This window comes from Strix uralensis, chromosome 6 (genome assembly GCF_047716275.1).
Source record: "Strix uralensis isolate ZFMK-TIS-50842 chromosome 6, bStrUra1, whole genome shotgun sequence".
Classification (NCBI taxonomy): Eukaryota; Metazoa; Chordata; class Aves; order Strigiformes; family Strigidae; genus Strix; species Strix uralensis.
Window position 1 is genome coordinate 3272379 of NC_133977.1, and position 142637 is coordinate 3415015.

A 142637-nucleotide genomic window follows, 5' to 3' on the forward strand; every position below is an offset into this window, starting at 1 on the left:
AGATACCATACATCTCACCCTCTCCATCCGTGGGATGGCGAGAAACTCATCCCTGTGTTTCTCCTCCTTCCCTGGCACCTAAACCCCCAGCACTGTTTTAAGCGTGGTGGTTGCTGCGATGGTCCAGGTGTCCTCCTGCGGTTTGGCTGGAGGGCTGGGGGAAGCCCAGATCTCGGTGGGGACAGAGGCACCACCAAACGCCCAACAGGTCGGGCCTTCCTCCAGCACGTTTCTTTGCCACGTGCTCCCCAGGACACCCCGGTGTGGCGTCAGCTGGGAGATGCTGGAGGTCTCTGGGGAAGTGCTGCTGTGAGTTTTCAGTGCACGCTTGCAACTACAGGTGTAATACCTACAGCTTAATCTGTGCTGGCAGAAAAGCTGAAGGTAATTGTGCCTTCACTTGCGGGCGTGTAAATTTGATGCATTTGACTACTCCTTGATGAGCAACCTCTCTTCTTAAGAACTAAGAGTCCTCTGCTGGCAAATGGGATTCCTTTTAACCCGCACCCTTGCTCTTTTTAGATGGGTCCTTTCTGCCACAGAATAAAATGGCTGGTTTTGCCACGTCCCTGTCTTGCTTTAAGCTTGAGAATTTGTGCGAAGCACTTACGGGAAGGCACGTTCTCTTTTTAAGCAGGTTTTAACGCAAGCTTTTAATTGCCTGTGGAAACAGGATTAAGCATCTTTGGGGAAACAGTTTGAAGCCCTTGGGCTGCAAGTGCTAAAACACGCTATATCTTCCCAAAAGTGCTGGTTAAAATGTTTTAGCTAACCTGTTTCTCCTGGCTGGACAGCGGCTCAGTGATGACGAGGTGATTTAAGTTCTCGGAGTGTCAGTGTGTGCTCCAGCGGCAGGGTTTGGGCAGGGGGGAGCCAAGCCCCCGCTCTGGGTTATCTGGTGGTTTTGGAGCAGCCTGGTGGTCCGTGTGTCAGATCCCTCAGAGCTGTCAGCACCGTCGTCAGGCTTCAGCAAGCTGCATTGTGCGGCTGTTGTGTTGGCAGGTAGATTATCATCTAATCCGAGCATCTTCCCCCGGACAGACAGACAGGCTGGCCCTGCTGGAGCTGAATACAGACCTGCCCCTTCCTCTCCACGGGCTCTTTTCATCTCCTGCCTCTCCTGTGCTGAGGAGGGGTGCAGAGAAGTGGATTCTCAGTTTTAGTGAGTTTCTAGCTTCCTGTTGCTTTTCCTTGGCATTAATTTTTCTTGCCCTGGGTGAGGGAGTAGACATGAGAATCCGCTCCCTCCCCTTGCCTTGTCGTTTTACTACTTTGTAGTAGTGGGGAAAAAAAGAAATCAAAACAGAAAACAACTAGAAACCTGCGTTTCTTTCCCTTTGTTTTTTTCCTTTCCCCCTCTTTTTCTTTCTTCCCCCTTTTTTCTTTCTTCTCCCTTTTCCCCCTTTTTTCTTTTTCCCCCCTTTTTTCTCTCCCCCCCTTTTTTCTTTCTTCCCCCTTTTTTCTTTCTTCCCCCTTTTTTTCTTTCTTCCCTCTTCTTCCCCTTTTTTCTTTTTCCTCCTGCTTTGTTCTTTTTTCCCCCCTTTTCTCTCCCCCCTTTTTTCTCTCCCCCTTTTTTCTCTCCCCCCTTTTTTCTCTCTCCCTATTTTCCCCCCCCTTTTCTTTCCCCTTTTTTCTTTTGCCCCTTTTTTTCTTTTCCCCCTTTTTTCTTTCCCCCCTTTTTTCCTTTTTCCCCCTTTTTCTTTTTTTCTTTTTCCACCCCCCCTTCCCCCCCCCCTTCCTTTTAATAAATTTTGTTCTCATTTTTTTCCTTTTTTTCCCCCTTCTCTTTTTTCTCCCCCTCTCTTTTTCCCCTTTTTCTTCCCGCCCTGGTGTCAGTCCCCTTTCCCTCGCTCCTACCACCGGGCGCCTGACGCTCTGCACCCCCCAGCCCTCCATCCGCTCCCCCCCTCCCGCGTGTGTAACCCCTTTCCCTTTGGGGCGCAGCGAGTCACCCCTTCCCCACTCCCTGCCCCCGGGCCGCCACCCCCCGCTGCCCGCGAAGCCCCCGGCGGCGGGGCCGGGGCCGGGGCCGCCCCCGAGAGGCGGTGCGGTCCCGGAGAGGCGGTCCCGCCGCCGAGAGGCGGTGCGGTGTGTCCCCCCCCCCGAGAGGCGGTGCGGTGTCCCCCCCCCCGAGAGGCGGTCCCCCACCGCCGATATAAGGGGGCGGCGGCGGCGGGCAGCGCTCAGTCGCTCCGGCAGCGCTCGGCGCCCAGGCCGCGGGAGGTAAGGGTGGGGGAAGCGCAGCCTCCGCCCGGCCGGGCTCGGAGGGGCTGGGGGGGGTGTGGGGGGGTGTGTGTCCGCGCCGCGGGTGTCCGTGTCCCCCCACCCCCGGGCCGTGCAGGGGGGCGGCCGCCGCAGCCGAGCTCCCCGTTGCCCCGCGGGCTCCCCCCCCCTCCCCCCTTCTCCAAATCACGTTTTTTTGGGGGGCGGGGGGGAAATGAGGAGCCTCCTCACACCCCACCCGGTTTTTCCCGGCGGCGGGCTGGCTCCCCTCGCCGTGGCGGAGGTTGGTGGCGTGCGGGGAGGGTCTGGGGTTTCGGAGTCACCTGCCCGGGGCCAGCGTCCCGGCACGGAGCGCTGCTCGCTCCTGGGTGCTCCTCGCCCCTGCGTGCCTCGGTGTGATCCGCAGCTGCGCGGGCCGCTTCTGTCCTCGGTTGCTTTTTGTTTTCAACTCAGAACTGCAGAAGAGAGTTTAAATGTGCTAGGCGCAGTCTTGCAAAGCCCCATGAGGGCACGGGTGGCCTACAGTGGCCAAACGGGGGCGATGCTCGCCCCCCTCCCCATGCTGGAGGACCAGGCTGGCCCTTTGACATGGGAAGGGTGAAGGTGTGTAGGTGACAACCTGACCACCCGTCCTGGCTTTTCCCGGTACAGCTCATTTCCTTCCCCACTCAGAAGGGCAAAGCCCAGTTTACCAGCAGGACCAGGCTGCAGGATGCTCTGAGTAGAAGAGGGGATGCTGAGAAGATCCCAAAAGTGTTGAGGGCTTGAACGCTGCCATGAGGTGCTTGACTGCCCTCCTAGGCACGAATGCTTGTGCCTGTTTACTTTTTGCCAGCCTGCAGCAGGTCCTGGGTGGGAGGTGGGATGGAGAGGGTGCAGTCCTGCAGGCTGCATCAGCTCCTGGGACATCTCTGGGTGTCTGGAGCAGGATTTTGGGTGCATCTCCTTTCCTTCATGCCAGAACTGCTGTGAACTAGCAGGGACTGGCCACAGCACATGTGCCTGCTGGGTGAAGGGGTGATGGCCTGCAAGAGCTTTGCAGTGCAGCGGATACAAAAAGCAGTTCCAGCTGCCTTCACAAGTTTTTAGGATATTGTGCTGTCTGCAGAGAGCGCTAAAGGTGTTTTTTTGGGAGCACAGAGCGGCTTTATTGAGTTTGTCTGGTGGGTTCCCCCCCACACCTCCCAGCTAATCTGGGTGGGAATCGGATCTTGAGTTACAGCAGCTAATCCCAGACTATAGAGACCGTGCCCTCGTAAAACTGTAATCTCTGAATACAGCCATCCTCCCCAGCATGGCTTTGAGCCTGGGAGGCCGTATCGGTTTCAGATTTTTATTACTGTGCTGGGGATGCGAAAGAGCACAGGCATGCGGGCGGCCCCGGACAGACAGATGCACGTGCACGCAGCAGACCTGCTCTTGGAGTGGAGGCAGGCTGAGATTCGGGCTGAGCATCAGTTGTGTTCAGTAAGATCCCCAGGGTGGTTGTGAGCGAGCAGCTGAGGTGGTGATGCCCTCTCCTAGCTGCTGTCCTAGGCTAGTGGCCATGGTGTCCCCAGCACTGGTGTGAGCCCCAGCTTCAAGGGCTTTCTGCTGCCCTGTCGCCGCCTCCCTGCTTGCCCTCACTGCCTCTCTGTTGACACTGGTGAGCTGACACCCTGCAGCCAGGTCTGAGTTTCTTCTCTGTTAGCTGGAGGCTTAGAGGGGGTTTCACAGCCCCATCCTGGAGGTTGCCTTGAGTTGGGTTCTTGAGATGTGGAATGAGCCCACTCCCCTTGTTGGAACACGTGCCTTCCCAGGAGATGCCCAGGCCCACCTGCACTACTTCTGTAGGGTGTTACAGGGGTAGCCTGATGTTCCTCCTGCTCTGCTCACCTCGCTGTCCATGAATACCAGCAGGAGACAGTGGCCATGAGGCTTGAGAGTCTTGTGGCTTTTGGGGAGTTCTCTTTAGTTGCTGTGGGGTTTTGAGACACAGGGACTTGAGGATGGTGCTGCTTCTCCCCATGCTTGAGAGGCCTTGAAAAATGTTTGGGCTGGGGACGCAGTGGTAGTGGTGGGACCCTGGATGAAGTCTAGCAGGAGACCCCCTCCTTCTCTCCCACTTGCAGCCCTGGGCTGAAACGAGCATCCTGGGGAGCTGCGCCTGGGCAGCACGCACCCCTGCTGCATGCACCAACTGGGTGGTACAGGCAGCTCGAGGGTGGCCTGCGTCTCTGTGGGGGGCAGGATCAGTCCTTCCGCCTTCTAGACGTGAGTTAAACTACCCTCTGCTTTCCTGAGCTGGAGACGGGAGCTTGTCTGTCCCAGGACAGAAAGCTGCTGCTGTCTCAACTCCCTCTTTAGCCAGTGTTTAGCAAAATCCGTGCTTAATTTGGTTTGAATCTCAACTCCATCTTTCAACGGGCCGCAGGATGAAAGCCTGGAAGGCTGCATAGGTTTGAAGCAATAGGCTAGATCCCCTTGTGGGGCCAAATTGGGCCCTGTTTGTGGAGAGATTTGATCTCCCCTGGATGCGTGCAGGGCCCTCCTCATTGTTAGTGCCACCAGCTTCCCCTCTGCTGGGACAATAGTGCCTTGAGACCTCCCTGGTAATCTCCCCCCTTATCTCCCTTCTCTTCCGTAGCCTGTATCCCTGGCAGGTGGGGAGGGTGGGAGGTTTGGGAAGAGCCAATTATGCAGATAGAGGAGTGAGAGGTGCTGTGTCAACTGACATCCCCTTTTGGGGAGCGGGGGCAGGAAGAGGATGCTCAGCACGGGAGTGTGTCTGAGCTCTTCCCTGCTAGCTGTCCCCTCCATGCTCCCATGAGCCCCACCAAGAGCTCCTATGGTGGGGTCGAGGACGTTCAGAGATACAGGTGGCCACGGGAGTTTTTTCCCCTTGTTGCTCTCTCCAGCCGCTCGCTCATGCTGGCGTTGCCCCCAGGCTGGGGTGATATCAGGGGGTACCTCTCACTGCTGGGGCTGGGGGCATGCGGAAGAACAAGGTGGCCACCATTCAGGATGCCAGAAGTGTCCGCCGCAGGGACTATGGGTGGGCTGGCTGACCCGATGCTCCGGATCAAGTGAAGCCATGGGGGAACAAGATGGGGTCCATCCCTTGAAAACCCACTTCTCCGTCTTTATTTTGGCATGCCTCAAGCCAGAGCCTGTGGATACGGGGCTCCAAAACATGTTTGGCTGAAGCGTGGCGGTCACAGGCCAAGGCAGCTGGCTGCTGCTGTGGGTGGTACTGTTGGCCCTGTGGGGTGGGAGGGTCCCAGCGAGGGAGGCAGCATTTTTATGCATCCCCAAAAGCACGGTGGTAATTAGCAGCCTGGCTTTGGATTTTGAGTAAGCCGCGTGGGTCTGCAGGGGCCCTTCCTTCTGCTGGTGAGGAAGTTAACGAGGAGCCCCTTGCTTTGTCGGCTACCTGCTGATGGAAGAAGGGGCTGAAGAGGCAAGAAAAGCAGATGTAGAAAAGCAAAAGGGTGGGGAGGAAGCAGTTGTTGTGGAGCCAGCTGTGATGGGGGAGTGTTTTGTAAATCAAAGCTCTCTCCTAAAAAGAAAACTTGAGCCCAGCAGATCTACCTCAGCAGTCAAGCTCTGACTTTTCTTTTTTCTTTTCTCAAAGCTCCGTGATAATCATTGAACATGGGATGCTTTTTAAAATAGAATTCAAGGGAAGGGGGGAGGACAGAGCAAGATTTAAATTTAAAATTGAACGAGGGTACAAAGCCCGTTCCTTCCCCATTTCTGCTTAATGCAGCTGGAGCTGGGCTTGACAAGATGCTGACCAGAGCTTGTGGTAAATGTTTTACGGTACCGTGTATCAGCCAGATCAATTCTACTATGCTTGAGGGAGTGCAGATAAAATGGCTTAAAGATTCCCCTGCTGAAAGTGATAGTATCATCATTTATGCTGGAGAAGACAGATCTAGTCGCCTGACATTTATTTGGCCATGGTGTACTTTGCGGATTTCACACCCGGGGACGATAGCCAACCTGATGATGTCAGATTTGAGCTGCAAGAAAAGAAGAAAAAAAAACCCACCACACACAGAAAGCTAGTGCTGTTCTTCTTTTGTCAGCCAGATGAGTTTTGCTGTGTATCTGCTTTGGTTGTTTTACTCCATGGGTCTCTTTAATGGAAAGCACGCCTTACAAGAGTAGGACATTACTAAACCAGCGTATCCTGCGTGTGCTTTTTGGTACAAAGATGGCAGCAGAAATATCTCTGTTAACTTAGGTCATTTCTTTTTATCCTATTTTGCCCGTAGGTCACTCGAACTCCAAAGTAAGCGAACATGAGCGCACTTGACTTGACTTCCATCCTCGATTTTCTGGAAACAGCCAACTTGACAGAGATCAACTGGACGTGCAACAACGGTGACTGCATCACGGTTGATGCAACAACATGCCCTGGCACGCTCAACAAAAGTGCCCTGCTATACACCCTGTCCTTCTTCTACATTTTCATCTTTGTCATAGGGCTGGTGGCCAACTCGGTTGTGGTGTGGGTCAACCTCCAAGCCAAAATGACTGGCTATGAAACCCACCTCTACATTTTTAATTTGGCTATCGCCGATCTGTGCGTCGTCATCACCCTTCCGGTGTGGGTCGTCTCCCTCGTCCAGCATAACCAGTGGCACATGGGAGAAGTCACGTGCAAGATAACTCACCTTATATTTTCCATCAACTTGTACAGCAGCATCTTTTTCCTGGCTTGCATGAGTGTGGACCGCTACCTCTCAGTTGCCTATTTCACCAATTCCAGCAATCGCAAGAAGAAGATAATCCGTCGCTGCATCTGCATTTTAGTGTGGCTTCTTGCCTTCTCTGCCTCTCTCCCAGACACCTATTATCTCAAGACCGTCTCTTCCAACAACGAAACCTACTGCCGCCCCGTCTATCCAGAGGAGAGCTTCAAAGAGTGGTTGATTGGCATGGAGCTCATCTCCATCGTGCTGGGCTTTCTCATCCCTTTTCCCATCATCGCTCTCTTCTATTTTCTCCTTGCGAAGACCATCTCTGCCTCCAGTGACCAAGAGAGGAAAAGCAATGGGAAGATCATTTTCTCCTACGTTGTCGTGTTTCTCGTCTGCTGGCTACCCTACCATGTGGCTGTCCTGCTTGACATCTTCTATAGCCTTCATTTCATACCTTTCAGTTGTCAGATGGAGAACTTCTTGTATGCCACTCTTCACATCACTCAGTGTTTCTCTCTAGTCCATTGCTGCGTCAACCCCATCCTGTACAGCTTCATTAACCGCAACTACAGATATGAGCTCATGAAAGCCTTTATTTTCAAGTACTCTGCCAAAACTGGTCTCACTAAACTTATCGATGCTTCCAGAGTGTCAGAAGCAGAATACTCTGCTCTGGAGCAAAATGCCAAATGACTGCAACCCTGTAATGAAACCTCCTTGACTCTCTGACCCTTGTTTTTTGTGTGTTGGTTTTGTTTTTTGTTGTTTTGGTTTCCCCCCCCCACCCCTCCCCTTTCCCTGTGCTTGTTATGAACGGGGCATGAATTCCAGCCTACGAAAGAGAAATAGCAAACTAATTTAAGAGTAGAATCAGGTGCAAAACGGAAGTGGTACCAAAATTAAGCCTTTTGTTGCTGTGTTTTGTTTGATCTCCTCCTAGTCCGGTCTGGACTTCTTAACAATGCTATGCAAATGGAAATGACTTTCTAGCAGACAAAGCCATTGTGTACCATAGATAACATGCATTTCCAGGATAAGCTTTTTCTTCCATGTGTAGATTCCCTCTTGTCTCCTTGTATATGTTATATATATAGTGTGTTGTATTTAAAAGCTCGAGACTTTATTTTCTGGCTCTTGGTGTACCTTATACAATTGTATTTGAAAGTTAAATATATTTTTATCATGTATTTGAAATATATTGCTGATGAGTGTATCCAGGGTGCTGTAGTCTGAGTGTTAGATTGCCATTTGGTTTCAACTATCGTAGGTAAGAGGATGCTGATAAATAGCAGAATGGAAATGATCTCTTAGGTGCATCCTCTGTGGCTGGCACACTTCACTGACCATAGCTTTATGTGGTGGTCATACCCACGTGTCTGGAGCATGAAATGTATGTAGTGTAATATAGTTACCATCATGTTAAAATTAACAGTATTGTAAGAGTTGTTAACTCCTACGCCCATACTTCACAAAGCTGTATCCTTATGCACAAGAATGAATGATCTGAGAGTTGTCTCTATTTGTAAGTTATTTTTGTAAAATAAAGATCTGGGAAAAAAAGAAATCTATGCCTACCAGTGGTTTGACTTGCCATCCTCGTCCTCCTTAGGGAAAAAAAAAAGCTAAAAAGGAGAAATCCCAAAGCCACCTTCCCTCCTTTGTTTGGTGCAGGAGCAAACAGGTCAGTCTGTATTTTCTTGATGTTTGTTGACTGTGGGCAGAAACCATTGAATGGAGGAATGTGAGACAGCACCGGTGGTGTGTGGTGAGAGGGGAAGGGGTGGGAGGAGCGGGTCTGTGGAAGGCTGTGCTGTTCGGGAAGGTAAAGCTGATGGATTTATAAGGTGAAAGCTGCCGGGAGTGATGAAAGGCTGTGTTTGTAGCTTAGAAATAAACACGTGGAAGAAAAATATGGAAGTACCCAGATGGAGCGGATATTTGGACTAATCCAGGTTCAGTCCTCTGGGGCTTTTGCTTGTGATGGAATGTGGGAGTTAGCAATCCTGACAGCATTAAACCCCTTTTTATCTCTTCTTCTCTTTGTCCATTTGCATTGACTTTGCAATGCCGTGTTGTCAAAGTGTGGGGCAAGATTCCACCGCTGCAGGATGTATGAAGTAGAGATCTTTAAGCCAGTGAAGCACTTGAATCGTGGTCCTCTTCATCTCAGGACAAGGTAACTAATGTTAAATCAGTGATATCTTGCAGCCATCCCTGACTTGCTCTTGCTGGTTTCCATGTCCTGCAACACCAGCACAGTGCTAACTGCTTTGCTGTGAAGGCTACACTTAAACTCCTATTAAAACAAAGCATGCCCTCACCCTCAGAGATCCCAACAGCCAAACAATTTTGTAATGACTGTATTTTGTTTGTTTCTACATGTTACATTACTGCCTCCTCAAAGGTGATCCTATAAAAATAGATGTTTGCCAGCACTGCAAAGTGTTCCATGCCCTCCTTGTCCTTGGTGTTTCTAAAAAAAGCACTGGTCCATCCCCAAATGGAGGAGCCAGTTGCAGAGAAGAGCTGCCAGCATAACTGTCACGACGTTGCTACACAAGTACAGCCTTTTGTGCTGATGCTTCTTAGGAGAGATGGGTATTTTGAGCTTCCCATAAGCCTTTCTTAAGGTATGGCTGAACTGCAAGGGAAGTGCTCCCTCATGCTGATAGTTAAAATTGGAGGTTGTGTGTTCATACCGAGAAATTAATGTTCCTGATCTAGCTGGGCATTGCTTCCCATGCCCCAGCATCCGTACGTGCAGCCGTGTGTCCTCACCAAAGGTGCATGACATCCCCCTGCCATGTGCCTGCAGGGTGTTGCTCAGTGCATAGCAGTGTAACTATTTCAGTTCAGGTTCTGTCTGGGGCAGTATGTTGTTTTCATGTGATACTGTAGCTGAATTGGAGGTTTGAGTTGGTAGAAGCTCACAAATTATTTTTTTTTTTCTCTCTCTCTCTGCATTTTGGTACTTGCAGTGCAGCATCAGCCCTGGAGATATCCTGGACAGTGTTGAGTGTCGGACAGGTCCTGCAGACCCGCTGCATAGACCAGACCGATAAAGTCTCCAGGCCTCTTCCTTGGGGAGGTGAATCATGGTGGGACGATGCCTCTTCCTAAAACGGGATTAGTTTGAGAGAGCAGGTAAAGTTCGGGACTGTGACCCTCACTGTCAACAGCTGTATCATCACTCGCACGGGTCCTTTCCAGCTCCTCGGATGGGAAGACCTGGGGCTGAGCACCCACCCACCTTGTCTCCTTGGCCCCCGAAAGGACAGGTGGAGCTGGGAGGCAGCAGCCCCCTCACCAGCAGCACTGGGGCTTGGGAAGGGTGTACGATGTCCCCTCTGGGGATTGGCACTCCTTGTGTGGAGGTGGGCAGCCCTGAGGTGGCCATGACTCTGCGAGAAGGGCGGTAGTGGGCAGGTGATGGGAAATCGGTGGAGGGTAGGACAGTGCAGGGGGACGGAAGGGTAGAGTTTGTCTGTTGATGCATATTTCTCATTAGGACTTGTTTTTGTGCAGAAAATTCTCAAAAATCAAACTTTGTCAGAAGTATAAGGAAAGAAAACATGTATGTGTTCTAGGAAGCTTTCCTCATGGCTGTGTGAGACACAATACCCCAGCTGGTATTTGCACTGAGACCACAAAGTGGGTTTGGACCCCTTGGAGTCTGATATGAGGGAATTTATGAGCAGCTAATGGGTGAGTGAAGATAACACGTCCTCAGGTAGATGTAACTGTGACTTACAGTGATTGATGTGATGGCTGCTGTCACCTTGTCTGGCCAAATGTCCTGACCGTGGAGCTGGGGGTGTTGCAGAGGGTCTCTGCGTCTTCTTGCTGCAGGGCTGTAGGTTTGGGGCAGGACTGGTGGGCTGGCTGCCTGTGCCCGGGGATCTCCCTCTGACAGCTACAGGTGTACATGGGGGTTCAGGTCTTGCCTTTGTGAGGAGCTCAACTTCACTATGTTAAGGCTTCGGTGGAAAAATGAGTAAAAATCAAACATAATCCATGCTGGAGCAAGTCCTCCTGCATAACTCTTGGGGTTTATGGCTGAAAGGATCCCAGTGCTGTCAGACTCCACGTGCCTTGGAGGCATGCACTGAGCAAATAAAAATACATCTGCTCTGGGAGAAAGGAATTTTTTAAAAAAAAAAAATTTCTTTGTATAGAAAGTGCAGTCCTGCTTTATTGTTACTTAAACACAGATTTCCTTTTATGAGCCATAAATGACATTCAGGTGTAGCACAGTCACTTTAAATCAGCTCTTCTGGCAACCACCTAGATAATGTATTGTAAGAAACGCCTAACTGGCCTGTTTCTCCTTTGGCTAATTCATCGTTTCAATGCTGCTGACTTTAGATACTAGCCTTTCATGAGTTCACTGAGCATAAAAGCCATTTAAAGTTCCTAAGAAGCAAGAAATAACTCAGCTGTGAGCAATATTTAAGCACGTGGTGGCGGCAGTGCTGCCAAAGCCAGCTCTTAATCTGTTTCAGAGAGCTTCTTGGTGAGGAGAGTTGGGCTGGTACTTTGAGAAATGGGGCTCAGCCCCTGTGATGGGGTGTGGGGCTGAGCAGGGCATGATGCGATGGGGAACTGATGTGTACAGAGCCCATGGTTTGCTTGTAGCCTCCCCGCTCCATTACGGTGTGTGCCTGAAGAGTATTTAAGCCAGAGTCTGCTCTGATTTACACCCCAGATTTACAGTAGGATAATGCTGCTGATTTAAAGGGAGCTATCCAGGATTTATAGGGCTTTTTATAAGTAGAATCAGGACTTTTAGCTGTAATCCTGTGCAAATGTATGGGTGTGAGTGCAGATGTGCACATCTGCATCACTAATGCTGTGTAATACCCATGTACAGCCATAATGCAAAGACGTAATAATAGCAACACAGCAGATAATAATGATGTGAGTTTGCTTTTGCAAAAGTCCTTGCATTACAGGGTTATAATACGTTTCAGACCAGGCTCACAAAGATCCTGTGATGGATAATCCAGCTGTAACCCTAAAGCATGTGTCTGACTCTTCTAACACCCACTGTCATCAGAAAAATCAGTCTCCTTCCATTTTGGTAATTGCTGTTTGAAAAAAAATACACTTTTTTCATGTAAGTCTTGATCTATTGTTTTTCTGGGATTACGTGGAATACATGCAAGGCCTCAACTAAAGGTCTCTATCCTGGAAATGTTATAACTTCATAGTACCAAAGAGATACCAACGCCCCAGTGATACTGTGAATCCAGGGAGACTGTTCAATCCTATGGCTAAAATATCATCATCATCTTCAATCCTATGGCTAAAATATCATCATCTTCATCACTGGAGTGAGAGCATCAGAATAAGGCCTTTCTGGTTATTTGTTATATTCTGGTTGTTATATAGGGCCATGAAGATGATTGAGGGGCTGGAGCGAGGACAGGCTGAGAGATTTGGGGGTGTTCAGCCTGGAGAAGAGAAGGCTCCAGGGAGACCTTATAGCGGCCTTCTAGTACTGGAAGGGGCTACAGGAAAGGTGGGGAGGGACTCTTGATCAGGGGGTGTAGGGATAGGATAAGGGGTAACAGGTTTTAAACTGACAGAGGGCAGATTTGGATTAGATATAAGGAAGAAATTCTTCCCTGTGAGGATGGTGAGGCCCTGGCACAGGTTGCCCAGAGAAGCTGTGGCTGTCCCCTCCCTGGCAGGGTTCAAGGCCAGGTTGGACGGGGCTTTGAGCAACCTGGTCTAGTGGAAGGTGTCCCTGCCCGTGGCAGCGGGGTGGAACTGGGTGATCTTTAAGGTCTCTTCGAACCCAAACCATTCTAGGATTCACCTTACTAAGTAGGTACATATGTTTACAAGAAAGTGCTGGAAATCCAGCCGGACCCTCTGGAGATGCCAGTGGGCTTAGCTCCAGTGTGAAGTATGAAATCAATGCAGCTCAACGGGTTCACTTCAACAGAGGGCCTGGACCGCTGTACGTCGTATGCTTCTTGACATCATCTGGTTTTAAGCCAACTCTGATGATGGATGTTTTTGCCTCTTGCCTCTAGGTTGCAGGGGGGGAAACAAACCCCTATCATGTTTGCTGTCTGTACAGTGCTATTTCCAGACTAAAGAAAAAGAGTTAAATTACATTTTAACAGAACAATACCGAAAACAGCAAAGGTCAGGAAACTTTTAAGTAAGGTCAACCTATCGATTGCAACAGTGAAAGGATAGACATCAAATACTTTGCTGTGAAAAGCTGAAAAGAAGTAAATTCAGCATGATATATTGAAACCCAAGTCTCTTTCATATGTTGCAGAGCCTCTGACATAGCAGGTTTACTGTTCAAGCTGAGATATGTTGCCTTGCCAACATATATTCTGAGTTACCCAAGCAGATTTAATGTTTTTGCAGTAGTGACTTTTCCCTTTTTTTGGGGGACACTTTTCTTTTTCTTTTCAAAAAATTGTTGCAGAAGATTTCAAACCTACCTAGGAAATGACCTTAATCAATTTAGTTCCACCGATGAGTATGAAAACTCAGATCTTTCTTTTTGCTTTCTCGAAACATTGTCTTGCTTGCATTGAGTAGGGTGACGGAGTCACAGCTTGATAGGAAAGTGTGTTTTGTTTGTTGGTTTGTTTTTTTTTTTTTAAATCCATCCGAGTGGCAGCTCTGTTTTGTCCAGAAGGATTGACGTGACTGACAAGTGTTTTGAATTTCTAAGCTCCAAGGTCTCAAAATGCATGAAAAGCAAATGACACATACACAAAAATGTAAATCTTTGGAAAACAAGCACCAACTACACACACAAAAAAAGTAGCAATTCTGCAAAAGGGTGACAGACGCTGCATTCATTCTTCTTCCCCCCCCCTTTTTCTTTTTTAGTAAGTCAGTGTTTCTGGGCCACCTACAGGCACATTTATGTCTTCTGCAGCAGGGAATAGAGATAGACAATAAGCCAAAGTCACAGCCGTCGTGCGTCAGGGTGGGTCTATCTGCACCTCAGGGTTGCAGCTCCCATCACCACCAGCTTGACAGGATCTGTTCCCATCAGCCCCATATCGAGCGGGGCAATGCCGTGGTCTTAGTCCCATGAGCACACAACTCTTGAATATCCTCATTATTTAGGGCTTGGGTTGCAGGCGTCCCAAGAGAATGAAACTGTTGAGCCGGAGTGTGCAAACACAGCTGGAGGTGGTACCAGCATCACACAGAGCTCACATCCCAACCCTGTTGAGGGTGGGTAGGGTAGGCTTCAAGAGAGGGGAGCCCTGCTGGTCGCAGTACTTGCCTGGTGTGCACGGGTTGGTGGGGGGTTCCAGACTCAGACTGAAGCATCTTCTGGGCTGTGTCCAGACAGGCTCTGCTTCACTTGAGGTCTGTGGGATGCTGTTTACAGAGAGCAGAAGGTGTGAGAGGGAAGGAAAGTCAGATTTCTGGTCTCCCGACCAGAGAGCTGGCATTTCCCTTCCTCCAGGTACCCCATTGGAACCTTGTTGTTCTGGGTGATGACTGGGGCCAAGTGGATTTGCTCAGCTCAGGATTATCCATGACAGCCATATGAACCTCCTCTGGAGGGCATTTTAATAATTTTTGTCTCCTCTCATCAAGGGCTGGTAAAATATCTGCAAGCACACCACCTGAATGCAGGCCATCACTTCATGAAGCAGCCCCTGAGCCCTCTGTGACGTGGCCACGCTCCCTCCTGGCTCTCTTTTTCGACGTGGCATAACTCTAAAACCAGTGCAGGATGAAAGGTGTGGAAATCCTGCTCTGTGCAGAGGATGCTGAGCCCCTGAAGATGTGGTCCAGAGCTCTTGTCTCTAATCTAGCCAACTTGTTCCAATGGCTGGCTCAAATTTCAAGGTTGCCCTGTTGCTTTTGTGGGAGGCGGGGGTGGCACTTTTTATAAAGAAGAGTGGTGATGGAGAGAAAGTTTTTCTTCTCTTTTTCCCGTCCCGTCTGGCCCAGTGAATGCGGTGTTTTTGGTTGAGGGGTTCAAAGGAGCGAGGGAGGCAGTCAGTTGGAAACGCCGATTCTGCAAGCTCCTGAGAGCCACTGGCCGCTGCTTCCTCTTGGTTCAGCTCGACCGGTTCATCATGGGCCTGAGGTGGCTGCTTTAATGGGAAGTTGGCTGGCGGAGGAGAATCTATACCTTCCCTTTGCAGTGAATCAATAAAAAGCTGGAGTGTTTTGGATTCCTCCTTCCAGGAGAGAATAGCCCTCATTGTAAGTCTGGAGAATAAAATGGCAAAGAGAGAGAGGGAGGCTCTTCCCCGTTGCACGCTCCAACTGTTTTGGCTGGGTGGCAGCTTTCCTTTGCACGTCTTGGCCACATTTGATTTTGGCATTACTTGAGGCTTTCTAAATTTTGCCTGAGTTGTGTCTTTCTGTGGAGGTGAACGCCAGGCATTGTTTGTTCAAGCTAATTATGGGATGAGGGTGATGCAGCCTAGGAAATCCCTGGGAAAGGATGAAAAGTGGGTGTTTAGTGAGAAAAGCATCAGCAGCCCTAATGGATTGCTGTCACGAGCTGTTCTCTGGGCACCATCTCAGCTCTGCCTGTCAGCTCCATCACTGCTCTGTACCTGGTGATCTCTTGGTCCTGCTTCTGCAAAAGATGCTTCAAGATGAGAGCGTACTTCAGGTTGGAAACTCCCTGACAGGTAAACATCCTGAGCATCTGAGAGGGGTGACTGCTTGGCTCAGCCCCTGAAAGTCTGGATGCAGGCCTGAAGTTCATTAAAACTTCTCCAGGGAGGGGGGGTTTCACACTTGGAAAGCTTTGCACGGTTTCAAGTGTTTGCTGCTTCCACTCAGGCTAGAATTCAAAAGTGCAAAGGCCCATGAAAATGATTAATAAAGAACAAAAACCAGAGCCTGAGACAGGATCAGCTCTGTGACTCCTCTGAAACTGTAGCCTTGCAGAAGTCTCATGCTTTACTCGGGTACATTTGCTCTTGTAAAGCTGAAAACCCATTCTTCAAACAGGATTCAACCCTGGGTGCTGTCTGTATAAGGGTTAAGACCATCTCCAGGTATAACATCCTTGTCTCTAAATTGGAGAGACATGAATTTCATGGATAGACCACTTGGTGGATAAGGAATTGGCTGGATGGTCACACTCAAAGAGTTGCAGTCAACAGCTCGATGTCCAAGCAGAGAGTGGCGATGAGTGCCATTCCTCAGGGGTCGGTGTTGGGACTGGCGCTGTTTAACATCTTTGTTGGTGACATGGACAGTGGGATCGAGGCACCCTCAGCAAGTTCTCCAACAACACTGAGCTGTGTGGTGCAACCGACGCACTGGAGGGAAGGGATGTGCCATCCAGAGGGATCTGGACAGGCTGGAGAGGTGGGCCTGGGCAAACCTCATGGAGTTCAACAAGGCCAAGTGCAAGGTCCTGCACATGGGTCAAGGAAATCCCAAGCACAAATACAGGCTGAGAGATGAGTGGATTGAGAGCAGCCCCAAGGAGAAGGACTTGAGGGTATTAGTGGATGGAAAACTGACTGTGACCAGTAATGTGTGCTCGCAGCCCAGAAAGCCAACTGTGTGCTGGGCTGCATCCAGAGAAGTGTGGTCAGGAGGTTGAGGGAGGGAATTGTCCCCTTCTCCACTCTTGTGAGATCCCACTTGCAGTGCTGTGTCCAGCTCTGGGGCCCCCAGCATAAGACAGAAATGGACATTTTGGAGTGGGTCCAGAGGAGGCCACGAAGATGCTCGGGGGGCTGGAGCACCTCCCCTGTGAGGACAGGCTGAGAGAGTTGGGGGGGTTCAGCCTGGAGAAGAGAAGGCTCCAGGGAGACCTTATAGCGGCCTTCCAGTACTGGAAGGGGCTACAGGAAAGGTGGGGAGGGACTCTTGATCAGGGGGTGTAGGGATAGGACGAGGGGTAACGGTTTTAAACTGAAAGAGGGGAGATTTAGGTTAGATATAAGGAAGAAATTCTTCCCTGTGAGGGGGGTGAGGCCCTGGCACAGGTTGCCCAGAGAAGCTGTGGCTGCCCCCTCCCTGGCAGTGTTCAAGGCCAGGTTGGACGGGGCTTTGAGCAACCTGGGCTAGTGGAAGGTGTCCCTGCCCATGGCAGGGAGGTTGGAACTGGGTGATCTTTAAGGTCCCTTCCAACCCAAACCATTCTGTGATTCTATAAATTGCCAGTGTCCATCAGCATCAGTGGGTTATACTCCTTTGTGTGGCTGGGAAGTCTGGTCCAGGTAGTTTGTTGGAAGTAAATGGGATTAACTTGCATGGGTGGGCAAGTACTTCTGTACACATAGACTTCTCCCCAGGCTTATCTTATGTCAGTGAGAAAGTCCCAGACACCTCTTGGCCTGGATGTCTTCGTATGAGGCTTCTTGATTCCCCTCTGCTCTGTGAGACCAGCAGCTCATTGCCTGTGGTGTGAGTTGGACCTGGGAGCTGTTTGGAGGAAGGAGAAGCTGTTTCCCATTGGGGCTGTCTGCATTGCATGTAAGGAAAGTCTAGGCAGGTGAAGATGCCTTTGGAGATGGTATAACCCCAAAGATAAATTGTTATCACACAGAATATGTAAGGAAATAAATGCTTGGGATTATGAGTTGAGGTTTGGTGATGATTTAGCATTGGCTGGAAAGCAGCCCTGGCTTGAAGGGTTCTTTGGCCACGCATCTTCTGATCCACTTCCACCATGTTGAGTGTTATTCCAATGCAGACATGGCTCCTGTGAATAATGGGACATCCCCTACATCAGTAGCTCATCATCTCCATCAAGGGATGTCCACTCCTGAGCTACAGGTGGTGCTCCTCTGCTCGTGGCTGACATCCAGAGCAAGAAACCTTGGCCTGGCTGAAGCCAGTGGGATGTCAATGACAAATGGGAGCTGATCTCTGACTCATAAGAGCAGACCCTGGGGCCTTCAAGGGGTTCCCTGTGACCTCTCGTAACCTTCAGCTGTTCAGAAAGTTGGGGCATCTGCCAAAGGTGCAGCGAGCAATTTTGAGGCTTGTTGTGTGGTTGGCATAACAAGGTCTCAGTCTGATGTATGAGGGTGGCAGCAATCATTAATAAGAAGAATTGTGTGGTCATCAATAAAAGAGACTGCTAGCACTTACTGAAATTGGGTTCTTTATACTATTTGTACTATATATATACATGCTATACTGTATATTTATACTAATATCAAGCTAGTCCTGGCGGTGGAGAACATGGCAACATACAGCACCAGAAATACTACCTGGGATCTCACAAATCCCTTCTCCTTTCCTTGGGTGAGTTAGCAACCACTTCCACTTTACAAGGCATTGGATTACGGCCACATCACTTACAAGCTAAAACTGTTTCAACTTGCACAGTGATGGAGAAGGGAACTTTGAATGAACTGCAAGTCGTCAGATTTGTGTTACATGAGTAGTACCTTCCTGCAGGGAGTCGTTAGCCGATTTAATCACCTTCCCCCCTTCCATTGACAGCTGAATTTATGCATTAGAGGAAGACAGCAAGGGAGACAGGTTCAAAACAAGACTCTGAGGTAATCCATCATCTCATGCCTCATAGGAGAAGGCGACTGAAGGCAACTGATGGGGAAGAGCAATGCCATTGACTGTTTCCAGGACCTGTGGTTCAGAGGTAAGGAGGGGTTTTTTTTGTGTTTTGCTGCTCTATGATGTAAGCTAAGCTGCCATCTTAACTTAACCAGAAACATGTTCAGTTCTGATTTTGAGTCAGCTGAGGTGGTGTTTGAGTTTTTTCGTAGTGCACAGCCTCTCTGGTCGCTCTTGTTCATTTGCAGGGGGTGAAAATAAGGCTGTGGATTTGGGAGAGCCAAGGAGCCCACGTTGAAGTGACAGGGTTTTGCACCATTTTTAGCAGCAGCATCTGCTTGATAACCATCACTGTATTTGTTAGGATAGATAAAACTCATTCCAGGTGTTCTGCTGGATTGGCTTGACTGTACTCTTCCTCTCCTTGAGTGGTCGTCTTCACCTCCTCCTCCAACCAGGGGCTGATCCGTGCCCTGCGTTTCCATCGGTCCCAGGGGCCTTATCTCTGCCTTGCAGCTGGGAGCAGGACTCTGTCCTATCTGTGGTGCTGCAGGCACAGCTCCACGTGAGCCGGCACCTGGAATCCTAACAGCAGAGCTGGTAGCGAGCACCAAGTTCTCCGTTCATCTTTTTCCTTACCCTTGCAGGTCCCTCCCAGTCAAGGGTCATTTCTCTGGGGCCCTTCATGAACATGCACAAGCGATGATGCTTTGTAAAAGCCATTTTGTAGCCGTACTGCCATGGGAACAGGAGTGATGTGTGTTTCAAACCAGCTCCCTCCCCGATGCACTGATGGTCTTGCTGCCTGCAGCGCTCCCAGAAGCAGGGCGAGGTTCATAGGAAGTAATATCTCATGTTAGATTAGCCAATAGATTTGGGAAGAAAACAGACAAGCCATTCTTCAGGCTAAGAGCATATCTGTTTTTCCCCAGTTGTATCAGTGCTGTTTTTTCCAACTGTATCTGTGTATCCCATATAGCCAGATGATGGAAGACAGGCACTGTGGTCCCTGTGCTATCGAACGCTGAGATGCTGCAGGAATTATATGCCTGTTATTGGCAGCAACCTGTGACCTGGTAGAGTCCAATTCTTACGTGCATCTGTCTGAAAGCCCCTTGGTAGATGATCAGGTGGGGGCTTTCCATCCATACTCCATTATTCAGTGGCTTACAAAGACATGAGGGTCTCTTCCCTTGGTAGAAACCATCCGTGGAAGCTCATTCCCCAAGCAGCTCATGAGAGCCAGGGTTGCACGCAGACCCCTTCCAATCCACATTTGATAGACTGAACTGGCTGGTTATGAAACTCCGAGATAATACCATAGCTATTTGAAGTCTCTTTTGTTTTATAGCATAATCCACTTTTTTCCCCCTTGGCTGCAACAGCAGCCAGTTGTTTCTGTGCAAGTCTAATATGGGTCAGTAATATATCATGGGGTAAAATTATAGGTTCTTCTTTAGTGCCAGATATTTAGAGCATCTGGTTAGAGAAGTACCCAGCATAGATAAATCATGTTTAAAAAGCTTGTCATTTTTTAAAAAACTGCTTTTTTTAAATTATTATTATTATTTTTTATGTGCTTCTACCTCCTGGGGCATCTCCCCAGCTGGCTGTGGAGGAGTGATTGTCAGTGAAAGCCCAGCCCAGCGGATGCTCTGCTGGAAAGACAAGAAAGTAGTGGAAATGTTCTGAATTCAGTTTTATACCTCATTTACTAGGGATTGCCTTTAAAAGTTGATCTTTCAGCTAAAGGGGGTTTCCTTTTACTCTTTTGGCAAAAGAAATATTTTGCACGGGGCTCTTGTCAGAGCATCTGTTCCCTTCATCTAAAAACTGGCTTTTTAAGCTGTGCTTTGTAAGTATGTGCTTATATAGTGATTCCCTACTACTACTTATGATAGGATGCCCTTCTCAGTTACACATACCTTTGCCTCTTGGGACTGGAGTTTTCCAGCTGATGTGTCTGCCTTGGACTGAGTTCTTCTGGAGAAATACCAGCTCAGAGTGAAACAGTCACTTCTAAGAATAAGACTGTGGAAAACGATATATTTGGTCCACACTGAAGCAAGCCTGTCTCTCTCTTGTGAAAAAGGCAAGGGGAAAAGCAGAGAAGATGTGTTAGAGCTTTTCAGTTAATTCCCTATACGTGGACTGTGTTTTACCTTACCAATGCCTTCCTCTGCACCCAGGAATACAGGGCAGAACTGTCCTTATGTTTGTGCAAGCCTCAGGGCTTTGGCCTGAAAGATATGGATGGCCTGTTGTTGTGGGGAACTTGATCTCCATTTGGTGGCTTCCAGACGAAAAGCAGTAGTGAACTGACTGAAAACTTGATCAGTTTGCAGTTCATGCTTTTATCGTGTTTGAGAACTTTTTTTTTTTTTTAAAAAAAAAAGGATAGACCATATCACAAAATGGAAGAAGTCACATGGTTTCCAGAACACGTGAAAATCTGGATAAACTAGTCACACTGAGGTGTGCCTGGGGCAGTCCATCATCCTAAAACCACAGGGGATGTAAAGTTGCCTACTAGAAGGATGGAGCTGGCTTTGTTCCGGCAGCAGGACCTGCAGTGGTCTGGGAGGCAGCCTGTACTTCTGACAAGGAGCAGCACCAGTGAATAACTGGTGTGGCTGTCGGGGAAGGAGCATCTAAGTGTAGGAGATGATGGGCAGGTTGGACTGCTGGGCCGCCTCCAGCCTGGGATGTGCAGTTTGGAAAGGAGAGGATAGTTCCTGTGTTTGTGCCCCCTTTGCTAATGGCTGCTGGGCCAGGCCAGCCAGGGTTTGCAGGTGGGAAGATCAGCTCAGTCAGCATCTGCCTTTGGGTTCATTTTCCTTGATATTGTAGAGGGGGAGTCAAAGTGTTGTTTATTAGAGACTCTGCCGCAAACTGCAGTGATCCTGCAGCATCCATGTGTATTTGCATGCAAAATAGCCGTGAATCAGTCAAATGCAAGGTCAGAGGTGAACAAAGTGGGAGTCAAACTATATTTCCAGGAGCACCGTCTGCTGTATTTGGCCAGAGCTGAGTCCAAATGCAAACCACAAACCTGCCCTGCAGTAATCTTGTGTCTGGATTGCGGGTGAGGAGCCAGGCAAAACGCGGTGGTATTGTTCTCCTTTTGCATTCAGAGAAGATGTCAGAGGGGCGGTGGCCGTGTTCTTTGAGGAGCCAGATGAGTGCAAGTCCCTGCAAATGGGTGCAAGCTGGAATCACGCACTGCGTTTCCCAGCCTCTGGTAGCAGCGATGCGGGGCAAAGAGCCCGGGGTGCACTGAGCTGGCTGGCTGCTGCTCCAAAGAGATGACCATGGCATTTTTCTCTCCAGGGTAGCCTTGATATTAAAAGCTAGACAAAAAAAATAATCATGTTTACATGAGCTAGAGCCCTGGCCCGTTGTCTGTCGGCTGACGGGCAATTAAACTGTCCCAACAGGTTGCCTGCCTGTACGTGATAAGATAGGAGGGTGTGAGTGGGGTATTATTGATAGTTTTTGGATGTACCATGTCCTGGGGATTTACGCTGGGGAATGATGCAAGGGGATATCTCCCCTGGAACACCCTTTATGTTCAATTCACAACCGATTTGCTTCGAACAAATGAAGATGTGTGTAATCTGCATGACAAAAGCTTGCAGAGGGACAGGGGCTAGGCTGGCTTCAGCCGTGGGGTCCGATCTGATAATGTACTAACGTACGTGTGCATAGGGTAACTGGGTGGGCTCGGAAAGGCCTTCTTGGCGGTGGCCCAGCTTCCAGGGAGAGCGTGAGAGGCAGCTGACTCCCGGGGCAGGTTTGGTAGCTGAGGGCTGAAAAATTCCTGGAGTTAGCATATCCTGCAAGCCCGACTTACTAGGCAAAATTTCTCTGAGCTGATTTCTGCAGGGCTTGATCTCTGCATTTATGTATCTTGACACAAAGAGTGGCCGAAGCCTGCGAAAGACATTGTTATCACTAATCATACAAAGCAAAAATGAGCTTCGGCAATGCTGCCCTTCCTGGGACAAAGGCAGGAGTGGTGTTTTGATGTTGCAGAGAATGCTGGGGCAAGGAGGAAATTCCTGAAGTTTGTAGGTGTACATTAGAAAGTCAAAGAAAATGCCTGAGCTTGTAGAGGCACTGTAGTGAGAGATGGTTTTTGAGCAGTGGCGTGATGCTGTGCATGTAGCACCTGAGCCATGTGCTTAAACTGGCATGTGTGTGCACCCTTGCCAGCCAGGAGGGTGCTGCCACCTCTCTGTCACATAATTTGTTTTGGTGGGATGAGTTTTTGTGCTGAGCTGTGCCCACAGTGTGCCTCACAGGGTGGGTGGATTGAGTTAGTCTTAGGGAGGGAGGTTTTGCCATTCCTGCCGTAGGGATGGTGATGGAGGGGACCAAGCTGAGGAGGAGGATGGCGGGAGGTTGGAGGGTCTTCAGAGATGGACAGAGGACAGAGGCTTTTGCTATTCTATCCCTTTCCATCACAGCACTGACCAGGTGCTGATGCTGGCAGGAGAGGTTGGTACCCCAGCTGTGGTTGCCTCTGGCAACCCGTTACCCTTAGCAACATCCTCTTCTGCCTGTACGCTTGTGCCCTTCAAACTGTGAGTTTGGTGTTGTAGCAGAGTAAAAGGAAGGTGTTCTGCTGGGGTTACTTTACTTCTGTTTGAGCTGACCTTTCCCAGTTCTCTCAACTCTTAATTAATCCATCCCCTGGAAATCTTTACATTCAAGGGCATTACTCAGCGGAGTATTTAGCCCAAGTACATTAGGGAAAGGCAGGAACTGCTTCTGATTGTGCTGTATCTGTAGCGTAGGTGTTAAAGATGTATTTGTGAGCCAGTCAGAGAAGAATGCTGAGGAAATCCTGTTTGGGTTAATCTTGTTTAATTTTATAATAAAAAACAGATGGCTGGCCATCTGGTGCTTCTTGCAATCAAATATCTCACAATTAACAGTAATTTACTTGCCCTGAGACTTCCATGATCTTTGTGTGTGTTTTTTTCCCTTCAACCTGAGTATGTGTGGTCCCTTCCTAGAGCAGCGTTGAGCATAAGCCTAGCTTTGGAGCTGGCTGTAGAAACTCATGGTGGAGAGCAGTGTGGGGGTCCCGGGGGTATCTGCTTTCCTGCTGGACCTTCCACTTAACACCCCCAAAAATAGGGGCAGGCAGGATATCTTCTGCTTTTGAGACCCAGGAGGAACCACGTTCAGGGTAAGCTAAGTGAATCTCAGTGCATACCTACGTATGCATCATTGCAAGAGATGTAAGATGACACTAAAGGGAAATATACAATTAGATCTACATTTTTCAGCAGGCTGTGGGATTTCTTCAGAGCTCAAAATGATTATAGCTAAAGTGGGTTTTGTCCGGCAGTTTTAAGTTACTGAATGTAATTAAACAAGATGCAGGTGATCCTCTGCACTAGGAAAGCTTTCTGAGGGAATTAGCAGCAAAATAGGATGCAGAATAAAACCCATTGGGCAAATACGCCATTCTTCTGTGCAGTCTTTCCTCCAGGAAGTTCAGAGACCCCCAGGATTCATCCCACATAAGCTGTTCAGTGGTAATGCCAGGCATGATGGGCAGTTATCAGCTGCAGAACCAGACATTGCATTGCTAGTTCATCTTGGTTGATCCCAAGGATGATTTTGGACCTTCGTGACTTGTGGTATAATAGACGTGCCTTCTGTTTCTGATAACACTAATGAATTTGCTGACAGGAGGTGGAAGTATCCTGCCTTTGAGGTGATGGGAGCCACATCTGTTTGATGACGCTGGATTTTTAGGTGGTGCTGGTGAAAATGGCATTTCTTCTGAAACGCTAACCTGTGGTTTGGTTACGTTATTTCCAGAGGTGACATTGGCAGTGGAGCCTGGCTTCTTCAATAACTTCAGGTCTCTTCTGAATATGCACTTCCTCAACCACCTCTGTAGTTTCATAGCATCAACAGTGAGCATAAGTAAATGAAATCCAGTTGAGAGATCTGCATGCCAGTAGGTAAGAGCTCTTCCAGGCGTTCCTATGTGATTACTAGCTGTTTACTATCCTAATATTTTTTTGCTAGCAGATGAAGAAAAATAATTAAGCTCTTCCCCTCCTCCTCCTCCACAAAATTACTGGCTTAGTTTGCACTCAGTGTGCTGGTGCTAGCTTCATCAGGGAATTGGGTCATGGAGCTAAAAGATACATTCATATATAGCAGCATACGTTTGATTGCTGCTATGCTCCATCCTCCAAGTTGTTTATTTAAATAGAGAGGACCCTTCTGAAGGGCAAGAGCTCATTTTAACAGGGGTCCCAAAGGGGACTTTGGGCCATTAGTGGGATCTGCAGAGCTGGCAGGTGTAGGGTTTCATGCTGCCCTGGTCACCAAAGGATCAGACCTCGGAGGTGCAGCTCGGACGTGGATCTGACATCCATCCATAGCAGCTCACCATCCAGTCTAGATAATGGCAGTTAGAAAAACAAAGTGATTAGTGGAATGGCATGAACACACAGGTCAATAAAATGGTTGTTATTATTATTAAGGTAGTGGAAAAATGCTGCATATGGCGATCTGGGACCTGCATACATGAACGTTTCTAGATGAGTGTTGCTCAGCTCAGCACGAAGTGCATTTTGGAACCTCTCCACCCTGTTTCCCCCTTTTCTTTTTCCCTCTTTCCTGGTGGGACCAAGGCAGACTCTTCTGTCCTTTGATACTTATTTTTTTCCCCCACAGCACAACCTGTATCTGCAGTATCTTTTTCAGAAGAAGGATGAATGATGCAATGATTAGGACCTGTATCTGGCAGGTAACCCCGCAGAGGGTACTCTATTTTTTCTGGGGTATGTGCCACTTTGGGATGTCACTAAGGATGTGAGAACAAGCTTTAGTCCAAAGTCTGCTCCATTTCAGGTTTTCCCACCCTCCTGGTTAATTATGTGGAGTGGATGGAGGCTCTGGGGCTCCCTGGGTGGGATTGCTCCCACCTGAACTTCTCCTTGGTCCTGCCACCAGCATGGATCTGGGCTCCATCTGCTTGGTGTGCATGCTGCCCAAGGGGTGTGCAGACCAGGAGACTTGCTCAAGCCTGCTCTCCACCCTGCCCCTTGGACACTGGGAGTCATTGACCCTGCAGGGCTCATCACCCTGTTGCTCTCGCTCACCAGGCTGAGAGGAAGCCTGAATGCCCAGCAGACCTCTGATGCTGCTTTGAAGGGTCTGTGCTATCCCTGCTAGGCAGAGGAACGTCAAGAGGCACTGGGGACAAATAAAGGATGATGAATCAGCCATGCCAGGAAGTGAACCTTGTTCTTTAGGAGAGCTGGATCTTGCCAGCACAATGGTTAGATTACAAAGCCATTTCCTTCAATTACCTTCTCTGTCAAATCTCTGTGTCGTCTGGCACTAGGAAGGCTTGGATCCAAATTCATTGTGAATTGGGGCAACGACACCAGAGATTTCTAAATTAATATCCTGCCAAGAGGAATTGAGCTTGTATTTTCCAATCATGTCAGTTCCGATTTCTTTGCTTGTCAGAGAAAACTTTGACTTGCCATCTGGTTTCAAGGGCACAGGTTAGGGAAATCGTAGGTTGCTCAACCCAGCACGTCAAGCTTGCTGCAGAATGGCTGCAGAGAGCTTTGTGTGTGGGGAAAAAAAAAAAGGGCTTTGTGGGCTATTCTTGGCACCTGGCAAAGTGCAAAGAGGGAGACCAGAGGCACAGGGTGGTGGTGAGGAGAAGGCATGACCTCCTCCTTGAAGCAGCCAGAATGTGCAGAGGTTGTGCACAGGGAAATTGGAATGTGGTGTGGGAGTCTCGTAATTCAGCAAAATGCATTCATAGGCTGCACGTACACTTGTAAGGAAGATGGTTTTGTGGTCTGAACTGAACTGGGGAGCATTAGGAATTGAATGGCTCAGGCAAGCAGCGTGTGAGCCCATTCTCTGACCCCCATTCATTCTTCTGGAGGAGAAATAGTAATGAATTAAATAACACCCAAAGCTTGGGGGTGCCTCTAACCAGAAGTTAGGATCCTGCTTTAGTCTCCCCCTTAGCTTTCTGCCTCTGCTCCCTTGGGAGGGAGGTCTGCGATCTCCCCCTTCTTCATGTGCAACTCGGTGCTGGAGATGGCTGATGCTGAAAGGATGGCAATGAGATGTTTCCACAGTGACCTCCTCTCTGCAGAAAGACAGTGGCATGTCTCTCCTTGGTAGTTGTTCACCAGAAGTGCCTCAGACCCCTTGCCTTTATTCAGTTCTGGAAAATGAACACTGTTGCACTTACAGGGCTTTTGGAAACCCACAACAGAGTGGACTGGGATGCATTACTGTCCTCTTTGCATCTTCCCTGTAGAAAGTTATGAGCTATTCTGGATACATTTGAAGACCATGGTGTGTTTGCTCAATAGGCTAAGTTAGATACATTCAACTGAATGTCAGAGGACTCCTTTGTACTGCAAAACCCATGGACCTTGAAATTTCCAGGAAAGGAGCAGCACATTGACCAGCTACTGTGCTCTAATGCCACCTAATTGGCATCTGGTGGCCACGTTACCCAAAACACATGCTTTTACAGGCTGGGATGACTCCAGGACAGTGGTCTCCGCAGTTGATGATGGGAATGCTGCAGACCCAGAAGATAAGCTGTGGTGGGGTTGGTGGGAATCGGGAGGGTCTGTGTGTCCTTGTCCCATTGCAGACAGACTGGAAGAGTCTTCAGAAAGGGGGGGTGCAGGTTTTAGGGCAGGACCATGCAGCAGCAGGGGACAGCTTGGTGCCTGGCATGTCTCCCTCTCTGGGAGCAGCTTTGGGGTGCTGGTGAGCCAGCTGGCTCCATGGCCAGAGCATGAGGGGAAGAGGCTGAGCCAGGGATGCCAAAAACCGCAGACCTTGAGTGCCAGCCACGCTGCTGTGAGGGGGCTGGTGCATGTGGCTGGGGGAGAGAAGCCCCTGAAGAAGAAATCCCATAGAAGCTGCCAACTTGAGCAACATGTGAAGGGCTTTTTAGGATGGTGAAGCTGATTACCATGTGAGTGATGGTTTACATTGCTCCTCTTAGCTCTTCTTCTTAGTGGGTGAAGGAGCCTTGGGGTGCACCGAAGCTGAGCCCCCTTGGCCCGTGCCTGAGGATGCACAGCTCCTTTGTCAGGGTGTCAGACAGTGGCAGTGGGCGTTCAGCCAGCGGGTCACATCGCTGCAGAGGCACCGGCAGCCCTGGGTGCCAGCATTCCCTCTCAGCCGTTGGGAAGGGGGCACCTGCTTCCTCTGGGCATCCCCGCTGTCAGCTGCAGCTGCCAGCGTAGGGACTGTCCCCATGCCTGGGACCGTGTCCCTCCCCTCCCAGCCCCTTCGCAGCTGCAGGCAAAGGGTCTCTGTGTAGGCAGCATCTCGGGGCACGCAGCACTATCGGTGCCAACTGCCAGCCAGGCAGGTGGAGGCTGACGCTGTGCCAGCGGGGAGTTTGGAGAGGTTTCCAGACCTCTCCCCCATGAGCTGTTTTGTACAAAACCATCTGCCTGCCCCGGGTACCGAGCTGGGGTCCAGCAGAGCCGCGGCAGAGCTGGAAAGACGCAGCAATGGGTGACATCCCTCTTCCCTTAATATTAAACCCACGTCCTGCCTGCGTCTGCCTGCACTGCTCTGCTTCTTACAAAAGGATGAAAAGACAGGCAGCCTCATGCTCTCCGGATGAGCCAGCAGCTGCGGAGGTGTTGGTGGTCAGTGCTGGGAGCGTGGGGGCTGTGTGACCAAGCACCCCATTTATCACCACCCCCACACACCCAGCAGCCGCGGCTCCTTATCTCTCTTCCCAGCACTGGCGTGGTCCGTGCCAAAGGCTGGAGCAGGAAAAATTGGTCTCTGTGTCATCTCCGCAGCCCTCTTCTCAGCCAGTGGGTTCTGCTCTGCCCCTCTCACAGGACTCCAGCTTGCTGGGTGCTGGGATGTTTTCGGGTGCTGTGCTGGGGAATGTTCATGGCTCCTTCGGGGAGGGGCTGTTGGGTGCTTTTTCAACCATGGTTTTATAAATTCAAACAGATGTTTGTTTGAAAACTCCAGCTTTGAGGCATGCTCTCATTTTAAATAGTTTTAGTGGAAATTTGCACTCCAGTGGATGCGTGGAAAAATGGTGTTTTCAAAGTGAAAATGAAATGAAAACCAGCCTGCCCTCTCCCACCAATTCCTCCCCGAGTGAAACGTTATTTGGAAAGTGGGTCCTCTGTTTTGAAATATCTGAAGCACAGAGACATCCTTCTTTTTACTTCCTTCACTTTTCTGTTCCTTTCTTTGCTTCTATTTCACTTATTTTCTTTATGTCTTGAGCCTGTCCCCAGCCAGCTCCCAGCTCCCCTCGTCACTCGTAGAGTGCAGGGTGTCACGAGAGGTCTGCTGAAGCGTGTCGAGTCCCTATATTTTCCATTTTTTTTTCTTAGTAAAATGTGCTCAGAATTGAAACTCTCTGTAGAAACTTTGTGCTTTTTACATAAATTAGGCTTTATAACATGAGCTGGCTGCCTTGGGTCCTGCCCATGCATGGGAAGGAAAGCGGATGGCCTCTCAGGAGCTGCTGGTTTACCTGTGACTGACAGCTTGGTAAAATCCTCACGTCCTGCTGCACATCCTTCCCTCTCTGGTAGGAGAGATGATGCTGTGTGCTGCGGTCCCGTGCCCACAAGGTGGATTTAACGCAGAGGGGCTGTGCTGCATAAGCTCGTGGTGTCCTGAGCATGGTCATCTCAGAGGTCATCCCCTTTGCTGGGGAAAGTCTGTGTATGGAAATAGCTGGTACTGATGCCTAGCTCTTCTTCCAGCTCATCATTGCGTGGCCATGCAAGAGGAATGGGCAAGACCTACAAGGAGGGATGCAGTGGGGTGATCGAGACTGCAGGGGATGATGTCAGTGCTTTCATAGCTGCCTAGACACCTCTAGAGAGATGTGAAGGGCGTGCCGGATGCTGGCTGCACATCACGGAGCCAGGCTGGTGGGGCTGAGATCGGAGGGGTGCTGCCGGCTGCGGGGGAGGACGGACCCGGCGCTGCGGATCGGTGGCGATGAGATGCTGCGTCTGTGCATTGTACAAGTTGCTGCTCACGTGGTTTCAGTCGAGCCAAAATATTCTTTCAGAAAGAGAACGGACCAGATGTCTTATTATTGCTGCTCACAATGCTGTCCTCCAAGTACAACAATCCATCAGGGGGCTCGGCGCAGCCCTACAGAAAAGTCCCTGACGCGTTTTTACAGCAGGGCCAGGTTCTCACCACTTGTGTGCATTTGTATCCCTTGACAAATAGCTGTTTGACTTCAGTTTTGTTCAAAGGCACGGTGGTGTCAAGCACAGGGCTCCTATTCAAGTGCCCACCAACGGTGGTCCACAACTCACTGTTTCCTCTTCTTTTCTTGCTTTGTTTCCCCGTGACAGTCACTCAGGAACTTTTTCTTTTTTTATCTCATAGGGTTTTTGAAAGACAATTTTAAAGGATTTAGCCACAGTAAAACACTGCCTCTAATAAGGACTGTAAAAATGGCTTGGAAGTATATGGTGTGAGGAATTCCCATTTGCATTGATATGTTGCTGGCATGACACTTAATTGTGCTTTTCTTTGAGGGTGATTTATAGAATTGTTTGGCAAAGCCTTGCACGCATTGAGAAATGCAGCTCTTTCTACGATGGACCAGCTCATCCTTATTGATTCCTCTTAAAGCTGGGAGGTGTGCTCCAAACTGCTCTGAGCACCTAGTACACATTTTTGTCCTGCTGTATAAACCCATATCGGTAAGGCATTGACTTTAAACTGCTTTCTAAGTTATGTGTGTGCCCGAAGTGGCCTATGGAGAATGGACCCCAGATGTGTCATGGGCTGTACAAACGCGTAGTGTGAGGATGTCCCAGCCTGCAGCAACTGGCAGTGCAAGCTCCCAGGGTGCTGGTAAAACCCATTCAGACCAGTCCGTGCCACCCTGGCCGCACAGTGCCGATACGATGTTCCTGTCTAGGTCTCCTGGTCATTAAAAGTTTGGTTTTATAAATGAGGAGTCCTTTGTATTCTCCAGACTGACTTTCTGCCGTCCTTCTCTAGCTGAAGTTCCCCTTTGACTTCAGTGAATATTTTGTGTGCTCAGAGAGCATTTTCCGTCACTTGAGCCTGAAAGGGAAGAAGATTTATGGAATGGGGAGCATGAGGCACCAACTCAGCAAATACCAAAGCGTGTATGTAAGTGTTTGCAGGTCGGAGAAGTATGCAAGTGGTCTTGATCTTCATAAGCCACTCTGTATTGTTGGGTCCAAAGGATGAGCTGAGAACATGCAACACAGTTTGCATATTGACAGTTTCAGATGTCTAGTCTAAGGAGACCTTTCTCTCTGCTGTGATCTTGCATCTTCTTCCAATCTCTCTCAATCTCAGCCTGTTTAATAGGCTTACAGCTACTCAGCACCCTTAGCAGATGCTGAATGTCGTGTTGTCAGTGCAGTAGATTCATTATCTTCTTACGGTCTTAGTCTCCATTCTCTTCAATTTGGGCAAGTAGATTATGATGTATCCGACCTATTATTGTTTCTCTCTCCTTCTGACCTCTTGATGTCCCCCAGCTATGGGCCATCATTATGGAGGTCTTTGGTGGCCCTTCCTATGCTCTCACACTTTCTGTAGAGATTAACTTTCACTCTAGCCTTCAAAGTCATCTCTCAGTGCATTGCAAGCTTCTTTCTAGCCAGGTAAAGCCTGGGGGGGGTCTTGTGGCAGATAATGTGAGCATCTCGATTGGTAATTGTAAAGTCAGGATCTGTAATTAATTTTTCTATAAAACTTTCAGGTGAGCCTCCTTCCCTCTATTAATTAGCACAGGGAAGGGATGCTCTTGACTAGAGGCAGAAGACAAAAATAGGAGCAGGGAGGAAAGAGAATTGGCTCCTTTGAATGATAAATATTGTTCCTTTCATGCCTTAAATAAAACAAGAGTTTGGCTAAAAACAGTGAGGTTTTAACTCTCAGAAACACAGACTTGAAAAAGACTGAAGAAAACAGTCCTGGAATAGGTAACAGAGACCTCATCCAGCAGATTCCTCTCATTCCAAGGCAAGTTCAGTGATACCTGTGTGATTCTTCGTAAATGTTTGTTTAACCCGTTTCTGGAACTGTTGAAGTGTTCTTTTTCGCAAATGCGAGGCTCAGAAGCACACACACGATGGCTTGGGTTCTCACGTTAACCCCTGTGAGCTGTGGCTTTGGGAAAAGCACCAAATACCGCAAAAGCTGTTAACACTTCATTATTTGCATAAATTATTTTTTCTTTTTTCTTTTTAATAGAAACTTGGAAGCAGTTTAAAAATCCTGCCATGGAGGGCTCTGTCAGAGAATAGATTTTTTTTTTTTCACAAATTTTCATGCGGAATTGATTATACAGTCCTATCTGCTAGAACCCTCTGTGGAAGGAGAACTTGATGTACTTCCATATAAATCTATGGGCAGCAGGACTTGTTCTGCCAGATTCAAAGGAAAACGAACAGTCCCTTAGAGACGAGAGCAATATCTAGCAAAAGCAGATAGTGTCTGACAAATCTTATTTATATTGAGGATTCAAAATCTGCTGAGCTGGAGAGTGTGGCGATATGTACCTGTAGTAGATGGCAAGGATGCCTGCCCAAGGACCAGGCAGCTTTGTGAAAGAAGAAATGTGAATGAAAGAAAAGTTGAAGTAGATAGTTGAAGTGTTTGTTCGTTGGCTGGACTAACAAAAAAAAAAAACCAAACCAACCAAAAGCAGTTTCAGTTGACTGTACTGGAGGCTTTTGGGGATCTCTTGGGAGAAAAGCTAAAAATGCTTTTGATCCAGTATCTTTCCTTTGCCCTGAAGTGAAGAACTACACTTTTTTAAGATTAACATGTAAAAAAAAAAAACCAAACAAAAACCCACAACAGAGTTTTTTTAATAGTTAAAAAGTAGCCCATAGCTGTATTTGGTATGACTGTAACCTGTTGCTAAGCACAGCCTGGGGGGTGGTAGGCTAGAAGCAGCTCCTAGAGACGGCGTTTCTGACTTTTCACCTTCTGATCTGGGCTGATGGCTACTCTTTGAAGACCCACATGATTAAGGGTGATTAAGGGTTGCACTGTGATTACATTTTCAAGCCTCCAATACTCACGTATCCCACTAGAAAGCTAACGGGAGAGCACCGTGTTGTAATACTATGCACCGCTTTGGAGACATTTAAGTGTAAGTGTGTTAAGATATGATTTATATTCACCACTGAGCCTTGAAATTTCTTCCAGGAGATCCCAGCATGCTTGTGTGTCTTGGCACTACAGGTTACAGGGACATCGAGAGATAGCTGAGCTATTGTGGGCAGTTCTGATTGGTGGGGTTCCTTGAGGCAGGCAGCTTCCCCAGTGGGTGTGATTTTTTTGGTTTTGGTTTGTTTTGTTCATTGCACAATTCCTTGGCATGACGCCTTTCACCTTGTCTCCAAATGATTGTTTTTACCTCTGTATCCCACTTGGTGAGTCAGATTGAAATCATCTTATTCAGTGCAGTATGTTTCTTGGGTTTTTTTTTGCTTTTCCAGATGTGGATGAGCTCTAGGATGATAACTGGAATGGAGGCAAGTGTTATGAGTGGCTCTGGTGCTCAGCTCTACTTCTCCCAGAAGGTGAAACGGGATAAGGCTTCAATATAGTACAGGGAAGCTTCTCTTTCCATCCAATTATAGTTGATGGCTGTACCCCTTTGGAGCTGGTCCAGGTGTCCATTGAGCCATTTTATTCTCTAGCAGTGCTGGCAAGCATTTCAGATGAAACCACCACCAAAGTGCAGGACACAGTGATTCAGCACAGACCTTCTTTAGAGACAGCCTCACAAAATGAGGGTGCCAAGTCCAAAACTGGAAACTGCCCAGGCCTCCCTACTCACCTCCCAGCTGATGCTGTGAGTACCTCTACTCAACCTGCTTGATCCCGGAATCTTTAGAGTGCCTTAAGGTTCTACCTCTGCATTGGTCTCAACAGCCTAGAGTCTTATCTACTGACTGAGGCTGATCAGGACAGAGAAATCAGGTACCAGCATGTCTCAGTTTGAAGGCTCAGCTTCTCTGGTACAAGCTCATGGGATGAGACCTCCTTGTAAAACCAGCTGTGGCTCCATCCGTTGGCCATGGAGCTGCAGGACGTGATGTGCCCTCACTCTTGCCCTGTAAGGACTTGTGTTGAAACACTTGCCCAAGGGAACAGGCAAGCTGGGCCACTTGCCTTTTTTTCCCTAGACTGAAAGATCCTCACCACAATTCCACCTCTGAAACTAGGCTTCTGTGCAGATAAAAAGTAGCCAGAGTGATGGCCAAGGAAAGCAACCAGCACCACCTCCTCCCACCACCTGGAGCACTTGCTGCTCCCTGGGCACTACAAGGGAGCAGCCCCTTGGGTCAGGATTCCCCTTTGGAGAGCCCAGCACATGCCATATGTTCAGGATCAAGCCACACAGATTTCCAGTTTGGACTCTCCACAGCCAAAGCAAACTAAACTCTTAAATACTTCTGAACTCTTGAAAAAACCCTCAGATACTCTGATGATGAGCCCAGAAATGCTTAGATTATTAGCTGCTAATAACTGTGGAGGTATGCCAGCGCAGGAAAAAAGGCTGGCTGAGCAGTCGAACGCCTTCGTGTAGGTGTTTCTGAAGAGCTTAGGCTGAGGTGCTCAAAATGGGGGGTATAGCTATAGGGCTCTCATGAAGCTCCTACTAATTTCTGATCTGGCTCTTGAAATCCTGGCCCGTATGCAAGTCAAGCTGGCTTTATTCAGCTTGCTCTTTCCTGTACGACAGGCATCACCTTACTCTGAAATGAGAAGGAATGTGCCTCTGGTATGCCGAGGCTATGGATTTCTGATGAGATCTTGTGAAAATGTTTCTGACTGGGGTTCTGGCCTCTTGCTTCCTGGGATACGTGTTTCACTTTGCACTGACTTGCAGTGAAAAATATGCAGTGGCAGTTTGAAGAACTGTGCTCCCCACCCTTTTACCAAGCCAGATGCTTTTCCCCTAGGCAGATCTTTTTTTTTTTTCTCCCCAAGATAAGGTTTTAACTGAATTCCTACTGGTAGAGTTTCCTCCCTTTCGTGTTGTGCAAGGACCTGGCAGTGGGGTCAGGACTTGTAATCTGCAGATGGCCTGAGGTCTTGTGATCCAAAGCACCATGAAGTAAGTTGGGAATGGGCAGGGGGAATTCCTGTGTATTTCAGAGGGAGTACTGTCTGATGTGGAAGCACATGTGCTTTTGTCTAAACTGAAGTCCATGCAGCCAAACCCCTTCATATTGGAATTATATTGTTAATTAGACCTTACCAGGAATTTCACAACGTTGATATACAGTGATTTCTGCAGGTTGAAGTTTCCAGCTGAAAGTACATCGAAAGACTGGAGGGTTTTTGCCAAAGCATGTCTTTTAAACAAACAAACCAACCAACTGCCCCAAAACCTTTTAGCACACACCTAACCTGATTTTGCCATGTTCTCCCCTAAGTGACATGCCCACAAGAAGTCTGTGGCAGAGCAAGGAGCAGACATGCTGCTTTTCTGTTCCTCAGCCCACATCTGGCATTGTGGGATCATTTGTTCCAGCTGGGAGCGACCTCAGCCAGAGCTTGGCTTCGCCAAAGCAGGGTTAGTGTGTCCTCACCATCAGTGCTTCCGCTGGCAGAAATGGAGGAGGGGGGAAAATGGAACCAAGAGCATGTGAAGTGATCGTTACAGGGAAAAAGAGACTGAAACCACATGCATTTCTGCCTCCTGTCTGCGAATTTTCAGCTGTCTTTGAGTGACTGGATGTCTGCTGGGAATAGCAGGAACCCGACTGTCATCTCTGGTGTTCTCTGTCAAGACCAGGCAGCTCTGAAAGAAATTAGAATTGTGTTTCTTCATCTTGTTGCCACAAAAGCTTATATAAGTTCCTCCTCTGCACTCTGACTCCTGACTATCAGTGAGGTGGTTGCCATCTCGCTTCACATGTGGCATTTCATTATAGCACAGCTTCGTATAGCTAGGGAGAAGAGGAGGTGGGAAGTAGCCTCTTTAGGTGACACCTCTAATGACCTTAAGAGAAACAAAACATTAGGAAGTCTGAAGGGCTTCTTAGACTTCTAGCTAAGTTTCATGTTACCAAACACACTGTACCATCTCCCCTCATCCGAAGCTAGACAAGGCTTAATGGGCTATGCAAATAGCGAGGCCTTATTTGTATTCTGCAACACATCTATAGCACCAGACACTGATTCATGCGCTATGTTGGTACTAATGTGTGCTCTAAATTGTGTATTACATCATTATCATAGTTCTTGCTTGTTATTGAACCATAAGGAGAGCTTTAGACATTGCATGCATTATGATTATGACTGCTACAGATGTTCATAACGTACAAAACTGACATTTTTGCAACTCTTTGACCTTTAACACATGAATAGCAATGCAATCTTGGCAGCACCTTGCTTTTCTTAGCACTTTGGATGTCATAAAATTACAGAGCATCCCAGGCATCTCAAGAAAATGTATGTCTTAATTTATTCCAGCCTTGAGAATATTCTTAGGCTGTTTTGCTAATCAACCCTTCAAAAGATGTGCTTGAACCCTCATCCCCCCCCTCTCCCACCGCCTCTAAACCTTGGCTTGGTGAAGGATATTTGTCCAATATTCAACTGTCCTGAGCCTTGAGTTGAATCAATGTTCCTTATCTTTCTGTGGATGATGATAATGACTTTGCAGACCATGTACTCCTAATGTTTCTCACATGAAAAATAAGTCACTGAAGTCTAGAGAGAGTCTCCTTAATGTTTCTGTTTATAAGCCCAAATGAATATGGGCCCTGTGGAGATCATTGCCTCCTGTTGCTTCTCCCAGACCCAGCCTATGTGTTCCTTGTCAGTCTCTGGCTTTCCTTCCACTTCCCAGAGCCGTTGTCATGCTGCCCTGAAGGTACTCCGATCCTACGTTCAGCCTGGAAAGTGTTCGTGTACTGCAAATAGCTTAGTTTGTTGCTGCTTAAAGCAAGACCCGCGTGGCCACCCTGACATCTCTGCTGCTCCCAAATAGGAGCTGGTTTTCTTGCAGGAATTGTCTTCTCAGTGGTGCTATGGGTCACAGCATGAAAAAACTCAAGCCAAACAGCTCTGTCCTGAGGACCTACTGCTGACTGGGAACCTGGCCAGAGATAAGCCAGTACACAGACTGCACCTCACGCCTTGGCTCAGGACAGGAGCTTAAGTTTAAGGAGGCTTAAATTTGAAATCGTTCTCAGTTCAGGTTAGAGGCTTTACTGTGTAATGGTGAATCTGGGGAGCTAAAAGCAAGATCCTGATTGTTTCCTACATAACTGTATATTTATCCTGGTAAAAGTACTGCCTGAAATCATCTGATAAGGTTGTCAGGATAGGTCAAAACAGGGAGGGCTTCTTTGTGGTAGTTTCTCACTGGCATCTATGTGGTATCAACTGAGTAACCCATATTGGTACAGGTAGAAGCTTCTTGTCACCCTCCGGTGGGTGAACCTCCACACATCTGAAGTACCTCCAGGCTGAATGACTTGATCTTGAGAACTCAAGCCTTGCAAACTGGGTTCGTTCTCCTTAGGCACTTTTCCCTGCTGCTAGAAAAGCTTTGGGACTTCTCTGCCACTTGATTGTATCTTAAATTCTTCTCAATCCTCCCCTCTATGTGTCTCCCTGACCGGTCATCAAACAAAGGGTGATTCAGACTTTTTTTTTCCCCCCTCAACCTACAGTCTTGAGGGCATAAACAAAGCCTTTCAGGCAAGGTCAGGGACAAAGATTTGAGGAAGGATTTTGCTGTGGAGGATCACACTTGGGTTGCTACCTTGATTAAATTAAATTAAACTAAGCATTGTGCATGATGAACTCATGTAAAATTCATACTCTCAACTTCCCTCAGTGCTTTATTAGGTGTTTTAATTGTTTTACACACTTTTCTGCATGTTGTCTTAGATGTGCTTTACATCAGGGACTTTGTCTACCTTTGTACAATGGTTGGTAGTGGGATCTTGGCACCAGTCTTCTGCTTTGAGAAATGCATCAGACCAGCCCCATGAAAGGGCCAAGAGAAGTTGATGACATTGCTTTGCCCAGAGGCTGCTGCAGCAGAGGAAGTCTAATCACAGACTTCAACAGGCTTTGGCTCAAGTCTACAACAAAGCTGTTCTAAGAAGACAGTGTCAACATACTGCTATTTCCTGCAAAATCAGCCTAGCTTGGAGCAGGAATCACAAGATTTCTTATTCGGAGTGCTCTAATCAGTCCTTCTTCTGGCCTGTTAAGTGGGATCCAACCTATAAGCTCTATTACAGCAGATACCAAAGACCCATGCAAGGACTGAATAACTTCTTTTATTTATTTTAAGCATTGCTTCAAGTATGAGGCTGGTCAAAGTAGCGCTGGTGGTGGATGAGCAAAGAAGTTGAGCCTCTCCACATGAAGTGTTACTTCAATATCCAGCTACTTCCTATTTGGGGAAATATTGTTTGCAGATGGTGTAGTTGTGACGTGGTTGTACGCTGCACCGTTATTATCAAGATGGATTTATTACTGCAGAGAAATCTTTCTGCTATCTTATTTCCCTTCTTCTCTTTCCTGAGGTTCACTCTCCCCACCAACATGTGGAATGGTTCTGCTCAAAATCCATCCAGTGGCAAGACATAAAAACTCAACATCTATAAACTTGAAAGACTGGTTTGCTGTTGCTTTCTTTAAATCCTAGCCTAGGCTTGGCATGGTGGACAGAAATGCCTGGTGCATCTCCAGAAACATCTGGAGATCTTTAGTTCTTTTGGGGCCAGATATGGAGAGACTCCATTCCTTGCAGGAAAAGCAGTTGCGATGCTAGATAGCAGCCTTGATGTGAGGTCTGTTGACTTTGGTCACGTCATGCTTCTCGGAGGAGATGGAAAAGGAAAAGTACTCAGCATTTCAGAAAGAAGGTAAGTTGCGTTGCTGCAGGTCCCTGCCTCTGACCTCTTTGCTCACCTGCTGACATGAGTTGGTTCATCTTGCCTAGACCAGCTGATAGAGGACAATACCAGAGGTAATTGAGGAATTTTGAAGAAATAATATAGGATATGGATGTAATGCCATGAGACAGACCACAGCCAGCAAGAGCTACCCAGGGATCCTAGGAAAGGGCCCCTCCATCTCATAGTGTGGCCATGCCTGAATGGTGCTTACATCTGGCTATGGCTTCCCTTGAGGCCACCTATGAAGACACCCATTTTTAGGCTCCCATCAGTCTGCCCTGAAAGCTGGGGCAGGACCAAAAGACCATTCTACATTCAAGCCAACTGGGACATGTCTCACAGGGGAGATGAATTTCTTCTGGCCACTGTAGTGGGGAAACCCAAAATTATACCATTATCATGATTCTGAAAGAGCAATTCTCTCCTTTTCCACCCAAAGCAGAGGTCAGGCAAACAGCAGTTATGCAGGGTTAGAGCTCCAGGCTGGGTCATATATCTCCAGCAGGTTATTTCTGAGCCTGTGCAGGTCTCCATGCCCTGGTTACGCTCTCTTACATTTCCGAACTTTCTTGGCTAGCAGCAGTATTTTTGAAACAGCATCCATGGAAATTATGGTCTTGCTTCACTGCACACACTTGTATGATAGCTGGTTATGACTGTATCTTATCCATAGCTCTTTAAATCTAATGGCCTGCATTTAAGTATGTTTCATTTATTAAAATTAGGTGAAACATAACTCTTTCTATAAATATTCACTGTTTTTTTTAAGACCTGCTCAGTGATTTAATCTTTTTCTTTAATTCAACATTTCAATTATTATTTTTTTTTAAAGAAAGGAATATTTACTAGCTATTTATGTGTGTATAGACCATATTTGTGTGGGTTTGATGCTGATCGGCTGCATGTGTGTTTACAATAGCCCTTGTGTTATCCCAGCCGGCAGCCTAAAAACACTTCCAAATTATTCCACATCTGAAGCAAAGAGGGTTTGGATAGACTCCTAGGGGAAAGTCTTGAAGTGGTGCCCAAACCTCAGTCCCAGTGCTGTAAGTCAGGCACGTGGCTGATATTTTATCCAGCCCAACTTGGACTTTCGCAAGCTGTTTTGTTTGTGGAGGAAACGGGAACTTGGGAGCAATTTTAATCAGTGATTTCTTGGAGATGGGCTTCCTCCTTTTCTTTGTCCTCTTCTTCTCACTTGACACACATGCACACGCTCTGCCCATGTTTTCTAAGAAATGATGGAAAATATGTGCACGTAAGCACAAAGGCTGGGCTGTACTAAAACAGACCCTTGGTGAATAGGGACTGACCTGAATACAATTTGTGCTTTTGGAGTGACGCTGATCTTATGCATACAGCACTTGAATGAGTGTAGGTGGAGCAGCACTAGGGATTTCAGTTTCAGCTCTGTCACTCAGGTTTGGTGTTTGCTGCTAAGTTCAGACCTAAATGGTGCTGTAATAAAAAGCTGGAAATGCTCCAGTAAATGTTCCAGGCTTTGTCATGAAGGTGGTGATCAAAGCTTTTAGACTGCACCTTCTGTGAAGGAGAAACAGAACTGCTGGTCCTTAGGGTCCTCAGCTCTCCGGCGGCTTTGTTGCATGACTGCCCTGGGACTGAGCATTGATGGACTTTCCAGGGCTCAACTTCACAGGCAACGTCCTAGGACGTGGTGTCCTGAGTCAGGTGTCTCCCAGCTAGGCTGAGCTCTGCAGCTTGGAGAAACAACTGCCCCTATGGATCAGACAGCCCAGGAAATCAGCTAGCCTGAAAGCTTTGAAGCCATCTTCCAGTAGGACAGGCTGTAAGGTAGGACTGCCTCGGTGTTTAGGACCCCAAACTGTAATTCCCAAAGTGCGATGCATGGACTAGCCACAGCCAGTGAGACTTTGTATGCAGCCTTATACTCCCCTGGCACGCAGGTGTGTTTCACTGCAAATCATTCATCACACTGAACTCCCACGAACAGCCCAAAATCTGCAGTGGTCATTCATGAGAACACGAGGCATCAGTTTTGTAGCTGTTTCTCAGGCCAGTTTAGGTCAGCAATGGCCAAGGATGTTGCGGGGGGACGACAATCCTACATCATTTGGAAAAAAAGCAGTATTGTCTCAAAACCAAACTCCTACAGTATGATTTCATTTCTAGAGCTCTTTGCTTTTTAGATGCACTAAAGATGACATTGTTTTCCAAAAATGTTGGCATTACTGTGGCTTGGAAACTCAATACTTGAGCCAGGTCTGGTCTTGGACGTCCGGTTACTCATATAATAACCCGCTTTACTATTGGATTAAAGATCACTTTTTAAAAAGTAATTTAAAACCAGCACACGCATCGATTTAGGAATGCAAAATAATTTTATTACTATCTCATCTCAAAACCTTCACTGTCTGCAATTCTGAATTGCAAAATGTATTACAGAAACACATCTGTCATACTTTATAATGTGAGGTAAGACATTCTATGGTGATTGTTTGTCTCAAAAAAAAAAATATTTAAAAATCCAGAGCAATGCAACAATAATACATCAAAGCTAGAATCAGGTGCATAACATTTTGCCTATCTGAGTATTGGCTAAAGGCTTGGGAGGAGGTTATGCTTTGGATGGGACAGACTAAAAGGTGTCTCTTACAGACACCGGTAATTCCTTTAATTGAACTGCCTTGCAGAGGTCATGCTCTGAGGCTGAGAGACAGGCCTAAACCTCTCCTTCCTAGGTGGTGCAGAAGTTCAGTAGAGTATGCACAATGCAGGTGATCACTTGACTCCAGGATCTGGAGCTTTCAGACCCTCATCTTTTCCTCTGGAACTTTATAAAAGAAATTCAGGAACCTGGCGACACTGAATGACCTTAGAGAGAAAAGCAATAATCGCTCTGGAACTTGGGCCAATCCTTTTCCTCATTAGGGCAATGAAGCTTTTATCGCTCCTGCAGTAATGATGCATTTTTAAAGCATTTCACACCTACTTTAAATCTCAGTAAAGAGCATGAAACTTCTTTGGTCGAGGCCACATGGTATCTATTGTTAAGCAGGCTGTTAAAATGAATCAACCCAGATTAAGCAGCCAAAATTACCACTTGCTATCGCTCGCCTGAATCTGTTCCCTCAGAGACAGCCCTGTAAAGAGGCTGAAGGCTGATTAAACACTTATCCGCCAAGCGGAGTCCGAAAAATTCTGGCAACAATTGCCTGTAGAAAGCACGGAAAAAAATGTATGAGACGTAAAAGGCTCGATGCGTCGGTCTGCTTGAATCCAAACCGTCCCCCGCCGCAAAACCCTTCGTTAGCAAGCCTTCCATCTGCCCAATGAGTGCTTCTGTATCCTGGCCCTGAATTTCCTTGCTCTCTCCCCAGGGATGTGATCGTGTGAGTTCATTATTACTGCTGGCTGTAATTCACGCTCCAATATGCAGTGCTATTAGCAAAAAAAAGATTTAAAAAAAAATAAATATTGGTAAATGGCCTTGATTTGCCTCAGAGTTCAGACCAGAGGCTTAAACTCTTTCTTGGAAGCAACCATCCGGGGCAGGGCTATGGGAACGAAGCTCAGCCCATGTGTCTTCAAATGCACTTGTTGGCAGTGGAGGGCAGGAGGGTAAGGAGCAACTTGCTTGTGACTTTTCCCACCAGGCTACTTGAACAGAAGCCTCTGGTCCACTTCTAAAAGGTCTATTTGACCCCCAGGCAGTCTGGATCCTTGAGTGGAAGGGTGCTGCTTTGTGCTAGCTGAGCATGTGGCTCTACAGCCTCCAAATTAAAGCTCATGACTTGTGGAAAGCTGAATGGAGAGTTACTATCTTGCGTGCTGGAGAACATGGCTTTGATTTCACCTTCCACCACTGGGCTGGTGGTTCTTGAGACAAGGGGTATACTGAATTTGAAATATCTGCTATGTTACTGAAACCTAGTTCCAAAAAGAAAATCAATGCTTTGTTTAGATTTTCCTTTTCAGACTCTTTCCTCCTCTCCTTTCCCCTGGTCTTCCCTCTCCCCCTCTCCGAAAGCATGCACATCAACAAGCCTTAAGGGAGCAATCACGCTTGTTCACAATGAAGGAATTTAATCTCCTGGTAATTATAGAAGTAAAATCACAACATTGGGATTGTTTTCACTCGAACAGAGGGGCATTCCTGCCAAGACTTGGATTGTCTTGGAAGAAGCAGAGTGCTGTCAGGATCACAAGATCCTGAGCTGGAAAATTCGAGGTCCAGATCCTGTGGCTGGAAAAAGTGGGTGCAATGCCGCTGACTTCAGCAGAGCTCTGATTTGTGTCACCTGAGAATGCAGGTCCCCTGAAACTGTGCTGGGATCATGAGAAATGTTGCTTCCCTTTCAAAACACAGCAGATGATGTCCAAAACCCAGCAATCTGTTTAATACCATGTGCGGTTCCCCTCCACCAGCTCTGTGTAATCTGGCCCTTCAGTCCAAATGACCATCTGGTGTCTATAGTTGTTTTTTTACTTTTTTGCCGTTGTTTTGTTAAAGGCAAATAACTTTCATGCACGGCTGACAGAGGAGCCACCATCCCAGCTGATGGATGTGCCGTGCAGCCCAAAGCTGAAGAAATATAGTGAAACACAGAAGTGATCACGGACTATAGATCTGCACCTCTTACAAGGCCTGTCATCTTGCAACCCTCACTAATTGATTTTTTTTTCTTTTTACCCAGCAAAGACTTGTCCAGAAGCTGGTCTGAGATGGATGTAAAACCATCTGGTGCCCAGTGTGTCAGCCAATGAGATCAACCCTGGCTTCTCCTGCCCAGGTGACTGCCACCAGCTCTGCCCAGCTGCAGCACTTGCACCAGCTTACCCAACCAGAGGGGATTCGAAGGGACCTGGTGGCAGAGTCTGTGATAATTCTTCAATTGCGCCTACACTGCAAGAATTTATTTTGGTAGGTCACGGTTTTTACTGAAAATACTCTATATTGAACCAGGAGTGCAAGCGATCGTGCCACTGGGGCTGCTGTAGCTAAAGATGTGCAGAGGTTGTTGTGGTTGAAGTTGTGCCCCCTCGTTTAGCTGAATCGGTGCAATTTGTGTGCCGATTTGCACCTGAACTGAGAATTTATCTGTTTGCCTGGGTTTGTCTGTCAGCTCCAGTAACCACTGGGAAGGCAATAGTGGGTGAAGGGCATTGCAGATGGGCAGCAACCCTCCGGCTCTCCAATGAGCCAGCGCTGCTCATCTCCATCCTTTGACTGGAATTCCTTAGCTTTGCAAATGAAGTTGAAAAAATGATTCAAGTGCCTTTTTGGGAGCCATCCCCCAAAAAATTGGGCTGATTTGGCGTGAAGGTGGGAGATGAGGGGCTTTGCCTCCTTTTCACTGCTCTGGTATTGCTGTCCTTTCAGTAAAGGTACTGTGATTCTGGGGGAAAGGCTTAAAGGAAGAGGGGAAGAAAGCAGGAAAAAGAAAGATGGAAACTGCTCTTCTCCAGCGTGTCACCTGGTAGAGGAGGACTGAAAAGTTCTGCTCCCACCATCCAGTATGGACCCTGGCTAAATGGGATCACACGTGATGCACAGCGTCAGCAGGATGGGATAGGTGGGAGCAGGACATCTTTCTGAAGACAGAAGGCTTCAGGGGCTTGGTAGGGTTTGAGGTATTTTTAATTCCTTTCAACCATTTGTCTCTCCTCTGTTGGCAACAAGCAAGTTGGCCTCTAGAGAGAAAAATATCTATCTGCTTGGCAAATTCCCTGAGAGCCTGTCCTAGCTTTTTGTCCGAGGACATCTGAAGGCTTCCTTCTTCCCTGCCATTATCTTTTGTCAGGAAAAAGCAGTGATGGAGCCCTGGGAGACAGCATATTATCTCCGTCGGCAGGGCCATCCAGCACGTCTCTGCAGCTGGAAGCCAGGGCAGCACTTGGGTCTCTGCCTGCTTTGCATTACCCAGACTGAGCCTTGGGCTCATTGTTGGCCACGCACAGGGGCTGGAGGGCTCCCACAGTGTGCATGCCAACCCGGAGGGCCTGGGGAGCAATTTCTAGCAGTCTCTAGGGCTAATTTGCATTTCTTTTGGTCACACCAGCCCACCTTAATAAGCAGTTCTGCCTTGCATTTGACTTTTTTCCAGGATGCCAGATTTTGGAGGTTGCAAAAAGGCAGAAAATCTGCAAACTTTGCTAAAGAGGAAAACATTTAATAAAACCCTGAAACAGTACATACTCTGTGGTGCTCTGGAAATGCTCCCAGTGTGAACATGTGAGTGTGGGCTAGCAAACTCTGTGGCACCTGCCAGATGCATATTCTCTTCTAACTTCAGATTTTACTAATACAACTTCACTCCAGGCTGAATATCCCAGTAGAGCTATTGCCTTATTAAATAGAGAAGTAATTCATATGTTCCAGCTCTCTGCAGCTGAACTTAAGAATTATTCAACGGTGGCTCTGGTCGGCAGTCCCATGGCACGGCAGTAACCTGTAGTGAGAAAAACTGGAGGAATACTGCAGTTGGATAACTCCCACTAAAAGAGGAGGTGGTAAACAGAGATAAACAGGTGCTTGGTAACCAATATCCTTATTTCCCAAATAAATGCCAGTTCTCTCTTTCTTCCAAGCTCTGCCTTAATATCTTATATCCTTTGGAACTCACTTTGCTAGCTGCGTGTCATTACATCTATTTTATGGTGTTGGCTTTATCTGTCAAAAATAGATTTTTTTTAAAAAGGAGATTTTTATTTTTCTTTGTCTGCGCTTTGCCTCATAGAAAACTCATTGCCAAGTGTTTGAAACCCTGTGTTAATCACCAGTATTTTCTCCATGTGAAAAGGAGAATAATTTGTATTCCAATGTGACTTCAAAACGTAGAGTTTTGGTTTTTTTCCCCCAGGGTTTGAAATAGGTATAATTTGAAGAGAGTTTCTTGTAAGCACTTATGTCAGACTAAATTATAACTGTAATTATTTTTTTTTTTACAGAAAGTTGAAATTACTGATAATGAGACTTTTGACAACTTCACCTGAAATGTTGACACTTTCAAAGCTGTGAAAAATCTGGGAAACACTGTCAACTTTTTTTAGAAGCTTAGTTAAAAAATAATAATGATTCTGGGAAGGAGTTGCTTATCTCTAAGAGCCTATATTGTCACTGGTGATGGAAACCCATCCCAGGCTGCTGTGTGCTCTTCTCCTGGACCTTGCTCAGTGTGGGACTTGCTTCTGGAAGTGCTGTCGCACCTAACCAAAGCTTGTGGCTCTTATAACTTACTCAGAGTGAGACAGCCTTGCATTTTCCTCAGCAGGCTAATGCCATACTAATTTAAAAACTGCAACACTGAAAGGCAAACAAAGAAGAGGATTAGACCAAACTAGTTCCACAGCACACATTGTACATACTAATGTCTTGTTGAAACAGGAGAAGGCTGAAAAAATACTGCCCATGCTTTAACAAGAATGCAGGCTTGCTTTCTGAATCCCTGCCTCCTTTTGCCAATCAGATAGGGGTATTCTGCATTGCTAAAGGAGCCAAGCTAATGAGAATTATGGTTTAATCACTTTTGAAAATAAAACTATACCACTGGAAGAATACAAGTTATATAGGAACTGTGCTAAACCCTCAGTATAATCACTTGACTCTCTTCCTGCTGTTGTTTAGGGGAAAGCACTGAGCCTGTTTCCTAATAGGTGACTGTGCATCCCCAACCAAAAATCCTTGAGCCACTTTATGTACTGAGTTTCATCTCAGCTAAGCAATGGCCCGAGCGAAATCAGGCTTGGCAAGAAACAAATGTGAAAATTTCAAATCCGGTGTTTCAAATGCGGCATGGCACAGATCTCCCCTTGTATTAACATGGCTGAGTAGGCTGTGCCTGCTGCATGACAGATAATGTGCATTCCTTAGGATTTTCCCCAAATGCTGCCACCTAATTGCACTGCACCAGCAGGAACAGATTGTCTGCAAGCAGAGGAGGAAAACCTTTGCGATGGTCATCTTGACTGATGCCATCCACCTCTGTAAGAAGAGCTGTAGCACCCACTGATGTTTCTCCACCTCTGTAGCTCTGCAGTCCCCCACCACTCCCACCCTCTGGGCAGCGATTGCCCTGCCATGTGGCAGCAGCACTGGGACCCCAAAAGGGGTTAAGGGATAGGAAACGTTTCCCAGCTCTGTGCCTGTTTTAGAAGTAGTTTTACAGTTGTGTTTCTTTATCTTTGTTCCCTACAGAATCCCCTGCTATGCAGAGTAGACGGTGCTGCCGGAGAGAGAGAGGTATTTCTGGAAAGAAAGAGTATTCACCCACTGCAGTTGCTGCAAGGTAGTAGAGGGGCTGTTTCAGCAAGCCTTAAACTACTAGCTCAGTAGTAGTTCAAGTGAGGGAAGAACAGTTGTCAGCATAACGTGCCTCTCTGGTGGGCTTGGTGGGTGAGGATTTAACCACCTCCGCTTGGTTTCCCTATTGATATGCTAAAGGTCTGGTTTATAGGGTCAGGGGATACAGCAGCAAGCTGAACTTGGCCTTTTAGCTCCTTTCAACCCTTCCCCCTCCTCTTTTGCTTTTCACCAGCAGGAAAATATTTGCAAGAGGGCATCAGGCAAAAGGTGGCTTGCTTTTAGCTCTGACACAGGGCATGTAAACAGCTCCTTGGACCACCAAAGTCAGTGGCACGAGTCCCACCATCACTTAAGGCTTTGCTAGGCTTGCTCCTAGCTGGTTATCAGAGAACAAGCGGGCTGTAGTTTCTGTGCTAGAAATTCCTGACGTTTATGGACTTTTGACTTAGTTATTTTTGGAAAACATTAGCTATGGCTTGGCATCCTGCCTGATCGTTCCTCCTGGAGTATTGGTAATTCGCTCTGTTTGGGGAATATAGAGGCTTCCCCCTCCTGTGTCCAATTGTTATTTACAGAACCTCGTACCTATCTAAGAGCTAACAGCAGTGCCAGTTTTCCATTAGAAAGCTAACAGTAATCCCTCCTTCGCACTTTATCCAAACAAACCCGGTGTGCCACATTCCTCCTGTCTGCTGTTATGGTGGAGAATCAGTCCCAGGAAAGCCTAAGTGTGATGTGAAAAGAAGCAAGATAGGAGAGAGGGTAAAGTTGGAGATCTTCTGCTTGGGAAAAGCTTGTGCTCTGGTGTAAATATCTGGTCATGTCGGTCCTGCTGCTCCCTTGGGTAGCAATTTGAGTGTAAATGCTGTAGTGAAGCTCTTGGAAACTCCCTTTGGGGTTCAGGGTTATTTCAAATCAGTTTTGCTTGGTTTTGTTTGTTTTGTTTTGTTTTGTTTTTAAATTTGCAGTGTGCTAAAGCCGAGCTGCGAAGCCCTGGGAGTTAACTTCTCCTTGGGGACTCTCCTGATCTCCCCACCCTTAGCTCAGGAGCAGTGTTAAAATCCCAGAGTTTTAAACATGTGGGTTCTTCCTTTTCAGTTCACAGCTTTTAAGGAGGCAGTTTAGAAAGAATTTTTGTTCCCCTTTTACAGAGAAAGCTATGTTTCTCACCTGCAAGTCAAGAACAGAAGATTTTAAGATACAAGTATCAAAGCAGAGTTTTGAATTAAAGGAGTCGGTGCTCTGTGCTCAGTGTTTCTCCCCCTCTCCCATCCTCTCTAGGTCTTAGACAAGCACTTGGGATTTCTCAGCATCTTCCTAAAGTCTGAGGCTCTCCATGGTTTATTCTTGCCAGCCTCACTGCAAAGCACCACAGTCCTGCTTGAGCTCTGCTGGCCCATAAATCACTGGGGTCTATGAGATGGGAATGGGATTCAAGGTGATTAAATAGTGGCTATCTGCTAAAACCAAATCTCAGCCAGTGGGAAGCAGATCGGGCTGAAGCATCTTCCCCTCTGACCTGCAGACGCCCACATCAGTTGGACCTGCCATCAGTGCAACCCCCGTCCCGAGGGCCTTGACGTACACCCCTTCCATCTCCTTCCTAGTGAACGGGAGGTTGCAGGGTGCCTGTCAGGGCAGGGTTTGCCCTTTAGTGTCAATAACTTCTCTGATGACCTGTTTATGCTTTCATCTCTGGCTGTTACTGCTGATTTATGCAATTTGCAGTGCCAAGTGATGTGGCAGCTACAGGGAGGAGGAGATGAGAACCAGAAACTCTGTAGGCTTCCTAAGAGACGCCTTTTCCAGTAATAAATCTGGAATGGAGGAAAGCCTGCTCTGATCCACTTTGTGTGCCCCGGTGTGTCAGGAAAGGACCAAACACCTGGATGATGCTCTCCAAAAGGAGACGTTGCCTCTTTGTTTCTTTCGTCTGCGGCTCTTTGGGATGCTGGAGTCTTACAACCACGTTGGCTGGAAGATGCTGTTGACTCAATGATCTCCTAACGCATTCAGCTGTCAGCGACTCTCACCAAACACCATTCTCCCTCCGTCACGCTTGAGCACTTGCCTGTAGAGTTCCCCAGGCATAGGCTGGAGCCCATGGGGATTACAAAAGGAATGGGGATTACAAAGAAATGTAATATCTGTCAAGCCGGAGACTGTGTGGCTCTGATCAGTGATTAGAACCACACCGTGCAAGGGGCTGTACAAATTGCTACCAATGGAGATGTTCTTTGCCCTACAGATCTTGTGGTGCTTGGCTGTTAACCTCACCGTGGGGGCTCTGGGTCATTTCTGCCACCACTGTTGAATGTAGGAGATGTTTACTGAGGTATTCCTTGTGTTGCATGAGTGAGGGTGTTGGAAATGGTGGACAGGATGAATTTCGGGTTGATTGCCTGGTGCCTCCTGATGCTGTGCCTAATAAAGGTGTGCTGTTGTCACTTAGTGTGCCCTAGGTAGATTGACAAGGTGGTGGGATGGAGACCACCTCGCTTTCTCCTCCTATAATATGAAAAGGGATGAGGTGCTTCGCCACACAGGCCTTGACAACTCATCTATTTTCATTACGTAAATGAAACAGGAGGACAGCAATAATGTCCTTTAATGGAGAAGCACACTGGCAGAGCACAGCAGAACTAATACCAAACAAATCAATTGTCACTGTGACAATTCCCTTTCCAATTTTATCTGAAATACCTACTGAGCACTCACTAAACTTGCTTGCATGCTGAAATAACCAAGTAATTAATGTTTTTTTGCAAGGAAATGCTTTTTTTCTCTAAATTGGAGAGCCGCCTTTCATTTGTGGCTTTCTCTGTCGGATTAACAGTTGGCTTTCCCAAAGGAATTAGAAGCTATATAGCAAAATCTCTACTCAGGGCAGCAGATAAACAAAATGAAATATGCAAGTTATTTGAATTTTCAATAGGTTATAATACACTGTAGTTAAAAAAAAAAAAAAAAAAAGGTTGGGTTTTTTTGTTTGGTTTGGATTTTTTTACAAGCTTCTTACTGAGGGCACAATCTGTTTTCTGGCGTCTGAAGTGTTAATGCGAAAGGGAAAACCTGCAGCTGTTAGCACAGAGCTGGGTAGAGGGCTTGCTTCCACTCCTTTCCAGTGTTGTAGGTCTCTAATCTCCCAGGGTGAGTGGCTCATCTCCTTGCCCTGTCTCCTGACACTTCCCCATGGCCTTCTCCAGTTCTTTTGTACAAATGATGAAATTTTTCTCTGAGTGAAAAAGCAGTTTTGTCCAAATGCCAGGTGGACACTTCAAGCAGGACCATTCTGGTGAGGTTCGTGGGGAGGGTTTGCTCTCTTCCGACAAGGAATTGCAATGGCTAGAAGAGGTTTGGTTTCATCAGAAACCATGCAGTGAATATTCTGGATTTTTCAGGCACAAGACTGTCACCGGCAGTTCCGGTGAGGGTCTTGTGTTGCATGGTGGTCTCAAGGAGACTAGGATAAAACCTACATCCTTGCCACAAACTCCCTACCTGCATCTGAACCAGACAGGGCATCTGTATGTATGTTAACACCTGCTTCTTGCTCAGGATTGCTCAACTCATGCACTTGAGATGTGGTTGCTTGGGGTCTGTCTCCTAGCAAACCTTTCCCATACGCAAGACTTAGACCTCTATCAGAGCAAGGCTGAAGACCTTGAGAACACCCGGCAGAGGCATAGGGCATCCTCCAGGGTATGAAACTCTCCTGCTTGGGCAAAGGAAGGAAAATATATCTCCTGACTCCTGCACAGGCGCTTTGGAGGTTCAGCAGTAAGTTAATAACGGGTTAAACTATAGGTGCTCTCTGCTTTTCTTGAGAAAACAGCTGGCGTGGCTTCAGCACGTAAGTTGAAGTTCAGAGCGAAGCAACCAAGAGAAGCTAGTGCCCTGCTGATTTCTGATTCCTGAATGCCTGTGGTCTATTAATTTCTGGGGAAAAAAAAAAAGAGAGGTGAATTGAAATGAAGAAAATGTGCAATCTTGCCTGCACCCTGTGCCTGGGGAGCCGTGTCCCATCTCTTCATGTGATGCCATGAGGCAGATACAGCTCATCCATCACTCTGAGGCATGCGTCCAAGCCTTCTAATTAGTGAATATAACCAGAGGTTTGGAGCTTAAACTGGTTCTGACCTGTATTTTTTAATTAAGGAATTTTTTAATATAACCCCTGCTTCAGGTCATCTGATAATACTAATCTGGACATAATGCCTAACCTTCTTAACCCTAGATTGTTACTGCTGCGCTTTAATGCCAGTCTTAAAGAAACATTGCCCCATAAATTAGACGCCAGGTATGAAACAGGAACAGAACCGGCTGCAAATTAAAATGCTCTTAAGGAATAATTAGATGGACCCTGAAGATAACCCCCGAGCTGACATTCTTGCCCATAGGGTCAAAGGGGGTGTCCTGTCTTCCTATTGCCAACCCCATGCCTGATAACAGTTCAAAACGAGCAGGGATAGTATCTCCAGATACTCCTCGGGATCGTTGTTTTCAGCTGGCTGGTGGCCACCACTTGTATCTTGGAGAGCAGAGATTTTTTGATAAGCGTAAGAGCACTGTGGAGGAGACCATTGTTCCTATCAGCAGACGGAACAACTGATGAAGTCAGGGGATTAATGAAAGAAAACTAAGCACTGTGCAATTTTACGAGAGCCTTTTTTATGGGTTTTTGCTTATCCTGTATTGTTCTGCACATAGCAGTATCACGCTGAGAATCACAGGGAGAAATGCTAATTCAGTGTTTTTATATAGGGGAAACAGCATGCTAAGTGCATTCCTTAAGTCAGTCCAGAAACCACCTCCTGCAAAAATTCATGAAAAGCACATGTAATGCCTTGTCAAACTTGGCTCTTTTATCTGGGATTGTTAAAATATTTTCACCAGGGGAAGAAAGGTTGCTGGGTGGTTTGTTTGTTTGCCTGTTTCTGGATAAAGATCTTCTGAAGGTGGGAAAGCACTCCTCTTCCATCTGACAGGCAGAAAGGTGCTCTCCTCCGCAGCCCCTGGGCATGGTTTGGGCTGTGATTTCTTAGGGGAGCCATCATGGAGCCAATGACAGAAAGTATATAGCCACAAATTTTTTCTTGCTTACTGATTCTGGTAGCCACCTTATCAGCATGGCATACCAGGAGAGTGAGGAAGAGAAAAAACCTCCTCATCATCTGAAATACAATAAAAAGAAAGAGAGGAAGGAAAATTTGACTGAAAGAGCCTCAAAACTCCAAATCATTCCCACCAGTTCTCCGAAGTACAGTGTTTCAAACACTCATGGCTCAATTTACCACCTATTTGATGGGGGGAGTGTTTACGACACATTCTCTGCATTCTTTTACCAGAAGTGCCATAAAATTGGACTTCTTCCCCTGTATGTGACGCAAAGAATGACTCGCATCTGGAAAATTTACCTTACAGCTCAGCACTGAGATCTTCTTACAGCAACTTACCTAAAGGGAAAATCAGACATGTCCCTGTGCATTTGCTGCCCTGCAAGCGTGGGTGTGCAAATGCACCTTTTGTATACTTAGGGTTAGTTCAAGTCACGGTAATAGCAGAAATGGAGAAATATGGGCTTATGTGGAGGATCTATAGGCTCTAAGTGGGGAGAACTGGTTAAATCAACATTAGGTCATGCCGAAGGGTGTGTTTCCCATGGTCATGGTTATCTATACTCAGCATGGCAAGAGTGGGAAGGAGAAACTTGCTGTTACAGTTGATTAGGTGATCTAGAGGCATGGAGAAGGTTGGAAATGTGGTGATCAGAGAAGCCAAAAGCACCAAACTCTAAACGTTTGTTACCTGGGCCCTAAGGGCATCCAGGCAAAGATAGCAGAAAAGCGTGGTTTGTGGCAGTCCTTGAACTACCACTTGGAGGTGGAAAGATCTCAGAGGAGGACGTTGTAGGAGGGGAACTGTGCTGCTTCTAGCTTCACGGGGCACTTGGAAGTTGTCGCTGGATGTCCCTGCGCTCATGGCCCCGCACATCTGCCACCTGGATGAGCCACTTGCACGTCACTGAGCTTTGGCTGTAGAGGTGTCCTCAAGCCAGCAGGAGAAAACCCAGCCAGGTACAGTGACTGCAAGCTGAAATCAGAAAACGGGTATTAGATTAATGCTTTCTAAAGGTGAGAGGGTTTTAACCATTGGAATAGATGTCCAAAGGACCTTGTGCATTTTTTCTCAGCTTTGTCTCAAGCGTATATCTATCACGCAGTGGCAGATTACTCCTCAGCCCTGGGTTATTGAACTTGATGGAGGAATTTCTGGGTGAAAGGCACAACCCGCTCTAACACAGGAGGCCAAGCTGGGTGTTTCTAATGATTTCTTCCTCCTTTCAAAGCTTCTGATTAAATCTGTATCATTTCCCACAAGTTGGGAGCTGAGCCCAGAGGGTGAAATTCCATACGATTCACCAATTAATTCCACCTTCATTCCTGCACACTGCCTGATTGCGAGGTCTTAATTGGTGCAGAAAGGAAAATCTCTCCTTTCCCAAATACCTTCAAGACAGCAGCCTCAGCTCCCCATCAAACCTGCTCCAACAACACAACAGTGCCATAACTGCTCTTCTCAACTCGAGTGCAGTTGCTACCGTCTCTTCTGATGATATACGAGGGTGTCATGACTTGTTATATCATGTCAGACAATGCAGTGGGATAATAAGAGTTGATCGGATGTGGCAGTAGTCATTTTGAAATTGAAGGAGGAGGTTCTCTGTGCACCAAAGAACACATCTGTTTTGTGGCATAATTCAAATTAACTTGGGGGAATTCACTACATCTCGGGTGTCTTCCATGGTGACATGCAATGTAGAAATGCAGTCTTGGAAAGCTTTTATGAAAGCTCAGCAGCCAGAGCAGTTTTAAATTGCCTTTTTTTTGTTGTTGTTGATTAAAAAAAATTACCTTTTTCTTTTTATTAAAAAAAGAAATTCTGACAGCAATTTCCTCCTCTTGACTGACTCTACCCAATTTGTGCTTGCCCTGATTGCAGTTTTATAAACAGGAATTCCAGGACTATGTTTCTCTCTACCAAGGGGGGAGGTATCTCCCGGGTGAAATGTGAATTGCCTGCGTTAAACCTCTCCGCGGAGAGTGATGCTGGGAGACCAGAGAGCAGCCATGCCTGCTGCTGCCTGGCTCACACAGGAGCACTTCAGTCCCCTTTGCAGGGATCCCTAGGAAAGTCCCATCTATTGACTCTCTGTGGTTGGCTCACACCCAGGGGAATGCGATTCAGGGGTTGATGTGTGCAGATGGAACCTCGGGACCCTCCGGAGGGAAGTGAGTGTGCTATGGTGTAAACTGAACTGCACCAGCCAGGAGCCCTTCAAGAGGCATCTCCCAGGGAATTAAAACTTTAATCCCTAAGGATGCAGCAGAGAGATTATTTCCAGGGCGAGGAAGCATGAGGTGGCTGCCGCCTGGGCTGCAGTGGTATCTTCAAGTCTGGTCCAGATGACAGTCCCTGCTTGCAAAGCTCAGCATCTTCCTCTCAAAGATGGGTGGAATAAGGGTCCAGTGGGGGTCTAAAGGAGAGGAAATATGTCCTGGTACTAGCTGAACACATGGTTCCCCTAGCTGTCAACAAGCACTTTGCTGTTGGGAGCCAAAATTGTTCTGATACATCCCTTATGTCAAATGTTGACAGAGCTCTCCAAGTACTTCCTTTTTTTCCCCCTTAATCTTAACTGAAGTATATCTCTTTTCCCTTAAATCTGGAATAGAAGTTTTGAGCCTCTCTGAGCTTTGTAGAGATTGCAAAATCTGACCGATCCTCCCTGCAGGAACGTCTGCCAAAGAGCAATCCTCACAGCTTGATCAGGGGCCGTCTGCTCGGAGAGGGTCTCCCCCATGGGCTGTTTGCTACAGGTAGCTGCAGAAAATGACCCCGTGTCTGGTCTTGTGGGTCTCACATTGGACCATAACTCTGGGGAGGTGGATTCTCTGCCATGGGTCAGTTGGATGAGCAGGAACAGTCACATCACCTCTTGTGCCTCAGTTTCCCCAGTTGCTGAAATGGCAGCAATGACGTTCTTGCTTATGTGGCACTTCAAGACTCCTGAGGAAAGGCTGGGAGTTACAGTCGTACTCTGCCTCTGAGCTTTCAAGGGGCCTTGAAATTCAATTAAGCACTGAATCTTGCTAACAGCAGTATAAAATGTGTGACTTCTTGTTGCAATTAATCTCAGATTGTGGTACTACTCAGGAGACTGCGTGGGCATTACTTACTGGAAACATACCCCAGCCTTAACTCAAAACACATGTGGCTGATAGAGCTGGCCCAAGGGAAGGGACTTTGCCTGGGCTGCACACTAGCTGTGTGGGGCTGGGGGAGCTTTGGGTGCTCATTGTGGGGCTGAGCAAGGTGGGACTTTGTCCTAATGATGGGGTGGAGCTGGCTCAGGAGAGGATATAGGGCAGGAGCTGAGCCAGCAACAAGTCTGGGAATGGGGATAGCAAGGGAGGCGAAGGAGGATTTTATGGCTGTTTGTATTAGTATGGGGCTACTGAGGACATCAGCTGAGCTTGCTTCTTGCTCTTCCCATCTCTGTCTATGCTGTCTCAGGTAGGCTACACCTTATTTTTTCCTGCTTGCCTTAATAAGCATAGAGTAGGGAAAGACAGCAGTAATCTTCATTAGAGGGCAAGCTATGCTAATTAACTATGGAAAGCAAACATCCATGGCTCAGGAGACCCACAGAAAACCCCAACACAGTGGGGGACACCCTATTTATTGCCCAACCTCTGCAGGTGTGTCTGATCAGCTGCACGTAGGAAGGCTGTGTTTATGCACACAAGGGAAGCCTGAGCTTGGCATAGAGAGCAGAGATATTGCTGTGTTAGGAACTGGGGATGAGAGGAACCTGTACAGTCCTAACACCCACAAGAAAAGATGCCTCTCTGGATCGGGTCCTGGTGGTATCCAAGATCAAAGTCAGTAAGTGTTGGTCCAAGAGATGCTCAGTTGTAGGAAATGCAATGGGGCCCCAGGTGTTGGGACCAGGTGCTTCAAGACCCTTAGCTCCCCAGAGGAGAGTGATGAGAACAAAACAGAGTGCCTTTTGCCAATAAATAAAGCTTTGGTGCTCATGGGTCTCAAGCATTTGAGGGCACTTCTTGTTTCTGTATCTGAGGAGGAGCATGGTGGAGGTAGATACAGGTAAAAGGGTAGAAGGCAGGCAGAGACCGGAAAAGTTGGATTTGCTCAGTCTGGAGAAGGGAATCACAAAGTCAGCAAGAAAGGCAGATGTGGGCCTGTCCTTCACCAGCCCCTCTGTCTGATAAGTGGGTGCACCTGATGAAAGCAGAGGGAGCCAGGGAGGGGACACAACCTGCTCTGAGAACATTTTTGTTCTGCTTTTTCCACTTTATTTTTTAAGTTATTTCACTGTTTCTCAATCAATTTTATTTTACCTCTCTCCTGTTCCACCCACCCCAAATGTCACAGCTGATGCTTTGAATACAGCTTAGCAATGAGAAGCACTACACGAGACGGTCTTGCCTACACCCACCTTGGGAAGACTAATTTTATGCTTAGCAGTCATGCATGTGGGTGCCAGAACCAAAAAAAGGAGTAGCTGATGGATTCATTGTTCCCTCCTTAGTCCAGGAGCCTGTGCAAGACTGTCTCCATCACAATCACCAGATATCAGCAATCTGTAATGTGTGAGGAGGTGCCTGGGGATGTTTTGAGATGGGCATTTTAGGGTTTCCTATGTTCTGTTTCTGAGGGTCAACCTGAAAAATGCAAAGAGCCTTCCACCTTCTGCTTTTGGCTGGCTGATTTTTTTACACCCACAGTCAGAGTTTTGGGCTGAAATTTGGATCTTGAGGCCAAATGCAATGGTTCCAGACAGTCCCTTCTTTTTGTGAATGCATCTGCATGGGCTATCTCTTCTAGCTGCCTTTATCAAGCTCTTAGGCTGCCCAACCCAGAACTTGATTTTTGGGCAGGTTATATTTTGCTCTCTTTCTTTTCTTTCTTAATCCTTGCATTTACTGGCTGGTGGTTTTGGTAGCAGCTGGCTGTTTCTTGCCATCCTGGCTCCCAGGGTTTGAGTCTGGGAAGACAGCTGGAGGCAATCTAACAATGCACTACCTTAAAAACCAGGTTTCCCTTTTTTATCCTCCTTGCTCTAGTCCTGCACTGCCTTTGTTTATCTAGTGCTGGCTTCAATGCTTGTCGGACTCTGGTTTAACCCACTAACCTGGCAAAAATGGAATCCACGGAACGATTTTCTTTTTTTTTTTTTTTTTCCTGCTGGGTTTGTGAGTTAAAACAGTTCTGAGTGTCTGGATGAGCAGCCCATCTCTGGAGCCTGCCGCTATTTGCATTGTTGGCAAAAGTCCTGCTGACTTCAAAACAGAGTGGACCCAGGGCAGGACCTGTGGTGCATGTGCTTCAGCTGCCCCGAATTTACAGCGTGTGTCACTCAGCAAATGATGCTTGGGCTGAGTCCTACTCTGTTTACTGTGTAAGTGCTTTGGTGGGGCAAATCCTTCTGGGTTCACGGTAAGTCCCTGGTCCTTTCCCTTGCTCTGCTCTCTCCTTCCCACTCCCATGGTGCCTGCTCTTCTGTTCCTGGTTTTGGGGATTAAGGGGCGAGAGGTCCGTCTGCCCCAGAGGCATGTTTAGCCTTGGGGCACATGCAGTGTGCAGACAAGAGTTTTAGGTCAACATCATCTCATGTGGTGCTCAGCTTCTTACAAAAGCCAGGTTCTTTCACCACGTCCCCTGCTTTAACTGGGAGAGGAAATCTCCAGCTCCACCTTGAGCCAGTCTGGAAAGAGATTTTATTTATCTATTTATTTTAAACTAATATGTATTTTGGTGGTGCTGTTTGTTTCATCCCATGGAATAATATCCCAAAATCTTGCATCTAGTTCTTAAAATGTGGGCATGTCTCTGGTGGCTGGGTACCTCAATGCTCTGCAGCTCCTGACCCCCTCCCAATGGCTTTTCTCAAGCACGAGGGAGCTAATTGTGTTGTTCTGGCTCTTTTTCCCTATCCGCTGTTGCTGTTCTGTGGTCAGAGGGTTTGAATGAGGAGGGTTGCACTAATTAAATGGGGAAAAGTTGCCTCGCCGGGTTTGCAATCTCTGTCAGGCAGCTGGACCTGGAGGAAAGGGGTCTTTGTGTGACACAGAGATGGGGCTGGATGGGTGCAGCTCATGTATCAGCAGAGAAAGGATTTTGTGCATGGGGTTGTAAACTGCTGGCAGGTGGAGCTGAGTAGAAAAAGGACCCTACTCCCCATGTGGATAACTGCATCAAGAGGGTCCCCTCCTCCCAATAAAGAAAGAGGAGGAAAATCAGCAACGAACAAATAGGTTCTGTTTTCCCAAGAGCCTTTCCTAGATGGAGTATTTCAGCTTCACCTTCCTCCTGATGGCTGTGGAAAGTGAGTTCAACAGTCTCCCAGGGCTCAGCTATTCAAGTTTTCCAGCAGAAAAACTTTGCTTTTTCAGGACTACTTTCCCCCTTAAACAAAAGGGATATTGTCCAGGGAAGGATTTTGATTTTATGCTTTTTAAGTCGGAAAGCATCTCCTGCAGAAGCTTTCTAGCTGGCTTTCACAGCAAGTTTGCTCTCACCACCTCTCTGGGGGTGCTTGGCAGTGCCCCCAAGCACGGCTCACTGCAGCGAGCTGCACCCCTGATCCCTCACGTTAGTCTGGCTAGCTTATGAGAGCAAACATACTGCAAAATAACCCTCAGACTGCAGCATCCGCCCTGTCCCTGGTGCATATATTTGATGCCAAGGACTCATGGCATATCCTAAAGTACTGTGAGATAATTTATCTATCCTTTCTGGGTTCTTGTGAATAGCTATCCAAAGACACTGAAGAATAACCAGCCTTATAGACAAAATGGTTGTGACAGCAACTACCGTGTTTGTTCAGCTCATCTTCTGGTCTGCACTCTTAACAGACCACCCAATGCAGCTTCATTGATATGGTTCTCTTGAGCTAAAATGACAGTGGATCTTGGGCTAGAATCGAGTCAGCCGCAAAGAAGGAGCATCACAAGTAAAGGTAGTGTAGGTTTTGGTTTTTTATCCCCACATCTTTGTCCCATCATATGCCTCCAGACAGCCTGAAACAAAAAGAGAAAGCTCAAACTCCCCTCAAAGGGATAATGTAAAGAAGAAAGAGGCCTTGTTTTATTTTGTTCCTAGGAAAATAGCATGCATTTCTCTTTCTGCAGAAGCCCAGTATAAGTTAAGCTGCCAGACATTTATGATAGGAATTTGCTAAGCATGTATGATTCATGGTTTGGATTGCTGCTCATCCCCAGCAGGGATTTCTGAGCAGTCGTGCTGGAGGTTGTCCTCTGCGGCTTGACATGAAGGAAGGGTGTGCTTCCATGTGGCTTGGCACCACCTTCCTAAAGGAATATCCCAGAGCAGGGTAGATGTTTGATAATCAATCTTTTCCTGTTTCCGTGAGGATTTAATCCCCTGAAGGAGTGGCTGGGCTTGAAGTCAAGCTGTGATAACTTTCCCCTTCTTGGGGTGCAGCACATACCTGGCTTTGCTAATGTAATCTCTGCTTCTGGTGGTAGCCCTCTCCCTCTGGCTGATGGCCATGCGCTTACCCTGTCACGCAGCACCAGAAGCCACCAGATGTTGAGATATTCAGACTATTGCTGCCCCTGGGTGAATCGCCCATATCAGTGCACATGTCCAGTGAGGGATGTGTGGGCAGTACTGTTTGCAGGGGGAAAGGCTTAACCAGGGTTGGTGGTGCTACTGCCTATAACCCCCCGTGCTGATCTGCTTCAGCCCTGTGTCGCTTAGCTGTGAGCAGGCTGGAAGTTCCCAGGGAGCCACCCAAACCCTCTGGCGTAAAGGTCCTGGAAGCATCAAAAGGCTCTGCTTGGTGCTGCCCATTGGGTCCCTTTCAAATGCTGCCTTGCAAATAATAAATGAACGGACCAGGGAACTCAGCACAAGTGACGGGGGGCAGCCTTGCATCTGTGCTGCTCTGGGAGAAGTCGCTTGAGCACAGTGGTGGTGACTGCTCCAACTTTGCACTTGATTTTGGGGCTTCTCTGGGCCTGAGCCAGAGCCTGAGGTGGGTCCCTGGGCCATGGAGACCATCTCCATGTTCTCCCCTCGAGAGCCCTTTCAGAAACCAACTTGGTCTAGTTCTGCTTTTAAAGCAGTTGTTGTTTTTCTGCCTGCTGCTGGAGGGATGCTGTCCTGGCATGCAGTTGCACTAACACTTGGGAGCTGCATGTTTCAGTCTTCCCCTGCTCCCAGCACTGTGTGCACCCATGTCTTGTGCTAACAGATCTCCTTTGCAGTAATACAGCTTTTCCTTCCTCCCCCTTCTGGGATTTTATCTGTGTGTGTATATATGTATGTATATTTATCTGCCCTTTTTCTTCCCTCCTCTGCTCTTCTAAATGTGTTGAGCTTTATTCAACTTGATGAATGCAGATTGCCTCTGTAAGAATATTAAAAAATGGATAAAAGGAGTGAGGCATCTCTACCCATATTCAGATACAGTCATGAAATGGTGAGGATGGAGGGAGAGAGATCCAGTGTTGCTGATTAAGCTTACCTCTGGCCAGTTTTGGCTGTGAGAGGTATCCATGACCCTTTAAATCAATGTGGCAAAGGAGCAGCACCCTGCCAGACCTTTACAGCCCCAGCAGGCAGAAGCTGCAGGGGTTGAGCACAGTTAGGGCTTCTCATCTATCCAAAATCAAGTGAATACTTTACCAAAGCATGACCTTTCTGTCCGCTGTCTGTTTTGTGCTCACAACCCCTTTGGCTTGGCTGGAAGGTGATGGGTGACAGATGTTAGAGATCTCGTCTTGGAGGGAGAAAGGGCGGAAACTGTACTCTAAACAAAATACTCCCTACTATCCCGCAGTTTCCTAAAACTGCTCATTTGTGAACTACAGATATTTATCTACCCCCTCCTGTGTGTGTGTGTGTACATCTATAAATATGTGTGTAAACATATGTATATAGAAAATGCTTTATTCTGTTACCAGTACGTTCATGTTATTTCAACAGTAACAGCAGTACTGGGGCCAGAAAATGCATCACAGAGCTCAGCCTTACAAATATCATAAATTTTTTGATGTCAGAACATCAGTGGCTTCTCTAATGTCTCATAAGGACACTTGATGCTAACCATCCTTATTACCTCATCCATATGCACACCAACTATCAAATTAATGTACTTTGATTTCATGCTTTTTAGCCCATGAACACAAACCACATGCCTGCTTCCGTTAGAATCACAGGGTGATTTTGCAGGGACTGAAGGCGGGACCAGCAGTTGCGTGGAAGAAGATAGACCCAGCCTAGCAATCTGCCTTCATGGCTCTTGGGACCGGCCTGCAGTCCTGTGGGGCAGCAAACATGGGATGGAGAAGAGCAAGACCAAGGAGCAAGGCAGGAGAAGCAGCAAGGAAAGGGAGCTTGGAGCTACAGATGAGCGAGAACAAGCAGGTGAGAAGCCAGCAAAACCTCTGTAGGGCTGTGGGCGTATGATTTGTGACACACTGGCCCTGTTCTTTAAGCAAAGAAAGTTTGAGGGCTGGCTCAGGCATGTCAAAGCAGACGCCAAATCAAGGTGTTGCCAAGGGCATTTTTCATGTCTGAGCAGTCTCTCTTCCCACTGGGGAAGACGAGGGTGTTTTTCCCTGACTTCCCTTCTGAAGTTGAGATTTGGTCTTGTGGGTATTGAGGCAAGTTTGTTTATGGCAAATAATCTAAATATTGTGTTGTATGTGTATTCAAATCCATATGCAAAGTGGCAATTTCTTGCCTAATGTATTTTTTCTCCTGCAAACAATTTGCCCTCTCACTTCAGTGTAAATCAGGAGTGTGTTCTCCAATGCTGATAAATTCTGGGCTCATATAACCCCGATGGGGGAAGAACTGGACTCTATGTGTTTATAAACAGTGAGAGAAAATATATATCTCTGCACACAGAGTTTACATTCCATGTGGGTTCTCTTGCCAGGGTGTCCAATAAAAGAAAAGATGCATTTCTTTTCAAAAGGCACTGGAAACATCTGGCTGGGTGGCACCAACACTGAATCCCATGCGTGGAATCCAAAGGAGGTCAAGCACAATGCAGCAGCCCCATTAATTTGGGGTGCTTGCTAGGGACTAACAAGCTCTGTGATTAAGTAAAATCAATCAAAAGCAAGAAAACCGGGCCCTGGGGCTCTCAGGAGAAGGCTTGGTGGGAGAGGAACTTATTAATTAATTTGGAAGGTGTTTAGAGGCCATTTTTGTCATTGTTATCTATACACAGTTGTCATTCCATGCAGTTCTTAACTCACTTGGAAGAATTTTTGGCAGGTTCCTAATAGTCTGAGGTTCAGAGAAATTATTTTAATCATTAAATATTACTGTTGCCTGCTCTCCTGTCCTAACATTTTACTGTTCCTTCACAAGGTGTCAAGGCTTCTTCTTAGCAGTGTTTAGAAACTGGTTGGAGATAGGGAAAGAGAACTCTGTTATCTGTGAAAAGGAGAAAGCAAACAAAACCCATGAGTGGTTCATGTATGCATTGGCTTCTGAACCTTAGGCTAACGGTTCTGCAAGACCTTGCTGTGTTTCTGATGTGACAAGTCTTTTTTTACGTCACATAAAGGTGGTGCGCACACTGCACTGTAAAATTAGCCAAGTAACCTCTGATTAGATTTAAGGGATGAAAGGCAGCCAAACAAATCTGATTCTGTGCATAAACTACAAAGTCTTCTGTGGTCCAGTGTTGAAGTGCTCTTTCCAGCAAAACCAGGTATAAGGCCATATAATAGACTTTTCTGAACTATTTTGAAAGCAAGTGTTGGAAGGGGTTGGAGAATGGATGTATCGTTTAAGCCCCACAGGGAATTTCTAACAGTCAGCAACTGGTTTTGCAGAGGACAGGCTTCTCTGTGCCCACACCAAATCCTTCCTCTAGCAGGATCATTAAAGTCACAAACATCAGCACAGCTGATTCTTTCAAATACCTTCTCTAAACAGGCTGGACTCAACAGTCCTTGACTTTGAGATACCTGGGGAAGAGAAGCATTTTTAACAGATTTCCAAGTATTCAAAGCTAGCAAAGGTATTTAAGTCTCTAATTCACCTTTTTTGGCAATGGATAAGATCATGATAACCTTTCTGGGTACTGCAGCAGTATCTATCAGCACAGTGGCAGGTTAATTCACTTGTATCTAACAAAAGTCTCAAGCCTCTTTTTTTTTGTATTTCTGCAAAATAAAAATACTTGAAGGGGGGTATTTTTCTCTGTAATCCAGTTTGGCTCGTGCCTTTTCATTATACAATGCACTCTTCACTGGCACATTGGGGTAGCTATCTATGGATCCGTTCTTGGAGATGCTCAGTGGAAATCTGTTTGACAAACAAATGGGGTGATTCTTCCTCCTTTTCCAATATCCTCAGTTTGGTTTGTTTTGTTTTTAACAACAAATGGACGAGGGAAAGGTGATGCTCCAGTTGGTACAGCCTCCCCATCACCAGCTCCCCCTATAATACCTCTGCTAAATGAGCCTCGGTGTTGGTTGCCTACCGTCCTGCTGGGATCACTGATCTGACCACACTCTCCCTTTTAGGAATGAGGACAAAAGCAGGATTTAGGGGAAGTCACCAGTCTCGTAATTCTTCCCACATTTTACACATAGCTGTTAAACGTATGTGGGGCATGCTGTCGGTCATGAACCCTATGGGCTGGTCCTTGGCTGCAAAGCTCCCTAAAGGAGGAATTTTCCCACTGCTAATCTTTTTGGCAAGGAGCATAGCCTCGCTTAATGCAATTGTTATTTTTATCCATCACTGAATGCTCTGCAGCTCAAGCTGGGTGGTCTTTAAGACGTCGTACACAATTAACGTGGGCTGAGTCGGGAGAGGAGAAGTATTATCGGGGAGGAACGTGCGAGTGTCAGACTAGCCAAATTCCTCTAATACTGCTGGGACAATGGGCTGACGGTGAACTGAAGCCATTCCTCACATGGTTCAGCAGAGGTGAACTGGAAGGGACTGTCTTATTTAGAGGTCTGCATCTATCTGCTGTACATCTCTTAGAGGAAGAGCTACATGGAGCTGTCAGTCCAGGCAGGATTGCATCAGATCAGCAAATCTCATTGGACTGGCCTTGTCAGAAATGGGGCTGACTGCTTTGTCCTCAAAAAGCCCATCCAAAGAGTGCTGACTAAACCCATCTGTCATGGGCAGAGCTGACCAGAGAGAACTTCTGAACCCGAGGCAAACCAAGGGAAGGCTAAAGGGATTGACTTCAGAGCATGGTCTCGGATGCAAATAACGCTGTGTCTGGCTGAGAGCCCACCATGGCTCATGCTTCACTGCTGGACAAAGTCAGAGGGAAATCTCCTGGCCCTCTGGTCCTCAAGGGGGGCTCATTTGCCTGCAGCGGGGTTGCGTGTGGCCGGAAGAAAAGTGACCCCATGGTCTGGTGACCAGTGGGAAGGGCCAGCAGCAATGGCATTGCTGGAAGGAGTTTGGGAGCCTTCTCTAGCAGAGACCCTAGAACTGTCAGTGGTGGGACACTCTTCAAGGACTTCCACTTCCCTAGGCATTTCTTTAAAAGAGAATTGAGAGGGAGATGGGGTGGAAATTATCTTCAGCAAGGGATTGCTTTTTTCCCAGCTTTTTTTTCCCTGCTAGTGAAAGCATTTTACAAACAACTGATTAAGTTTTGCATCATCCCGTGGCAGCTGTAAATAGATCATTGCTTTATTTCCCTCTTCGTTTCTTCAGTCTGGAAGCCTCAGCTAGTCATTGGCAAATTGGCAAATCACAAGGTGCAGGCAGTTAATGAAACATGTAATTGAAAAAGAAGGGTAAAATAAAATCTCCATATGCGTGAAAAGTTACGGAAATCCCCATACACTGAGAAATAGATTGGCGACAGGTTGGAAAATTCACTCTGGTTGTTCAGTGGTAGCTCATGGATGGATGCAGCAGCTACCACCAGCTTGGCCCAAGGGCTGTAGGCAGCACTAGCCCGTCCGCTGGTGGTGTGATCTTGGGGGTGTTGCCCTGTCTGAGGTGGAAGAGCCCACCCCACTGATGTGCTGGAGTTTGACTTGATTGAGTTGCACATCCCGTTTTGGGATGAAGGCCAACTGGATGTGACATCAGAATGTAAGCTAGGCTGATTAGAACCTGCATGATCTTGGGCTCAGTCCTTAATTTCTTTTGCATGTTTTTCTCTTGGGAAGCTCTTTTAGCCTTTAGAGAAAAACAGCAGCTTGTTAAGGTAATGGCTGGCACGCATCTTCATCCTGCTGTGGGCTACTAAGCACCGCCAAAATAGCACTGGCCTCCTCTGCCCTTCTTCAGGCATGGCAAGGGCTTGTGCATGTGTCCCATCTCCAGGTGCTCTCCCTGTCCAGCAGACACTGTGAGGATGTTCAACAGCTGCCATCATTTGGGAACGGAGGGTTTGCAGGTTGGATGTTTGCTCATCATTGGATGGAGACCACCAGCTCATTTGCTCTGGAGCAATGAACTGCAAGAAGCTTACAGCCATCTGAGTTTCCACAAGGCAGTATTTGTCTTTGGAGGGATCCAATTTGCTCTTTTCTCCCCTTCCTCCATCTGCAACCTCTGCCTTTTCAGTTTAAACCATCGTACTGCAGGAAAGCCCAAAAGCTGCAGCATGAGCAGGCGTGCAAATGTCTGGATCACCGCAGGGTGAGAGGCTTAGAGGGATGAGGTGACCCCAGAAGAGGCATGGCAATTCAGCTCTTTTTGATTAAGTTTGGGGTTTTTTTTTCAGTTTTCCATGCAGAAAAAATATTATTTTAAATAACACTTTTCCTTATTTTCCTTCCACCTCCCATATAATTTTCCATCTCACCACCAGAAAAAGGGAAAGGGGGATTTGTGAGAAAAGCAAAATAATTTTGCTTTTGGTTTCACTTAATTCTTTAAAAACTGGTTTGTTTTCTGAGTGGAAAACCAGAGAAAATGTGGAAGAGGAAAATATACTTCTCCCTCAGCTATAGGGATGCTGCATGGCAAAATACTTTTGACAGAGTGGCCGCTGGGGACTGAGGGGTTGCCAAACTCATCCTTTTCATGAAACTGAAATCCCCGAATGTCTCCATGTGCCAGGAGCTGCCAGGACCACATGGAGGCTGCCAAGTGCATTGGTGCATTGTTGTTGACCTTCCAGAGGTGACATTTCAGTTCCAGCTGTGATGAGCACCATTGATATGTTCTAAGGATACCCAAAATGGAGGAAACTGGGATCTTTGGTATCTATGGCTTAAGGGAGATGATAATTTCCCATCAATCTTTAACTCTAAACTCCAAAATGATAATTCCAGAGCCAGGTTTAACTCTTTCACCTCTTCCTCCCATGGCAGAAATGTTCAGCTTTACAATCTCTAAGTAGAAATATGCTTTCCTGAAATAATCTGTGACACCAGCCCTGGCAATGGTTATTCCTAGATGCTGCACCTCATGGTGGTACAGCTGGAAGTGGTGGTGCCTGGCTTCTGTCCTAGGAGGTGTTTGACTGCTTTAGGAGTTGGAGAGCAATCCTGAGGATATCTGAATGACATCCTATAAATTGACAGGAGCACCGTCACCTTGGGGAGCTCCCCTATGCCCAGACCAGAGCGAAATGTGACAGAAGCAGGGCCAGCAAAGGGAGGCAGAAATGATGAGGAGCTTGGAAAGTCTTCCACAGGTGGAGGAGGAAGAGGAGGGGGTTAAACAGATTAGGGCTGTTTAATTTAGTGAGGAGCAGAGTAAGAGGTGCCTTGGTGGAGTTTATGAAATAGTAAGTGGTGCAGAGAAGTGAAGAAACCACTGCTATCTACCAGCTCATATATTTTACAGGACACCTGATGCTACTCAAAGGGAGGGGTAATAATACTTATATTAATATATAGTAATATGTAATATTAAATCAAATGTTTAAAGTAGGAAAGAAAGTATGTTTTCAAGTACATGTCAGTGCTCCAGCTGTTCTTGAGCGATGATGTTAGGATGGATGGTGCCCAGGCCTTGGTAGGAGTGTTTCTCCGTGGTCCATGAGGGGTTGCAGGATAGTCTTCTGCCTGCCCCACGAGGCAGCTGAAATAGTTGCTGATGTATATGGAAATTCAGTCTCTACTTGGCAAGATTTTTAGGATTTAAGCTTGTCCTAAGGCTGAACTTTTAAAAGACTGCTTAGATGTTTTGCATGCAAACCTGGCAGTGTCAGGACATGGCAAGTGACCCACTGAAAAAAGGACTGGCCAGGCTTGGGAGTGAGCACCAAGGGTGGGTGGGCACTGAGGGGCCAGTCCCAGGGGGGACCTGCCCCAGCCGGGGCATGCCCAAGGACTCTGGCAGATGAGCCGTGGCAGCGTATGGCCCCCAGATCAAAGGCAGCAGGGTGTTGTCATCTTTTGGCCGTCGGGAGCCGAGGCGATGGTTTGCTCTATAGGCTACATAGCATGATTTACTGCGTGGTGCTGATGTTTCAAAGAGACAAATGAGGTTAGGACAAACTATGTTGCCGAATCAGAAGTAACCCTGTCATTCCCCTGACACTTAGAAATTGCAGTGATTTACCCTGATGAAGAGCTAGCCAAAAATACATGCTGCCTTGGGATGGTTCATGAAAGCGGATTTGTCTCCGTTGCAGCAGAGCAGTGATCAGATCATTGCAGATGGTGCAGGGGCTGATGGCATGGAAACGATTCTGCAGCTTTGGGATGGAGCTGGGACCCCTGTGGGCTTCTCTGGAAGGGGATGGAGGCAGAGGGTCTTCCCGGACTGCTTTGGATGCAGGAGCTGTCATGTGGTGCCTTGCTCTGCTAATGACGCTGCTTTGACCCCTGCTGACACGGGGGACCCTCTGCCGTGCTCCTGGCTTTGTTTTAATCTTCAGTAATAACAAAAGAAAACAAACTGATGCTTCACGTTCACCCTGGTCTGAAGATGCCCATTAGATTGGGGATGAGAGATGGATTTTCTCCCGCCCGTCTCAAATGCTCACGTGCCAAAGCTCGCAAAGAGTTTGCTGGGTGTTGCTCTAAGATTTGTATCTAATGAGGGCTCCCTGGGGAGGGATATTTAAAATGAATAAACAGGAGCTTCTTGAGAGGGGTTGTTTGGGCAGTGGGTTGCAGCAGCGGGGCTAGGAGAGGAGCACAGGGAGGAAGGATGGGATGGAGAGGGTGGGAGGTGCTTGGGGAGGACAAGCCACCATGTTGTGCCATCCCATGTCTCTGCCACGCTGCCTCTGTGGCATCACTGCCTGCCACAGCACCATCAGTGCATTCTCCCTCTGGGAAATCACTATCTCTGCTGAATCAGGTGTTTTATAGATTACTGAGGCTTAATGCAAAGCTGTGTAAAAAACCAGGGTGGGATCAGAGGGCTGGGGCTGCTCTCTGAAGGGGCACAAGCGGCCACACTTGGAGCCTGAAGACCACAGGGAGGGTCTGGCTGGTGCAGCCCTTGGGCAAGAAAATAAGCTGTAGGGGGAAACTTTACCCTTCAAGGTGGGACTTCAAGAGCAATTGCTCCCCATCCCTCTCAGTTCAGCCATTTTCATGATAGGGCAAAAATAATAGTAATAGTATTAAGAATAGTAGTAGTAGTAGTAGTGTAATAATAATAATAATGACAACAATACTACTGCTAATAATAACAATAAAGGGATAGGGAAGGTTTAGTGGCTTCTCTGCAGCTCCTGATGTGAAATCTCTCTCCTATGCTCCTTCCTTTCCCAGTATGGCTGGCACCTGCTGGCCTGGCAAGAAAGGATCTCCTTGTGCTCACTGTGCTGCTGTCATTCCCCCCAATACAAGTGACAACAAAGCATCCCACCAGAGCCCCAAATGAGCAGGAACACTTTGCAGAGAGGAGCTGGCTGGGGAGAGCACCTCAGCTACAAGCCACCCTCTTCGAGGCAGCTGCATCCCCCATCAACCCAGGACACCCAGCAAAGCACAGGCCTTAATACAATGATAAACACACAACTGAGATTGTTTCTCTTACAGGGAAACACTAAAGACCGTTACCAAAGCCACAGCGAGTGGGATTGCCCAAGGGTTTCAGATAAACTGTGAGATGAGGCGTCCTTCTTCCACGGATGCTCAGACCGCATTCCTCACCTTAGAAAGGGCAAGGCAGCAGCAACATCAAAGGTTTTGGGTGTATGTTTTTTGAGTGTAGGACAGCTGCAAAAGCTTAAGCCAGGGAAGTTGATCAGAAAGTTGGGTAGCTGCTCCCTCCTGTTCTGCTGGCCAGCTGGGAGCTTGCTGAGCTTGCCTCTCCAGCAGCTTGCAATGAAAGCGGTGCCTTGCTCCTAAAGGGAGTCGTGATTTGTGTCAGACAAATTCATTGCCCTGTGCGTGGAAAAGTGATGGTGTCACCAGAGATTTCAGATATGCTTTAATGGTTTTTTTGCTGGTATTGTATCCAGCCTCCATAAGAGGGGTTTCAATTTTGGGGACTAAAACCAACCCCTTTGCCAGCTGCGCATCACGAATTAATTCCTGTGATGTCAGTGCATGTATTTAAGGCTGCATGTAAACAAGGCTATGATGTACAAGCAGTTACTGCCCAGGGGGAAAGGTCTGAAGCCAAACACCATGCGTAGTCCCATCAGGGAATTATACTGAGCTCTGATCGCTTGCTAAAATATGAATGGGTGCTGCGCATGAGTCTCACTGTTTCCAGTCCCTGCCGCTCCTCGTTCTCCCATGTGCAGTGAGCCTCGCATGTGCCACCCTTGACTTTGTATTGTCAGATGAGATCTGATTATCTCTGTAAGGAAGATTTATTCCTTCACCAGCTCAGTGCTGATGGCTCACCCTCATTTCACTTTCTGCAGGGGTCTTGTCCTGCCTCTCTGCAGTTTCCCCAAAACCAGGGGCCAGGTTTCCTTGTGCCATACTCAGAAGGAGGAAGGATTTGGGTGACCAGCTCTGAGCAGATTTCATGGGTCTATGGTGGTGATGACTGCAAATTATTACGGATGGGTGATGGAGAGCCGAGAGATGCTGTTTGCAGAAGCACACAGCTGACTTGCTTTTTCGCCACACTGGTACAAAAGAAAAATCATATATATGTGTAAATTGCAGGGAATCAGCAGTGCTAAGACCACTCAGGTCGAGTTAAACTGAGCATGGTATAGCCTGTCATATAATATCTTCTTACAAAAGCCAGACATAAATCATTTTGAGGCAAGTATTTTAACCACCTGGTCCTGTCGTTCCCGTAGTGCAGTTAATCTAATACTGGAAGTAAATAATTCAGTCGCGTTTTGTCTCCATCCTTCAGAAAGCTCTGCTCTTTCCCTCTTCCCCACCGAGTTTTGTCAGGAGCATAGTTAACAGGTTTGTCCATGGTGACTGACCGACAATTGATGGATCATAGAATTATAGATTCTGTGTTTAGGCACAACATGTTTCATGGCTATTTCTCTTTTTCCTACTTTATTACCTAGAAAGTCTTACCTTTGCTCAGAGGATGCTCAGCTTGCTTGCTTTTCAGGTTAGAAAAAACAAAGGTCACACACTGCAGTGACAAATGTGCTTTTCTCTTGGTTCATCCAGAAGCACGAGGGATAAACTTTTGCTATAGAAGCCAAAAGTTCTTCCCTCTTGTCGTGAATACACAGTGCCAAGTTAGTCCTCTCAACAGTGCTCAGGATCTACCCTAGATCATGGGGCAGATGTTGGCTTTTGGTGGCTCTATCATCAGTATCCATCCATCTTCAATATGAAAATGTTAACTGGGAAGAAAACATATGCACATTCTTACAGTGACCCATGTTTTATCTAAAAACAAGGAGCATGTGCAAAGTAGTATTTGTTATGGTAAAACTTTACAAAAAAAAAAAAAAAAAAAGAGAAGAAAGAAATGTAACTGAGCCTTTGAAACCTCGAAAAAGTTGTGGGATTGTTTTTGGCAGGAAATGAAAAAATTTCCTTTTCCTTGATATTCTTTGCTTTTCTTTTTTTTTTTTATTTTTCTGAAGACGATGTAATTTCCTGACTATCCCTAATCTGAGCTGTATAATCAAAAGGAAGAGGAGACAAACTGGGATAGCTCCTTCCTGTAAGGAAATTATTTCAAATCTTTATTTAAACGTACTATAGCTTTGTATGCCTTATCCTTCAGATATAGCTAGAAGTATTATTTGGCAAAGGTCCTTGTTGCAGAGATAGGGGCTGGGGATGGAGGAAAGAGAGGTAATGGGGTTATATGCAGGCAGCCCTAAAGGTATGTAAAACCCAAAGTTGGAGAGAAGGCTCCGAAGTAAATTTGCCTTTGTTTTATGGCACATTCATATAATCCAAATAGTGCTTTAGGTTTATTTTTTGAGATCATACCCTGGTTTATGTATTTCGGAGTATGGTACTCAGAGCAATTGCTTTCATTATCTGATTAATATGGTTGGCTCTTCCCTTCCAGGCAAAATTATGGGAGTAATTAAATCTTGCTCAGTTTGCAAATGGGAAACATTTTGAAGCTTGCAAAACAGACTGGAATATTAACAGCAGTTACTAGAAGGAGAGCCAGGCAAATGAAGGAAATGCTTGCCTTCAAAACCATCTTTCCAAAAGGATGCAGGACCCTGTGCTTGAGCTAGCCTCCAAGAAAGCTATGGAAAGCTGCCGTGGTGTAGTTTGGTTGGGAATTAGGTTTCAAAAAGGTTGTTAACTTAATTGAAAAATGGTCCTAGAGTTGACGCTGACAGATTTTGCTAGCGGTACCCATGCTTCTTGGCTCAAATCAGGACTTGCAGCCATTTTGCAAGCAGGAGAACATTGGAAGATCTGTCACTTGCATGAGTTTTTCAGCCACATCTGAAACACTATTATGAAACCAATCTGATTTGGGTTCCCACATCAAAATGGGAGTCAACTGATCCAGATTCAGGGCATCTCATCCAAACCACAGCTCAGTTTTTAAGAGGGTTGGATTTGCAGCTCTAGTTTCAGTCCACTTATAATGGGAAAATTACTTTTATTTTGGATGATCCCCAGGAATTTCTTTATCTTGCAAACTGCTGATTTCCAGATTTGTTCATAGCATAGAGCGGGGGGGGGGAAACCTGACATCTTTTCAACTCCTATGTGTATTCTGCGTAATCCAATTGCTTCTCTTTTCAGCCGAGACAAATTTACTACTAGAGAAAAGTGGAAAAAGTTGCATGTGTTCTTTGGAAATGCAAAGAAATTTGCATATGAACAAAGCCCATCTCTTATCAAGTCCCAAAGAAGCCCTCCACTCCCAACCAGAGGGTCCACACCACACTGCAAACACACCCATCCTAGGGTGTGAGGATGGCTTATTGAAACCGTGGTTCTCATTAGCATTTTTAGCCACAGAATTTCCCCCTGCTGCAAGAGTTATGGCCTGATCTAAAGAAAAGAAAATGTAATACTTACGTAACTTCTTAACAGCATGGTTTTTCAGTTGTTTACTTGGTGTTCTGTAGTATAAAAAAGAGCAAGCACTCGGGAAATGTTTGCTATAATATCCTTGTGAAACCATGCTCCTGTCCCTGGAAAAAGCCAGCAGCAATTAATACATGTTGCTCACTTATGAGTGTGAGCAGGCCTGCTCAAACAGCACGTTCAATATTAGTAGATGCTGCAGAAACACAGTATTTCAGACTGGAGTGATTTGACTTTTAAAACTTCAAGAAAATGTTGAAAACCATTCTGGGGTTTATAGGGGGAAAATATAGGCTTTGAGCATGTATTGGGATTTTTTTCTTCATTTCTGCAACAAATGGCAGCTTCTGTTGCAAATAGTCAAGACTCATTGGTATTTATCACTGCCTTATTGAAAGATCATTTTCAGGTCCTTTAAAAAAGCAGGGGGGGGAAAAAGGTTTCTGGTTTAAATCAGAGCCTCAAAGTGGCAGCTTTTCATAGGAAGATGTGACAGTCTTTTTCCAGCAGAGAAAAGCGGGTCAGTTATCAGTCCTGAGCCCTTTTGCTCCAATATGGCACAAAGAGGTACTGTGAGCAGGGTTCTCCTGAAAAAACAGATGATGGATAAGCCTGCTCGCTGATGTGAATTCCTGACCCAGTTTCCGTAGCAGACTAGCTCAGGAGCATGAAAGAGCTGCCGGGGATGGAGAAAATGCCTCGCAGGCAGAATGGCCCTTCCGTGCATGCGAACGTAAGGCAAGCATTGCCATGTCAGAGCAAGTCGCTGGGCACATTGCAAACTAGCCCACTCAGAGCCAGTTCTCTAGGGGTCCTGCCCCAAGATACAGCTGCATAGTTCAGGGATGGGTTGATGAGTAAAAATCCCAGCTAATGTGATAGATAGGGAAGAAAGTCTTGTCGTCACTGGTTGTGGAAGGAGGTGAGTGGTGATTTGTAATATTTTCCACCAATTCCACTATTTTTAAAAGTTTTCCACTATCTTCCAACTACCAGTCTCCCTTCTACTCTCTGTCCATCCTCCTTCCCACGTGAGATACACCAGTTTGTCCCCTGGGCTTGCAAAGAGCTGGCGCATGTTTCCCCCCGTCCTATTTTGGGTTTGCAAAACAGGACACTGGTGAGATCCGTGCCTGTGCAAAGGGCAGCAGCTGGGCTGTGGCATTCCCAATCCACCAAAAAATATCTCCCAGGGTAGCAGGCACCCAGGGTATTCTGTTGGATGGCAGTGGGGAAACGAGAGCTCATGCTGATGCTTTTAGCTATTCCCAAAAACTGGAGTGAGGATTCATGGCATCCATAGGAGCTGCTCCCTCAATGGGGAGAGCTGAGAGCCTCCTCCAAGCCACGGCGCGTGAAGAACTGGGGGGGATGAGATGAAATGTTTTTGATAGTGTGAGTGTAAATGGCTCCTGAGTCAGCTGCCCTGGGGGCTGGGGGCTGCTCCATCACTTGAGAGCACTTGGCTCAGTGCTTAATGTGCTCTTCCTAACGTAATTGCTAGCTCAGGGCTGGTTTATTGGGTTTTGCTCTGTGCGTTTGCATGGCAGGGAGGATTAATTCTCTCTGCTGCAGGGGTCACTGGATGGGGCCATGCAGAAGGTCTCCTGAGGATGGGGGACACCTATCTCCAACATGAAAGTGAAAAGGGAAATACGTGCTTTATCCTGCTTCCCCCAGACTGCCACAAAAATCCCAGTTTTCAGAAACATGTGGATGTCTTCTGGCCTTGCAATGAACAAATCTATGGTCTTGTCAAGGTAAAATACTCCTTCAAGTGCCTGTTTTGTGCTCCAGTTTATCCCATCCAAGTGTATTTCAGTCCCAGCAGCGATCTGTCCTCTGAGAAGGATTTAATGTTAGGAGGCGGTTGGCCCTAATTCAGCAAAGCACCAGGTCATCGGCAGTGCTCACACGTTCATGGCTTGCTCCCTTCTTAACATCATATTGAGCATGGGTTCCTTGGGAGACCAATGTTTGGAGCGAGGAGACAAGTTGGTTTTGTTCCTGTTTATTTTGTTTGCTGTCCAAATTAATAATAGGTTAAAGATGCCCTGCTGATTAGCCATAACATCCCAGCAGCTTTATTTGTTCTGTCACAGTTGAGATCGGGGTCCTGGGGTGTTAAGGAAAGAAGACACCAACTCTGCCATGGAGATGGAGGAAGGAGAGGCTTCTGGTCTTAAGAAAAGGCGTGTCAGTGTTAAAGTGGCCTTAAAAAAATGAACTTGCAGCTGGTGGTGTGGATTTCTCAAGCTGATGAGAGCAAGATGGCTGAAAAGCAAATATAGGGAAAATTATAAGTGAATTGGAGGTCTTGAGTTAAAGAAGGAGGTGCATAAATGCTGATGGTGTTTTTGAAACTAAATGGAAGCATCTCCAGGCATCCCTTTTCCACAGCAGCAGAGCAGGAGTCCTTCCCTGACAAACTCTGGGGTATTCAGAGTTCCTTTCTGCTCCCCAGCCTCTCGCCATCCAGCAGCATGCAAGGAATAGCATCCTCGCTCCACAATAAATCAGTGCTGCCTAGCGGTCTGCATCTGGCCAAGTGGGCTCTGTAAGCTTCAAAAAAGAAAATATTGAAAGCTCTTTCTTGCTCAATATCTATCTGTATATATATATTTATACATATATATAAAATGGATGTGTATGTATATATATAATAAATCTATAAAAGAAGCTTGTCTAGAACCACAGCATGCAGCTTTTCTCTGTCAGCAGGCTTTCCACAAGGCTGGGCTTACACATGGGGACCAGATGTGGCCATCCAAAAAGGTTTGTTCACTTCTATACCCTCTCTTTTTTTTCCATCCTACTTAAGTACAGCATGAGACATGTGGGCCAACCATCCGTCTGAGGCTAAGCGGAAACCAAGAGTGATTGCTTACAATGCCATAAATAGCTGAATAGCCGTTTTCAATAGTAAATAGGGATATGTGAATTAAGAATGAACTCTCCGAGCAGTTTGTAGACATTCCAGTTTCTTGTTTTAATATCTTCATGTGGCTTTTCCCCCCCTTCTTCGCTTCTCTTGGTGGGAGGTGACACATTTAACAATGCTTCCCATGAGTGAGAGGCCCACTCTGGTTATCTAAAGCAGAAGGAAAAAAAACAAAAAAAAAAAGGGCTAGGACTCTTCAAAAGGAGTCTAGCAGAACTAGAGACCTCAGGCATCTTGGGAACCATATATTCAGTTCTTTCAGGGCATCCTGAAAAATCCCATCCACACGATGCTGGCAGACGATGCAAGGATTGAGGGATGTGTTGCCAGCTTAGAGCCTTTGTATGAACTTTCAAAGCTTTCATGAGCTGTCTCAGCCAGCCACTCTTCTTGACAGCAATGAAAGCTGTCCAGAAGTCAAAGTCCCGTCGCATGGAATGAAATTTTCTGATGTTTTTCTATTGGCTTTTTTTCCAGATCAGGAAGAAACGTCAAAGTTTTTTCACTGAGTGGAAATTCTTGTGAAACTCTCTGAAAGCAGAGTCAGAACATGGGAGTGACCTTATTGAAGCAGATCATTTAGTTCCAGTCTAAACAGCAGATAAAATGGTACAAAACATGGGTGTTAGGATGAAAGGAAAGGGTATAACCAACATGAAAAAGCTGAAACGAAGATTTTGGTTTCAGACTTTTGTTTCTGAGATTTTGCTGTCCAACTCTTTCAAAATCAAAATTCTCCTGCAAGTCAAATGGTTTTGGATGAATCAGAATTTACTGTTGAAAAACTGCTCTGGGAATTTTAGTGGTTTGCCCCAAACACAGCTTGATGTCACATCTGTGCTCTTCTTTATAGTGCAGAGTTGATAACCACATGCAAAACTTGGGATCCTGCTTTGAGCAAGGGGTTGGACTAGAGACCTCCTGGGGTCCCTTCTGACCTTGGTTATGCCCGCAGTCTTTGCCATGGAAAATAGTAACTTTGCTAAGAGATAATGGGGAAGGAAGAAAGGGGGGAAAAGAAGCAAGAGGGGGGAAAAAAGCAAAATAGAAGAAGAGAAACAGAGGTAGAGCAACACGCTTCTCAAAGCCATGCCTAGAAGGCAAAAACCAAGAAGAGTACTTGTACCTTTTCAGGCTGCAAATTTAAAATTCCTTCCCTGCTTTTCTTCCAAAATATCCCCAAAGTAATTTCTTCCAGCCACCCTACAGATCTGATCTCAGTTCAGCGGTGGAGGAGGGATTTTCCCAGGCACGTGAAGCATCTTTGGGAAAGTGGTATCTCTGACTGCAAGGAGCATTCATTAATGGGGAAGGCACAGGAGAGCTGGTTAGTTAAGCAATAGACAAGTGTCTTTAACTTCACCCACTTTGCTCTATAGAGAGGGCAGAAATACCAAGCCATACGGCAGGAACCATTGCATGAATCAAGAGGAAGGAGCAGTCCTGGTCGCCCAGGCTCAGCACCCCATGGTCGAGGTGATGACATATCGAGAGGTTTAGTACAGTAGGAGGAGCATTTTGGTTGTCCAGTATTGACTTTCTCTGCAAATCTAATGAGCTGCATAAAGTCACTTGGTAATTCTTGCTTGTGCTGATCTTCCTTGAACTTGGTCTGCTAAGGAAATTAGAGCCTACAGCCATCCCTGACTTGACGGGATGGTGGCATAGGAGGAACAGTGAGACTAGTTCAGCCACAGCACTTGAACATCTGGCGTATTTTGGCTGAGTAATTTTGGTACTAACACGGTGCGAGGTTGATGGCGCAAGTCCTGCTGCAGAGAGCTCTCTCCAGGCCCCGCAGCGTGCTCGATAAATACGTTGGACGTTTGGTGTCGTAATTCCAACAATGCTCAGTATTGGCTCAACTCTGTTTTATTGAAAGTCAGCGGGAAGTGCTGACGGCAAGCCAGCACGGCTCTTAAAATCCCTTTCTCTCGCTAATTGCTTCTGGCTGCCGTGGAAGCCCCAAGGACTTCAAAGGGATGACACTGGATTTGCACGAGGCTGTCTCTCTGGATCTTCCATCCCAGTTTCTCAGCCCATGGTGGTCCATAAGGCTTCAGAAGGGGACCCACTAAACAACTGCAGAAAACATTAAAATATATTATGTGTTCCCACAAATGCACGTTCCCACACAGACAAAGGCAAGGAAAATGGAGAGAAATCAAAGCGCTAAATGAACAATTGAAATGCAGCTTTTTTTTCTCTTTTTGGCTGTAAATGAAAAAGCATGTGCACAAGACGGGGTTGGGTTCTCCAGAAGGTGAAATAGTTCTTAAATAAAATGCACAGAAACACATACTCTGCCCCGCATCAAGAGCACTCTGGGATGCTGCAGAGGTGGCCCAAGGCCCTGGCCACCATCCTTTGGGGCAAGTCCAAGCCTAAGCCCTTAATCCCACTGACATCTTGGTGCTTTTAACATCTCATCCATAACTAGCTGCACATCTTTGCTCAGGCCAAACACTGTAGACACTCTTCTAGTTATGCTTTAAGACCATGTAGCCCTCCTGCCTGTCTGCTAAGGCAAGACCAAAGATAGACCTCTCCAAGCTGATCTATTTTGTTTCCTAAAATTATTAATGAGTCTTCAAGGAGCTTCATACACCTCATGCCTAAGCAATTACACCCCTGGCACTTTGCTGCTCCATTCTCGGGGGCCAAATTTTGAAGCAAAATATTGACGCACCGACTTTGCTTCAGTGATGCTGCTTTCCCTTGGGTGGGGATGTGCCCCACTTTTCTACAAGGGAACAGAGAAACCCCAAGACGAAGCAATCTGTAACATCCACAGCCATGCCAGCACACCCACCAAATCAGTGCAATTCTTCCTCCTCTCTCAGTGGCTGGGTCAAAGAGGAAAAACTCTGGTCCAGGCTGAGCAGAAAAAGCACTGTTTGGTCTTTGTGGAGGTTTGAAGGAGATGCTTGTGCCAGGGACAGTGATGCCAGCTTGGGGGGCACAGGGCAAGGTAGGCTGGGAGGTGATGCTCTCCATGTCCCTTGGAGGAGCAGAAAACATGACACTGGAACCACAACAGTGAATGTGTTAGAGGCTTTTTTCTCTTTTACAGAACACTGCCCACCTTTTTGGGCCCTTTTGGGTTGGAAAAGTGGCATAATCAGAGCCTTTCTGTAATAAAAGCAGCCGGAGACATCTCCAGCACCACTGCATATCCTAAAAGAAACGGACAGATTTTTTTTTTTTCACTAGAGACAATCAACTCATGCCTCTTCTGGGCAGTTTTCTGCAGGGGGAAGAAAGGGGAGTGGGGGGCTGTTTATCCCCAGAGCCTCCATCAGCCCTTCTCCCGCAGGGCACCCCCTTTGCCACAGGGAGGTTCAGCTCTTAGGACACAGTAGTGGCTCTTTCCACCCGGCAAGGGGCCCTCAGCCCCAGAGGGTTTTCAAGGCATGACCCTTGAAAAACACATCCCAGGGCTGGATTAACCCTGTCCAACATGGAGATGCTTTATAAGCAGTTTTTGTAAAACAGGGAAGCTTTATAACTAGTCAAGGAGCTGATGGGACAGCTCTGGACGAAGCAAACAAATAGCATCGTCAGACAAATTTAAGTGATTTTGGCCAGACTCTTCTGGACAAAACCAGGTTGGCTCCGTTTGCTCCACTCCTGATTTTTACCCTTTTCAATGACGGGAGAAACAGAGGTTTCCGCTAAACCATTAAGAAAGCGGTGATTTCAAACAGCCAGGCAGATCTGACTGTACTCATTTGAATGGGCTTTTAGTAACCTTCAGAGACTGGCAATTCGGGTGATAAACCCGCTTTATGATCTGTTATTACCTGTGCTCTGCTCAGAGGCAGCAAAACTCATTACGGGCGTAAATGGCTGGAGCGCCCCCGTGTACCCATGCAGGCAATGTTTTAATGCTCTCCCTTTTCCAGCTTCTCAGAGATAAAAATACATTATTGGTAAAAAACAAAAGCCACAGAGTTAGCTGCCGGTTTTCTTCGTGGTCAGGCTTCTGTGCTTGAGGTTTTATTTTGCTGCTGATGTCCCATGGATGACTGTAGAAAATGCACTTAGTTTTTAGGAAGTCAGCCAGTATGGTACGCTTTCTGGTTTTTATTTAACTGCACATTAAATGTTCCCCTTTGCCCCAAGTTTTATTAAGAAGAAATTAAAGAGAGCCTTGTTAAGCTGGAAACACGGAAGAAAAACAGTCTATCCTGCTGGGCCAGAGAAACAGCCTCAGAATCAACCCTACAACATTAGCCTAGTTCTTCAGACTTGATATAATTATGAGCATCACAGTCTGCAAAGAGCACAGAAACTGCAGACATTCCTCCTGTAGAAAACTGGGGAGAAACAAAGGCTGAAAGGGACCTCAAAGTCCATCAAAACTCATAGCTGATACATGTCAGTGCAAGATGATCATGTTGGGCAATGGAGACCCCTCAATGGCCCTGCACAACCTCTCCCTGCTATTACAGCATTTACCCTGAAATAGAAAATGTTTCATATCTCTAGCAAGCAGAAATACCAAAGTCCACCAAGGTCCAAGCTAGCTTTCTTGACCATAGGGTATCACTCCAGAAAAGCTCAAGAAGCTGGTTCTGTGGAGGAGGCCTTCAAGAAATGATACACCAGAGGGTTTCCAAGGGTCTCAGAGGTCCATGGGCATGTGGTACGTAGTCCTGAGTGTCAGGGTATGCTCACATTCCCCACCGACTTTGCTTTTCCCATCTGTCCCAGTGTTTTGGCTCAACACCATGGTACAGCCAAAGGGCCATACATTGCATTTGGGCTTGAAGGTGCACGCTAGCACCCATAACCCACCATCACCTCCAGATGCTTCAAAAGCATGTTTCTGGTTTTTGGACCACATTATGCCTGGGACAAAGCCATGCAATCTGTCTGGTGCTCTAGGAAAGCGCAGCAATCTGTTGCTCTTGGTGGTGTTTCTCCACACCCTACCTGTGCTGGAGTTTCTCAGTGGAAGGAAGAGGTGCAGATTAACTCAGTATTAACTAATACCGAGAGCACCATCTGGTGGGCTGCGGGGCTGGATAATGCGGGTGGTCAGAGCTGGGGATGGGCTTGGGGCCTGAAAGCAACCCAGAAGTTTATCTGGCCAAGCCATCGAATGGTTGTGGTCCACCTGGTCCGGCTTCCCGCAGCCACCAGCTGGCAGCTTCAAGGAGAAGGTGGAAATAATCCCCGCGGTGGCGGTTAGCAAACAGTACATCTTCCTGCCTTTAAACGGATAGAACTTGATGTGCTTCTTGAAGTGTGGAGAAATCCCTAACTGGGATGACTTAGCTGCTACCATAAATATCTATCCTTTCTTTGAATATGGATAAAATCTTAACATCAGTTATATTGTGGCAATGAGTTCCATGGGGTTTTGATTTAAATATATATATATGAATATGTGTATTTCTCTTTCATATATATAAAAATATATATCCATTTAAGTTGACTGATATTCAACATTACCATCTGTAGCCTTTCCCTGTGACTTATCAGGGCCTGAGTTACTTGGACCAGCCACGATATTGCTGGTCCTCATGGTTTTGTCCAGAGCCCTGTGACAGCCTATTAACTCTTGCAAAGACCTTTCATTTACTGTGCTGAACAAAACCTAAAAAAGGTGACCTTTAAAACGCAGATGAACCCCATGCAAATCATGCACCATTTTTAAAACCTCAATCTTTTCATTCACCTTTCAGCATAACCCCTCAGCTCTGTGTGCTTTGGGGTGGGAGACATCCTCCCAAGATGTTATACGGCTTTTGCCAGGCAGCTGATCCTCTTTCTACTGGTATGAAAGCAAGTCAAAGATACTCCTCAGATTTGGAGGTCCTTCACCTGCCCCATTCACTGCTGGCCATGGGTCTGACTGAGAGGTCCCTCCTTTAGTTGATCCAGCACCATAAGGGATGAACTAACCCAGTCATTTTTTTTATGCTATTATCATACAAATTTTGATCCATCAATGTGTTTCTTATATTCAAGCTGTCAGGGAACATGTCTTTCTACATGCATGTGCAATTTGGTGCAAATTAGGGGCCTCAGCTTGAGGGGAGCACTTGAGCAGGGCTGCAATAGGAAGAGTACAATAACAATAAAGATTTTGTGAGGTCTCGAGCTGTTGCCAGCCTCGGGGGGAGAAGCTCTTGCTTCTCTGAGCTGAACTTTTATCCCCAGACTCTGTCCATCTGATTTCCATTAAAATATCCTCCAAGCAAAGGTGAAAACAATCAGACTTATTAAGCAATTTTACCCGAGCCTCAGCTTTCTGCTTCCCTTGCCCATGGGGTGCCTTGTCGGGCTGGCAGCGATGGGTGAATGATGGCAAGTTTTTTTAGAAAATAAACAAAGGTGTTTGCTGTGGTCTGCTCTGCTCCTGCACCTGCAAGAGGTGAAAGAGATGTTGGCAGAAGTTTGACTGAAGACATAAGTGAATATAACCCACAAATTTGTTATATCTTAATGGGATGGCATTGCTGAGCAAGTGTTGTGACTATCTCTGGGGCTCTGCAGAACAAGTCAGGTGATGTTCTGTAACATGCTTACACTGAATTTTATTATCATTACTTGTTGTGTTTCTATCTACACAGCCATCAGATACTTTATAGAATTATAATTAATTTGAATTATTCAATAACAGGGGTAGCTCATGGTATTTTATCCTCAGTATCAGTGCTGTTTTTCTTAAATCAAACATGAAGAGAAAGATTAGTACCAAGGGAGTTTGCAGCCGTGCCCCTCTGGGATGCTTTTCCGTTGGTTCTCTGTGCTGGTTGGTTCCCAGAGCTTGCTGCTCCATCCTCTGTTTGTGTCCTCCTCGGTGCTTACCCTCTGTATGCCCTTCTCTCAGCTGAGGCAGCATGAGACCAGTTCCCACATTTTCTCAAAAGAAAAATCTCATAAGAAAACACATGAGAATTTTCTCATAGTTTTCATACCGTAGCAGGTGGAAATGTGCAAACTGTGTGGAAAAAAAGCCAGCTGGGTGGACCCAACTCTGTTGTCAAAGTGTCAAAAGCTAGTTAATAGAAACTCCTACTGTTGCTCTTCTTGAGTAAACACTCCCAAGGGCTGTGCTGCCAATAGCAAACAAGTCACGCTCGAGAAACACTCGCTAGCGGGAGCCTTGGGCAGATTTCCCAACCTAGATGTGGGTTTTCCCCTTCGGGCGGAGAGTCATGGGAAGCACTAAAAGTGCTTCATGGAGATTTTCAAGTCTTTGCCCTCTTGCAAGCAAGGTCTTGGTGGAGTCCCAACCCCTTGCACAACCCACCCCTGGGTTTGCTTTTCCAAGTGTGAGCAAACGTTTTCCTGGAGGTGTACCAAGGTCTTCCCTAGGACAGGGGCAAATCTCTACCTCTCCTCCTCTTCCCCAAACCCACACCAGTGTGCTTGGACTGCCATCGCCGTCATTGTCGCTCTGTCCTCAATGGCCATGCAAAAGCTCCATGTGCATAGTGCCATCACTGTATTTTCCCAGCGTTAAGACCCTGTTAAGGTAAAACCATCCCCATGCAGCCACGCTGCTGCAGGTGCTGCTCCCCAGCATTCCGGTGTGCTTGCTGCAGCAGGGTGTTGACTCCGCTGTATTTTGAAATGAATGGAAGAAATCAGAGTTGTGTTCCACACCAGTATCTTGGCCACAACCCCTTATTTTCTTCCATGCCAACAGTTTGGTATCATCAGAGACGTATGTGGGAAAATGGATGCTTTGGTTAAAATCGCTGGCTATTGATGCCAGCCTGATGCTGTTGAAGCAGGCTTTGACTTCTGGTGGTGTGCCCTTGCAACGCCTCCCCAGCAGCTACTTGTCATCCTCTCGGAGGAAACTAGGAGTGTGGACACAACACCGCTGCGCTGCAATTCAGTGAGCCAAAATAGCGAAAATCCCTCATGCAGATGAGTTTTTCCCCGTGATGTTCCCCTTCCCCCCCCAGCCCCTGCCCTTTTCTGTGGGCTCTGAATTGCAGCACCTGCTTGCTTCAGCTGCTGTGATTAAAACTGGAAAAGAAAATGATCAGTGAGGCTTGCTTTCTTCTCCCCAAACAATACCCAAAATCTCCTGAAACTGGCATGCTCTGTACAAAAACCTCTGCATTAATAAGCGTGCCTTTGGACCCTAAGAAATGTCTTTTGTGTGGGGTTCTCCTTGCATTTTAATAAGCCTGGCTTTTTACAAAGACGCTCCCCCAAAAAAGAGAGAAACAGACACACGCACAAAGACAAATTTCATTAGGCTCTAATCTCCTTTCTGACAAATACGCTCCTGCCGATCTCTAAGCCCTTTCAGCCCAGCAATGTTGTTTTGGTTTTGTTTTTTTTTTTTTTATCTTGTTGTTGTTTTGTTCCCCACCAAAATAAAACTTGTCCCAGGAGGGGACCCTGGTGCAAAACGCTGGGTACCATCATTAAACGCAGTGATGCTGAAATGAATAACACTACTTTTTTTTCCTTCTTAAAGGTGTGAAGTTGTTAATGAGGTGTCCCACGTGGTAGAAACCCAGAAAATCCTTTGATTAAAACCAGTCCAAGTAGCAAAGGCTGAATTATTTGTACTTGGTCCCTTTGAGGTATGGTAGTGGCAGTGGTTGGGGGGGAGGAAAAGATGAGAAATAACATATGCTGGGCAGTGGGTTTGTTCAAATTGGCAGTGCAGTTTAAGGTAATGTCTAGAAAAGGGAGGGCGTTGTTAAATGTCATCAGCGCTTGATACTGTATAAATAGAGATGCTGGCAGGAGGATTTCTTTGAAATGCAGCATTTTGGGGGCGGGGGAAACTTAGCGAAATGTCTTAGGTCAGCATTATGGCAGCAAGACTGTGCCGCCCTCTGGCAGGGCAGATTTTCTGTCAGGATGGAGGGAGATCAGGGTGTTAGTCCGCACATCTGTATATTGCCTGAAGTGGTATCAGCTCCCTCGCTGCAGGGTGAGTTGTACAGCAAGGGCTCAGTCATACACAGTGCCATGATGGGGCTGGTGTGAATTCCCTCAGGAAATTGTTCCCAGTGGCACTCAGGGTCCAATCTTTGAACTCAGATCCTCAGAACTAAGGGTTTGGTTTTCTGTTGTCATCTTCTATTTAAGTTAGGTCCCCAAATCTCGTGTTTTCCCAAGCTCTGAAGACTTTGGCTGTAAGGTCCCGTACCTACAGTCACACCAAGGAGCTTTCCCTTGCTCTCTGCTTTGCAATTACTCACCTGCACAGTACAAGCTCTTTAACTCTGTTTTATTCTCACTTTGATCAGTGGAAATATGGGTCCACCACGTGTATATAGGAAGTGCAAAGAAGAGATGAGCACGCTTGGACTGCTGAGGTGCAGAACTGATGCAAAACCAGCATGAAAAAGAAATTGCAGTGGAAGGAGCAAAACACCCAATTCAAACTATCTAGCACTGCGTTGCCGGAGGAGTTCACATTTTTGGCTGGCAGCCCACCAGAACATTCCTGGCATAGCTGCTCTGGCTCCAGGGGTGTTTAGTTGCTTTTGGGTCCAGGCATTTTGGCTGGCTGTGCTGGACTCCTATGCTTGGAAAATCCAGGGCAGGGTGAGAAGCCAGGTCATGGGTGTCCGGGCACTTTTGAGGAAGGCAAGATGCTGTGGCTTTGGGATCTTGAAGGCTGATGAAGAGTCAGTACCCTGTCCTGAAGGAAATGCCCCCTGGGCACCCCAGAGCAGGCAGGGGACCACGTACCCTGCGGCAGCTGCCAGCCTCAGGCATCCACAGGGATGGAGCCAGGAGAAGGAGCTAGCGATGACCAGCTGTCCAACGGGAGCAGCCAGGAAAGAAAAACAGCCCCTGTTTTTCTCGCCTTTGGCTGTCGAGGCTCAAACACACTTAGCAAGTTTCCAAGCCTTAGCGGAGCTTCAGCGGGTGCTGGCAGCTGCCTGCACTTGCGTGGGTCCCCACCCCAGCCCCGCTGCATGTCAGGCTGACAAAAGCTTTCGTTGGGAGCAGGGAAGGGCACACAGGCAGCCGGCTGGCAGACAGCAACTCATCCGGCTGCTACAGTGCCATCACTCCCGTGGGCATTTGGGTGTAGCTCCAGGGTCCCCCCGGCTCAACTCTGTGTGGATAATATGGCATGTAAAGGCTGTCACATCAGCTGTCTCTGGAGCCCAGCCATCAAAAAAGCAGCCCCCTGGCCAGGAAACATCGCAGCTCCAACCCTTGCCTTGCAGGGCTGGCGTCTGTGGTCCCCAGGGTTTGGCGGAAAATGGTTTTCATGCCCTGCAAAAATGTTGTAATTGCAGACAGTCTGTCCAGCCCGCAAGGAATTCACAGTCTGAAAAATATCCACAACCTCTCCCACCCGAAACGAGAGGAAAGGCGTGTCAAGGATGCATAACCCAATGACTGAGACAGTGCTGGGCTGCACGCTGGCATGGCCACAAAGGGCCTGGGCGATGCCAGGGATGGTAACCTTCTGCCTGAAAAGCCGGGTAACCGAGGTGGCAGCAGCATGGGTGCTCAGGGTCTTCGCTGTGGAGGTTAAAGCACATCTATAGCTCCACAGGGCCTTTAAATGGAGCCAAGAGCTGCACAGAGGTGGATACTCCCCACTCTGACAGCGGTGTTCTCCTGATCAGAGAGCTGAGGGGGCATAAAAACAACTGGATTTTTGCAATGCTTGGGAAAACAACCCTCATTAATTCACACACTGAAAAGAAACCCCCTGCACGAGAGGGAGTAGGATGGCCAAGCTCCCCACCACCCCACCAGTGCTTCTCTGCACTGCTGCTTTCCAGCCCTGATGGAAAGGTGCAGCAAGACTCTATCGAACCCCAAGTTACGTTTAGCATTGATTAATTTACATTTAAAAATTAAAAAAAAAGAAAATGAAAAACCCAGCTAGGACTGTGAGATTCCCCTGTCCTTGGGGGACAGGTTCGGATCAGAAGTGTGAGGTCCTCCGCCTCTTTGTGCCTCCTGGTCTGTGTCCAGAGGATGCTCCCGGCCATTCAGCAGGAGGGGGACACAGCTGCAATTCTGCAAGGTCTTCCCAGAGGAAACTTTCTGACTACTCGTGTAGAGAAAAATTGGGAAAAAGTCTGATAATTTCAAGTATTTTTGAGCGCAAACTTTTTTGGAGGAGTTTCATTGGTGCAGGAAGTATTTGGTCACCTAAGAGATTTCCTGCACATCGTTTGTCTTCTGATTGAATACTCTGGCTTCATTCCATAGCTGTTAGTGCACGCAGCCATTTTTTTCTTCTCAGTCAAAAAGGAGTAAAACCAGTCATGCACCTTAATATTTCTGTACCAGCTTAGAGGTGGGCTTCTGCACAGGTGAAATAAAGCAGGGGATGCAGCGAGTGGGGAGGTCTTGAAATTTGCCACGTTTGCTGTAGCAGAGACTCCTTCAAATGTGACAACCAACTGCTGCTAGCAAAAATCTTGTTTGGAATCACTTCATCGCTGCAAGCAGTGTAAAGTTCAAAGGGGAAAATAAACCCAACCAAATTATCTGGTGATCTTTGGGCAAACAGTCAGACAGAAGACTTGCAGGACTTTTGAGCTTGAAAGCTCATCTGGTTATTTTATCCAGTGACATCATTTGGGCTAAAGAAAGATGTACCCCTCTCTGTAAATGCTCAACGCTCGGCTATGCAGATTATAATAACACTGCTTTAAATGTGGAAGATAGCAAAGACTTCCAAGGAGAACATAGTGAATGCATTTGAAAAATTGCCCATCGCTTATAAACGCAGAAACTTTTTGTGAATCATCTTTAAGAGGAGAAAAGCTGTTAGATACCTTCTTCACCTCCCTGCAACCCGATAGTGTGATCTCCTTCATGCTATACAGGGCAATAGTAAATCTGTAAAATGTGAATTAAACATCAGGAAGATTTTGGGAGAAAAATCCCAGCACTAAACATCTGTTCCTGGGTTTCCTGTGGCCAGAAGGGATAGGTCAGGCTTAGCTGGAGTCAAAGTGACTTTTGCATCCTGCTCCTCCACGCAGCTCTGCACAAGCTCAGCTTTGAGCGGGCAGATGGTCTGCGCTCTTCAAATTAAACACATGTAGGAGCTCTGCAAGGATCCGTTTTGAGCTAAAGCAAACAACAGGTTCTGGGCCAGACCTCAAAAAACCAAATGAATAAGCTTCTGCCCTGATGGCTGCCTTTACATTTAGGTGAAAACGATGTACAGAAATGGCACATTGCTGTGCACAGCCATTGCTATCAGGAGAAAATAACTACCTGTCCTTACCCAGCTACCAGGCTAGGTTTTAATGGAGCCTCTGTGGGGAGGTCAAAGACTCCCCGTTGGAGAGATTATTATGGAATAAATCAGAGCAGCTCCAAGCAAGCAGATTTTTTCCATTAGCTAGGGCACAGCAGAGAGATCGGGTATCACGCGTTCTGTCCTGCCTCGCCTGCAAGGGAGGGTGGAGGAAGAGTGCACCAAAACACGTGTCTTCTCTGGAAAACTGCGGTGGACACAGAGTTAAAAAAAAAAAGGAAGTTTTTCAGCTAGGAATGATTTACTGGAAAATGGACATTGGATGTAAACTTCTCTTCCGTCTGCCCTGTCTATAAAGTGATCTTCCACATGCTCATCTTTGGGAAGATTTTACGAGAGTATGTTGCAGTCTGGGCTTTGCTCACAAGTTCTTCACTGCCGGGCTGATCAGCATCCCTTTCACTCCAAGAAATTTGGGGAGGGGTGGAGGGGAGGAGGGGAGGAAGAGGAACAATTCCTCAGTCTCTGGAGAAGCCAGGGTTGTGTCACACCTTGTCGGAGACGTTGGGAGCCCCTTTTTGGGAGGGGAGCAAGGGCAGGCTGGGGGATCCTACACAGAGCACCATCCTCAAGTGGGTAAGTGCCTTTATCTTGGGGTGAATTGCCCACTTTAAGGGGTCATTTGAGCTGTGATTCAGGAAAGAGTGATTTGCCCCATCTCTACCCGGCTGATCACTGACAATAAAACTTCTGCTGTGAGGATGCACTTCATTTTAGGCAGGACCAAGGTGGTCTGGTTGGAGCCACAAAACCAGTCACTGCTGCTGAGAGGTGCTGGTTTCCCTGGGAAATTTGGGGTTATGCCATGGTCCTTGGGAAATGTAAGCTAAATTGGAAGAGGAATAAACTGGAAGAACAATAAAAGCGAGGGAATGGAGCAAAGGGTAAACAGAGCAAGAATCATGCATAATGTTTCCCTGAATCTGGCTCTGAAAGGCATCTAAATATATCAAATATTGAAAACTTTAATTCGTCCAGTATAAACAACAACAAAGTGTTGTGTTTATTTTTCCCTGCCTGGCAGAGAAATAGGAAAAAATTCCTTTTGGATCCCACAGGCAAATTAAGGACAGGATGAAACTCTGCCCCACGTGGTGGCATGGCCCTTCTTAACCTTTCAGGATGCTCAGGGTGGAGGCTGGATACGGCCCTGTTGAGCTCAGATTCCCAGTTTATGCTAGTTTGGCTGGGATGTGGCTGGGAATATCTGAGCATCTGCAGAGCTGCTCCTGCCAGCATGGCCTTAAAGGAGCACAGAACCAAACCCACCCTATATCTTTAGCAGACCCTTTTACGGCTGCAACTCAGGCTAGAGTTTTCTCCTTACCAAAGGAGCGTGGAGCTGAGCAAATTTGTGGCAATAACATCTGGCTGCTCTGACCAGCTGTAAGATTTTTAACTGTGTGTGGTTGTCCATGAGAACTGGAAAGACCCTGCCCCAAACTGCATCTACTCAGGGTTATAATAAGGGTGGGGTTTTTTTGGTATCTTGAGGAGGGCAGTGGAAGTACAGCAGGGACCAGGAAAGGCAGCTGAAACCATGGAGGGGATGGAGCTCTTCCAAGAGGGACTGAAATGCTGGGGCTACCCAGTCTGGGGAGAATGATGGATGTTTGAAAATCATGACAGCAGTGAGAAAAGAAAATGGTGGAATACTGCTTCCTCGATAGGTGGAGGCAGGAGCTGGGGCTGCTGGAGGCATCTGAGAGGAAGGGCAGTGGAGAGAAGCAGGGTTCATGGACCACCCAAACCAGCATCTCCTATTGACGTTGGGAGACTGAGAGCTGGGCTACGTGGGCCCTTGGGTTGGCAGGGACAGTAGGGTATTTCCCATGTTGTTAAGTCCTCAAGCCTGAGATGGCCTCTATCTTTTTGAATGCTGAAAGTCAGACGTCTTAGCACTCACTTTCCAAACTTTGGTGATTCTTCATGTTTCAAAGGCCCCCCCTGAAGCCCTGTAAGGTATTCATAGTACCATGCCATGAGCAGTTATCCTCCCAGTATTATATATGGGGAGACATAGATAGAGGCTTCTCCAGGCACTAATTCCCCAGAACAAAGCCTTTCTCTGCCTATCTCCACTGACCCAGCTTACGAATTTTAGTAGGTCATTGGCTGGAAAAATGTCTCCCAGCCTTCATCCTCTTCCTCATCCTACCACCCCTGAGGTATTGAGCTGTTTAGCCCCAAACCCTCTGCTTTGGGGCTGGGGTCTGTAACCCTGATCAATAACTGGGTGTAAGTCCTCCTTATGCAGTCGATGACTTTGGGCACCGATGCTTAACATGTTGCCCATCTGCAGAGGGTCCAGCTGGGCAGAACCCCAGGGCTGAGCCTGGTTGACTTGTGGTAAATGCAGAAGAAAGGGGCTGATTTGCAGGGAGGATTTCATCACACAGCTAGTCCACGGTAAATGTTAAAGTCCTCATGCTGTGTGGTTAATAAAAACTCCCTTGATAGAGGCAGAGCTTAAAAAATTAATCGGATTAGATTGCAAAGACCAAGAACTAATGTGATACAGCAGAAACGTGGGAGTGGAGAAAAAGCTCCTTAGCTGGTAAAAATGGGGGTGGAATAATAAGAGTTTACACCCAAAACCTTTTTCTCCTCTCAGCCGAAATGTTTTGGCTTTTGCAATAGCCTTCGTCCTCTAAAGCCAAGGGTATGTGAAAGAAGGAGCCGCCAGCAGAAGCCTGTGACCTGCTGTGGATACAGCTGGGTAAAGAAATCCCTAAAAGATGAATGCAAGAATTTGAAGGTCTTCTTGTGTCAGCTATTTCTGATGTCCGAGAGTTGATGGTGGGAACTCTACCTTGATATTTCCGGCATATCTGAAGTGGGGAGGAAAGTGTTTAGGAACAGAAGAACTGCTGCTGTAAAATACAGAACATCGTGTATGAATCATGTTTGCAGTAGTGCAGATGTTAGTGTGTTAATAAAGTTGGAAGAAATTTATAATTCTTGTGAACTCCTCATTCCAGTAGGATGAATTCAGCCTTGGAATAAACTACCAGGTGGAGATAAACAGCCAACAGCCAAATGTAGGCTGATCTTTGCTGTGCAATGCAGTTAGGCTGCAGATTTGTCCTGCAGTGGGCTGAATTTCAGCAGTTGGTCGCTTAAAATAGATTTGGCTCCTTGGTAGGAGAGAAATTCCCGCTTGCAGGCGAAAGCTAATAGAAAGCTCCTTATCCATCAGAAAGAAACCTTCCTGGAAGAGTGAAGTAGATTGGTTTATACTGCAAAAGTGCATGTCTGGGTCTGAAGGAGCTGCTACTGGTGATGGTTAGAGCCAAGGGGTTTGCAGTGGCACAGGTTGTGGGGGACAAAAGAGCTGTAGATGGGTGGCAAAGTGGGACTTTTTCCAAATATGTGGCCAAGACACTAAGGATAAACAGTGCTAACAAAGCAGTGCGTAAACAAAGGATGTCAATATGACCTGATATTTATCAGTATTCACCAGTATTGAGTCAGTTCCCTGCCATGTGGCCATGGTTTCCTGTTTATACACTGCTCACAAGAGAGATAGTCACAACAAAAACTGTAGCAATTGGCGTCTGTAATTTATCTTATTTCTAGAGCGAAAACCAACCCCCATTTCTGCAGACATGACAGAGTGGTGGAACTCTTGTTGCTTGCTGTGATCGAGCATGGGCAATCAGGCATCAGTTCTGATTCCCAGGTCCTGTCATCTAGCCACATCTTGTTAGGATCTGAAATAATTTATTTAATCTAAGCAAGGGAGAAAGTGTCATATGCTCTCAAGAAAAAAGACAAGAAATTAATTCTCTGTAATTTTTGTAGCTTCTTGTTTGACATCCGATGACAGGCGTCTCTGGAGTCAATCTTAGGAACATATGTACAAAGCTGTTTAAGGGGAAATTCTGCCTTATCATCTGTAATAATTTATACTCCCAAGGCTGCTTATCTTGTGCTGACTGGTGGGATCCCTGTGTGCAAGCTGAGCTTCTGTAATTAACCTTCTTCCAGAAGACAGATACTTTTAGTACCTCCTTTGGTGCTCTTGACAGGAAAAACCTAGATCAATCAGTCATCACTCCCCTCTCCTGGCATGGCTTGAGGAAATCTGCACAGGTCTTTGGATTTCCCTGCTGAAAGAAAACAAAAACCTCACGTAGTTTTGATGGAGACTTGAAAGAGAGAAGAGAGTCTTTGGGGGATTATGGTGAAGCGAGGTCTCTTGGAAACACCCAGCCTCAGTCTATGCTACCCCTGCCAAGGTTGGTAGGGCTTGCAGGGATGACCATGAAGGAGTGTTGTTGCTTTTAATGCATTATCCCACAAAAACATCTGCTCTGGGTCTGGTAGTTGCTCTATATTTACTAAGCCTCAGCGGAGTCCTTATTGCATGAACCTGTCCAGACCTCACAGCGTGACCACCACACGTTGGAAGTGTTTAGTGCTGAGAGGGGATGCTGAGAGGCTCCCCAGACCCCTCCCTGCTCTGCAGCCAGGCTGTCTCTTCCATCTGCTCATGAGCGGTTGTGCTGTCCCTCCTGGTCGCACCATCCCAGGGCAGGAATCACCAAGAGAAGGTGGTTTCTCTTCATGGATTTTACTGTCTGGAAACTGAATGACAAAGTTGATAAACCAAAGATGTTACCGAAAGGGAGTGGTCACAAAACTTCCTTTTAAAAAAAATAAGAAAAGATTGTCATACGGGTCCCTTTCTTGAAAATGAGAACTGCCATAAACTTTGGAAAAGCTTTCATTGGAGCAATGAAGGGCAAAATAAGGAAAGATGAATCTATTTTACTTTTTAAAAAATTGAGTTATTTGGTGAGATCTGCAGTAATTTTGATTTTTTTTTGGGATAGTCCCTGTTTTGTTTACCTTTGTGTCAATCTAGTGAGGATTTTGACTCTATTTTAGTGGCATATAAAGAATTTCCTGTTTGTTCATATTTTAAGGAACTTGATGAGTATTGCCATATAAAGAAGAAGGTCTGAAAGAGAGGATTTATCTCAGGAAGAACAGTTTCCATTTTCCAGGATGGCCTGAGTTGATGCTGTGCGCTCAACCTCAGAGACATTGGCTTGCAGAAGTGCTGGTGGCCAGATATGGAGGCAGGCAAAGTGATGCTCTTTCTGCTGAAGCATCCACACTGCTGTTCATCTGAACACAAAAAGTCAAACCTTATCCCTGCCAAGTGGCTTTAATACGGTATCATTGATTCATACCACGAACAATTAGCATTGTAGATTGTGAGGCAGAGCTTTGACAGGGTCATCTATGAAAGTCTAAATCTGGAAAGAAGAAAGCAGCAGAGCTGTCAAGTCACCCCAGTTCCTGGCTGTTCCACAACAGGAGCCAAAGCTGTGGCTTGAACAATGGATTAACTAATATATTGCAGACACAGAAAAAGCCCTGGGAAAATGAGGGAGGAAGAGGTTTCCCTCCCACCTTAAGAACATATGATGGACGTGGGGCTGCTGGGCAAGGCAAAAGATAGGCAGAAGTCACCTTCACCAAGGAAGGCTTTAAAAAATTGAGGAGAGCTTGTAGGAAGCCTCAAGGAGAGAAAAGAAGAGCCAGAGGAATGCTCATCATCAGCCTCAGCTGCTTTGGGAGTCACCAGTCCATGCAGTCAGTAGGTCAAACCGAGTTCAGCAGTTAATGCCTGAACTCTCCCCAAAGGTACTCCTTGTTCTTGTGTACGTGTTGGCTTACAATAATCATTTCAGTTTGCTTTTATACAGCATAATCACTTTGCTCTGCAGAAACACGCCTGAAACAACTGCAAAAGTGCTGGAGTGAAGGCGTTTCTGGAGTGGGGGTTTCTGAATCATCTCGATAATCCCTGAATCCCAAGAGATGGGATTTCTGCTTTTGGCCCCGGGTGAGGATAACACTCAGATCTATCCCTGGCCTCTCAGCCAACATCACTGCTACATTTCACCTCACTGAGTCCAGATGTGATGGTGGGGGCAAGTCTAAAAACCAGAGCACTGCTATGAGTTAAGCTTGGGCTCAGCATCCTTGCAGCCACAAGGCTGAAGTTCAAAGGTCTCTTTCTTTGGCATATGCTGTGTTAATTTGTCAAGTTTTATCTATTTCTGCTACCCCAGCAGCTGCAGTGTAAAATACTCCCTGCTCTACCAGCCTTGTGCTGGAAAAGCAACAAAAGCAGAGGCCTGCAGCCTTTTTCATGTAAATGTTTGTTCAGGGCGTAATTGTCTCGAAAACCCAACTGAAGGCACTTAAATTGGCTTAAAGGTTTGCAGTTACATGCCTTTGACAGCTCCAGCCATACCCAGCTTGTTCTGGCATTCGTGGGCTCGTCACATGGATTTTTACTGTCGAACTGAGCTTTTTTTTTTTATCGCTTAACATCAGTTAATAGGCACTTAAGATGAAGTAATTTCCTTTTTATTTTCTTACTCGGTCTCTGCTGATCAATGTGGGATGAGATCACCTGAATTTTATTTAGGGGGTCAAAGGGAAAATTGGCAACATCTACCTAGGGCTTTTTTTTTTCTCATTCTCCTTTGAACAGGGTGGGATTTCTGCAGAACAATTAACATTCATTTGATAAGTGGTTTTGCAAGCATGTTTACAAGAAATGCAAATACCCCAGGACTACACTGGTTTTGTTTTCTACCCTTCACCTAACTTTAGCCCCTGATCCTGCAGGAGGTACATGTTTAAGTCTCAGCTCATCCTAAGGCAAGTGAAAGATCGCATGCCTGAAGTTGAACATATCTGCAAACCTCTTTAAGGTGGAGGTGCTAAGATATATCAAATCTTAAGCTTTTTGAAAATGCTGTTGTATCACAGCTTAAAAATAGAGGCTGCTTAGACATCTCAAGGTGTCATACAAGGGAATTCCAGTTGTAGGAAGGAGCTTGAAAATACCACCGTCTCAGTGGATAAAGTGGGTCTCTGATGTTCGCCTTCCACTAAGATAACCCGAGGAAGCTGACGCCTCCAGGACTGTGTTGGTTCACATCAAACCGTCTGCTGGCAGAGCAAAGGCGATAGCAGTGGTGTTGATTTATGAAGTGGTGGCTGAGTTCCCAACCAGAAGCAGCAGAAACATTTTACGTTTGAAATATGATGGCTTGGAGGCATGCAGTCTGCCTGCAGTCCGTACGTGTGTTGGGTTTCTCAAGTGTGGTGAAAGTCACCCACTGATTTGAGGACATCAGATGGGTTTCCCTTGCCTCTCCCCAGCTGACTGTTTTTCATGTAGGCACAGTGTAGCAACAAGACGTCTCTCCTTCTGTTGGGTTTTGCATGAAGTTGGCCAATACATTCAGTATTGATTAAGGGAGGACAGGCAAATGCAAATGTGCTTTCCATAGGAAATGAGGCTAAAAAGGGAATTACTCCTTCCCAGCCAATTAATGGACTTCAAGGAACAGACCTGACTGAGGGCTTGAGCTGTGGAAAAGATTGGCAAAGGATGGTGCGAAGGGATAAATTTAGCAGGCTGGGAGAAGCCAACCTGAAGATGCCCTCCCACATCATGAATATAGCCCCACGGGGGCATTCACTGGGAAAGTCTCTGCTTAATTACAACCTAATTGCTGCTCTGGGTGCAGTTCTCATGCCTTCTGAAGATGTCTTGAGACTGGTCAGTGGAAAACTGCTCTAAAACATGTTTTTTTAAGATAGTGGGCCAAGCCAAAGGAAATATACCAGGGAGTCATGGGTATGATTGGAGGCTATCAAGATGCAGGGATGAGGAAATGCATATCTTGTTCCCTCATGTGGGAAGAATTAACTCCATGTGAACATGGGTATAGCGAATCCTGGAGTCATGAGGACAGCAGCAGCAAGCACAGATATAATTTAACCCTTCTTCTTTTATCCTTCATACTTGAGAGCAAAGGAACTTCTGCTGCAGGGGTCACCAAGTCAGAGGCGGATTACAGGGGTGGTTTAGGGATGATCTTTCGTAATGCTAAAAAATATTGGTTGAAAATTAAATATTAGAAGAATAAGATTCAGAAATTAGGATTTAATGCACAGTTTTAAACTTGATACAAACGAAAAACTCATCCAGGCAACCTGGAAGAAACGATATCTAATAATTAAATAAGAATTATGGTGGATAACTGCTTTAGTAAATCAATGTGTTCGAGAGGAACATACAGGAGGTGGGCGAAGCCATCTTTACTCAGTGGTTGACTGTCTAGCTTGTGGAGAAAGAGATTCAAAGGGGAGGAATGGCCAGCACTGCCCAAAGGTCGGGGCAAGAGGATCCCACCACGATCGCCCAAAGTGCCGTACAGCACACTGTGGACACCACAGTCACCGCATGTGAGGCAGCAGCTCAGGCTCCAGAGTTGGTGCATTAATAAAATCACCCTTGTTCAAGGTTACAGTGTGAGTTGATTGCTTCTGATTAGGGATTTGTATTCAGTTGTGACAGCCTGCAATTTTTATTACCTTTATGGTAATAATTGCAAATAATAAAATGACAAACTATTGTAATTAAACTTTAATTAATTACAAATCCATTACTTTTAAGTTTATTCATGGTAGGGACAATGATACTGAAAACAATTCATTAAAGCACTTGATACGTAAATTGTGAAGTAAAGCATTAATATCAGGCAGCTCATGTATTCACTTTCTGCATAGCAGCAGAGAATTTGTTTAAGGAAAGGCAGCTCCCCTGGATAATTTTAACTGCTTACTTTAGGGAACAGAGAAATACCGGATACTTTCAAGCTGAAATTATTCCCAAAGTCAGGTTCTGCATCCTCTAAAGCAAAATGCTAAGCAAGCAGAAAAGAGAGATCCCTGCCCAGGCTTGCTACTGTGCATGGCTAATCACTTTAACAGCCATGAGGAGACGTGGAAATCCTGCAGAGAGGTGGGGAGGAGGGCAGTCATCTTCTCCCAGTCCGCATGTTTTACTCCTGATGGGTGACCCTGTGTACGCAGTGCTCAGGGAGAGGGTCGGCATCGCTCTTGTAACACCAGGCAAGTAATGCGCCCTTCGCTTCAGCTGTAAACACCTCCCCACTCCCCGCTAAAACACTAACTTTCTATCCTGCTGACCCGGTGCTTCTCTGGCAGGGCAGCAAACCTCTTATCCTGGCTCTCTAAACTGAAATAATCTCATTTGCGATGGTCTATTTGTCTTCAGCTTTTGCTGACTTAATTCAATGTAACGAGCTGAGCTGGACTCTGCTTCCCCTAGATAACCTGAGCACAGATCACTGCACATCACTGCAGTAAGAAATGGTCTGTGTTGGGTACAGGAAGCTAATTGTGCACCCGTATCACGCCATTCACGCTCAGAAAGCCTCGTCCTTGGCCCTAGAGAAGCATCTTCTGCAGCAAAAGTGCCATCTTCATGGTGGCTCTTTATCCCCAGGCAATGGGAATGAGCCGTTGCTGTTGGGTCAGGCGTGTGCCGCAGTCAAATGATACATTGGTATTGTATTTACCTTCTCTACTCCATGGGAATGGGCTGCAGTCTTAACGTGGAAAAGAAAAATATTGAGAAATGCACAGAAAAATGCCCAGAGACGGTCAGCCCTGGGAGGCGCAGGCTGCATGATGCAGGGTGTGCTGGAGGGATGTGTCTCTGTTGAGAGCACCCTTCCCTGGCAGTGCTTTTTTTCCACCATCTCTCACATTTAGCGGCTTTGACCGCCTCTGTCCAACAGCCCGGGGCACATTGGCCTGGTGGAAGTCTACACAAAGCTTTATTTTTATTTCCTCTACTGCTATTTTCAGGTGGAGGCATCAGTGCCATGTTGGGAAGTACAAGATAATATTTGCCTTTTGTGAAAGGGAGCCGGCATTTTACCGCAGCACCCTCTGTGCTCCCAGTTGTCTGCAGCCCGTGTGTAATTTTATCTCACTTTTGCGAGCTAGTGAAAGAAGAAGCTTTTCTGTCAAGTGGAAAGGCACAAGTAAAGGGGAGACGTGATCAGACAGAAAGGCACCTCCAGCTCGGACGAGGAGAGCCTAAAGCAGGGAGGCACACCCAAGGTTAATAACATGTTGCTCCACTAGCTTCTATCTAATCTTGGAAAACGTCCTCTGCTGCAAAGAAAAATGGGAAAGTGATTATGTGACTTGAAATAAGGTCTTGCTCTACTGTCTAGACAGCTTTAAAAAACATCAAGCTAGGGTGTTCCTATTTATGAAAAATGCAGCTGTACTTCTGCCTTCCTCGAGCAAGAGAAGAAAGCAGTGCACTTGAGGTCATTTGGCTGCAACGCGCTCACTGAGCCTGTCCATGGGAATTTATTCCTCTCTCTTTCTTTATTTATTTTATTCCTTGTGCTGCATTGCTTGTGCTTCCAACCTGCCATCTCCAGCCCTCTCGGCTGCTGGGCTTTGTCCTCAGGGGGGCCAAGGGAGGCTGCCTGCACCCTGCTGCCAGCCAGTTGGACTGCCTTCACCAGGACAGCCTGCTGAACAAGCATCCCTGTGAGGCTCCACATGCCCGTATGGCTGCTGGGTGCTAACATGGGCTTTTTTGTTACCATAATATTGCAGTAGGGATGACTGCCCAGAGCAAAACCACAGGCAGCCTCCAGGTCCTTAATAAAGTCTCTTACAGACTCTCTCTTAAATTGGAAGAATGTCATTTGCCCTAAACGCAACCTCGGCAATTCACTTCTTTTCTTTTTTTTTTTTTTTTCTTTTTTTTTTTTTTTTTTTTCCCTGTAGTAAATTATGTGCATAGGGTTTGAACTTTTTTTCTGGTGGGATCTAGGCAGGTGGAATCTGATGCCCAAATTGGCTGGGCAGGATTCTCAGTAGTGCCCAGCACCAGCAGGAGCCCCACTACTCAGCATCCTCTGCTAATGGGACCCAGCACCACATCGTTGCTAAGGTTCAACCCTGATGGTCTGAAAAAAACCCCTATTGATCATGGGGTTGTGTCCTACAAAAGGGAGAAATGGGTCAGCAGATATGTTAATCCCAGCTTGATCTAAAGTCTTCGGGACAGGTGGCAACCTTCATTTAATGGAACAATGAGATCATTAGGAATTTGTAATGAACTGTACCGCAGCCATGAAAGTAGGTCACCCTTACCCCAGGAACACTTCAAAATGAGTCTGTCCCCATTCATGTGCAGCAGCAGAGATGGCCAGGGGCAGACTGACAGCTCTATCTTGGGATTTGCTAACCAGACAATTTTAGGAACAAAAGGGGGCAAATGCTACGGATGTAAAATGAGTTATATTATCCCAAGTAATAAGATGACTTTAAAAATGGGCTGATTCTAGGTGTCGAGTCTCACTGGCCATGTGCTGTAGCCCTGCTGCTCTGGATGAGCTAGGAGGGTGGTCAGTTTGGGAAGAACCAGCCCCAGGCCAGGGACAGTAATCACCCATGAGGAAAAGGGAAGCCATCCTTCCCCGGTCCCCAAGGGAAGCTTTTTCCACCTCTGGACATCACATAGGTAACCCTATTTCCACATCCTGAGAGCCTCCCAAAAGGTCTCGCCTCAGCGCAGCGCTCTCCAGTTGGAGATGATACCTTCATCGTTGAGCTTGAGCCTTTTGGATGCTTTCCGTGCTGCCATCAGGGCTGAAGTTTGGGTGCTTCTGGGTTTGATGTGGTACTGCTCCCATGGTGGGACACCTGTGTAGCTAGCCCAGAGCCAAGAAAAAAAGAAATGACCCCTTGGCCCTTCTGTTATGATGTCCAGCTCACTGCCAACACAGAGCTGGCTGATAACTGGCAGAGTTAGAGAAAACGGAGGTCTCCTGTGCCCAGGACACCCAGAGCAGCCCTTCAGTCCTGCCCAAGTTCCCAAGCCTTGCAAGTCAAATATGCTGCATGTAAACCATCTATGAACTTTTTCTTTCTCCCATTGACTCCTGTGGATGAAAACCAACTGGTCATGATAGGACTACAAATCTGAAAATCTTCTTTTCTTCCCCCCACCTTCTTTTGCTGCCAAAGCTTGACATTCCTACAGTCCTATGTAACTTCATTAACCACCAAGCAAGCAGTCTGCTGCCCTGCAGGAGAACAGGCAGGCTGGGCTACAGGAAGGAGAGAGGTTTGCTCAGCTAGCAAAAGCCCCAGGATTGAAGATAGGAAAGGTTAAAAAAATATTTTGCTAAAGATGCAATAAGAGGTAGTGGGTTTTGAAGGGTTATTTAATTTATTTTTTTTTTAAGGGGTATTTGAAGCAAGCATTTTATAAATATTTATACACAAGAAACTGTGCTAAAAGAGCACTTGAGGGCTGGTTTGAACTACTCCAGGAAACTGAGGCTGTGCGTGGTCGCCATGTGGACCTTGAGTGTTGCTACCAAGGATTCTTATGTTGCATTGCATTTCCAGAAACAGGGTTCAGCCATTGTCCGCATTAACTACAGCTTTTGCCATTGCACCGCCATGGTCATATGATGCTGGGTGGTGGTGGGTGATTGAGTGACCAGCCTCCCCCAGCTCTGCCCAATGTGCCCCAAGCTGGTGGGCTGCTCACCCTGACCTGCCCAACCCACCAGTGTTTCCCAGCATGGACCTTTATGCAAGGCTCTGTGCTGGGCCACCCTGAAAACACAGAAAAACTCCCTCTTCTCCATGCGCACCAGCACCAGAGTGGAGCAGGGAGAGGAGCTGGCACGCACCTGTGTTAGCAAGCATTGCTTTCATGGGAGAGGGGAGCTAATGATCCTCACTCTCCCCCTGATTAAGGAAGGAGCAGCCCATTTCCCTTCCTAATTGTTTTTTCAGATTCACTGTTTCTGCTCCAGATTGTCTACAGCTGAAATGTTAGTCCTATAAATTTAGCAGAAGGCCCCATAGTCTTGACTCACAGCCCCACAAGAGGCTATTTAAAAGCCAGCCTGTACCACTGAAAACTGTCAACACTCCCCATGAGCACATCAGGGGACCAAGCATGCCATGACTGGCCACCAGGCCAAAAGAGCAGGTCTCCTTTCATTCCCCTCATCTGGAAAATGCTCCACAAACCCTCCCTTCCCTCCACAGCTGGAGGTGGTTGCCCATGTCCTTTCCCTCGGGACACAGGTGTCTGTAGTCTTTGCCAACACATGGAGCTTCAGCAGTCAGGAGGGAAGGGCTCCTTCCTCTCCCCTCCTGGTTTTGCTGTTTTCACTTACATTTTCCATGCCTCTCCTCTTCCGCACACAGCTCCAGGCTTTCTTTCCATACGTGCTCTGGCGTTGTCTGAGTGGCTTCACGAGGACTTTCTGTTCATGCCCTGCCAGACAGAGTCTGGAGATCATTTGCTGGAGGAATGGAAAAGAAACTAGAAAATGCTTTGGGTCATCTACTCCCACACCACCTCCCTGCATAAAACAGCTCTAGAGGATGACCTGCTGGAGGACTGCAAAGGTCTGAAGTCCTGGTGGAGTTTGGTGAGAAGGTAAGCACCAGATGCACTCAGTGCAGCCAGCTAGGTTCCCCCGTCTCAAGCAAGCTGGCTTTGGAGGCAAAAGGGGCACTGGCTGGTGAAATGTTTTGGGGAGACATATGGGAATGAAAAGGAAAACGAACCTGGGAACTGTTAAAGAGAGAGGGATGCATTTCCCCTTGTTAGAATGGTTGATTTCTTTGTATTACTCAGGAAAGGGCAGCCTAAATGGGTACCCAGTCCAGACATGGCTCCTGTGTGACTGTTACTGAAAAAAAAGTCTTTCTTTTGGGGAAGATTAGAGAAGCTCTCGTGCGTGTCCTTGGCTGTGACCAGGGCAGGAAGACTGCCCTGTGATAATGCCAGTCTCTTGGCCCCAGTCCATCCTCTCCACTCTCACAGTTTTGAGGACCTAAATAAAATGTAATATCCATCTTGCTACGTAATGCAAACATTACACCATGCCAGGCAGCTGATAAGAAATCACCTCTTACTTTTAATGAGGAAACTTGACATAACCTTAAAGAGTATGTAGGAAAAAGGAAAACATTTCAAAGGGTGCTTGCAAGGGAACATTTCTGGTACTTGAAAAGGCACAAAGCAAATATGGTTCATGTCAGTAAACATTTTCAGCTTCCTTTTAGAAAAAAAAAAGTGTAGCAACTGTAAAAACTAAAGCAAAAGATAAAAACTTTCTGTAAACGTACAATGACTCAAAGAGCTGTTTGGTCTTCAAAAAAGTTTTCATCCACTTTACCAGCAAAACAAGAGTGAAGTTTTGGGGTTTTTCCCTCACGGTTTAGCTTTACATATCCTGAATGATCAAAAGCAGCATGCCCTCAGCAGTGTTTCACCTGGTTCGATGAGAGCTGGTGACATTGCAGTGGTTCTTCGAGGCCCAGCCAGAAGTGCAGGTCCTGATGTTTGGTGGACTTTAGCTGGACACTTGTCATGCTTCAAGTCAACCCTTGTATTCTTTCCCACTTTTCTCAGCAAACTGCTCCCCGCTGGGATGGCAGCATTGTTGGATTTTTTTAGAGATCTCCTCTTGAAGTTCTAATGTCTAAATGGAGATTTTTATTGAAAAGAGGGTATTAAAATACCAGCTCTGGCACCACAGTGCCAGGGTTTCATGGGAGCTCTCCAAGGTCTGCCTGGAGAGACCGGGTCCATCACCTCTTAGAATCATAGAATGGTTTGGGTTGGAAGGACCTTGAGGTTGAACTTGATCATGAGGCCTAAGACCCTCACTGGTGCCTCTTGAACACATGAAAAGCTTATAGCTAAAAGCAGTAGGATGATGCTAGTGTGCTATTCTTAGCTATAAATTGTTTATTTAAAAAGGAAATAAAACTGGAGGATTTTTTTACAAATATGAAAAATATGCAGCATTGATTCTTTGTGCCTTCCTTTTTGTTAGAGGCTTCAGAAGCATTGATTTTTGTCCTATCCTGGTACTGTAGTCTCACAGTAATAAACCTTACACCCCCAGGGAGACAAACACATGGCCATCGCCTTGGTGGTGGATCAGAAGGTCTGGATTAGAATCACACCCTGCTAAAAACTCCTCTGTGGTCCTCGGGAGAAATCTCTTACCTTCCTCTTGCTTTCTCCACCTGGACAGCCGAGTTATTGTTGCTTCATTTTTAGTGAGGGTCAGTGAGACACACAGAGGAGACAAGCTGTTGTTCCACAGCTTTGCCACTCACGGTGGTTGGAAAGATGATTAAAAAACCCCAGTCGTACAAAGCTTGAGTAAGATGGGAAGAGTTTTCTAACAGACAATGCTGATATGTGTAGTGCCAAAGCTACTTCCAAAACACACATACAGGAGGGTAACTCTGCTCATTTATCTCATGTGAAATTGGCAGGTTCTTAATATTGTTCCTGAAGTGTGCTTCCTCTTTGCATGCACACAGAGACTTTGAGCGATGCTATCTTACCTTCTTTTGTGTTCTGGCAGTCCTCCTGCTATCTCAGCCCCTTTATAAAGATAAAAATTGGCAGCAGACTCCAACAGCTAGTATGCTGGTGTGGTTCAGGGCTGTGTTTTCTCATTTCTGTTTGGTTGCCTCAGACTTAGTCTAACCCCCTACAATCACTTGGTCTCTCTCCTCTGACTTGAGAGGCTGTTGGGTTATGCCTGTTTTCCTTGATCTAAATGGTTTCCTATTGTTCATCTCGGTCATTTATTCTGATGTTAATCATGAGTAAAACCCTCTTTTGATGGAAAGAATTGTAGGAGGTGTTGGCAGAGCTGAAGTTAGCCTTCACTGGAGAGATGGATGTAGTGGACCATGTGGGTAGGTGGCCAAGCCAACCTGGAAATTCCTTGGTTTCTTTGCAAGAAAAGGAGAAAGACAAAAATCTTGCCTTGAAGTCACTCAAAGCTTTCTGTGCATCCTGGAGTAAACCATTTTCCTTTGATGTTAGGGTTAGTCCTTTTGAGTTTTATTTTAATAGTGTGTCAGTTTGGGAAGAAAAAAGACTTTTGAAAAAATGACCAACAGTGTTTCCACTTCCCCAAGAATGTGTTTCCCTTTATAACAAACAACTGGTTGACAATGTCAACTCAAATGCATAAATAGATTCCATCTCCAAAGCAGACTTTTCCAGCAAAGTTACCATCTTCTGAAAATAGCGTGCCTTATGCCTTATTTTTTTACATATGCTATATGTTTCAGAAGCCAGCTTCTCCAATAGCCTCTAGATTTCAGCAGATATTGAGCAATGTATTCTACATTCCGGCGGTAGAGCCTGGTTGTATTTCTGCACAGATGGTGGTGAGATCTAACATAAATTCATAATATATAGGACAAAAAGATAGGATATTTTGCGGTTCTTTTCAAACTTTTGATGTCAGTGGGAATTCTTCCTCCATGGGCATTCTGGATGAAAACCTTAAATGCATTTCAAAAAACATGTATTTTAAAATGTTTACGTCTGGGGACATGTAGACAAATCTAGCTTAGATGCGCGTTTTATTAACCAGATGGTAACATCTTATTTACATTTCCCATATAAAACCATCTGTGCTTGAACTGGGGAGATGCTGTCTCTTGCTACAGTTGGGAGTTTGGCTGCAGGGGGTGTCTCATTGCTTTTCTTAGCATCTAATTTTCCTCTCTTGTCAGAGCTGAATATGTAACACTAGTTTTATTTAACCTTGTTTTAATTAGAGGGTTACAAAACTGCAGTTGGCTCTTTCTGCATCAGTTAACTGGCACACTGGATTTTGCTGCCTTTAAACAAAACTGAAATTTCTTGCCTTGTTTTCCCTTGATATTGAACTTGCAGGCTGCCTCCCCTATTTTCATCCCATGGTTTCTGCATCTAGCCTTCTCCACCACTAAATAATTCCTCTTCATCCTTGATGTGAAATCCTGGCTCCACCGAAGTCAATGAAAATCAGCTTCAACAAGGTCAGGGTTTCTCCCTGGGTGTTTATTTTCTTTAAACACTCATAGCCTGTTACTTTGTCCAAGCTTTCCTTGAGCCAAGTTCAACACCTCCATCTCCACCATCTCTGTCGCTTTTCTATGAACTCCCTCCAAATTATAGTGTTGGGTGCTCAGAAAGGACCATGCTATTTCAGGTGTCGTCTAACCAGTAACCTCATGGAAATACTATTTTTTTTGCCATCGGCTTCACTAGTTGTGGTTTTTTTTTTTTTTCTCTTTTTTCCTTGTTTTACTGGCATATCGTGTTGCATTTTCATGTCATTAATACAGATGTAAAAAAATATCAGACCTAACACTGACCTCCCAATGGAATCCACCAGCTCTGCCAACAGTATACTCTATTGGTTGCCTTTTTGCTTTTTCTCCCATCTAGTTCTTAGCCTTCATGGACCGTTCCCATCCAAGCCAATTTGAATTAATCTTCTGTGATATGAAGAGACACCATACTGAAGGCTTCATCATGGTAAAAATCAAATACATGTGGGAACCAGATGTTGTCTTCTATGAAAATTTTCATAATTTGAAAAGGAATTTGAAGGAAAACTTGTTTCCATTCCATGTCAGAATGGACTATGAAATTTGCTCACAAAGTGATTTTTTTAATAAGAAAAAAATCATTCACTGATAAAAATTGTCTGAATTACATTTTTTATGTTAATTTGAATTATCTAAGCTTATGTAAAACTTAAATGCAAAAGACAAAATATTCTGATAAAATCAAGCCCGTAAACTGATAAAATCAAGCAGTACTGACACAATGCTCTCAAAAAGCAAGGTAGCTCCACAGAGCATCATTTCCCAGTAGAAAACTTTCTGATGAGAACAGTATTGACTAGCACTGATAGCCTATGATATGTAATTTCTTCCCCCAACCTAACGAGAACCCCTCATTTCCTGGAAAAAACCCATGTTTGCAGAGTTGTGTAGTGTTTCTCATCTTAAGGGTTTTGTTCTTTTCAAATCTGCTACAGAAAACGTGAGTATCTTCAGAAAGGAGGGTGTGCAAACCAGGCTACAACTGTCCAATTTCAGCATGGAGCATGCTTTCTTGGGGCTTTCCCATCTCCTGGAATTTATTTGTATTTTGGGATAATTCAAGGTTTGCCGTATCTTGCTTGAAGAGGGTTGTGCTGGGAATCTCGGTCGGGGTCAAAACAGCCCGTTTGCTTTGGCAAGTGTGGTGTGAGCGTAGTTAGATGAGTGGCTGACCACCACCTTTGCTCTGCATATGGACGGTCCTGGCCATTTACCTTGGGTGATGGCCAGCAGTTCCTGCTAGACTCGTGTTACAGGGCTGTGTTTGAACTCATCTCCGTCATCCCAGGCATCCAGATGTGTGACAGACACACACACGCACCACGCTACAGATGCTGTATATTGTCTGCAGCTGAGATAAATATTATTCCTGTATCATGATGAGGATGAAATAATATCTCTGGAGGATTTGGAAGAGAGACAGAGGAGACTCAGTTTGTTGTAGTCTGCCCTTGGGCTCCTTTTCTTTTTTCTTTCCTGAAAACAGGAGGAGAAAACCCAGCCTGCTAACGAAGGGGATTTCAACTCTCACTTGGACCCTGGTCAGGAAAACAGAGCACATTGTTTGTGATGGCAGTCTCCACCAAAACGGCTCAGGGGCCAAGTTAAGGTTAAGAAGGAAATTCAGCCTCTCCAAAGATGAAAGGTCTGCATGCTTTCTTCCCTTGCCTCTGCTGGTTCCCATGCATGCCTCATTCTGCTTGCTGTGGCTACATCATCTGCAAGGCAAGGAGAGGCTCCAGGACTGGTCACTGTTAGTGGTTCAGTGCTGAGCTGTTCATCACGAATGACAAAATGTCCTTTAGCAGACGCACAGGCTGGGTGCAGGTTTGGCTGAGCACTCCTGAGGATAGGACCCAACATGGGGTGTGACAAGCTGAGTGAGATGTGAGCCCAGAGAGATGCGAGGAAGCTGGTCGGTGGTGCAGGTGACCATAGAGCTGCTCTGAGGAGTGGTTTCCTGGCCTGGGTGGCATGAGGCGGATGGATGGAGAATGAGAAGATAAATTGGAGGCACCACAGTGGATCTCAGGAGAGCTGGGCTTGGGCTTGGCGTTGCAGCCCAGGCATCTTTGTAGACCTTGAACCTTATTCAAAGCAACAAAGTGATAGCAGCACAACCATAATTCAGCTAACGTAGGGAACCCCTACTTTAATGACCAAAAAGCCTGTGATGTACATGATGAAAACTCTTGTTCCCTCTGTTAGGAAACATAAGCCAGGCTGAGCGCATACCATGTTATAGCCACTTTTGCTGGCCAAGTGGGTAAATGCATGCCCTGCCTCTCTGCCCCTCTTTGCTGTGCTGGTCCCTTCAGGACAGCCTGGTCCCCAAACTGCTTAAGCTCTGGGAAAGAGGGAGGGAAGCAGCTAGGGATGCTCTTTCTCAGTAGCTGGCTTAAGGCATGCTCCTCGAGCACTTGAAGCCTGTATAGCCCTGCATCAGCTTAAGTCAATGGTCCTGTGTATTACTTGAATTACCTGCCTCCCTAGCCTGAAACCTTTGAAAAACACCCCAGCATTATCCCCTCAGAGGCGTATGGGACTGCAGGCACCCCAGGTGCATATAAGAGAGGCAAGTAGCTACTTGCATTCTGAAGCTTGTTCTTGAATCCTACCCAGCTGCTAATCCCCCCCAGCTCCAAACGGGGATAACATTTCCCTTCTCTCACCCTTTACTTCCCTTCACCATTAGGACGGCTGCCTGCCCCCCTTTGCTGAGTTTACAGCCATTCAGCCGCAGTTTACACAGAGCCTGACACCGGGGGTCCTCAGCCTGGAGGGGAGAGCAGGAAAATACAGACTAATTTAATTGGTAAAAACCCTTCCATAAATTAAAAGTTCAGGCTCTCAGCTCATGTTTTTAAACTCTAAGCACATCTGTTTTTTCTGCTAAAGACTCTCGCTTCAGTAGGAGATCTATAATAATGTCAAAATCCTATTTAATATGGAAAAAAAGAGAACACGTGGTGGGAGCATGAGGTGAGTTTTGATCATATTTCTTGCCTGGTACCTGGTGCCATGCGCTATTGAACCATGCTGTGAGAAGGCAAAGCTGCCGGGCTCCCTGTCGCTGCTGCGTCCCGTTGCCGCCTAGGCTCTGCGTGCCCCCAGCTCTGCCGCACGTGTGATGTGCACAGCTTGGGGCATCCCAGCCCCGTGGTCATGGGCAAGATGATGTGTCATAGTGTAGATGGTGAGGGATCAATATCCACTGCAATGACAATGTGCTGGCAGGCTCCCTTCCACTCCCCTTCCTTCGTGTAAGCATAATAAATTACGTGTGACATCGCACACCAGGTTTGTAAATAGGGTTTTCTGCAAAAGAGAAGGAGGTTTACCATGCAGCAAAGGCAGCCAGGGTGGAGGGGTGAGTGTTTTGTGGTTCCCCCAGCCAGATGCGCTCTTCTCCTCTTTCCAGTGCATCCCTTCCGTGTTAAGTTACCTAGGGTGAGTCATGCTACTCCTCACCCACATCTTTTTTTCTTCCTTTTTATTTTTTGGAAAGAAATCTCCATGCCTGCCCTTTAAATTAGGCAGGAGTAAGTCAAATCCCTGTGCTTTGACTCTTTGCTCCTGTTTACATCCATACTAGTGGAGCTGGGATATTTAGAGCCAAAGGTCTCAGTCCGGGTGGTAAAGCATCCTTGGTTGCACCCTCTCTTTCCTAAACCTCTAATGCACAGGGGAGGCTTTTCCATACCATTTCCCAGGAGGGACAGCTTTGTGCTTTGGGGAGGAAGCATTTCTTTGGAGACTTTCCCTTCCAGCAAGATAATGTTTTTGTGATGATCTGGCAAAGCTCAACACTCTGCGTAATCATGCAGGTGGGCAAGCGAGGCTCAGTGTGAGCCTCTCCCAGCCCACAGTCTCCCAAGCTCCTCCATGGCTTGGTGTAATTTTTTCAATGGAAAATATTCTGATTTTCAATTATTTTATTTGAAAGTTTGCACAAGTTTTGAAAGAGCTCAAAAATCAATTTCAAAACTGATCTGGAAAACCCCCTTTTGGGCAGATCTGTTTCCCAGCTTGCTTACTAGAGTTAATAATCTGCACTTTGCTAGCCCTGATCCTCTTACAATCTCAGGCAATTTGATATACCATGTTTCAGGATGAGCCTGAACTGGAAATGGATGCAGCCAGGCACTTCCCATCAAAATGATTGTTGCTGGAAAATTCTCACTATCATAAGTTTTTTGCCTCTAAATGTTGCTTTTCCCTTTTTAGGTCCCCATACCCCTTTCTGTCTCAAAGGAACTGATAGTACAAACAGTCTCTCATCCTTGAAGTGAACATCTCAAGGGCTGAAAGACTGAAAAGCCCTTCCCTGAACTGTGAGGGCATCCTATCTAGCTTGGGAATTGCTCACAGGCAAAGGGATTTTCACCACGGCCATCAGAGATTTTAATCCAAAAATCAAATGCAGAATAGATGTCCTAAATGCTGTTTGGGGATGGGGATAAGGCAGCAACAGGCAGAAATCGGCTTTGGTGGGCAGGATTCTGGGAGGCTGCTGTGACGTCCCACTCTGGAGAAACCAGCAGAGCCACCCCTGTGAGGTCCCCCCCAGCTCTGAGATCATCTATTTTGCTGGCGTCCAAAGCTGACTCAGTGCTAACACGTGCTGCTTCTTGGCCTTATTTATTAGTGTTACATGACATCCAAAATAAACAACGCCTGAGGTCCTTCTACCCCTTAAGCTGCACAGTGCTTCAAATGGGAGCTGTGATTATGCTGGGGGGAGACCTGTGTTCCCCAGGCTCCGCAGATGATGATAGATCACCTGGCATGGGCAATGTCTTTCAGCCGAGCCCTAACCTGTTTAGTCTAATGGGCAAAGCGAGCCGAAACAAAAGGCTGGTTGGCAGCTCTGGTTTAAACACTGTGACCGAGGCATCCCACATCCTCCTCCACAAATAAATCACAGTTCAAAGGAGCTGGCATTGTGGCAGCTGGGGTATTCGACTAGAGGACAGAGTGTGTTTCCAACCTATTCCTCACCCCTCTTAAAACAGGGAAGGGGAGTGGAGATACCATCAGAAGTGGGTCTCAGCCCTGGGTGGGTGTAGGGCAGGGCTCACCTGGTGGCTATGGGTGTGGGGGGATGGAGGGGAGGCAGCAATAGGAAAAGCGATGGGACAACGACTCCAGTTTGCTGGTTTTTATGTTGCAAATCTATCCCAAAGGGCAGCTTGATAGATTTCATTTATGGCTATTCCTGCCCTACATAATCTCTGACAAGTGCCACTTTCAGTTTGTATATCTTTCACTGACATGTATATTTAGCACTCGTTAACCACTTACCTTGGGCTAATAACTCAACTTTTGTTCCAAACTCCAAATTTCCTCATTTCCGCAAGTTCTTGAAGCTAAAGGCAACATTTCTGACAGATTCATTTCAACTTTGTCTGAAGGTTTGTTATACCCTTTAGTTTATTTGAACAATATTTTCCATGTTTTTTAAAAGATTAGTCATAGTGAAACCATCTCATTGGTTTAAACCTGTAAATGATTCTTACCCATTTCAGGTAAAAGCAAATTCAGAACACTGGTTGCTTTTTAAAAGGAAAAAAAAAAGTAATTCATTACATCTAGGTGCTTTAGCCAAGCTGACTGCAATTAACATTGCTGTTTCTGTCCAAATTCTTTCCTGCTCTATTCTAGGTGCTTTTATTGTTTTGTTCTAGATTCAATGGCCTGATGGCTAATTTTTCATCCATGAAATTCAACAAGGCCAAGTGCAAGGTCCTGCACATGGGTCAGGGCAATCCCAAGCACAAATACAGGCTGGGTGATGAGCGGATTGAGAGCAGCCCCAAGGAGAAGGACTTGGGGGCACTGGTGAATGGAAAGCTGACTGTGAGCCAGCAATGTGCACTTGCAGCCCAGAAAGCCAACCGTGTCCTGGGCTGCATCCAGAGAAGTGTGGCCAGCAGGGCGAGGGAGGGGATTGTCCCCTTCTCCACTCTTGTGAGACCCCACTTGCAGTGCTGTGTCCAGCTCTGGGGCCCCCAGTATAAGATAGACACGGACATGTTGGAGCGGGACCAGGGGAGGCCACTAAGATGCTCGGGGGGCTGGAGCACCTCCCCTGTGAGGACAGGCTGAGAGAGTTGGGGGTGTTCAGCTGGAGAAGAGAAGGCTCCGGGGAGACCTTGGAGCAGCCTCCCAGTACTGGAAGGGGCTACAGGAAAGGTGGGGAGGGACTCTTGATCAGGGGGTGTAGGGATATGACAAGGGGTAACAGGTTTAAACTGACAGAGGGCAGATTTGGATTAGCTATAAGGAAGAAATTCTTCCCTGTGAGGGGGGTGAGGCCCTGGCACAGGTTGCCCAGAGAAGCTGTGGCTGCCCCCTCCCTGGCAGTGTTCAAGGCCAGGTTGGACAGGGCTTTGAGCAACCTGGGCTAGTGGAAGGTGTCCCTGCCTGTGGCAGGGGGGTTGGAACTGGGTGATCTTTAAGGTCCCTTCCAACCCAAACCATTCTGTGATTATATGATTCTATTTAACCTTTGTCAGCACATAAACTCCCAGGAATGATAAGACCTGGACTGCATAGTCCTTGCACAGTATCTTTTTTTGTCGTTGCTTCAACTCAAGTACACTTAAGCACATGCTTAAACCTGACTTCAGTGAGATCTAAGCCTCTGTGTCAAAAAAATGCAGGCAGGATTAGGGCCATTTCCTGCAAAAGCACCTGAGGCAGGAGGGCTTCTGAGCGCGACACAGTTGTGGTGGGGAATACCCAAGCATCCGTGTTCCACTCTGTTTCACCATGATTTCCTGCCTATGTAGAAAGTAACATTGATGCCACAAGTCAAAGCAAATGCAGACTGAACCATTGGGGTTTTCCCTCCATAAATGGAAACTAAACTCAAAGAGGATCACAGCCAAACAACCCAGTTCACAGCTGAATCCAAACCAGAGCCAACATTTGAAGCACAGTAGTTAAAAATGAGTTTAAATTGCTTCACGGTGTCCAGATCTGGTGCAGTCCCCAGGGGATGGGGAGCCTCATAGCTTGTGACACATGGGGTCCCCAGGAGGGGAGCTGCCATCTCCCCTTCTTGGCTGCTGGGCAGGTGCCACCAGGCCATTTGGGCAGGAATCTGCCTGGGCCCTGTCAAAGTTTCATCACCCCACCTTGGGGGAATGTTTTGATTTCAGCAGATCAGCAAATTTCTCCAAGAAATGCTTCACTGTTGGGTTTGGTGCTTTGGGTTTTTTATTATTATTTCCGCTGTTCAGCTGTAGAATGAGCAATGCTGCACATGTACAAGAAATCCTCCACGGACTGCAGGGAAACAATAAGCAGCCTGGGCTGAGTAGGAAGTGGATGGAAACCCAACCCAGAAAAATGAGAAGTGAAGCATTCAGCCTTGGCTTTACTCTGCACCCAGTGATGCTGATAGCTGGGCTGTCGCTGATTGCAGCAGGCTTAGGCCAGTCCTGGGAGCTTGTGAGAAACCCAATTCTAGAGCAATGCAGGGATTAGTCAAGCCCTTTCCCTCACCACCCATTTTTTTTTTTTCCCATTAAACCCCATTTCTTCCAGGCAAATTCCACCTACATGTCACATAACTCCCATTTAGCTATTTAGCCATGCCAGTACCTCCAACCAAGGACTTCCCATTCAGTCCAAAGGTTTTGTCCTCCTTTCCTAGGAGCTCAGTAGCAGACAAGAACATCCTAAAGGCACAAGATGAAGATAATTTCAAAGTCCTCAGATGCAACAAAAATAACAAAAATATTGATTTTATTTTTTTTTACTTGTCTATGCAGCAGCAGAATAAAACACAGCAAGTGAAGGTGGAGGGAAGATTCCTCCCTCTGGTTTAGGTTATTGCTTTGGGCAGAGCCAGCATGGGGGAGGAGAAAAGCTGGAAGGAAAACTCCCCGACCTCTGGGTTGGGATTGGTGACACTTGAAATCGGCCCACTGGGCTGCTTCACTCCAGCTTCTGCTGCAAAGGTCACCCCCAGGCTGCACGAACATTGCTACCACTGGGATCCCATCTGCAGAGCGTGTTTTCAAGTTGTGTCGTGCTAATTTGTGGTTTTCAGGAGAAACTGTTGGAAAAGAGAGTAGCAGCATGAATCCTATCCAAACTTGCTAATTTTGGCTGGTTTTCCTTTTTCTGGATTCCAATTGCTGTTACATTTTTGGTATTTTTACTTAAACACACAGAAACTCCTGAATAAGAAAAAAACTGAATTAGATTATGAAATTTTCCATTCACTACTGTGACTGAATATAAATCAGTTTTGCTTAGCTCTGCAAGGACAGGATATCCCCCTCCTCCTTGTTTTTTTGCTGATACTGAATTAGGTTTCGTAGTGATACTGGATTAAAGAGTAAAATTCAAACCTGTGTATTGGGCATCTCAAAATTTCAGTTTAGTCAAATTAAGCATAAGAGTAGTTTCACATTTTGCATGTTGAAAACCAACCTCTACTTGAGGTTGGCTGCCTCCTCAGAGGAGAAATGCCAGCATTTTTAAACTCACTTTACATTGACACAAGGCAGGAAAATATTATTTGTGATTTTTGGTGCTGATACAGCCTCTATTAAATATAATAATGTCAAGCTTTGAGGTGTTTAGGAGAGCTGGGGAACTCATACTCAACCCATCCTTTTTTTCTGGTTATAAATTACTGATTTTGGCGCAGATTCAGATGCGAAGCTTCCCCTGCCTGGAGCATGGACTGCTGGATGGATGTCCCAGGTGTTGGGCACCTTGGCCAAGCTGGGGTGAGTAGACAGCCATGGTGTGGTGCACAGCAGCGCGGTGCAGGCACCGAGACACAAGCTCCGCTGCAAAAACACAGCGGCTGAGCACAGCGTTTGCTGGACTCAAGGTTAAGGCTGCATCTGCTCATTGAAAACAGATTTAAGAAGCAGACGAAGGATGCGGCGAGATGGCAGGAATATCAAATCTGTTTGCTCAGGGAAGGGTCATTTTCCATAACACCTGCTTGTTATTGTCTTCTGCTCAGCGTGGAGTCCTTTTACAACCTTGTGTTTAGGGAGCTTGGCTGGGCTGCCAAAAAAAACAGAGGGAATCACTCTTTTATGAGCCATCCCTTCCTCCCTTTTATGTTGTTAGGAATTTCCCCGTGTGTCTCTCTTTCACAAATTCCTTTTAATTATGTTGCATCCAAGCGAAAGTAATCCATCCCAGTTTGGCTTCTCTAACACTAGCAAATGGAGCTCTTGGTCTCCTCTTCTCTCTCGTCTTTTTTTTAGGGTTTCTAATACATTAGCCCAATGGACCGCAGAAGAAAAATTATCTCAGGCGAGAACCAATTATCACGGCTGCCCGTTCTGGCTGGAGGGAAATGTTTACCTTGAATTCCACTTAGTCGTGGGGTTTCGATTAGGAAACAGCAGCACATCTGCTGAACACACGCATGAAAATGTGGGTGAAATGTTATTGCACCCAGCCTAGGTTAAAGACCGTCTTCACAGCTGGGGCAGCAGGGATGTAGGTCTACGGGTGAGATAAGGGGTCACCACAGCAGTGACTTGAAAGTGTAATCCTGGCATCTCAGCGCTGTGTTGCTGCTGCATCTGAGATTGCAGAAAACACAGAGCGGAGGAAAACAAGAAGTGGTTGAACGTTTTCCAAGGGAATGATTTTTTTCCGCTATAGTAAACTCCCCTTTGTCAAAATGACAACTTTCCAGGAGAAAAATCAGCTTACAAAGATTTTGGTCAAGCCTTTCATTTGTTTGTTTCCAAATGTCTTTTTAATGAAGTTGTAGAGCCATATCAGATTTTGTCAAAGTCAGAATGAAAACAACATGTGTACATTTCACCAGTAAAAACAGAGCTGGAAAGGAAGATTATACAGCCCATTCCCCTGACCCTACATGAGATTGAATATTTTCAGGATATGGATAAAACGCCAAGAAATTTTGACATTCCTTTTGCTTTGCTTTCATCCCCTTCCCCAAACTGCAATCTCCCTTTTCACGTAGCTTTGCTACTGCACGTTACATGCTCTCTGCTCCCTCTGGATTTTAGCTGGCCTGAATTAGCACGCTTATAAATCTCCACTAGAGTATCCCATCCCAGAGTGCAGCCCCTTGCATGAGATGCTGTCCTGTGGTGTTCCCCTGGTCCCTGCCCAGGCTCCTTCTCTGCTCCGGTCCTGATCCCACACAAGATCCTGCCACGACCTTTCTGTGGCATCTTTGTTACCAGTTGACCTGGGAAGTAATTTATAGCAGTGCTGGAGAAACTCCTTTATATCTATTAAACATTAAAGCCAAACGCACACTGCTGCTACTATTGGATCTGGCATTTAATGAAATCCAAACATTTTGGGAGAATGTATCAATTTCACCTACAGTTTCAACAGGAAATTATGGAACATTTCCATCCCATATAGTCAAAATGTTTCCTTCTGACCACGGCATTGCCTGTTTTTCTACCACAACTATAACATGCAGAGCAGTAGATGTTCAGATTGATATCTAACGTTTTTTAGTGCAAAAGTAAAACCAAACCAACCATTGGTAATTTGCTTTCATTTGTATTTGGAAACAAGAAAGTCACATATTCATATGCTTGCTTCTCCCAAGACAAATGCTTTTGAGAGTGCTTTTTCCTGACTTTAATGCTCAAAAGTGTCAAGGAAATCTGAGTCACTTGCCTGCTTTGAATTGTAAAGAATAAATGGGCTTCTCAACCCCTTGGGCTGTTTCGAAATCTCAGCCAGAGGCCTCTATTAATAAGCCAGCAAGTTCTTGTGTGACACTTTCTTATCCCCATCTCGCAGAGGGGAACGCAGCATGGTAGTGATTGTCAAAGGTCACCCAACAGCAGAGTCACGGCCAGAACCCAGTCCTTCTCCTGCTGCCCATTGACCTACTTGAACCAGATCAAATGCATCATCCTCTTACACACAACAGCTTTTCCATTCATGCACACCAGAAATCTAGGGATTTTCTCATGGAAATTTCCATGGGAAACCCTCACTTTCCTTGTCAGAAATGTCTGTCTTGGGAAATTCTGCTTTTTCTATAAGGAAGTTTGAAATTGCAGGGAAGTGGGGGTTACCTTCCGGTTCTCCTCCTCCCCCACATTTCCCAGTTAGAGAGGAAATCTGTACAAGCAGAGCTAACCGTGCAGCTGCAGCAATTTGATAATAGATGGTTTCTGCAAAAATATGAGCCAAGGCTACAAGACTTATTTGCACGCTGGCAGCACTAACTAATGCTAGCTGTGCCAAGGGAGTGCTAGTAAAATCTTCAGGCTACACCCAATTATCGTGTGTTGTTGCAAATGCCATGGCCTGTCCTGCAAAGCTTCATGGTTTGAGAATTACAAAAACCCTAATGAAGTCATCCTTTCAAACTCCCTTGCCTGAGAAGCCTGGTGCATTAGCCTTCACAGACTCAGTCCCCAAAGTCTCAGAAGGATAACAAAGAAAACATCACCATCATGCTTGAGGAACAAAATGCTCCAAACCCCTTTCTGATCTATCACCATCAGGAGATTCAGGTCTGATTTCTCTCTGCTGACTTTTGGAAGATGCAAATTTGCGAAGGTGGTGGCGAGTTCTACTTGACTCATAGGGAAGATGGGAGGAAGATGACTCTGCAGGGTTTCTGTTATTACTTTTTGAGCAGCTGCTTAGGGTGTGCTGTGTTGAGACGAGCAGTTGGGGTGGCAAATAGGACCAGCCTGTTACTGAGCAATTTTGGTCACACTAACCCAACACAAGGGTGGTACCATCTCACAGCCTCTCTGCAGAACTGAGCATGGCCAATGCAAAGACCGTGGGTCAAGAGAGCTGTATGGGAGGACAGGAATTGAAGGAAAATGTGGAGCTTGGTTAGAGAGCCAAAGGGAAAGTCCAGCTTTTCAGAGCACCAGGTCAGCCTCATGGCTGTTATATTATTATTTATTAAAGGAAGAAATATCATTCTTCCAATGTGTGCAGTGACAGTAGATGCGAGAAATACAGTGGGTCAGTGACACTGGTGTGACTATGGCCTCTAAGCGTGATGGGACCCCACAAACAGGGACATACTTGCTTCTTCTCTCCAGCTAGACAGTCTGTTGGTGGCCACAAAAGGACTTTGTTTCATGGAGCAGAAAGCTGTGGCAAAAGCACCAAGAAGACCGTTGTGAATGTGCTCAAGCATGAGACTGCCAGATGAGCCCCTGGGAGACTGGTGACAGCTGTCCTGTAGGCATACACTCCTAATGAAACTCTGGCCTGAACAAGGGCTTTAGGTGGAAGTCTGACTCCACAAACCCTGCTACAGCAGCAAGAGAAGAGGTGGCTGCACTTCACCCAGGTGGTCTGCATGAAGGCAGTGCTGTGCAGAGCCAGTTAGGCAGCAGCAGCTGCCTATGAAAGCCTGGCTGGGCAGGCAGGCAGGCTGGATGCTTGGATGAGTAGGAAAGCAGGTAAGGACAGATGGACAGACAGGCAGGCAGATGTAAGTAGGTAGAGCAAGGTCTGTGCAGTAATTTTCTACTGGATTTTTCTCCCATTTGCTTTACCAAAAAATGCTAGGCAAGATGCTGTCCTGAGCGGGGACTTGACCAGATGAGGGTACATTTCTACTGGCAGAGCTTTTAGAGACCTTACAAAATATGCTTAGTGTGGTGGAGCTCCTGGGGGTGGTTGGAGGCTACCATTCCCACAGATCAGTATTGGGACTGGCAATATTTAACCTCTTTGAAGGCAACTGAGTGCACCCTCAGCAAGTTTGTTGACGACGCCAAGCTGTGTGGTGCGGCCAATACACTGGAGGGAAGGGAAGTGCCATCCTGGACAGGCTGGAGAGGTGGGACCATGTGAACCTCATGGAGTTCAACAAGGCCAAGTGCAAGGTCCTGCACATGGGTCAGGGAAATCCCAAGCACATATACAGGCTGGGTGATGAGCGGATTGAGAGCAGCCCCAAGGAGAAGGACTTCAGGATACTAGTGGATGGAAAACTGACTGTGAGCCGGCAATGTGCACTTGCAGCCCAGAAAGCCAACCGTGTCCTGGGCTGCATCCAGAGAAGTGTGGCCAGCAGGGCGAGGGAGGGGATTGTTCCCTTCTCCACTCTTGTGAGACCCCACTTGCAATGCTGTGTCCAGCTTGGGGCCCCCAGCATAAGATAGACAGGGACATGTTGGAGCGGGTCCAGAGGAGGCCACTAAGATGCTCGGGGGGCTGGAGCACCTCCCCTGTGAGGACAGGCTGAGAGAGTTGGGGGTGTTCAGCTGGAGAAGAGAAGGCTCCGGGGAGACCTTGGAGCAGCCTCCCAGTACTGGAAGGGGCTACAGGAAAGATGGGGAGGGACTCTTGATCAGGGGGTGTAGGGATATGACAAGGGGTAACAGGTTTAAACTGACAGAGGGCAGATTTGGATTAGCTATAAGGAAGAAATTCTTCCCTGTGAGGGGGGTGAGGCCCTGGCACAGGTTGCCCAGAGAAGCTGTGGCTGCCCCCTCCCTGGCAGTGTTCAAGGCCAGGTTGGACGGGGCTTTGAGCAACCTGGGCTAGTGGAAGGTGTCCCTGCCTGTGGCAGGGGGGGTGGAACTGGATGATTTTAAGGTCCCTTCCAACCCAAACCATTGTACGATTCTATTTAATGTATAGACTGCTTACTGCTGGTTAGTACTGAGCAGACCGCCTGTGCTGTGAGCTAGTAGTGAGTGAGGTTTCTTCTGGTGTGGATGGAGAAGCCTGCTCTTGATGCAAACTGCTCTCTGATCACTTCTTCAGCAAATGTTGTTAATGAAGCAGTTTTCCAGAGACCACAACAGACTTCTGTCTCTTGTATTAGGGATATAAGCTAGAAGTGAGAGCACTTCTTCCGTGTTTTAGAGAGTTAAACCTGAGTGACTGATAAGTCAGCTGCTGTATCATCTTTCACAGAGGATGATACAAGCAGCAGTTAGAATACCTTAATTTGGTGCTGTGCTTCTAGGCATGCTCACTGGGCTAGGAACCAGCATAACATATTTTCCTCACCAAAAGTAGATCTCTCTTCTCTGTTATGCTGGTAGCTAACCCAGGATGATCATATGAGTGGAGTCCCACAGGGGAATGCTCATTCCAAGATAGGATTAGAGATTTATTTTAAACTCCTCCAAACTGAGATCATCTGCATGAAAATAGTTATTTGTTATACCAGGATAAAAGTGTCCATGTGGGAAGTTACACCAGTACATCCAGATGACCAAGAACTCACGTCCTAGATCCATTTAGCTAATCCATCTAGACAAGTACACAGAGATGACATTCCATACACTCTGTACAGTGAATGAGGCTACCCGTATCTAAAAAACAGTGTCTTATGGCTCCTCTTCTTGTTACTGGTTGCTTATAACTTTTAAAATAACAGTAATTTCCTACTTGGCAGCCTGTGGGACCAGTGTATGACTCTTACAGCATTGCCTTCAACTGACCTACATAGTCTTCTCAAGGCTACAATAAAACAGTCTCTGTCCCAGCACTCCCATGGTTTGTGGCTCTTTGCATCACATCTTGTCATTCTGTATCCATTAGCAGTTAAGAAATTTGGAGCCTCAGCACCATTGCTCAGGGTTTAACAGGCTCCTTTGTATCCCTAGGCTGTAGCAGTGAAGGACTTGCAAATCTGACTAAATATCCCCTATACCTCAGATTCCTGGGATATACTATGTTTATCCTATTTCACAAGCACCTCAGGTAAACAGGGCTTTGGAAATTATCATGGGAAATGAACCCAGCCTGAATAACAGCTCATAAATGGCACCACAGCAAAATTTTTGCAGATTTTGGTTAATGCTGAGTGGATGAAACTTAGCATCTCAGTTCAACTTCACAAACTGCAGGGCTTTCATCCTAAGGAAACTGAACTGAAATTAAGTATTACTTGGCTTAGGGGTTATTTTGTTGTTTGCTCCCAAGGGAAAATGGATTCTCCAAAATGGTTTCCTGCAGCAAATTTAAAGTTTGCAGAAATTATATTTGCCTGCCAGAAAGAACTATTTCAGTGAAGAACTCTCAGCCAGCTCTGAAGCTCAGTTATTTAGGGACGAGCCTATGTAGAGATGTCAGCAGTACAGCCAACTATTAGTTAGGATAGCTCCAGAATTTGATCTCTTACATATTTCTCTTTAATAGAAACAGAGGCATTGACAGACATAGTGGTTATTTATGCTTCAGATAAATCTCTGCCCTCAGTTTGGGGAAAACCTTCATTATTCCTTTATGCCCAAGGAATGATTTCGTTAATGCAATAGTCTCTCCACCTGATAACTTACCATAAAAGAATATGTCGAGGTGGCAGAGGCTGTATCTGTGTCTTATGAGCTCTCTTCTTGCTGTGCTGTGGGACATGACTCTAAATCGTGGCTGTTTGGGCACAGTGTGGGGCAGCACATGGACAGCCAGTCACCCACCCACCCGGTCCAGGCTGCTCTCCTGCCCCCTCACCGCCTCAAATTCCCCAGCGATGACCTTACTGCAGCTACTTCCATGCCCGTAAATCACCTTGCCCATGTGAGGCGATGCTGTTAATTATGTCATACGAAGACAAATTTACAACATGGAGCAACAGTAAAAAATGCTCCTACTTGGAGTGACGTGAGATCTGCACTCAGCGGGCTGTCTGTAAATCACAGCCAGCTCCATGCACTGGGCTGACGGGCTTTTCGCACCCACTGGCAGAAGTTGTGATTATTGGCACTGACAAGCCAAAAGCAGTGAGTGCTCAGCACCTGCAAACCAGAGCCTGAAAACTAACTTACATCATTCCAAGAGGATGAAAAAAACCCTGTTTGTAGATGCCCAAGTGTTGAGCAACCTAATTTTCTATGTTGGTGGCACTGTAGTCTCTGGTGAAAAAAAATAATCTTCTACTAGCACCTGAAAACATTACTTATCCAGGAGGGAATTTGCCCAGGATGCATTGGCTGGGGATGGAGCAATGACTCAGGTGTATGATTGTGTCCAGATCACTGTCCATGTCCCTCTGCTCCTCCAGGTTTTCATCTGCCTTTAGTCATCCCTCATCTGGAGAGGACCAGGACAAGTGATGGTGCCATGGCTTGGGCACCGGGGGGTCACCCCATAGCCTGGGGACAGAGCCCTCCCATTTTGGGGATGACCTAGAAAGCTCAAAGGGGAAATAGGAGACACGTGGTGATGCTGGCATTTGCTTAACGGAGCCAGCAGCTATGGTCAGACCTGTAATTTTCCAAAGATCAAAGGTGTAGTTGAAAGCAGCTGTTTAACACCCAGCCAGAGTATTTCTGCATGCATTTCCTATACAAATCATCTCTTTCCAAAGAAAAGGTGGACTGACCTGACATATCTCCTAGGCATCACCAGAGCTGGGCTGGATTAGCACTGTTGCCAACTGATGGCTTTCCCCTCCCTGTTTCTACCACTGTTGACATTTGCAGTTCAGCTAGAAGAAAAGCCAAAACAGTTTCCAGCTGAGGGTATGTCAGCCAGATGCAGGGGCATCCTGGTGGGGCATGCCCCATAGCTGGGCTATCCTTGCCCCAAGGCAACAAGTCCAAGTTCAGCTGTCCAGGAGCTTCTTATGTCTAAGAGACACTCAGTGTAGGCTCCCACGCTGAAATTCGGGAACAGCTTCAGCCCTTTCTGTAAAAATCTTTTGCAATCCCATGCTCTCAGTAAGCAGTAAGTCTGGGTTGAGTGCCAGGGAAGTGCTGCTAAAGCAAAACCAACAGTTCATGAAAGATCGGTTTAAACAACAAATAAGTGAAATGCCCACCCTGGCATACAGTCATTTTTCCATTTCCTGGCTTTCCAGTCATTTCCAAGGCTGTTGCTGTGTAAATCCACGGAGCAAACATCTCATGTTACCGCCCACTTGCTCACTGCATGGCGTCCCAGAGTCTGGACATCCATCCAGGCGCCTCTGTCTCCCTTTCAGGTCCAGCTCTGCTGGCTAACCCACCTATATGGGTTTTCAGTGCAAAGTAAGAATCCCTCACAAAAATTCATGGCAATTGATCTCTTGGCTGTATTCAGTGTAGGCCTGTGTTTTTCTCAGAACAGGAAAGAGCATCCATGAAACCCACCTGCGGGCAAAAGGCATGCCAGAAAGGGCTGATCCTTTTTCTCTCCTCCTTCATCTCACTGAGAAATGGTGGCAGTGCTTAGTAACGTGGGCCTCCTTCCACTGCTCTCTTGCTAAAACTATGTTTCTAGCTGACTCAGTTGACGTTCAGCACAAGAATTTCACTGCTTTTTCCAGCTGACCAGTAAAAGCTGGGTCTGCTTCAGCGGGGTTATCTACCTTACCGTACAGTGCTGCTGGGTGGGCGCTTTTTCGGCAAAGCACTGTGACCTTCGTGCAGAGCAAGGGCAGGTTTTGTGGTCATGAGGTGGTGGGGACAGGTGGGGGAGAACTGCTTCCAGGTAAGAGGACACCAAAGGACTTGCCTGGATGCAGGAATTGCTCCTAGAGCCACTTTGTAGGTGGAAACCTTTGGCTTTGGAGGGCTCCCATGGCTTACCCAAGGCAGGGCAAGTCTAAGGAGTAGTTGCAGCCCTCGTCACCATGATAAAACTTGCCCCAACAGCCCAGGGCAGCCAGGAAAATGCCTGGAGCCATGTTTGGTGCTTTCATAGCAGCTGTTGAATATGCAGGTTCCAAAACCCTCTGGGTGCTGACAGCACCCCCTCTTTGCTGTGGACACACACGATGCCCCCGAGCATGGTCCCACAAGCAGTGGGAGGACCTGGTGTGTCGTGAGTCCCCACACACAGCCCATCTCACTGCTTTGCCAGGGCACAGCATCCCTGAAGTCGGAGCTGCTGGACATCAGCTTGGTCATGGTGACTGTTGTGTGGCTCGTGTGGCTGTCTCCCTTCTCATGCGCCTTCGCATGCCTGATGAGACAGCCCCAGTTAAAATTACCCTGGTATAATGCCTCAGGGCTTTTATTTTTTGACACTGCATATGGAAGGCAGCTGTCAATTAGCAGCTGAAAAAATAGCCTGCAGTGCTAATGAGAGCAAATCTAATAGAGACCTCTTCCAAATTGTTTCCATCCATTTTTCAGGGCTTTTAATTGCTGTCACATTAGAAGGATGCCAGAAGGAAAACACAAGGGAAAAGCCCCTTTCAGAGGTAGATTCCCCTCTGCCAGGACTGACTCAGACACAGCCCTCTGCCCTGAATTTCATTTACAGGAGTTTCTCAAGGTGTTTCCAAAGTTACGTTTGGATCTGGGCCAGCTATTGCAGTCCCATTTTCTCCTCATCAAGAATGGGACTGGGATGTTATACCAGCCACCACAGCCGGATCGAAGGCTGGGGACACATACTGTCTCCCACCCACCCGCAGTGCTTGATTTTGACTTTTTTTTTTTTTGAAGGAATCTAGTCAAAAAGTGAATATTATGTACTGAAACAGCAATGGGTAAAATACTTAATATTTCTAAATTCTTACCAAAGAAAAGGCTTCCTAATTATTATATTGGTAAAGGCAGCACTGGAGCCTCACTGTAGGCACTGCAGGCAGAAAGTGAGAGGAAAACAAGGTAATGAATGAAATGTGGAGAGGGCAGCAAGAACAAGAAAACAAAGTGATTTATGAAACTATTCTATATAGACAGAGAGATTTACCTTTAATCCCAGCATGCATTTACACGTATTCAGCTATCCATTTCTGGCAGTGGATATATTTACCTGAGGGGCTTTTCTTAGGCTCACCTTTTGAAATGAGGGGTGAATGGCTGCTGTCTCATGGTTACAGCTGCTTTTTGTTCAGTGGAATTTGCGCTCCTTGCATAATGTGGGAAGCCTAGGATGTATTATGTCACCCAGCATTCATTTTCTTCCTCTCAAAAGCTTGTGGCTCCATAAATATTATTATCTGCTTCTCTGCCTGCATCACCATCCTGGTTCAAAGGTATTTGTCATCTGAAGATCTGCTCCTGCGGTGTCTGGTGTTGTATGGCTGTTTGCTCTGGATCCAAGCTGTGGTGTTTTAAACCTCCTTGGATGCGTTTTGTCCAGCCCTCAGCTAATACAAAAGCTACAGGACTGTGGAGGGCAGGAGAACACATGCACTTGAGGATACTCGAGAAATAAGGATTAAAAGCCTGTGCTACATGGAGGTAAGGGGTTGTACTGACTCCTGGTGTTACCCCAGGGTAGGCTGTAGGAGCTGCTTGACTTGGTAAATAGGCAGACCAAAACACAAATAATACAGGGGTTATCAGAGAAGGCATCTGGCTGGGCTTTTGCGCTGATACCTGCTCTTTGCTATTAATCTTTTTAACAGTTAATAAGGTGCCCAAGGGTTTGTACAAGCATATTTGAGGAGGGAAACAACAGTTCCTCTGGATGAAGGCAGCATCAGCCTTATGCACAGGGTTTATGAATATACACCACTAATAAAATCTTGAATCAAAAAGGTAGATTTTGCAAGAGGTTGTGTTAAGGGTGAGCCAGTCCACCATATCCTAACACAGCCATTAAAAGCACATAAAAAATTACCTAGGAGTCTTGTGACAGCAGCCACAAGACCATGCACTGTGGTGGCCCCGGCACTGGGAGCTTCCTGCTGCCAGCTACAGATAAGGAAGCCCCAAGCAAATAAATTCCTCTTCTTGCCAGTGCCACGAGTGTAATGCCTCTGCAAGATCTCAGCTGCGAGCCCCAAGGGATGCTGCAACTGGTAAAGGGGTTTCCCAGGGTGGATCGTGTTTTGCTCAGCCCCACTGTAAATCACTCGGCGGGAAGGGGACGGGAAGGGAGGGGATGCTGTTTCCCGATGCACTGAAGCCTGCTGGGATCAAGTTACATTAATTAAAACCTGATGCATGATTTTACTCTGTAGGCCAGTGCATGCTGGTGCCAGGGGCTGAAATCCTACCCGGGGAGGCTGCTACCATGAATTTCCCAGTGCAGCACTCGTGGGGCTGCTCCTTCCTGGGCACATGGGGCCAAGCCATCCACGCAGTGGGGCACAGCCCCCACATCAGCTGCTCGGGGTGCTGCGATCGGGGCCAGCCACAAGGATGTGGGTGATGGGTCCAAGATGCAGCAGCTCTTGGGGCAAAGGGACAGTGCATCTTTTTGAGGCTAGCTTAGCAAAAAAAAAGCATTTCTTCCTGGCTTTGCCATGATTCTTGGCCCATCCTGCATTTCACCAGCATGGCTTAAATAGGGGCTAATGCACCAAGTGTGCCTTTAATAACCCTGGTACAGTAGCAGCTTAGCAAAATAAACTTTCCCCAGCTGCACCGGTCTGGAATCAAGCCTGCTCAGCTGCTTCCCATGCTGGCCCCCCTTTCTGGACCTGCCTCGCAAATCTGGGCCAGACTGGGACAAACCAGAGATGACCCTGACCCAGGGAACATGCTGTTCGGGGAACACCAGGTCCTGCCTGCCAGGGCCTGGGGGGACTGCAGGCAGGGTGTAGGGTCAGTGGTTTTGTCTTAGCACACCTGCCCTGCAGCCAGCACGGAGAGCTGCTTGGCACAGCCAAGGGTCGGGCTGGGAAGCCCTGGACATCTGGACTGAGGATGGATCCTTGCCTGCCTGCAGTCAGATGTGCTTGCTACAGGAGAACAAGCTCAACAGCAAAAGGAGAATGGAAGAGAAAACCAGAAGAGATCCCCATCCATGAACCTGATGCTCTCCAGGACTACCATAAGTACCTTCACCTCCTCATCTGCCCTCTCTGAAGACTCTTCCAGTGTTTGGACACTGATGACTTTCAGTGCAGGTGTGAAATGTTCCGGCTGAAACTCTTGCCTTCACAAAAAATAAAGCTGCAGCGTGGTGGCTGGGTGCTTCTCCTATAAGTCCTTGTGAGATGAAGACCTTTTTTCCCCCCAGATTCATGAAGTACTGAATGCTTGACCACCACATGCAAAGCAGGAGGACCTGGAGCATTTACCCCATCCATTCATCCATCCATATCCATCCATCCATTCATCTATCCCTCCCTCCCTCCCTCCTGCTTTCCCGGACTGTGTTTACCCAGACCATCTGCAAGGTCGTGAACCCCCAACACTGCTGCAAGCCCACGTGTGGGGGCGGGATGGTGGGGACGGAGTGGTCTGAGCACCGAGCCAGCCATCTGTTTCATTAAATACCGTGTGTGCTCTCTGTTTTTAAAAGGGAACAAGGCAAAACAACCCCTCATGAGATAACGGCTTGCAAAGTCCTATAGAGTCAGCTCCTTCCTTGCAGGGTGACTGATGGCTGGGGCTGAAAATCAGCTCTTCACAGCTGAGGAGAGCCAGGCACACAGAATGCAGCTCCATTTGCCTTTCCAGGATAGACATGGCTCTGGATGAGAAGAGAAATGGCAGGAGGGGGTTCCAGGCTTTATTTATGTTCAATAAGTGCCAAGGAGAAGCAGGGAACAGAAACCTAGGGATGGGGTTGGTTCAGGTAGGCAGCACTCAGGGACAGGGAGACAAGACTCAGAGAAACCTTAGGAGACAACTGGAGAAAAGTTTCAGGTATACACTGATGTTTTGAGGTTTTTTGCATATGATTGTGGAGGGTTTTTTGCTACTGTATTTCCAATTTTGTGTTCAACCATCTGTGAAGTTTTATACCTACATGTGGTCAGTGCTTTAAGGTGGACTCAGGTGGTATTAATGAGCTAGAGGAGGGGAAACATTGTTCCTTGGCACCAGTAAGCAGCAGAACAGGTCTTGGGGCAGCAGGACCCCTCCCCGGTACAAAAAGGGGATGGCCAGGACACTGCAACTCCCTCACAGGGACTTGAGCCTCTGTGGGTGCACCCAGTGGTGCCCATATTTGCATGGAGAGCCAGGACGAGCAGGAGGATGCACAGCAGGTGATTAGGGTCCGTCCCTCCCTCCCTCCCTCCCCAAAAAGAGCTGTGGTATCAGCCCTGTTAAGGACTCACCATGATACTACATTTTCTCCCTCTTCCCTAATGAAGAAGGTGCTGGATTTAGGTGTGAGTTCCTCACTCCTATTGAACACAGAGTCTAAATCCCTTGTTTTCTCCAACTGAAATGAAACATTTTCTCCAGCTGAGTTCTTGGCAGCTTTCCTGGGGGCAGCTGGTCAGAGGCATTGGTGTCAGCCCTTAGATTCCTCTTTTGCATGCAGTCTCCTCACCTGCAGAGCTGGAAAACAAGGCAATTATTTCCTTCACTTGGCTGCCTTGCCTTCGGTTGATGGGATGCAAGTGAGCTCAGACCCCCTGGCCATGCTCTGCCTTTACACTGGAACTGACATCAGGGTCAAAACATCTCATGGTTGGTGCAAGCCAAGGCATTCCTGTGATGCTTTTAGCATGATGCAGTCTGGAGGGGACCAGGACTCACAGCAATGGGGAGAGGCAGCATCAACGACAAGTTTTTCATTGATAAACACATACCCACCTTCCTTCCATCTTGGGGATTTCTGACCCGTGTCTAAATCAGCCTCAAGCTTGGACTAAGCCTAACCCAGCACTCATCTGCAGGCTGAGCTCCCAAGGACTTAATAAACCTTTAACCTTGCTGGCAAATGTGGAGGAACAGGCAACCACATCAACCCCATGGAGGAGTCAACGGAGGCACCGCTCATCCCCTGCAAAAAGAAGCACCTTGGTGGGCTTGTTTGAGGCAAATGAGGTTTTGGTGTGTGGGGAACATGGGCTGGATGAGCTGCCCCTCAGATTTGCATCAGGGATGCTGCTGGTCCAATTGGAGTAGCCCCTGGTCTCCGTGATTGCCACCACTCACAAGAGCAGTCTTCTCCAGAAGTGCTGGAGGAGGCATCTGCCCAGCTTTTATTTTTTTATTTGGACAGACATCATCTGGGAGGTGATGATCTTCCCATCATCTGAGAGACCTTCCTCTGCCTTTTAAGATTATTCTCTGAAGAGGACTGCTCAATATCAGCCTCAGGTAGTTTCAGAAGTGATGGAGAAGACTCTAAAAAGACTTGCTGGGGGCTAATGCCCATGGCAAAAATTACAATGTGTTGGAGAGATGCCTGCATGGGGAGAATGACTTGTTGGGAGATGGCTGTGCCATGATATCAGGCATGCTCCATCCTCCCCTCCATCCAGGAATGGCACAAGGTGTTCATCCCTCCACCTACCCTCCAGGCTGAAGCCTCTGCAGGTGCTAAAGATATCAACTGACTGCCCTCCTGCTGCTGTTTTTCCATCTGCCTGTGCTCGACAGCTCATATTTTTCAAGCTGTAGGATGGATGCAAAGAGTAGTGAGGTATTGCTGGGGCTCTCGGAGATCTGAATAACCTGTGGGTGGGATGGAGCTGAGTCTGGGACAGTGCAGCGCTGGGATCTTCCAAGGCACGGTCTTGGAAGTGACAATTCCAATGATGTTAAGTAGGGGGAAAGAACGCAGCAAGCCCTCCAGTATTATGTCAGTGGAGCAGCAGGAGAAAAAGTGATTTCTTCCAAGAAACCTCCCTTAAACCTCCAGTCCAAAACACTTTTTGTGCCTTTGTTGCTCAACAGCAGACCAGCATTCTCCAGGGGAAATGGTTTTCTTCCCAAATAATGCAGTGGTTTCACAGGGAAGGGAGAGGTGTGGGTGAGAGCCAGGTTTTGTGGGTGTTTGTTAAGGGGCGGGGGTCTCTATTCCAGCCTGAAGTCTGGAAATCGCTTTAACACATCCCACACAAAATAGCGTCCCATTGCTTAGCCCAGGTACCCTCAAGCTTGCCAGGACTCTGATGGAAACAGTGTCAGGGAGATGACAGTTTCTTGCACCATCTCTGGGCTCCTGGGCACCCTCACCTCAATCTTACTCATGCAGCAAGTGCCTTTACAACTCTTCTGAGCCCAGAACCAGGCTTGCACGGGTGCACCTGTATTCAAAAAGCACATGGACACAGGTCTAAATCCCCTGCACTTCATTAAGAGTTAGGCACGTGCTTAAAGCCAGGTGGTGCTGGATGTTGTCCACCTCCTGCTGTGCCCTTTCCCTGCAGGAGAAGGCTCCTTGCGTCAACAAGACCTTCTGGAAACGTGTTGGGGTTATGTCATCTCCCTCGCCTCCTCTGCGGGTGTAACTGGCACAACCTCATTGACTTCAAGGGAGCCCTTGGCTCTGGACGCACTCCGATAATCAGCTCTATAAATAAAAGAAGAGGGAAAATGATAAATGACACTCAAAGTTATCCAGCCAGTCAGGGTAGATTACTCACAGGCACTGTGCATAAGTGACCTTGAAAATAAATTCCAGCTAAATTCTTTAAAAAACTTTAAGGGGTAGAGAGGGAGGGGATGGGGAGCTGGAATAAACTGATCTTAAAATTAACACTCCCAGAGTTTCCAACTCCTATCCAGCAGAAGAAGGATTAATTGATCCCATGTGTCCCCTGGGAAAGAGCAGGACGTGATGTCAATAATCAATATATATCACCTGCAAGAGCTTCCAAAAGCAATCGGTACTCACCAGCCCTCTGAGGGTATTTTCCAGCCGTTTGGAGGGAAGCTGGAACAGACTCAAGGGCTTTGAAAATCCGGCTCTAGAAATGTGCTTCATCAGGACAAAGCAGAACTTAATTAGGGCTGGCTGGAAGGTTTTTTCTCTGCAAAACTCCTTTCGTGCAAAAGAGATTTTTGGTCAGAATGGGAAGATTATTAGGAATTTTAGGAACAGAGCAGACACTGTCTTCTAAAATGTGTTCTTCAAAAAAAATCCTCCTTTGGGGGCTTTGAAATGATTTGGTTATTTGTTCACTTGACTGTCAATGAAACATTTTGTTACAGAAAACTTCTTCAGAAATGGAGCCTTTCCAGGCGTGGTGGGGTGATGGATGGATAGATATTTTGTATGAAAATCAGTTAAAATTTTTCAGCCTCCCATGCAAACGGGAGACTTCAATTGCTGGCACAGCAGTTGATCAATTCACCCTCATGCTTTAAACTCAACAACCTCAAGTAACCTAATAAAGATATATTTTAAATATGTATTACTGGTTATATGTAATTTAACAAATATATTCCTCCTGCTCCTTTGCCTTACTTTCCACAGAAGACATTTTAACAGCTTGAGTGATGTTGCTTTTATGATGCACAAGTCATTTTACTAAACAGCATGATAAAAGTTTGTTCAGGCAGGAATTTCATTAACTTCAGGGTCCTTGTTGCACTTAGCGGCATCGGGCTTGGCATGCAGGAATAATGGGTTCCAGGGCCTGAAATTTCCATTATTTTCGATCCAGTTTATTTAAAAATCATTGGAAAGATTATAAAAGGCTGCTAAACAATGAAAGTACTGTTGTTTCTTATTATTTGTTGCTGTGCCCAGATGTTTGGTGTTTCAGGGTTCCCTAAGAGCGCTTTGGGGTGCCACAGAGGGAAACGCATCCTGTAAAACAATTCCCAAATCTTAGTTTTGTCCTCATAAAGCATAATGATGAGTATCCGCGAATGGGATAAAACAAGAGCAAGTTTCTGCTGGAGATGATGGTGCTGCTGAGCGTTTGGTGAGCATTTGCATCATGTCTTTTTGTCTATGGGGCTTTGTGCAAAGCAGGACCATCCTGCTTCACAGAGGGGGAAAGAGAGGCACAGCAAGGAAACCTGACATCCCATGGTGCCAAATAAACACGAGCATGGGATTGACCCTCCTTTTCCCTCCCCAAGCCAGTGTTTTCCATGTGCCTATGACTGGATCCCTCCTGAGGGATGTCCATCACTGAGATGTGCCTGCATCTCTTCTCCCCCAGCTTTGCACACCCTGTGGGAAGAAGAGGATGGTGACCAGTGGTGTGGGGTCACTGGCTCTATGCCTCCCAGGTAGCTCCCATCTGTGGGATGTATGTTAAAAAAAGACCCACCTAAATCAGGTTTGCTCCCAGGCCACGTCTGTCTGGGCCATCCGGAGTGCACATTTATGGGGGAGGGATGCATAGGACCTTATAATGGCAGTGTTGTCAGAGCCCATGGTCTGGCTCTGCTCCACTCACCAGCCTTTTTATGGGTTCCTGCTCAGCGGTTAGTGTAAATTGGACAAGGCTCCAAAATAAATAACCTTCTCCTATGCTCGCCAGCAGGTCATGAACGTGAGGAACGCCACGTACTGTAAATAAATGGCTCATAAAAGCACAGTGTTCTTACAGAATAAATAGCTCCTTGGCTTAAATTAAACAGTTAAGTGAATTATAGAAATGCTGGGTGCATCCCAAAATACCTGCCCCGAGAAGGGCTCCCAGAGGGTCCCATCCTAAGCAGTGGTGGGGCTGGTCATCCCTGCCATGTCTCTCCCCAGCCCTCTGGAAAAGATGGATGTGCTTGTAGGGCAGTTTCAGCTTAGTTTTGGACACCTTTTTGATGAAGAAATTCCCCATTCAGAGCATTTAAGTGCCAGTAACTGTGAAGGGAAGGGTGTGAAGAGGGAGGAGAGCTGGATGGGAGGTGAAGAAAGCAGTCCCCATCAGGGGAGTGCTTCCATCTTTAACGGTGGTGGCTTCATTGCCATCTCCAAACAGGCTTCATCAGAATTAAGGTATGATGGGTATGACATTGCTAGGCTAAACCACATCTGAGTGACAAAACACAGACTAACACAAAGATAGCTTTTCCCAGCAATAGTGACATTCAAAGAAGCTGGGGATGTGGGCATTTAACAATAATTTGCTAAGATTATACAAAGGAGTGGAAAGAGAACAACTTTCTGTTTCATTTTGAGTGGCTCTTTTTCCGCTGGCATTGCTCTCCGGAAGCTCTTACAAGCCAAAAAAAAGCCCCAGAGCATCAGCAGAAATGCTTGCATCGCAAGGTAATTCTGCTTGCAATATTTGGCAGGTGAAGAAAGGATTTAATTTCTCAGCTGTCCCTGCTGACGACTGGGAGACATCTCCTGTGACAAAGCAGAGGCTTGGATGGAGTTAGTTGTTTTTTCCAAGAGCAGATGAACTTTTGCATTGAGTTTTTCTGGAGGTTAGGCCTTCCGCAGGGCTCATGTGATGTTATGTGCCAGTTCAGATGCAGAAGTGAAAGCTGAATTTAGGGATCTTGTTTATTGGTCTCCTGCTCCAGCCATTAGTCTGGAAACCATTCGAGGAAAATCTATCAAACAATTGTATTCTTGTTATTGTCATAAATTCTGCCAGTTCCTCATTTATAGAGAGTGCATGTCTCTTTTTTTAGAAAATTATTTCAATGCTGACTGATATTGCTTCGGTCTTTTTAACAACTGACTTACCTTCATTGATTATTATATTCCTCTTAAATTTGATGGCCCAACCTGTGCTAAAAGCCCATCTACCTACACTGCTGTCACATTACTGATGTAAAAGGGGCTGTTTCCAGCAAGAAGCAGAGAGCAGGGCTGGGGTTGGTATTCCCAAAATCCTGTGCAGACATCGTCCCACCAGGATGATTAGGAAATTATTAAGAAAAGCAAAGTCCTGACTTCAGACCAAGCTGAGCCAGCAACCATGCCTCAGTTTCCCCTCCATCCAAGGGTTGTGATGGCAGCAGCCTATTTTGTTCTGAGGTAATGCCGTGCACGCAGACTGGGCTGTGTCAGTGTGGATGATGTCTACAAGTGATGCTAATAGCCTGGCAAGACTTTACTCAATGCTCCAGGAACTTTTTTCCAGCTGGCCATGTCCAGTCTTATCCTTTCTGACACGGAGGCAGATATACAAGGGGGATTACGTCAGCTGCAGCTCACTGGCCCCCTTGCCAGCTCTCTGCAAATGGCTCCTGCAGGGTGCTCCGCAGCACTAGCGGGGTCACATCTGTCTAGTGTTGGGAAACTCACCCTTAAAGACCTATATTTAACTCCTTTTTAATCCCGTTCCTCCTTATCCACATCTTAGTGCATGTGGATGCTTAGTCCATAGATGCATCTGACGATGCTTAGCCCATGTATGAATTGCACTTATTCTGGCTCGACCTCCTCTTTAAGGCTCAGATTTTATGCTCCTCAAGTGACTTGTTTTAGAGATGGCTTTTCCCTGCTTCAGAGCCCTGCACTGCAACAGCCAGAGATGGGGAGCAGCAGCAGCAAGCAGTAGCAGTTGTTTCGCCCCAGCACAGGCTGCAGGCATGATCCTCTGCCCCACCAGACTTCTCTCCCACATCCCACTACACCCAGGATGGGTCCTCTCTGTGGGTCACCTTGGCAGCAACACTATTATTCTGGGACGTGGGTAATTTGCTCAGAGACTGGCGCTCACTGTCATAGCAGAGCAGAATGGGTGGGCTCTGGAGATGTCCAGCTTGGTCAGGGTTCCCTTGATTTTTATTTTTTTTTGGTACATCCAATGCCACAGTGAAAATCCTGCAAAAGCCTAAGATCTTGAGAAAATGTCAGGAGGAGGTGGAGGGATGGTCCTGTGTTGCCAGCATCAAGGATTCTCCCACATCAAGGAATGCTCCTGCAGCACCACCAACGACTTATAGAGCAGCATGTCCAGCCCTTCCAAGGCGGCTTTGGTCCTGGTGCATGTCCCCTGGCACAGGGTCTGCCCAGCTTGTGCTCTCTGTGTCTGTGCCTTTTCCTTTCACTCTCCTTTGTATTTTTTTCCCAAGAAAAAGTCATTTTACACAAAATCATGATCTCAACCAGGACCAACTGGCTGACCTGTCCTTCCCAGGAGAAATTAATAAAGAATAAAACCCGATTGTTCTGCAGATAAGGGTACGTCCATTCAGGAGGGGAGATTTGCACTTGCCCAAGATATTGTAGAGGATATTGCAGAGAACAAGGAAAAATTCCCAGCTCAGCACACAAAGCACAGCCCCAAAGAGCAGGGAGGCTTGGAGATATTTTTGGCTCGCGCCTCACATCACTCATAATGGGCAAAGATCCCCCATGGTTTGTGGAAGACTTGTTTTTCAGCTAAACAAAACTTCTCCTGAACAGTGTTCACTCTCCTTGAGATGCAAAGTATTTATAAAAATGTGCGAAGTTTGTTATAAATCCCAAGCTTCTCTAACAAAAACCTTTTGCTCTCATCCTGCAGCCAGCGAGGAGCATCACCCCGGGTAAGGGTGGGCAGCTGGGATGTGTGGGGTGGAGATCCCACCCTTCTACACTGGGCGTGCAGTGAAAATCATGTTGGATCATGGTAAGAAATATGTTTTTTTCCTATGAGTGGAGGTGTCTTTGTCTCTCCTTCTTGGATTCCCTTTCTTCTGGGCTTTTCCATGAAAATAAAATAAAAAAAAAAAAAAAAAAGAGAATGGGTTTTGATTTTTTACCTGGGAAGCACTGCCTGAAGCAAACTTGAGGGACAATCTGAGCAAACATGAGCCATATGAGAGACTGGTGGTAGGCTGCAAGGGTCTGGTGGCCACAACTCTTCCCCTGTCCCTTTGGAGACATGCAGTGTGGCAGGTCTGATCCCTGATCCCCACCCCATGGAGCTGACAGATCCCCATGACCAAGGAAATGGGACAGGACCCTCTCCAGACTGGCACAGCTGGTGGGGAAGAGAAGGAGGACATCCCACCACACACATTCAGGCTTGAAGCAAAAATGCTGCAAAATTATGGTCTTTGAGGCATGTGGGCTTTTCAAGACCTCGCCATTGCAGAGTGCAGGGATGTGTCCCATGCGACACAGGAAGGGAGCTCTGAGAACATCCTCTCCTCCCAGCGCAGGAAGCCACCAAGTGATGGGAAGTGACCTCTCCATCACAGGGGCTTGGACCAAAAGCCTGGGGTGTGTCTGCCTGAGCCATGAAATATTTATTCCATGTGGCATGCTTGATTTCTTTTCCAAGTAGTTTTTTCCCTCTTGTTTTATATCCATCTCTCTTCCTTTTCAGACCTGCCTCATTCCAGTATTTATGGGAAATAAATGGCAAGAGACCAGAAGTTTTTTTCCCCTCCCCATCCTTGTTTTAAGAAGTACTTCCCCTCGCCGTCCTGCCAACAAAGACCCATGGAAATTAGGTATGGAAAGGACCTACGAGGTTGGGGTTTGTGCTCCTGCCAAGGCGAGACTTTCCGGAGCAATGCAATCTCTAGCGCTTTGGTTATCTGAGGTTTAACAGACCCAGGTGTATTGCTGATGCAGAGACAAAAGCTCAGGCTTTCCAGGACAGGCACAGGGAGAGACAAGCATGTCTTCTCCTAAAGACAGTCTGGTGGCCTGGGCTTGGCTTTGGACTGCAGTCCTCTGGCTCCTTGGGGAGAACAGTGGCCACCAACAGGGCTGGCTAAGGCTGAAAGTCAACACGGGGAGCCACGACCTTCCCCCAAAGCTAAATTCTGCTTTTCTGATGCTGGTCTAAAGCCAGAGAAAGTCTCTTTGGATGAAAAGTCAAATATCTTGTCCTGCTGTGTCCCCCTCCAGCTCTCAGCTTGCAGAACAGAAGTTGGACCACCAATGCCCCAACTCTGCTGCTAAACACGCTAAATATGACTTTAATTTCTGCTCTGCTTTCTCGCCACAGGCTTTGAAAGAGCAGCTGCTTGCAGCCCAGGACAGAGATGGAATAGTTAATAGGGGAATAATAAGTCTTTGGCATAATGCATGGTCCTCATGGTGGCCCAGCTGCAAGGCAGGGTTTGCCTCTGGACCCTATGGTGACAGCCTGGGGTGTTTGGGGGCGGGTTAAGAGCCCAGGGGGCTGCACTATAACTATATAAACTTGGAAAGGCTTAGAGGGAAAAGCTAACACTGAAAATGGACAGCAAACTGCTGGGTGCAGCAAAGTGTCAGCCTCTCACTCTTGTTCCTTCCACACCCAGAGATACCCAGGGTCTGATCTAATGATTTCTATGGCCCCTGGAAGTCATGGTACCATTTTCTGGCTTTTTGATCCTGCTAATAGGACGCAGATTTGAGCTGATCCTTGGAAATGAAAGAGCAAACAAGCACCACATTTCCTCTTCCAGTCTCACAAAAGCATCTCATCAGGAGAAGCTTTAATGCTTGATCTCTTCTGGGCCAGCTCTTTAGCTGACAGCATCCTTGCATGAGATGCAGAATGGATGGAGCAGGGGCTATTCTCCCTGCACAGAATGGGAAACGTGCCTCCCTCGGGGTCCCCAGGGATGCGCACAGGGGGTCCTGTGCGGCAACCTGCATCCCCGCTCCCTCGCCTGCATCCCGACACAGCTGGATGGAGAACCCAGCTGTTGGCAGGCAGGGCTGCAGGAACAAAGGGGCCATTGCAGCACAGACTTTGAGTAATCAAGAGCAAAGCCCGGCAGCTCTCAGCAAGCGTCTAGGCCGTGAAATCCAATTCGTGCCCCTCCGCTAGCAGTGACGGGGAAGGGACCCCAAAGGCAGCACGCTTTGGCGGCGGGGAAGGACAGGTGGCCGTGGGCTGGGAAGAAGGGTCGTAACAAGGCGTCGCGGATACAAGATCTTCTTTGTTAGGATGTTACCAAAGTAGGAGAGTGACTGCGGGAGAGGTTTCGGCACAGCTGCCTGAACTCCTTACCTCCTGGAGATCAAAGACTGCCTTTCTAATTGCATCTTTTATTACACTCACCCAAACCCTTGCCTGGTATCCTGGTGGCTTTGCGGGAGGAACAGGTGTTTTTTAACACGCGTGCGATTACAGGAGATTAGCAGATTTAAAAGCGTGCCCCGGGAGACACGGCAATGCATCATGCTCCTGTTAGGATGGGGGATGCTGAGCTGGGCAGAGTGGTTTCTTCAGGAGTATCTCCCTCCCTGGCATGGGAGGCTCATCCCGCCTCGCAGGCAGCCGATGCCATGGGCAGCTTGGGGCAGAGGTGTGTCCCCAGCCAGCCCCAGCACAAGCTGGGACCAAAGGAGGCCACAAGGTCCTGAGGAAGCCCCTGGGCTCACAGTGTGAGCAGCAGCCCTGGGATGCCTTGTGCATCGGTTGGAGAGGACCTGCAGCCTGCTGTGGGGCTCCTGCACAGGCATGCTCCATCTCTCAAATGCCTCAACTGGACCAGGCACCCCTCAATCCATCCTCCACCCTCCGTAATTCATACCCCCAAACACCCCATGTTGGACCAGGGGATGCTGCCCCATCCCCCAAATGCCCTGTGTTGGATCAGGAACCCTCCATTCCATCCCCCAAACACCCCGTGCTTGACTTGGGATCTTCCCACTCCACGTCCCATGCTGGATGGTTGATACCCCTGGACACCCTACACTGGCCCAGGGATCCCCCCGCCTTTATCCTCCCAAATTTGGGGGATTTCAGGGATTTCCAAGCAAGGGACCAGCGTGGTAGTAGACGGAGCGAGAATAGCTGTTACGTTGCTCAAAGATAGTGAAGGTCTTTGCCGTAGAGGATTAAAATATGCAGAGAACAAGAACCACTAGCCCAGGAGCTAGGGAGGGGACAGAAACTTGGCTGAGGATCCTGCAGAACAAAGCGAAAACAGGAAAATGCACAGACATGCCTAGAAAGTCATAAAAACAAAGTTTAGGTTAAATACACACAGGGTCTCTTTTTCCCTTGGCAGGTTAAGAAAGGGCAATCTTTGCCTCCAGAGCTGCTGGCAGAAGCCATCACTCTTGCTTACTCCTGGGGAAAACAAGAGGAGGTGGATGGAAGTGTTCAGGGTGGGCAGAAAGGGGCTCAACCCACCCCCAGATCTCAGCCTGGGGCAGGGAGATTTGCTGTGGAGCGGCAGCAGAAGGACACGCAGCCCAAGGCAAGGACAGCTGTGGGGACAACCCTCAGCACCTCATACCACACCGGTCACTTTGCCATGGCCTCTGTGGTCTTCAAGCTCCCCAACCTCCCTGATTTAGGGATTTTTATTTAATTATGCCACCATGCTGTAATAAAAACCTTTACAACCAAGACCAAGGTCTGAGTTGATAAAACAAGGGTGAGGAAGGGGAAAAAAAACCAAAACAACTCCCAGAGAGCTTGTTGTTTATTGGAGTTAAAACCAACACCCCTATCAAAATGAAACGATAAAAAAAAAATATTTGGGAAAAAGAAATTACAATTTCCTATCTGCTGCTCTCTGTTTCCTTTCTGTTGGGTGCAACTCCTAAAAACGAGGCGTTTGTAAAACCAGCTTTGATGTCATGGAAGGAAATAATGTATTTAGACACAGCCTTTGCTCAGATCAGGCAGAGCTAACACGAATCAGGGTACTGAGGGGACTGGGAAGGGTGTGGAGAGGTTTGACTTGACCCTTTACCGCCGTTTTCTTTAACTTTCACAATAAATTAACTTTCCTATTGTTCCATATCACCGTGTTACATCTTATGTTCCCCATCATGATTCTTTTGTTCCCCTGCAAAGCTTTTGAAGCAGATGAGAAAGGGAAACTTCTTGTAATCATCTTTCCAGCGGCTACCTCCAGATCACAGGCAGCACATGGAAATGACTAGGAAAATAAAGCCTTGTCACGACATCTCTGCTAATCTTTCTTGGAAGTGCCTTGGTATTACTTTGAAAACAACCAATGGCTCATTGGGACTGTCCAAGACAGCCGAACTGGCATCCATTTCTGTCACCGCATTAAAATTCATACAAGGCACAAACAAGTTGCTGAGATTTTCATGCCATTGCTGCTGGGACCTGAATAAAAATCACATTAAATTTACACTTCTGTGACAGCTGGCAGACATGTCTTAAAGTGATTTTCAAGCCTGTGGGCCAAAGAAAAATCAGGATCCTTTCAAGTCAAGGAGTTTTCCCATTAATTTAACATGGTTGGCTTTGCCGGTGGGAGAGATTTTCCAATGTGCTCAGCTGTTTTCCAAGTCTGGACCCTTCTTTTGGTGCTTGAATTGAAGAGAAGCTCCTGAATAAAATAAATGACTGCATGATATCCCTGGATGTTAGCTCAGCCAGTCTCGGTCACTGTCCGGAGGTGCTGGATGATGCCACTATAGAGGGGCCAAGCTCATCCTGCACTGACTCTGGACAACCCCAGGAGCAGCATCCAAACCTCCCAGATTTATAATAAACCTGGAAATATGACACATCTGCTGTATTTTATTTTGGTGATGCAGAAAGGGTAAATCATGCAAAAAGAAGCATATTCCCTTTTAGCATGTTTCCTCCCTGAAAGTGTTATCACAGCCTTAAAGAGATTTGGAAAAGGGGAAGAAAGAGGGAGGATGCAGCACGCGCATGCAAAAGGGCAGGTTCGGTCTGAATTCATAATTTTTCAAGACACTTTTCACTTCAACAGAAGCTGTTCTCCATAGGATAAAAACGGTGCTGGCAGGGCAATAGGGCATCAGCCTGAGCCACGTGGCTTGATGGTTTTTGCCTGAGAAGGGCTCTACTCTTATCTGCAGGAAAATTACTCTGAAGGGGGTGATGCAATGATGTCAGCGTGCTGGTGTAGTGTTTTTATATACACTTTCTGGTCCTGAAGCCTGCCGTGCTCCAGGCTTTGCAAATCCACGCGATGGGGTCTGCATCATCTTTGGGATGGGATGGGGAGCTGGTCTCTGCAGGAGCGAGCAACCACGGTTCGCCCAGGTACCCAGGAGTTTCCTTGTTTGCAAAGGGCTGGGTTTTTTTGTAAGTTAAGTCTTTGATCTTCTAATTTGTCAGATTTAAAATACACTCAGACTTCTCGGCCCATGACCAAAATGCAAACCTCCATGGTGAAATTTGTCTTAATGAAATTAGCTCCTAACGCTGAAACCAACCCACCGGTCACACCTCTCCAGGTATGGCTGTGCCACCCCACCTTGCGCTGGCTGGGGACCTGGGGCCGTGTTCCGCTATTGACCAGCCCCAATCCCCTCTGAAGCAAATATTTGGGCTCTTTGAACATTCTTGGCAGATGGCATCTCCTGGCCCACCGCTGAGACACCAGTCAAAGCCATCTGCAAACCAGCCTCTGTCCCCGGGCTGAGCAAAGCTGTGTTGGTGACGGTGTGGAAATAACTCTTGCTCAAGACAGGAAGGCAAGAGAGGCCGTTAGAGCATCTTGCTCATAGTGTTGACCAACCATATGAGCCATGAGGCTTGGTTTCCTTTTTGCCTATGGGGCAAGGAAGGGGTCTGAAGACCCTACTTAGCTGCTCTGGCAGCATCCCCAGCTCTCACAATCACAGGGTTTGCAGTTCATGCACATGAAGGAAATAAAATAAATAAAATATCATGGTAAGCCAGCGCAGGGCACTGAAGTTGGTGGCACAGAGCAAGTTTCCATCAGTAGTGGGATTTTTAGGCTAGGTAGGAGACCCCATGGAGAAGCACATCCCCCTCGGAGACTGAAGCATGTGGCTTGGAGAATCATGCTGGCTGAGCCAGAGCATGCACAGAGCATGGTGAGCACAGCACCCTGGGGCTCACAGAGAGACGTCCCGGGTTGTTACAGAAAGGCAAGCAGAGAGGGATGGAGGGAAAAATAAAAAAAGAGAGAGGAAACATCATTTCTGGCTGCTCCCCCACCAAGGCATTGCTTCCAAAGAGGTCCTGGTGGCTTTGGGAGGCTCAGTTAACCAAGCTGGAACGCAATGCTTCCTTTGTTGTCCAAAAAGCTTAATGAAATCCTGCAAAAAGAGATATAAAAAGAAACCTAACTGCCCCAAAAATGAGTTTCCTGCATGGAAGGGAAGAGTGGGATGTTTGGAAGTGGCCACAGCCCCACTCATTTCCTTGGACTTTTTAGGCAGTTACTCTTGCAGCTAGTGCCCTCTCGTGGAAATCTCTCATCTGCTCCATTTTTACTGTTTGTTGGTTTGGTTTTTTTTCCCCAAATGAAATGATTGCCCTGCAGAGAGAAGGAGCACGCACAGAGGGTGTGGTTCTGCCCAGGCCTAGCATGGGACCAGCTCATGCGAGGGGTCGGCTCATGTCTTCCCACCCTGCACTGGGAAGGAGGATCACATCGGGATGGAGGATGGCAACTCCATGACATCCCATGACAAGATGAAGCCTTCCCACAACAACGTGCTCCATGGTGGCAATCCAGGATGCTCTGACCCCAGCCCCACTGGTGCTAAGGGAACGCCTCCCACCGGCACCATCACAAGCTGCTGCCCACTTTTCTCCCCTGCCTCACCTCCTGAAAAGCATGAGATAATTGCGAATGGGAGCGAAAAGTGAGGACGATGTTCCTCTCAGATGTCCAAATGTCAAAGCAACGCCAGCATGGAGCTGGAGGCAACAAAGAGCCGTCGGGATGGATGCGGCCAACGGGGATGGGAGCGGGATGCGAGGCTGGTTGTTGGGAAAGGCGATGCCTCAGCCAGCGGAGCAGCAGTGCCATCGCCTGGAGCCCTATGCTAAGATGCTCTCCTCCAGGTAAATCCCAAAGCGAATACAAACACATTATTTTTATTTTTCCATAGCCGAGACCTCTCCCAGAGCATGGAGACTACCCAGCAAGTTTAACACCAGCCTTCCCTTATGCCAAAGTGTTGAGAGGCTAAGCATCCCTATTATTTCCTTTTTTCAACCCAAAAGTGTGGGGAATACCTCCAGACCACCGTGCCACAGTTGGCTCACGCTTGTACGTGGCAACCTAATTTTGCATCGAGGTGGTGCAGCTCTTGAGCACGGCTAGAGGTAACTCTCTTGTAAAGGGCTGGAGGGGTCCTTGGCCAAATACGAAGAATAAATGGTTTTGGGGATGGTGTTTGGGGCAGTGCTGGGAATGGAAGATGGTGGTGGGGTGCTGTGATTTTGTTCAAGGGATATGGGGCTGCAGATGATGATGGAAAGCAAATTCGTTCTATTGGAAAGCAAGGGCTTGATAAAATGAGGCCCCCAGGTTAATTTTACCCTAAAAAATAAGAGTTTCCATCTGTGGCCCTGGTAATTGCAAAGATCTGCTGACAATCCTGCCATTTTCCACTCAAACCGGGGCTGTGCTCCGTTCAGCAAACATGTTCAAACTCCATCCAGGTCACAAATAGGGCTCCTGAGGGCAATTCTGGGGAAAGGTGGGCAAGACGGAGGGGTCCTGGTACAGCCTCAGATGGGACTTCGCTGAGAATGGGAACCAGAGACCAGGAAAAGCCACGGCGGAGCGGCCGTCCTACCTATAAAATAGTATATAGCCTGTTATATGCCATGTTAGCGTAGTGTGTGCAGTTTTGGTATTTGTGCTATTTTATAGGAGATATATGTACACATCTAGATGCTATATTATGTTGTATATGTAACGTCTAACAAAGGTAGGGTGTGTGTGTTATCCATCCCATAATATGCGAGTATACAAGTAAAAATTAAGCATAATCTGTTTACTGCACACAAACACACAGAAATAATGGGCACAAAAAGCTGTCATCTACCTGTTCCTTAAAACATGACCCATGTGCTGCCCAACCCCCACCCCGGGGCCCCTTGGCCACGCCCCCAGGGATTGGCCACGCCCCTCCTGGGCAGGCAGTCCTCCAGAGCATCAAAAAGCGCGGCTAGAGCGGCGTCACCGCCCCAGGCCCGGGGGGGGGGGGGGGGGCGGAAATACGTCCTGTTCGCGACGGAAGTGACGTCAAGGCGCGGCCGCCTCCTGAGGGGGGGGCAGTTCTGGCTGGCGGCGGCGAGGCGCCGTGAGGGGAAGATGCCCGTGGCGGTGATGGCAGAGAACTCCTTCAGCTTCAAGAAGCTCCTGGAGCAGTGTGAGACGCAGGAGCTGGAGGTACCGCGGGGGGGGCGGGCCTGGCGGAGGCCCCGTGCGCCCCGGCGAGGCTTGGGGGCTCGGCGCCGCTCCGCAGCGCTGGTGGTTGTGGGCACAAGCGTTTCTGGCGGTGTGGGTTAGAGATAACAGTAACGGCTGTCTCGGTAAATGCGGAGTTTTGCCTGAAAGTGGTGTTTTCAGAGTCGAACCTGGTCCCGCGAGGAAGGACTTCGTGGCTCTCTGCCTCTGTGTGTGTTCACAGAATCGTCTGGGTTGGAAAAGACCTTGAAGATCATCCAGTCCAACCATTGACCTAACACTGACAGTTCCCAACTACAGCATATCCCTAAGTGCTAAGTCAACCTTACTCTTAAACACCTCCAGGGATGGGGACTCCACCACCTCCCTGGGCAGCCCATTCCAACGCCTGACTACCCGTTCTGTAAAGAAATGCTTCCTAATATCCAGTCTAAACCTTCCCTGGTGCAATTTGAGGCCATTCCCTCTTGTCCTGGCGCTTGTTCCTTGGTTAAAGAGACTCATCCCCAGCTCTCTGCACCCTCCTTTCAGGGAGTTGTAGAGGGCGATGAGGTCTCCCCTCAGCCTCCTCTTCTCCAGACTAAACCCCCCCAGTTCCCTCAGCCGCTCCTCGTACGACATGTGCTCCAGCCCTGCACCAGCTTCGTGTTTGTGAAGTTGGTTAGGGTCCGGTGTGTAAACTTGCTGCTTGAGCAAAAGCCTGCCACAAAACATTGCGGAAGCTCGCAAGCTGCAGACAAACGAGTGCGTTTTAGTGCAATCATTAGGGTCTTTGGGGGGGGCTGCGAGAGAGAAGTTCATATGTCTCATGTTTCACGTGGTTGAGAAAAAAAATATTTAAAAGGGGAGTGGAACACTGTATGAGACTTGCAGAATTGCTCTTGGATTGATGGTGCACTTATTATGGGAGCTCATGCTGGAAGCTTCCTCTGTGCTGATGTAAATTCTATTGCTTGATGAGTTTTCAAGTCTGACTGCACGCACAGTTAGTCTACCAGACTGCAGCCTGTGGTAAATCCAGGTGGCACCATGTTAATG

The 142637-nt window shown here is 47.0% G+C and overlaps 2 protein-coding genes and 3 long non-coding RNA genes across 6 annotated transcripts in view; 4 read left to right on the top strand and 1 right to left on the bottom strand.

Moving 5' to 3' along the window:
* LOC141945071 (uncharacterized) overlaps nucleotides 1–1354 on the bottom strand; it is a 2847-nt gene extending 1493 nt beyond the window's left edge. The window contains exon 1 of the long non-coding RNA XR_012629407.1: nucleotides 774–1354. This is a non-coding gene — a long non-coding RNA (uncharacterized LOC141945071). The remainder of the gene's footprint in view (nucleotides 1–773) is intronic.
* ACKR3 (atypical chemokine receptor 3) overlaps nucleotides 1–8475 on the top strand; it is a 13460-nt gene extending 4985 nt beyond the window's left edge. Inside the window, exons 1-2 of one of the 2 annotated variants that reach the window (XM_074872519.1) lie at nucleotides 2132–2223; nucleotides 6483–8475. In XM_074872519.1, coding sequence (XP_074728620.1) covers nucleotides 6510–7604 — 1095 coding nt within the window. In that variant the 5' untranslated portion in view covers nucleotides 2132–2223; nucleotides 6483–6509 and the 3' untranslated portion in view covers nucleotides 7605–8475. Of the gene's footprint in view, nucleotides 1–2131; nucleotides 2224–6482 lie in introns of those variants that run through there. The other variant, XM_074872520.1, reaches the window with a different exon arrangement.
* A 487-nt stretch (nucleotides 8476–8962) lies between these two features.
* LOC141944930 (uncharacterized) lies at nucleotides 8963–10689 on the top strand. The gene is made up of 3 exons (XR_012629368.1): nucleotides 8963–9087; nucleotides 9890–10055; nucleotides 10499–10689. It is a non-coding gene; the product is annotated as an uncharacterized LOC141944930 (long non-coding RNA).
* A 17579-nt stretch (nucleotides 10690–28268) lies between these two features.
* On the top strand, nucleotides 28269–90076 carry LOC141944931 (uncharacterized). Its single transcript, XR_012629369.1, has 4 exons — nucleotides 28269–28337; nucleotides 43066–43292; nucleotides 46566–46656; nucleotides 89923–90076. It is a non-coding gene; the product is annotated as an uncharacterized LOC141944931 (long non-coding RNA).
* Nucleotides 90077–141421: 51345 nt separating this feature from the next.
* The window catches only part of COPS8 (COP9 signalosome subunit 8), a 12066-nt gene continuing 10850 nt past the window's right edge, over nucleotides 141422–142637 (top strand). Inside the window, exon 1 of the mRNA XM_074872522.1 lies at nucleotides 141422–141581. Coding sequence (XP_074728623.1) covers nucleotides 141504–141581 — 78 coding nt within the window. The 5' untranslated portion in view covers nucleotides 141422–141503. The remainder of the gene's footprint in view (nucleotides 141582–142637) is intronic.